Raw genomic sequence first — 144179 nt, 5'->3', positions numbered from 1 at the left:
ACTATGTACAGCCAATGGAATAAAAAAGGGGGGGAAAGATATGTACAAGAACAGGGGGGGGGGGGGTCGGCTGTCTAACGGGAAAATGGTACTACCTCCTCTTTTGGCCTCCTGAAAAGTGATTTTTTTAATGCTCTTTTAAATGAGCCCAGCGAACTGCATTTTTTGAGGGATGGGGTTAGCCCATTCCAATCCTGGGTGGCAGTGCTGTAGAAGGAGAATTTGCCCATGTTTGTTTTATGGGTGGGTGGTACCAAATTGTTGTTTGCACTCCCTCTGGTATTGTGACTGTGGGTGTCACTAACCTTTTGGAGGTATTTACTCAGATATGCGGGAATAGGGGGCATATCGGGCAAATTTTCATTTACAATTTTGAAGGCCAGTCCCATTTTTAGTTGTTTAACCCTGTCTTCCACCCTGAGCCAGCCTAGGCTGGCAAAATGGGTGGGAGAAAGGTGGGTCATGGGCCCCAATCCGAGGAGTAGCCGAATCAGTTTGTTTTGGGAGGTTTGAAGTTTAGTCTTCAGTGACACTGAGGTGTTGGAGTACCAGGAGGTGCTAGCATAGTCAAAATGTGGTTGAATCAGGGCCCCTGAGAGGGTCCTGAGGGCCTGAGGGTTGACAAAAGAGGAAACTCTGCCCATAAATTTGGTTCTCTGGTTTACTATTTTGACCACCTTTGTCCCCATGCTTTCACCTGACAGGTATTTGTCGAGAATACAACCCAAATAGGTAATCTCTTCTTTGCTAGAGATAATTGTGCCATCGACTTTGACCTTGAAATCATTTACATCCATCTGTCTGAGGGAATGTTTGGTCCCAAAGAGAATGGATTCAGTTTTCCCAAGGTGTAGTGACAGTTTGTTATCAGTAAGCCAAGTACGGATTTTTGAGAGTTCGGAGCTGAGCGCCTCCTCAACTTGCAGCTTGTCCTCTCCCGAGATCAGGAGTGCCGAGTCATCAGCGAACAGGAACAATTTGCAGTTACAGGCAGGCATTCATGTCGTTAATGTATAAAAGGAACAGTAACGGCCCTAGAATGCTGCCCTGAGGAACCCCACAGCTCACCGGGAGGGAAGAGGACATGGTTCCGTTGATGTCAACCACTTGTTCTCTTCCCTCCAGGTAGGATCTCATCCAGTTTAGTGATGTGCAGTGATGTGCAGTGATGTGCAGTCAAAACCAATCGCCCTCATTCTTCTTGTAGTTTAAATCGTGCATATTTAATGAGACAATTTACATATTTGAATAACCACACATCAATATGAACTTGTATTATTTATAGCTTTTGTTTCTCAAGGACCCCCAGGGGTCCTTGGGGAGGTCTCAGGGGGTCCCCAGCTAAATTATTTAATACAGCATCACAATCATTTTAACCACTTTATCCATATTAAATATCAGATATACAAGCTCACAGAGCGTCACTGATATTTTAGTTAATAATGTTTAATTTCTTAACATAACTCTTCTCTTCTGGGGGTCCCTGGGGGTCCCTGGCACAACATGATTTCATTTGGGGGTCCTTGACATGAAAACATGTGAGAACCACTGTTTTTTATAGCAGCCATAGTCAGACACATGTAGTGTCTGCTGATGGACACTAGATGGCGTCTGAACAGCAGTTTTGCCAAGTGCTGCTGGAAAAGGAAATCAGCATCTTATCTCCATTAAGATGATCAACGTTGGAAGAAAAACTACATTTAGATTCACATGTATGAAATATTACACAAACTATTCTCTGACAGTGGTGGGAGAAGTACTCAGATATTTTACTTAAAAGTAGTAATACCACAATATAAAAAGACTCTGTTACAAGTAAAATGCCTGTGTTCAAAATGTTACTTGAGTAAAAGTACAAAAGTGTTGGCATCAAAATGTACATAAAGTACCAAAAGTAAAAGTTCTAAAATGTTTGAAAATAGCCTAGGTATAAAATAGGGCTGATGCGGTTAATGTATGTTTTATAATGCAATATATTTATATCTGCAAAGTAACTAATGACTAAAGTTTTCAAATAATTGTGGTAGAGTAAAAGTACAATATTTGCCTCTGAGATGTAGTGGAGTAGAAGTAAAAGTACTGAAAATGGGAAAGTGTACGTAAGTACAGTACTTGACAGTACTTTCAGTACATCTGAAATGATTTGATTTAATGCCAGGGCCCCATACAAGGATGTGTGTTCTTAAAATGTTTTTATTTTATTTTATTTTTTATTGCAAACTTTTTCCAATTTCTTCCAAGATTATTTAGAAAATATCAGATCTACAAGCTCACAACATGTTGCATCATGTATATGTAGCAGAGTGGCTCACAGCCTGGTGAGATAAAAGTCTGATATCTATAAGAAATAATAAGTCCGTACACTAAAAAAAAGAAGAAGCTCACAGTCAAGGCTTTTTAAAGCCTTGACTGGGAGCTTATTTTAAAATGTTCAGTGTGAAGGACTTTATTATTTCTTATATATATCCACTGGTGGTCCTGCACCTGCCGTCCAGTGGATGTGGCAGTTTTATTGTTTCTATAAAACTCTGACATTCCCACCAGAGTATAGGAAGCTACCTTTAGTCTAGCACAGGGGTCTTCAACGTTTTCAGGCCAAGGACCCCCTAGCTGAGAGAGAGATGAAGCAGGGACCCCCTACTCTATATTGTATAAAATTGTGTTTCAGAAGTTTTTTTTTACTTAGTCTGCTCTTTTTCCCCTCTTTTTTGGCCTCTTTGCCAAAAATAGCCGATCTACAAGCTCTCAACGCCTCGCAGCGCCAGGCGTTGAGAGCTTGTAGATCTGCTGTTTTCAGCTAATGTTCCCTTCAGAAAAGGAATTCTAGGGTTCAAGTGGTTATATTAATGTAAAATAACTCAATCCTATCACACTAAGATTTGGCGGACCCCCTGTAGTAACTCTGAGGACTCCCTAGGGGTCCCGGACCCCCTGTTGAAGACCCCTGGTCTAGTGATGTTGGCTTCCCACTGTGGGAGACCCAGGTTCAAATCCCGGCCACAACATATAGGTTAAAGTAGTCAAGTTGGTCTTGATGCTGAAATAACTCATTTAGATGGGGACCCCCTGGAACCCCCTCAAGGACCCCTGGGGGTCCCCGGACCCCACTTTGAGAACCATGATTTAGACAATTCAGCATCAACATGCACACTTGCACACACTTACACACACACACACGCACACACGCACACGCACGCACGCACGCACGAACGCACGCACGCACACACGCGCGCACACGCGCACACGCGCACACACACGCACACACACACACACACACACACACACACACACACACACACACACACACACACACACACACACACACACACACACACACACACACACACACACACACACACGCACACATACATACACACACACAGAGAGAGGCAGTAAAAAGTCCAGCCTTTCAACCCTTGTAAGTGGTTGTAGCAAGATTTTTATTTTTCATATAACTTACAGTACAATCAAATACAATCAAATATTTAACGTACGTAAATATTTCACATTGAAATCATTCAGAATGCATTAAGCCGGGAGACAAGGCTTGTGATTGGTCAAGGCTGACTAACGGCGAGCAGAAGCAGATGACGGTTGGCCTCCGGAGGCTAACTAGCTTTAGCTCCTCTATATATCTAGACCAGATGAACATGCAGTCAAGTGTGCAGAGGCGGCCCTTAGCTAGGATTCACCCGTTTCAATTGAAACAGCCTCAGGGGCAGTGGCGGAGCGTCCGGGGAGGCAAGGGAGGCGGCCGCCTCCCGGCCCGCGACCCTGGAGGGCCCGGCCGCCGGGCCCTCCAGGGTCGCGGCCCCGACCCGGTCGCCGCGACCGGGCCGGGGCCGCGACCTCTCCGCGGCGCCTCTCCGCCTCTCATTTAATTAAAGCAACAACATAACCCTAACCTAACCCTATCCTAACCCTAAAACCGAAATAAAGTGACAAAAAGCCCCCCAAAAGGTGACCCGACCCGACCCAAACCCGCAAAATTTTCCGCGCGCTTCGCGCGCGGGATGTGCACCCGCGCGCGAAGCACGGGGGGGGGGCCTGATCACTGTGCTCTGCCTCCCGGCCCGGCTTTCAGTTGTTCCGCCACTGCTCAGGGGGCCCCCGACTGACCATCAGTCGGGTCCCCCCCCCGACCCCTCAGTCACGGGCGCCTCGAGCCCCCCAGATGCACGTTCGTCCGCACACAGGCGAGCGGAGATGAGTGCAGTGTTGTTCCCACCAGCAGCTTTTTCAGGGCACATTTTGTCGCGATTTCTCCAATAGACAGTGAAAAAAGCTTTAAATCAAGCATGTCCTCCATTTATTTGAAATTTTGGATGTGCTACCATTTTGGGATTTTTTGAATTCCTACTTTTGACATGTTTAAGTCATATCAGCATTATTCACATGACTGATTTACTGTTCTCTATTGTCTCAGATCCACAGATCAACAGAATAATATGTCACAGACAAGGGAAATCAAGGCTAGAAGTGCTTTAAACTCTTTGAACCTCGTAGCATCATTAGGTAAGTTCATCTTAAAGGAGCTACACCATGAATTTAAAAAATAATAATAATATTTGATATCATATTGTTTATGTCCCTCAAACGTTTTTCAAAAGGTTTGAGCCTAAATCAAGCCTCAGATATACTCATTCCAACTAACTTCTCTCTGGCTTATAAAGCACTTTCACCTGCAATACCACATTGTCCTGTTTGGCACGGGGCGCTATTGAGCCAGTTTGTATGCATGTTATGTCCTGGTTCTGTGTGGAAAAAGTAAAAAAAAAAAATAAGAAAAAAATTTAAAAAAATGAAAAATGAAAAAAAACATTTTTTTTTTTTTTTGGATTTTTTTTTTGGGGTTAGAACTGAAAAACGGGAGGAATTGTTCCCAGACGTGACGTAGGGTGGGGGAACAAATCTGACGGACTGTTTTCAGACCAATTTACATAAAAACCACAGATAGCCTATGAAAGCCTGCATGCTCGAAGTCGGGTATTTGTTGGAACAGAAGAGAGGTGGGGGAGACCAAAAACACACAAAAATGAAGAAAAAGTTAAAATTCATGGTGTAGACCCTTTAATACAACCAAACACAAAGTGCTGACTGACAAATCAAGCACATAACGTGCGAGCGGCATAATGTCAGCCTGAGCATCGCAAAAGCTGTGTGTGTGTGTGTGTGTGTGTGTGTGTGTGTGTGTGTGTGTGTGTTTGTGCGCGCGCGAGAGGGTACTCTCTCTCCTGATTGGATGAGAATGGCAACTCATCTGAAAATGTATGTTCTGTTTATTAAAGAGTTGTAGAGACATGGAAACTCCTGCTATAATAAACACTCTATAGCAATGATTACTATCACAATATAGTGCTTAAGGCTAACTTTAACAAGACATGTTTAGTTTTAGTTTAACCCCAAAACATCACTTAGACAACCTTTAATACAGTGTAGAAATATATACATTTTAATACTGTTTTAGTAAGTGTTATTGTATAATGTTAAGTTATAGTTTCATCTTAGTCTTGGAGTAAAACTGTCATTGATTCATTTTATTTAGTTAGTGTATCTACAGTTGAGGACACTTTCCCTAAATAATAATTACGTTTTATTTATATAAAATCACCTTTCAAAACAAAGTCACAAAGTACTTCACAGAAGAATCAAAGACACAACATGATATAAATTAAAACATTTGTGGAATAAAAGCAGCTTTAATGTTTAATGTCCCTTTCAGAACCCTGGATACCTTTTTTTTTTGCAGAAAATAGCAGATCGACAAGCCCACCGCACGTTGTGTCAGTCAGTGAGCCAGAGAGATGTTTCACTTTCACACATGTTTAGAGTCATTTTAACGTTTACTCAGACTTCTGTGTTTCACAACAGACACTTTAACATGTTTACAGTCATTTTAACGTTTACTCAGACTTCTGTGTATCACAACAGACACTTTAACATGTTTACAGTCATTTTAACGTTTACTCAGACTTCTGTGTTTCACAACAGACACTTTAACATGTTTAGAGTCATTTTAACGTTTACTCAGACTTCTGTGTTTCACATCAGACACTTTAACATGTCTAGAGTCATTTTAGCGTTTACTCAGACTTCTGTGTTTCACAACAGACACTTTAAAATGTTTAGAGTCATTTTAACGTTTACTCAGACTTCTGTGTTTCACAACAGACACTTTAACATGTTTACAGTCATTTTAACGTTTACTCAGTGTTAGGTTTTCCATGCCTTCAGCGCCTGTAATATTATTATGATTATAATTATGTGTGTATTTACTGCTTATTTAGGATTATACCAGTGTGGTAGGCCGACATATAAAGGCATAGGTAAAATACATACATATATGAAGGTTAATACTGCCTGTTTGGAGTCATTAACTGAGGCAGCTCTATAAGGTCTCATAAGTTGGGTCCTATCTCAGAGTGTGTGGGTCGTAAATTCCTTACCATTCCCTTATCTCGAAGAGGAGCGAGAGAGGCTCAAATGACATGCTTGATGCCTATGTTAGGGGGGAGGAGAAAGACACTTGCGAGGTGCTCATCGTATTTGCCCAGTGAGTAAAGGCACATATTGGGGGTCCTTGCTTAGATTTTCTGAGGGTCATAAAAATTCCTTAAAGTCTTATCAGGAAAGAGAGAGAGAACCAGGCCACCTTGGGGGGTGGGCATGATCTCTGGTGGGAGGCAACATCCTTTGTGTGGGTCTGTGTGGCAGAGTCACTGAGAACTCAGTTTCTTGGAGTCCCTCAACAGATCAGTAGTAAGTAGAAAAGCTCTTGATACACACATATTAATGGTCATATATGCTGATATGTTTATTGTTTGTGTGAAGATTCATGTCGGTAATATTGTATTATTGTTTCTGTGTTTCAATCTTTCTGTAGGTTTAAAACCTGACTGTTTGACCTGGCTGACTGTCTGTCTGACTGTCTGCCTGACCTGGTTAGATCTTGTTAGTAGAATGTGAGCCTATACTGGCAGGATCGTAGTTGACTAAGATAGTAGTTGACTGGCCGCTTAGCAGCACGATTGGCTGCTGGGTGTGTTAATGTATGTTTGTATTTGTGTTAGTAAATAAAAACCATCAAAGACACAGGTTGGTGTAGGTCTGAGTATTATCTACTTCACACCGATTCAGGGACTCCGGCCTTTTGCGAGGGCCGTTAGCCGACCAGTCGCACAAAGTAGTGTGCGTCGGGTTTGAAATTCGTACACTCAGACTTCTGTGTTTCACAACAGACACTTTAACATGTTTAGAGTCATTTTAGCGTTTACTCAGGCTTCTGTGTTTCACAACAGACACTTTATAACTTGATTCAGTATTTAGATATGTGATGTTCATTTTATCAGACATAGACATAGAACAGCTTTTTTTTCTTTTTACCATTTTAGCATTTTACCATTAAATACACTGCTTCTGGTATAAGGGTAATAATAATAATAATAATCAGAATCAGAATCAGAATCAGAATAATAATGATGATAATACTAATACTAATACCAATAATAACAATAACAATAACAATAACAATAACAATAACAATAACAATAACAAAACTAGCATTGGTGTCTCCAAGGGAAACTTTATTGTTTATTATTTCATACAAAGCAAGCAGCTCAAAGTGATTTACATAAAATGCATAAAACAGGAAACAGATTAAAAGATATTAAACAAGGAAAACACAATGATTAAAGGAGTAGTTCACCCCAAAATGACTTAAGCCTTGAATTTATAGAGTTTTTTTTAACATTATTCTTCCTGATCAAATATTGTGTTTATTTCCCTTTTAAATGGAGCCACATTTGAAAGGAACATGCATTTCTCTGGGTTGTGGGTTGGACCCATGAAGAATGGGTGCAACCCAATACAAGCCCAGGAAGCTGAAATCAGCATCAACAGCAGAATAATCAGGTTGACATTGTTCATGGGATCAACCCACATCCTCAGCTGTGATGCTCATCCCACAGATAATTGTTCTTTACAAATGAGGCTCCGTTTAAAAGAGAAATAAACAGACTTTACAACTATATAAAGGTTATTGTCAAAAAAACATTGTTACAATAGAGGAATCATCTACCAAACACTTTGTTGTGATATGTTGTTAAATATAATATAAATTGATATAGAAACAATTGAACTACCCCTAAAATAACACAAGAAACAATATTTAAAAATGACTATACAGCTAATATTCTTGCAATACATAACCAATTAATAAGAATGTTAAATGAAATTCAATGATATAAATGGTGAGATGTTTTCTTAAATCAGCGCAGAACAAGTTATTATGCATCTTTTTGTCATCATTTATAACAACACACTTTATGAATCTACAGCAGTGGCTCTCCAACTTAAAACAATATTTCAAGGATCCCCATAACTCTGAGAGTGTAAGGGTGCAATCGGTTCTATTTGTACACTCTCAGAGTTACAGACCTGTAAGGGTCCATTTGGAACCCCTCTCAGGGAGCCCTGAGGGTCCCTGGACCACACTTTGAGAACCACTGATGTACATAAAACGTCATGGCATTAATACATGTTTCAATATTGATTGATTGGCAGTTTAAAACAGTACAGCAGAAAAAGTATTAATCATCATGTCAGACGATACATTACATATTGTTGTTGTCAGGCAGAAACCTCCTTTCTCCAAAGTTCAACTTTTTATGTTTCGTTGTAAAAATAACTTCATACAAGAGTGTCAAACAAAAGTAGTGAACATAGCAGATCTACAAGCTCACAACGCCTCGCATCGCTAGCGTTGTGAGCTTGTAGATCTGCTATGTTCACTATTTCTGACAATCGTCGTTGCGTTTCCTGAGAAGTAACATTTTTGAAAATATGAGGTTTCTCCGCCCGACTTCGACGAAATGATCAACAACACTAAAAGCAACGATACGTGTATTTACAGAAGTGAGTCGTTTGACTGTCTGGGTTCAATGTATCTATAAGTCACATTACAATGTATCTATAAGTCACATTACAATGTATCTATAAGTCCCATTACAATGTATCTATAAGTCACATTATAATGTATCTATAAGTCACATTACAATGTATCTATAAGTCACATTACAATGTATCTATAAGTCCCATTACAATGTATCTATAAGTCACATTATAATGTATCTATAAGTCACATTACAATGTATCTATAAGTCACATTACAATGTATCTATAAGTCCCATTACAATGTATCTATAAGTCACATTATAATGTATCTATAAGTCACATTACAATGTATCTATAAGTCACATTACAATGTATCTATAAGTCACATTACAATGTATCTATAAGTCACATTACAATGTATCTATAAGTCACATTATAATGTATCTATAAGTCACATTACAATGTATCTATAAGTCACATTACAATGTATCTATAAGTCACATTACAATGTATCTATAAGTCACATTATAATGTATCTATAAGTCACATTACAATGTATCTATAAGTCACATTACAATGTATCTATAAGTCACATTACAATGTATCTATAAGTCACATTATAATGTATCTATAAGTCACATTATAATGTATCTATAAGTCACATTATAATGTATCTATAAGTCACATTATAATGTGAGAACAGTCATGTTTTTTGTTTCTTCTTAATCCGATTTTCTCCCCAATTTAGTCGTTATGTTAATTAATTCCTCTCCACACACATTAGTATGTGTTGTCACTGCTGTTGTATCCTACTGACTCTATCTGCCAGTGAGGAGCCCCCACCGGGTGACGTAGAGTCTCCCTCCTACTCCTCCCGCCCAACACTCCCCGCTGACAGGCTCCGCCCCCAGCCCGTAGGAGTACATCCAGTGACAATTATCACCCTCCTCCCCCCCGCCCGACTTCCCTCCCCCGAACACAAGCCCATTGTGTTCATATAGACGCTCGACAAAGCCTGATGCACCGCGCCGGTGGTGGGCAGGTACTTTACCACTGCTCCACCTAGTGGTGGTGGGCAGGTACTTTACCACTGCTCCACCTAGTGGTGGTGGGTGGTACTTTACCACTGCTCCACCTAGTGGAGGTGGGTGGTACTTTATCACTGCTCCACTGAGCGCCTCAGAACAACCATGTTTTTTTTGTCAGATTTAAATGTTTGAGGAATCCAGACGTTTCATGTCTGTTGGTAGAACGTTCCACATTGTGGTGGCAGTGCAGTAGAATGCATTATTTAACCACCAAAACACATCACTGATCTACAAGCTCACAACACGTCATGATGCGACACCTTGTGAGCTTGTAGATCGGCTATTTTCACCACCACTTAAGTTTTTTTTTCTCAATTTATAGATCCAGATAGTTTTTTCAAAAATGTATGAAATTCTTTAGATTTTTTTTTCATTTCAATTTCATTTGTGATAATTTGTATTATATATATTTTTTTAATCTTTTAATTTGAAATCATAACAATAATATTAAAGGATATTAACTCCTGACCAATGAAAATGGGTCTGTGACCTATAGCCGATCTACAAGCTCACAACATGTCGCAACACAATGCTTTGTGAGCTTGTAGATTGTCACAACTAAAGGGTTTATTTTAACGTATGAAAATGTTTTCACATTGTTTGACATTCATTTATTTTATGATTTATCTAAATTGTTTTTATCTTTGAAAAATATGATATATAAATTAAAGAGTAGTTCACCCAAAAAAGGACATATTTTCTATCAGTTACACACCCCATGAAGCCTTGAATTCATGGAGATATTTTAGTTTTTGTTGCCTTCCTGAGACAATCATTTGATAACCGGCTGCACTTCCGCTAGGAGACCAGAAGAGAAGATTTGTGTAATGTCGTAATACTTTCAAGATTTGAAACAAAAATAGCAGACGTACAAGCTCACAGCGCGGCACAAAGTGACAAAGTGACGCGCTGCGAGCTTGTAAATCTGCAATTTTTGAATAGCCAACGTATAAAATATGGATAAAGTGGTTAAAATGATTGTGATTCTGTATTAACTCATTTAGCTGGGGACCCCCTGGAATGTAACAATGAAACATGGTATTAATACATGTTTCAGTACACATAACCAGTGTAGATTTAACAATGAAACATGGTATTAATACATGTTTCAGTACATAACTGATACATTGTGACAATGATGATTTCACTACACAACTCTTTCACACATCCAAAAGTCAGGGGAAGAACATGTACCGTCACCCCATCCTCTATCAGACCCATCAGTACGATAGTAAACACAGTCTTGGTTTCCTCCATAGCTATCAGGCTCACCAGGTCTCCAGAACCTGTAGAAATAAAGAACATTTCATTCATTTCAATACATTTACAACAATGATTTATTTTCTCTCTAAATGTTTAGTTTTTTAACCTCTTAAACCCTGGAGTCTCTATGTGGAGCATGTTACTATAGATGAACATGTTGTGAAAAGTATTGAAAATATGTCTTAAGTGTTTAATCCTGACCTCACATGATAATGTCTGTCTGTCTGTCTGTCTGTCTGTCTGTCTGTCTGTCTGTCTGTCTGTCTGTCTGTCTGTCTGTCTGTCTGTCTGTCTGTCTGTGTGTCTATACTAATAAGTGTCTGTCTCTCTGTGTACACTAACTGTGTGTGTGTGTGTGTGTGTGTGTGTGTGTGTGTGTGTGTGTGTGTGTGTGTGTGTGTGTGTGTGTGTGTGTGTGTGTGTGTGTGTGTGTGTGTGTGTGTGTGTGTGTGTGTGTGTGTGTGTGTGCTCTAACCATCTGTCTGTCTGTCTGTCTGTCTGTCTGTCTGTCTGTCTGTCTGTCTGTCTGTCTGTCTGTCTGTCTGTCTGTCTGTCTGTCTGTCTGTATAAATGTGTACATAAACTGTCTGTCTGTCTGTCTGTCTGTCTGTCTGTCTGTCTGTCTGTCTGTCTGTCTGTCTGTCTGTCTGTCTGTCTGTCTCCACTATTAAGTGTCTGTCTGTCTGTCTGTCTGTCTGTCTGTCTGTCTGTCTGTCTGTCTGTCTGTCTGTCTGTCTGTCTGTCTGTCTGTATAAATGTGTACACTAACTGTCTGTCTGTCTCTCCGTGTAACTAAGAAAGCGCGGCACGAAGGGATGCGCTGCCAGCTTGTACATCTGCTTTCTGTCTGTCTGTCTGTCTGTCTGTCTGTCTGTCTGTCTGTCTGTCTGTCTGTCTGTCTGTCTGTCTGTCTGTCTATTTAATGAAGGTACAGTCTTACGTTGGTGAGGTCAGTGTTGTTCCATCCACCCACTTAAAGGATCCTTCCACTTCTCTGTCAGTCAAACCAATCCACACAAACTGGCCTCTGGGAGCAACTCTGTCAACAAGGTCCTGGACAGAAAAGCTGCTGGTTACTTAAAGCAACAATCAGTAAGTTGTATGTCTTTTCCAGACAGAGAGATGTTGCAACTATCATAGGATTTGAATGTTGTTCAACTCCATAAAACCCTCTTTGTTTTGGTGAGTAAAAAAAAAAAGTTTTTTATTTGTACTGCAGACGAGAGGCTGCGCTGCCGCGGCGCGAGGGGAAAGAATGTAAAGTACCACAGCGTTAAGGAGAACTTCTTCTAACGCTATGGACCAGAGCTAAAGTACCATAGCGTTAAGGAGAACTCCTTCTAATGCTATGGACCAGAGCTAAAGTACCATAGCGTTAAGGAGAACTAACGCTATGGACCAGAGCTAGACAGGGATAACTTTGTGAGTGTCTGGTAGGATACAGCTCTTGTGTCCTCTGCTAAGCGATTAACCCTTTCACACTCCATGGCTTTTCTCGAGTAGCCTAATGCTATGCAAAGCAGCCAGGTTGAGGCCATTGTTTAAGGTGTTAAAGATGGCTCGCCGCTGACGGTGCGTGCTCACGTGTGCATGTGGAGTTCCCAGCCCCCATAGTAGCTTCAGAGCTAAGGGGTCGCCGTCCCCCTGAGCTCCCCCTAAAGCTCATCCCTGCACATACACGCACGCACGCACACGCACACGCACACGCACACACACACACACACACACACACACACACACACACACACACACACACACACACACACACACACATACCTCTTTTTCTTTGCTCTTTATGATGATCAGGTTGGATTGTTTGTCTCTACAGTCTTGTCTGCTCTGCTCCCAGGTTTTCTCCTCAGTAGAATTAGAGATGTAATAACACACACCACCATCTAATGTAAATCCATGTGGGGCTAATAACAAAAAGAATACAATTAGCCACTGTTTATTTTTTTCATTTGCTCAGATTAATGATAAATGATGAACAACAGGATATAACAATGAATAAAAACAGTGATATTTCACTGACCACACATGGTCCTCTTGATGTCATCACGTTCAATTAGTCGGTTGTATCTGGACTGTATCTGGTCCTTCTGGTCGGTCAGGTTCTTGTAGCTGGACTGTAGCTGGTTCTTCTGGTCGGTCAGGTTCTTGTAGCTGGACTGTAGCTGGTTATTCTGGTCGGTCAGGTTCTTGTAGCTGGACTGTATCTGCTCCAGGTCTTTGACCAGGTCGTCTTTCTCTTTCATCCATTCAGAATCTGTAAGAAGAATCAACAAACTGAAGAGTTTTACATATAACTGTGTTCTGATGTGACCTCCTTAAGGAGGTTGTATGGAGTGTGTCTGTGTTCCTTCAACCTTAATGTTAAACTGAACTGTTTAATACATACATACATACATATTTAACTTTATGTTAAACTTAACTGTTTAGTATATACATACATATTTAACTTTATGTTAAATTGAACTGTTTAGTACATACATACATATTTACCTTTATGTTAAACTTAACTGTTTAGTACATACATACATATTTAACTTGATGTTTAACTTAAAGGGATATTTAACTTTCAAACATGTTTGGGGTCATTTTAACGTCTACTCTGGCCTCTGTGTTTAACCCAACACAGTTTATAAGTTACTTGATGCAGTATTTAGATGTTTTATATTAATGTTATCAGACACGCCCCCTTCCTATACAAACCCATTGTAACTTCAATGATAGATTCATTGAAATGTCCCGTCTCTGCTTCTGGTGCCTGATATCGGCCTCTTAATGCATGAGGGGGCTGTGTTTTTAATTACCGTTTTTTATTTTTTATTTTAATACAAAATAAAATACAAAATAAACGAAAGGAAATGAAAAAACAACTATGATAAACTACCAATGCTGCTACTGCATATGTTGCTGTTAATAAATCTATTACTACAACTATTATTGTTACGGGGTATGATATGTTTTTTATAGATATAGCATGCTAAATTACATTTTAACCCTTTAAAACCGGGAAAGTATCTGTGTCATTTTAGATTTTAGCATTAGCTATTCAAAAATAGCAGATGTACAAGCTCACAGACAGCTTGTACATCTGCTATTTTTGAATATTTAAAAGAAAATCTCAAGATTTTGAGAACTACTGATTTAGAAGGCATTTGCAGAATCGACCTCATGTCTTAATGGGTTAATAATACATCTATTAGTAAAACTATTCATAGATATTATGGATATCATATGTTTGTGGATCATCACAGACATATAAAACAGAACAATACAAAGCTGAAGGTTGACTTACAGAGAGAGAGTCTGAGACCAATGTTGAGAAGAGCCTGAACAACACACAGCAATCCAAGACCCATTCCAAGCAGTTTGAACTGTCTGTTGACTGTACACGCACGCACACACACACACACACACACACACACACACACACACACACACACACACACACACACACACACACACACACACACACACACACACACACACACACACACACACACACACACACACAGTGAGAGGAAACATTATGGAATGAGTATCAGTTTTCAACAATTGTCTTTTCAATGATTTATTTGTGATTTAGAGTTTTAATAACACCTCTTATCAGACTGCAGTTTAATATTATGGGTTGTTTCAATAACAATAGTCAGGTGCAGGTACATAGCTTATGACACGTAACGTGCGACGCCTACCCAAAAAGAACAGACAGCTTATAGATCTGTTCTTTTGGGCACATAGAGGCGCGACGGAGACAGCAGTGCAACATGAACACGACGTTTAAAAGTGTACAAAGATCGGATTATCCAATTAAGAAAGTTAACTAAAGGTAGATAGATGATGCTGAGCTTAACATGTTTGTTTAATTTCAAAGTTTTTATATTATCATTATATATCTAAACGTTATGATGAAAGTCCCCACACATCAGTGACAGCAGCTGTTGTGCTCGCCTTGTTGACAGATAGACAGACAGACAGACAGAGACAGACAGTCAGTTGTGTGTTCAACAGGTCCCTTATGTCTGTCTAGGGGCGGCAGTGGCTCAGGGGTAGAGTGACCGGGTAGAGTGAACTGGAAAACCGCAAGGTTCCCAGTTCGATCCCGGGCTGGGGCGCTCCCCTATGCGTCTTGCTCAAGGACACTTCGACACTAACGTCGAAGTGTCCTTGAGCAAGACGCTGAACCCCTAATTGCTACCAATGAGCAGGTTGGTGCCCTGCATGGTTTCCTCCGCCATCGATGTGTGATTGGGTTAATGGCACAATCAATGTAAAGCGCTTCGGATAGAAGTGCTATATATGCACCATTAATAGGGCATAGCAGTGGCGGCCATTTTCTGGTTCCACTTCAAAATAGTCAATGCATTTTTCCCATTGACATTTCCAAAAATATTGATATCAATTAATTTAAGCCTAGAATCAAGCCAGCCAGGGTCCTGGTGAATCATGAATATAAAACATTTGATTCTGTGAAAAAAACTTTTTTGAAAACGGCAAAACAAAGGGTATTTATTAAATATAGTATATCATATAATTCAATATATATTTAAACAATCACAGAAAGAAATGTTTTATGGTCATGATTCACCAGGACCCTGGATGGCTTGATTCTAGGCTTAAATGAATTGATATCAATATTTTTGGAAATGTCAATGGGAAAAATGCATTTAGTATTTTGAAGTGGAACCAGAAAATGGCCGCCACTGCTATGCCTATTAAAGGGACATAACATTATAGAACAGCAGCGGAGAATGAGAAGTTTGGATTCATATGGTCCTTTGTGTGACCTGCCAGTACTGTAGGTCAGGGGTCTTCAACGTTTTCAGACCAAGGACCCCCTCTCTGAGAGACATATGAAGCAGGGACCCCCCCACTATATATTGCATAACATTGTGTTGCAGATTAAAGCTTCTTTTTTATATAGATGTTGGATTCATGTTACTGTGTATTTCAGACATTTATAACCACTTAAACCGTCAATACTCAGTAAACTTTCACTCTGTACTTAGTCTGCTCTTTTCCCCCCTCTCTTTGCTGTAGGTGCATAGCCTAGAGTCAGATAAATGGTGCATTTATATAGCGCTTCTATCCGAAGCGCTTTACATTGATTGTGCCATTAACCCATTCACACACACATTCATACACCGATGGCGGAGGAAACCATGCAAGGCACCAACCTGCTCATCGGGAGCTCAGCGTCTTGCTCAAGGACACTTCGACACTAACTCTAGGGGAGCGCCCCAGCCCGGGATCGAACTGGGAACCTTGCGGTTTTCCAGTTCACTCTACCTGGCCACTCTACCCCTGAGCCACTGCCGCCCCATGTCCTGATGATGTCCTGAATCAGTCCAAATGCATTTGGATAATGGATTCATTTCATGAATTAAATTACAGCGGTGAGGTGACGTCTGCAAGGTAAATGAAAACACTAAAGTGTCCCCATTATGCAAGTAACTTAAATAGAATAACATTCAATGTGGGTCAATACATAGGCCTATATATTAAATACATTGTTTCAATCAGCGTTCGCTCACGTGCGCGTGTATGCACGAGCGTGTGCACATTCGCCTGACGTTGCGATCCATTAGTTTAAACATCCACAGTTCACCACTGTCTATCTTCATATTATAGCCAACATTGAAATAGAAAGAGGAAGTGATAGAGTTTAAAAATTAAAACAAGGGTATTGTGCAGTCACAGTTACCAACAGTGCTTAAAGCTTGTTAATTTTCAGCATTATTTTATTGATGGGCCGAGTAGTAGTACAGTCCCACTTGTTACAGCCAAACTTAATTTGCAAGCATGAACAATCGGTTAGTCTGGCATGGATTGATAGGACAGCTCCGACCGGTTAAGATACTGCGTAGCGATGTGTTGAGAGAGGCGCTTGCGTGCGCGTTCGGGAAACACCCGTAACTGCCAGAGCCTTCTTAAGGACCGCATGTAACTCCCTGTGCAGAATCATTATCAGTCATTCATTTCACTGATAGTCATACTACGTATTACATTCTAAATCACCTTTGAGTTAAAAAACAATTCGTTTTATTTGACGGCCTTCCTGCCCTGCATGGAATTTGGCCTTTGTGCCCTCGAAGAAATGACATCAAAGACCAAGGAGGCCACTTCCCTAAAATGACTGAATTCCAGGCCTGGTTTCATGAAGCACTGAGGAAGTTCCCCTTTCATGACTTTTATTTATCTGAAACGTTTAATAAATATGAAATTAGCTTTACATTTCGGACATTATATTTCCTCTATTTGGACCGCTCTCACCCTTTCCCCCCAGGCACAAACCCGCACTGGCCGCAGACCGTCTTTGTTCTATTTAATGGATGATTTGCATTTCACTTTCAGCCTGGCCAAGGACTTCTCTCCTCTAGGCCTACTAATGATGAAATAAAAAGAATACAATAACTGTGTTGTTCCCGTAAATCTAACCTCTAAATGCTGTATTTCATCTAAGCAATGTGCGAGGCTGTTTATAGTCTAGCAGAGTATAGCCTACGTTCTCTCTCTTGCTGTTGCCATGTCTGCTTATTATAAGCGACTCTGGGCTTGTTTTTCACATCTTTCTATGAAGACACATTGTGAGCTATGCAGAAACTCCAATTCAAAAAGATTCCATATGTATATATATAGTTAAATTAAGAGCCTATTGTTATTATTATTATTACCCTTATTATTATTATTATTACTATTATTATTATTATTATTATTACCCTTATAGGTTTTTGTGTTCACCATCCATAGCGGCTATGGCCGGTGAACAGTCCAAATTTCCAGGCCCCACTGTGCGGCCTGTGGGGCCGTGAAAATTCAGGGGGCGGACTCTACATGTCCTGTGGGCCCCCCTCTGCGCGTGAACACCACTTGTTCGACCATCGGTTTTACGGATTACCCACACGGATGTTTTTCCCTTTGTTTACATTTTAGGGTCCTATCTTGCAGTTCAAGCATAATTCCACAGGGTGCCAGGCTATGAGCCACAACTATTAGAAGTGAAAAGTGTACACCTCCCACACTATACTATGGGAAACAGCCTACTATTAGAACTATGGGCTGTGTACATTGTGTACACCTCCCATACTATGCTATGGTAAATGGCGTTTACCATCGTGTGACCTCCCGGGACGCTGTTTATCGCCAATTCCCGCCTAGTCCAGCCTGTTCCATGCTAGTATGACCTACACCACCCTCCCCATGTCTGTTCTCCCAACAGGCTGGACTATACTAGTCTTGGGTGCACTGTACTGTACTGTACTGTACTGTACTGTACTGTACTGTACTGTACTGTACTGTACTGTACTGTACTGTACTGTACTGTACTAGACTCTACTGGTCTCTAATAGGCTGTTTTAAGCTCTAGTAGGCTTTGCTAAGCTTTGCTGGGCTCTATGAGGCTATAAAGGACAGTACTTTACTGTGGCTCATGCAAAACTATGGCTCGTGAACACAAGCTATGGCTCGTGTACACAGTGGTTACTCCCTATGGTCTGAGTATCTACAGGGCTGACAAGGGACTAGTAAAGTCTAATAGAGAGTATTAGAGTCTGCTAAAGCCTAGTGCACTCTAGTCTAGCCTAGTCCAGCCTGTTCCATGCTAGTATGACCTATACCACCCTCCCCATGTCTGTTCTCCCAACAGGCTGGACTTTACTAGTCTCGGGTGCACTGTACTGTACTGTACTGTACTGTACTGTACTGTACTGTACTGTACTGTACTGTACTGTACTGTACTGTACTGTACTGTACTGTACTAGACTCTACTGGTCTCTAATAGGCTGTTTTAAGCTCTAGTAGGCTTTGCTAGGCTTTGCTGGGCTCTATGAGGCTATAAAAGATAGTACTTTACTGTGGCTCATGCAAAACTATGGCTCGTGAACACACAAGCTATGGCCTGTGTACACAGTGGTTACTCCCTATGGTCTGAGTATCTATAGGGCTGACAAGGGACTAGTAAAGTCTAATAGAGAGTATTAGAGTCTGCTAAAGCCTAGTGCACTCTAGTCTAGCCTAGTCCAGCCTGTTCCATGCTAGTATGACCTATACCACCCTCCCCATGTCTGTTCTCCCAACAGGCTGGACTATACTAGTCTTGGGTGCACTGTACTGTACTGTACTGTACTAGACTCTACTGGTCTCTAATAGGCTGTTTTAAGCTCTAGTAGGCTTTGCTAGGCTTTGCTGGGCTCTATGAGGGTATAAAAGACAGTACTTTACTGTGGCTCATGCAAAACTATGGCTCGTGAACACACAAGCTATGGCCCGTGTACACAGTGGTTACTCCCTATGGTCTGAGTATCTATAGGGCTGACAAGGGACTAGTAAAGTCTAATAGAGAGTATTAGAGTCTGCTAAAGCCTAGTGCACTCTAGTCTAGCCTAGTCCAGCCTGTTCCATGCTAGTATGACCTATACCACCCTCCCCATGTCTGTTCTCCCAACAGGCTGGACTTTACTAGTCTCGGGTGCACTGTACTGTACTGTACTGTACTGTACTGTACTGTACTGTACTGTACTAGACTCTACTGGTCTCTAATAGGCTGTTTTAAGCTCTAGTAGGCTTTGCTAGGCTTTGCTGGGCTCTATGAGGGTATAAAAGATAGTACTTTACTGTGGCTCATGCAAAACTATGGCTCGTGAACACACAAGCTATGGCCCGTGTACACAGTGGTTACTCCCTATGGTCTGAGTATCTACAGGGCTGACAAGGGACTTGTAAAGTCTAATAGAGAGTATTAGAGTCTGCTAAAGCCTAGTACACTCTAGTCTAGCCTAGTCCAGCCTGTTCCATGCTAGTATGACCTATACCACCCTCCCCATGTCTGTTCTCCCAACGGGCTAACTTTACTAGTCTCGGGTGCACTGTACTGTACTGTACTGTACTGTACTGTACTAGACTCTACTGTACTGTACTAGACTCTACTGGTCTCTAATAGGCTGTTTTAAGCTCTAGTAGGCTTTGCTGGGCTCTATGAGGCTATAAAAGACAGTACTTTACTGTGGCTCATGCAAAACTATGGCTCGTGAACACACAAGCTATGGCCCGTGTACACAGTGGTTACTCCCTATGGTCTGAGTATCTACAGGGCTGACAAGGGACTAGTAAAGTCTAATAGAGAGTATTAGAGTCTGCTAAAGCCTAGTGCACTCTAGTCTAGCCTAGTCCAGCCTGTTCCATGCTAGTATGACCTATACCACCCTCCCCATGTCTGTTCTCCCAACAGGCTGGACTTTACTAGTCTCGGGTGCACTGTACTGTACTGTACTCTACTGTACTGTACTGTACTGTACTGTACTGTACTGTACTGTACTGTACTGTACTGTACTAGACTCTACTGGTCTCTAATAGGCTGTTTTAAGCTCTAGTAGGCTCTGCTAGGCTTTGCTGGGCTCTATGAGGGTATAAAAGACAGTACTTTACTGTGGCTCATGCAAAACTATGGCTCGTGAACACACAAGCTATGGCCCGTGTACACAGTGGTTACTCCCTATGGTCTGAGTATCTATAGGGCTGACAAGGGACTAGTAAAGTCTAATAGAGAGTATTAGAGTCTGCTAAAGCCTAGTGCACTCTAGTCTAGCCTAGTCCAGCCTGTTCCATGCTAGTATGACCTATACCACCCTCCCCATGTCTGTTCTCCCAACAGGCTGGACTTTACTAGTCTCGGCTGCACTGTACTGTACTGTACTGTACTGTACTGTACTGTACTGTACTGTACTAGACTCTACTGGTCTCTAATAGGCTGTTTTAAGCTCTAGTAGGCTTTGCTAGGCTTTGCTGGGCTCTATGAGGGTATAAAAGATAGTACTTTACTGTGGCTCATGCAAAACTATGGCTCGTGAACACACAAGCTATGGCCCGTGTACACAGTGGTTACTCCCTATGGTCTGAGTATCTACAGGGCTGACAAGGGACTAGTAAAGTCTAATAGAGAGTATTAGAGTCTGCTGAAGCCTAGTGCACTCTAGTCTAGCCTAGTCCAGCCTGTTCCATGCTAGTATGACCTATACCACCCTCCCCATGTCTGTTCTCCCAACAGGCTGGACTTTACTAGTCTCGGGTGCACTGTACTGTACTGTACTGTACTGTACTGTACTGTACTGTACTGTACTGTACTAGACTGTACTAGACTCTACTGGTCTCTAATAGGCTGTTTTAAGCTCTAGTAGGCTTTGCTAGGCTTTGCTGGGCTCTATGAGGGTATAAAAGATAGTACTTTACTGTGGCTCATGCAAAACTATGGCTCGTGAACACACAAGCTATGGCCCGTGTACACAGTGGTTACTCCCTATGGTCTGAGTATCTATAGGGCTGACAAGGGACTAGTAAAGTCTAATAGAGAGTATTAGAGTCTGCTAAAGCCTAGTGCACTCTAGTCTAGCCTAGTCCAGCCTGGTCCATGATAGTATGACCTATACCACCCTCCCCATGTCTGTTCTCCCAACAGGCTGGACTATACTAGTCTTGGGTGCACTGTACTGTACTGTACTGTACTGTACTGTACTGTACTGTACTGTACTAGACTCTACTGGTCTCTAATAGGCTGTTTTAAGCTCTAGTAGGCTTTGCTAGGCTTTGCTGGGCTCTATGAGGGTATAAAAGATAGTACTTTACTGTGGCTCATGCAAAACTATGGCTCGTGAACACACAAGCTATGGCCCGTGTACACAGTGGTTACTCACTATGGTCTGAGTATCTATAGGGCTGACAAGGGACTAGTAAAGTCTAATAGAGAGTATTAGAGTCTGCTAAAGCCTAGTGCACTCTAGTCTAGCCTAGTCCAGCCTGTTCCATGCTAGTATGACCTATACCACCCTCCCCATGTCTGTTCTCCCAACAGGCTGGACTTTACTAGTCTCGGGTGCACTGTACTGTACTGTACTGTACTGTACTGTACTCTACTAGACTCTACTGGTCTCTAATAGGCTGTTTTAAGCTCTAGTAGGATTTGCTAGGCTTTGCTGGGCTCTATGAGGGTATAAAAGACAGTACTTTACTGTGGCTCATGCAAAACTATGGCTCGTGAACACACAAGCTATGGCCCGTGTACACAGTGGTTACTCCCTATGGTCTGAGTATCTACAGGGCTGACAAGGGACTAGTAAAGTCTAATAGAGAGTATTAGAGTCTGCTGAAGCCTAGTGCACTCTAGTCTAGCCTAGTCCAGCCTGTTCCATGCTAGTATGACCTATACCACCCTCCCCATGTCTGTTCTCCCAACAGGCTGGACTTTACTAGTCTCGGGTGCACTGTACTGTACTGTACTGTACTGTACTGTACTAGACTCTACTGGTCTCTAATAGGCTGTTTTAAGCTCTAGCAGGCTTTGCTAGGCTTTGCTGGGCTCTATGAGGGTATAAAAGACAGTACTTTACTGTGGCTCATGCAAAACTATGGCTCGTGAACACACAAGCTATGGCCCGTGTACACAGTGGTTACTCCCTATGGTCTGAGTATCTACAGGGCTGACAAGGGACTAGTAAAGTCTAATGGAGAGTATTAGAGTCTGCTAAAGCCTAGTGCACTCTAGTCTAGCCTAGTCCAGCCTGTTCCATGCTAGTATGACCTATACCACCCTCCCCATGTCTGTTCTCCCAACAGGCTGGACTTTACTAGTCTCGGGTGCACTGTACTGTACTGTACTGTACTGTACTGTACTGTACTGTACTGTACTGTACTGTACTGTACTGTACTGTACTGTACTGTACTGTACTGTACTGTACTGTACTGTACTAGACTCTACTGGTCTCTAATAGGCTGTTTTAAGCTCTAGTAGGCTTTGCTAGGCTTTGCTGGGCTCTATGAGGGTATAAAAGATAGTACTTTACTGTGGCTCATGCAAAACTATGGCTCGTGAACACACAAGCTATGGCCCGTGTACACAGTGGTTACTCACTATGGTCTGAGTATCTATAGGGCTGACAAGGGACTAGTAAAGTCTAATAGAGAGTATTACTGTCTGCTAAAGCCTAGTGCACTCTAGTCTAGCCTAGTCCAGCCTGTTCCATGCTAGTATGACCTATACCACCCTCCCCATGTCTGTTCTCCCAACAGACTGGACTTTACTAGTCTCGGGTGCACTGTACTGTACTGTACTGTACTGTACTCTACTAGACTCTACTGGTCTCTAATAGGCTGTTTTAAGCTCTAGTAGGCTTTGCTAGGCTTTGCTGGGCTCTATGAGGGTATAAAAGACAGTACTTTACTGTGGCTCATGCAAAACTATGGCTCGTGAACACACAAGCTACGGCCCGTGTACACAGTGGTTACTCCCTATGGTCTGAGTATCTACAGGGCTGACAAGGGACTAGTAAAGTCTAATAGAGAGTATTAGAGTCTGCTAAAGCCTAGTGCACTCTAGTCTAGCCTAGTCCAGCCTGTTCCATGCTAGTATGACCTATACCACCCTCCCCATGTCTGTTCTCCCAACAGGCTGGACTTTACTAGTCTCGGGTGCACTGTACTGTACTGTACTGTACTGTACTGTACTGTACTGTACTGTACTGTACTAGACTCTACTGGTCTCTAATAGGCTGTTTTAAGCTCTAGTAGGCTTTGCTAGGCTTTGCTGGGCTCTATGAGGGTATAAAAGACAGTACTTTACTGTGGCTCATGCAAAACTATGGCTCGTGAACACACAAGCTATGGCCCGTGTACACAGTGGTTACTCCCTATGGTCTGAGTATCTACAGGGCTGACAAGGGACTAGTAAAGTCTAATAGAGAGTATTAGAGTCTGCTAAAGCCTAGTGCACTCTAGTCTAGCCTAGTCCAGCCTGTGCCATGCTAGTATGACCTATACCACCCTCCCCATGTCTGTTCTCCCAACAGGCTGGACTTTACTAGTCTCGGGTGCACTGTACTGTACTGTACTCTACTAGACTCTACTGGTCTCTAATAGGCTGTTTTAAGCTCTAGTAGGCTTTGCTAGGCTTTGCTGGGCTCTATGAGGGTATAAAAGACAGTACTTTACTGTGGCTCATGCAAAACTATGGCTCGTGAACACACAAGCTATGGCCCGTGTACACAGTGGTTACTCCCTATGGTCTGAGTATCTACAGGGCTGACAAGGGACTAGTAAAGTCTAATAGAGAGTATTAGAGTCTGCTGAAGCCTAGTGCACTCTAGTCTAGCCTAGTCCAGCCTGTTCCATGCTAGTATGACCTATACCACCCTCCCCATGTCTGTTCTCCCAACAGGCTGGACTTTACTAGTCTCGGGTGCACTGTACTGTACTGTACTAGACTCTACTGGTCTCTAATAGGCTGTTTTAAGCTCTAGCAGGCTTTGCTAGGCTTTGCTGGGCTCTATGAGGGTATAAAAGACAGTACTTTACTGTGGCTCATGCAAAACTATGGCTCGTGAACACACAAGCTATGGCCCGTGTACACAGTGGTTACTCCCTATGGTCTGAGTATCTACAGGGCTGACAAGGGACTAGTAAAGTCTAATAGAGAGTATTAGAGTCTGCTAAAGCCTAGTGCACTCTAGTCTAGCCTAGTCCAGCCTGTTCCATGCTAGTATGACCTATACCACCCTCCCCATGTCTGTTCTCCCAACAGGCTGGACTTTACTAGTCTCGGGTGCACTGTACTGTACTGTACTGTACTGTACTGTACTGTACTGTACTGTACTGTACTGTACTGTACTGTACTGTACTGTACTGTACTGTACTGTACTAGACTCTACTGGTCTCTAATAGGCTGTTTTAAGCTCTAGTAGGCTTTGCTGGGCTCTATGAGGCTATAAAAGACAGTACTTTACTGTGGCTCATGCAAAACTATGGCTCGTGAACACACAAGCTATGGCCCGTGTACACAGTGGTTACTCCCTATGGTCTGAGTATCTACAGGGCTGACAAGGGACTAGTAAAGTCTAATAGAGAGTATTAGAGTCTGCTAAAGCCTAGTGCACTCTAGTCTAGCCTAGTCCAGCCTGTTCCATGCTAGTATGACCTATACCACCCTCCCCATGTCTGTTCTCCCAACAGGCTGGACTTTACTAGTCTCGGGTGCACTGTACTGTACTGTACTGTACTGTACTGTACTGTACTGTACTGTACTGTACTGTACTGTACTGTACTGTACTGTACTGTACTGTACTGTACTAGACTCTACTGGTCTCTAATAGGCTGTTTTAAGCTCTAGTAGGCTTTGCTGGGCTCTATGAGGCTATAAAAGACAGTACTTTACTGTGGCTCATGCAAAACTATGGCTCGTGAACACACAAGCTATGGCCCGTGTACACAGTGGTTACTCCCTATGGTCTGAGTATCTACAGGGCTGACAAGGGACTAGTAAAGTCTAATAGAGAGTATTAGAGTCTGCTAAAGCCTAGTGCACTCTAGTCTAGCCTAGTCCAGCCTGTTCCATGCTAGTATGACCTATACCACCCTCCCCATGTCTGTTCTCCCAACAGGCTAACTTTACTAGTCGCGGGTGCACTGTACTGTACTGTACTGTACTGTACTGTACTGTACTGTACTGTACTGTACTGTACTGTACTGTACTGTACTAGACTCTAAGTTGTGCTTCTCTTCAAGATCTTCACCCTTCAACAGCTCTGTCTGCACTGCTGGTCAAAGCCTTGATTGCATCATTTTAACACACCTGTGTCTTATAATTGCCACCCTCTGATCTGTTGCAGGCACTTGCACATGTGACACAGACATCAAAGGGGGCTTGATTGTTTTGTTTTTTTCCAACTTCTGATGAGAGACCAGCGTTAGAAAATGCTGTAGGGTTAGGGTTAGGGTTAGGGGTGTTTGAATCCCTGTTGGGGGATAATAGTTAGGTTTATTTCACTACCTGTTCCAGGGGTGGGCATATTTTTTTTTATTTTTTAAGTGACCTACTATATATTACACCCCCCCCCCCCCCCCGGCAATCTTGCCCCCCCCCCCCCCCCCCCCCCCCCCACTCCCATTTAGATGACGCCGGATCGAATGACGGCAATCTTGACCTTCTAAAACCTTGGGAAAGTGGTTAAACCACCCGGAAGTTACTGTTTTAGGTTTTTTTCTCTGTGTTCTGTACAGTGCACCCAAGACTAGTATAGTCCAGCCTGTTGGGAGAACAGACATGGGGAGGGTGGTATAGGTCATACTAGCATGGAACAGGCTGGACTAGGCTAGACTAGAGTGTACTAGGCTATAGCAGACTCTAATACTCTCTATTAGACTTTACTAGTCCCTTGTCAGCCCTGTAGATACTCAGACCATAGGGAGTAACCACTGTGTACACGGGCCATAGCTTGTGTGTTCACGAGCCATAGTTTTGCATGAGCCACAGTAAAGTACTGTCTTTTATAGCCTCATAGAGCCCAGCAAAGCCTACTAGAGCTTAAAACAGCCTATTAGAGACCAGTAGAGTCTAGTACAGTACAGTACAGTACAGTACAGTACAGTACAGTACAGTACAGTACAGTACAGTACAGTACAGTACAGTACAGTACAGTACAGTACAGTGCACCCGAGACTAGTAAAGTTAGCTTGTTGGGAGAACAGACATGGGGAGGGTGGTATAGGTCATACTAGCATGGAACAGGCTGGACTAGGCTAGACTAGAGTGTACTAGGCTTTAGCAGACTCTAATACTCTCTATTAGACTTTACAAGTCCCTTGTCAGCCCTGTAGATACTCAGACCATAGGGAGTAACCACTGTGTACACGGGCCATAGCTTGTGTGTTCACGAGCCATAGTTTTGCATGAGCCACAGTAAAGTACTGTCTTTTATAGCCTCATAGAGCCCAGCAAAGCCTACTAGAGCTTAAAACAGCCTATTAGAGACCAGTAGAGTCTAGTACAGTACAGTACAGTACAGTACAGTACAGTACAGTACAGTACAGTACAGTACAGTACAGTACAGTACAGTACAGTACAGTACAGTACAGTGCACCCGAGACTAGTAAAGTTAGCCTGTTGGGAGAACAGACATGGGGAGGGTGGTATAGGTCATACTAGCATGGAACAGGCTGGACTAGGCTAGACTAGAGTGTACTAGGCTTTAGCAGACTCTAATACTCTCTATTAGACTTTACAAGTCCCTTGTCAGCCCTGTAGATACTCAGACCATAGGGAGTAACCACTGTGTACACGGGCCATAGCTTGTGTGTTCACGAGCCATAGTTTTGCATGAGCCACAGTAAAGTACTATATTTTATACCCTCATAGAGCCCAGCAAAGCCTAGCAAAGCCTACTAGAGCTTAAAACAGCCTATTAGAGACCAGTAGAGTCTAGTACAGTACAGTACAGTACAGTACAGTACAGTACAGTACAGTACAGTACAGTACAGTGCACCCGAGACTAGTAAAGTTAGCCTGTTGGGAGAACAGACATGGGGAGGGTGGTATAGGTCATACTAGCATGGAACAGGCTGGACTAGGCTAGACTAGAGTGTACTAGGCTTTAGCAGACTCTAATACTCTCTATTAGACTTTACTAGTCCCTTGTCAGCCCTGTAGATACTCAGACCATAGGGAGTAACCACTGTGTACACCGGCCATAGCTTGTGTGTTCACGAGCCATAGTTTTGCATGAGCCACAGTAACGTACTGTCTTTTATAGCCTCATAGAGCCTAGGGGCCGAGATAATAGTGAAAAACTGTTTGAAAGGAGTAAAAACAAAATTGGACACCTGTTTCTGGGTCAGCGCGTCGCCCCGAACGCGCCCATATAACTCTCCTCGCACACGGCCTTACCATTCTCCTTAATTGGCTAGGGTCAAATGTCAAGTTATTACGCGCAATAAAACAATATATCTCGAAATTGATGCATTTTTAGAATCCACCTTTCGGATATGTTGTACAGCTCGCCAAGGCGCACGCGTGGATGTCTTGTTTGTCCCGGTACGACACTCCTAAGTTGACCTCCTACACTTTCAGAAGGCACATAGAGTCTTATATCTTAAGACCATATCAAAGGACAAAGTCAGAAATAGAAATGTGTCGTAACGGGACAAACAAGACATCCACATGTGCGTCTCAGCCAGCTCTACAACATATCCAAAAAGTGGACCCTAAGTCCTTATCGTATTTGAGATATTGAGCGAGATAGCAAAGCCGTAACCATAGCCAATTAAGGGATAATTAAATCATGATTTGATATTAGGGTTTGATTATTTCAAATTTTAGCATTACTTTACGTGTAGATTTGGAAAAAAAATATATCGGAGAAATCACAGGCTTGGAACACCCTAAAACCAACCAGGAAGTGGCCTTTTGAGGCACTTCCTGTTGTCCGAGAAAAAATAAACTTGCATATTTGGAATCAGCGCCATCACATTAGTCTAAAGCCAGAGTCTCGAAGAAAAATACAATTTCTAAAAATGTAACGAGGGTTGACCTTTGCAGTCTTTTCGCTGAACTTTGAGCTTTATCAGTGTCAGAAAAAATCAGGGCCGGTGCCAAAAAATCCGGCTTACTCTCAATATGGATTGAGAGAAGTTTCGGATTTAAAAAAAATATCTGGAGTGATTAGTTACAGATTTTGTGCTCAACAAAATCCGTTTTTTATACAAAAGTCAACGTCCAATCTTTTTGGTGACCGTTTGTATTTCCCAAGGTCCTAGAAAATCGAGACCTATCCCATTCAATTCAGCGTCTTTTTTTGAGTCTGAAAAGATGTTTTTTAATTTAAAAATAAAATATTTTTAAAAAATGTGAGAAAAGCTAACCTTTGAACTATTTCAAAAATCTATAACTTCTTATTAAACAATTCTAGACTATTGATGTAACCTACCATTCGACTCAATATCATATAAATAAGAGGGTGGAAGGGTCAAAATAAAATAATAATATGTTTGTGAAAAAAGCTTCAAGTTTACTAAACGTTATTGCTTGTTTAAACCACTTTCTAAGGGTCAGAAAAAAGAGACCTAGCCCATTCGATTCAGCGTCCTCTTCTGAGTCTGAAAACGTGTTTTTTAATTAAAAAAAAATATTTTTGAAAAATGTGAGAAAAGCTTAACTTTGAACTATTTCAAAAATCTATAACTTCTTATTGAAAAGTTGTAGACTATTGATGTAACCCACCATTCGACATAACCAGGGTTGACCTTTGCAGTCTTTTTGCTGACCTTTGAGCTTTATCAGTGTCACATGTACATATACATAATACATATACGTATATATTATAGCACATTTCTACTTGTTGGCATTGATTGATTGATTGATTGATAGATTGATTGAGGCTAGCCTAGACTCAAGAGGGTCTATCGGGGGGGGCGGGGGGGGGTACGTGGGACGAATTTGGCGAGACCCCGCCCAGAAACAGCGTCCCGGGAGGTCACATGATCAGAAACGGCGTTTCCCATAGCATAATGTGGGAGGTGTACACGCCGTGTACACAGAGCACATTTCTACTTGTTGGCATTGATTGATTGATTGATAGATTGATTGAGGCTAGCCTAGACTCAAGAGGGTCTATCGGGGGGGGCGGGTGGGGGTACGTGGGACGAATTTGGCGAGACCCCGCCCAGAAACAGCGTCCCGGGAGGTCACATGATCAGAAACAACGTTTCCCATAGCATAATGTGGGAGGTGTACACGCCGTGTACACAGAGCACATTTCTACTTGTTGGCATTGATTGATTGATTGATAGATTGATTGAGGCTAGCCTAGACTCAAGAGGGTCTATCGGGGGGGGCGGGGGGGGGTACGTGGGACGAATTTGGCGAGACCCCGACCAGAAACAGCGTCCCGGGAGGTCACATGATCAGAAACGGCGTTTCCCATAGCATAATGTGGGAGGTGTACACGCCGTGTACACAGAGCACATTTCTACTTGTTGGCATTGATTGATTGATTGATAGATTGATTGAGGCTAGCCTAGACTCAAGAGGGTCTGTCGGGGGGGTACGTGGGACGAATTTGGCGAGACCCCGCCCAGAAACAGCGTCCCGGGAGGTCACATGATCAGAAACGGCGTTTCCCATAGCATAATGTGGGAGGTGTACACGCCGTGTACACAGAGCACATTTCTACTTGTTGGCATTGATTGATTGATTGATTGATAGATTGATTGAGGCTAGCCTAGACTCAAGAGGGTCTATCGGGGGGGGCGGGGGGGGGTACGTAGGACGAATTTGGCGAGACCCCGCCCAGAAACAGCGTCCCGGGAGGTCACATGATCAGAAACGGCGTTTCCCATAGCATAATGTGGGAGGTGTACACGCCGTGTACACAGAGCACATGTCTACTTGTTGGCATTGATTGATTGATTGATAGATTGATTGAGGCTAGCCTAGACTCAAGAGGGTCTATCGGGGGGGGCGGGTGGGGGTACGTGGGACGAATTTGGCGAGACCCCGCCCAGAAACAGCGTCCCGGGAGGTCACATGATCAGAAACAACGTTTCCCATAGCATAATGTGGGAGGTGTACACGCCGTGTACACAGAGCACATTTCTACTTGTTGGCATTGATTGATTGATTGATAGATTGATTGAGGCTAGCCTAGACTCAAGAGGGTCTATCGGGGGGGGCGGGCGGGGGTACGTGGGACGAATTTGGCGAGACCCCGCCCACCCCGCCCAGAAACAGCGTCCCGGGAGGTCACATGATCAGAAACGGCGTTTCCCATAGCATAATGTGGGAGGTGTACACGCCGTGTACACAGAGCACATTTCTACTTGTTGGCATTGATTGATTGATTGATAGATTGATTGAGGCTAGCCTAGACTCAAGAGGGTCTATCGGGGGGGGGGCGGGCGGGGGTACGTGGGACGAATTTGGCGAGACCCCGCCCAGAAACAGCGTCCCGGGAGGTCACATGATCAGAAACGGCGTTTCCCATAGCATAATGTGGGAGGTGTACACGCCGTGTACACAGAGCACATTTCTACTTGTTGGCATTGATTGATTGATTGATAGATTGATTGAGGCTAGCCTAGACTCAAGAGGGTCTATCGGGGGGGGCGGGGGGGGTACGTGGGACGAATTTGGCGAGACCCCGACCAGAAACAGCGTCCCGGGAGGTCACATGATCAGAAACGGCGTTTCCCATAGCATAATGTGGGAGGTGTACACGCCGTGTACACAGAGCACATTTCTACTTGTTGGCATTGATTGATTGATTGATAGATTGATTGAGGCTACCCTAGACTCAAGAGGGTCTGTCGGGGGGGTACGTGGGACGAATTTGGCGAGACCCCGCCCAGAAACAGCGTCCCGGGAGGTCACATGATCAGAAACGGCGTTTCCCATAGCATAATGTGGGAGGTGTACACGCCGTGTACACAGAGCACATTTCTACTTGTTGGCATTGATTGATTGATTGATAGATTGATTGAGGCTAGCCTAGACTCAAGAGGGTCTATCGGGGGGGGCGGGGGGGGGTACGTAGGACGAATTTGGCGAGACCCCGCCCAGAAACAGCGTCCCGGGAGGTCACATGATCAGAAACGGCGTTTCCCATAGCATAATGTGGGAGGTGTACACGCCGTGTACACAGAGCACATTTCTACTTGTTGGCATTGATTGATTGATTGATAGATTGATTGAGGCTAGCCTAGACTCAAGAGGGTCTATCGGGGGGGGCGGGGGGGGGTACGTGGGACGAATTTGGCGAGACCCCGCCCAGAAACAGCGTCCCGGGAGGTCACATGATCAGAAACGGCGTTTCCCATAGCATAATGTGGGAGGTGTACACGCCGTGTACACAGAGCACATTTCTACTTGTTGGCATTGATTGATTGATTGATAGATTGATTGAGGCTAGCCTAGACTCAAGAGGGTCTATCGGGGGGGGCGGGTGGGGGTACGTGGGACGAATTTGGCGAGACCCCGCCCAGAAACAGCGTCCCGGGAGGTCACATGATCAGAAACAACGTTTCCCATAGCATAATGTGGGAGGTGTACACGCCGTGTACACAGAGCACATTTCTACTTGTTGGCATTGATTGATTGATTGATAGATTGATTGAGGCTAGCCTAGACTCAAGAGGGTCTATCGGGGGGGGCGGGCGGGGGTACGTGGGACGAATTTGGCGAGACCCCGCCCAGAAACAGCGTCCCGGGAGGTCACATGATCAAAAACGGCGTTTCCCATAGCATAATGTGGGAGGTGTACACGCCGTGTACACAGAGCACATTTCTACTTGTTGGCATTGATTGATTGATTGATAGATTGATTGAGGCTAGCCTAGACTCAAGAGGGTCTATCGGGGGGGGGCGGGCGGGGGTACGTGGGACGAATTTGGCGAGACCCCGCCCAGAAACAGCGTCCCGGGAGGTCACATGATCAGAAACGGCGTTTCCCATAGCATAATGTGGGAGGTGTACACGCCGTGTACACAGAGCACATTTCTACTTGTTGGCATTGATTGATTGATTGATAGATTGATTGAGGCTAGCCTAGACTCAAGAGGGTCTATCGGGGGGGGCGGGGGGGGTACGTGGGACGAATTTGGCGAGACCCCGACCAGAAACAGCGTCCCGGGAGGTCACATGATCAGAAACGGCGTTTCCCATAGCATAATGTGGGAGGTGTACACGCCGTGTACACAGAGCACATTTCTACTTGTTGGCATTGATTGATTGATTGATAGATTGATTGAGGCTACCCTAGACTCAAGAGGGTCTGTCGGGGGGGTACGTGGGACGAATTTGGCGAGACCCCGCCCAGAAACAGCGTCCCGGGAGGTCACATGATCAGAAACGGCGTTTCCCATAGCATAATTACATTACATTACATTACAGTCATTTAGCAGACGCTTTTATCCAAAGCGACTTACAATAAGTGTATTCAACATAGGTAGGGAACGAAACTACTAATCACCAGAGGTCTTAAGTGTATTTCCTGTAAAAACAAGCAACCAAGAGTATACCTAGCGCTAAGGTAAAAGTGCAATATATCAGCTATCTACTTTCAAGCACATGAGATAAAATAGCCAAATCAAATGAGCACGAGCTAATCAATCCAATACAACAATAGTTCCTAAACTAGTTAACAACAAGTAGGCCAGGCAAAGAGGAAGGGTAGTGTTTCCTGAAGAGGTGGGTTTTCAGCCTGCGGCGAAAGATGGGCAGTGACTCTGCTGTCCTGACATCAGTGGGAAGTTCATTCCACCACTGTGGGGCCAGAACAGAAAAAAGTCGTGACCGTGTCGATCGACCAGAAGGACCGTTGAGTGGCGGGGGAGTCAGTCGCCCCTTGGTGGCCGACCGGAGTGGTCGGGAAGGGTTGTGGGCATTGACCAATACCCGGAGGTAAGAGGGAGCTGTTCCTTTCACTGCCCTATAGGCTAGCACCAGGGTTTTAAACTGAATGCGAGCCGCTACGGGGAGCCAGTGCAGGGAACGGAGAAGGATAGTTGTGTGAGAGAACTTGGGGCGGTTGAACACCAGACGAGCCGCAGCTTTCTGAACAAGCTCCAGGGGTCTGATGGCAGATGCCGGAGCGCCAGCCAGGAGGGAGTTGCAGTAGTCCAGGCGGGAGATGACAAGAGCCTGGATGAGCACCTGGGCTGCCTTCTCCGTGAGGAAGGGCCGAATTCTCCTGATGTTGTAGAGGAGGAATCTGCAGGACCGTGTCACTGATGCGATGTTAGCCGAGAACGACAGTTGATCGTCCAGGGTCACACCCAGATTCTTCGCAGTCCGAGTTGACGTCACCACAGCGTTCTCAATGGTGATGGCCATGTCTCGGTGAGGACAGCCCTTCCCCGGGATGAACATCAGCTCGGTCTTGTCCAGGTTGAGCTTCAGGTGGTTCGTCGACATCCACTCCGAGATGTCAGCCAGACAAGCAGCAATGCGTGCCTCCACGTGTGTGTCAGAGGGGGGGAATGAGAGGATCAGCTGGGTGTCATCGGCATAGCAGTGGTAGGAAAAGCCATGGGAGCGGATGACAGCACCAAGAGATGTAGTGTAGAGAGAGAAGAGAAGAGGACCCAGAACCGAGCCTTGGGGAACCCCAGTAGTGAGCCTGTGTGGTTCAGACACAGACCCTCCCAGCATCACCTGGTAGGAGCGACCCGTCAGGTAGGATGCAAACAGGGAGAGTGCAGAGCCTGAGACACCCATCCCCTCGAGGGTGGAGAGGAGGATCTGATGGTTCACTGTGTCGAACGCTGCAGACAGGTCCAGGAGTATCAGGACAGAGGAGAGAGAGTTCGCTCTAGCGGCATGGAGTGACTCCGCCACTGCCAGGAGGGCAGTCTCTGTCGAGTGACCCACTTTGAACCCAGACTGGTTGGAGTCCAGGAGGTTGTTCTGGTGGAGATACGAGGACAGTTGTTTGAACACAGCACGTTCGAGAGTTTTAGATAGGAAGGATAGAAGGGAAACCGGCCTGTAGTTCTTGACTTCAGAGGGGTCAAGTGTCGGTTTCTTGAGGAGGGGGGTGACTCTGGCAGTCTTGAAAGTAGAGGGAAAGTAACCAGATGTCAGAGAGGTGTTAATAAGGTGGGTTAAGAAGGGAAGAAGTTCAGGTGCAGTGGACTGCAGCAGAGGGGATGGGACAGGGTCCAGAGAGCATGAGGTGGGGCGGCTAGAGGTAACAAGGAGAAGGACCTCGTTAGGAGAAAGGGGAGAAAAGTGGGATAGAGAGGTGGAGGGGGGGGGGAGAGGAGTAGATGAAACTAGAGAGGGGAGGGTGGAAGAGGGACGGGTGTGGGTAGTGCGCAGGGCACCAGCCGGGGGAGGAGGGAATGAGGATCGGATATCGTTCACCTTCTTGTCAAAGAAGTTGGCGAAATCGTCAGGGACGAGGGACGAGGAGGGAGGAGGGGGAGGTGGTTGCAAGAGAGAGGAGAAAGTTTCAAAGAGTTTTTTAGGGTTAGAAGCAGAAGCCTGAATTTTAGTGCAGAAGAAAGCAGCTTTAGCAGCTGATAGAGAGGAGGAAAAGGTAGAAAGGAGAGATTGGAAGGTAAGGAGGTCCTCCGGGAGGTTGCCATTTCTCCATTTACGCTCAGCTGCTCTTAGGCTCCGTCTCTCAGTACGCACTGAGTCCGACAACCAGGGTGCAGGTGGAGTTTGGCGTGCAGGCCTGGTGGTGAGGGGACAGAGATGGTCCAGGGAAGAGGATAGAGTAGAGAAAAGAAGATCAGTGGCAGTGTTGGGGGATAGTAGGGCAAAGGAGAGCAGGGGGCAGGGAGAGCAGAGAGGACAGAGGAGGAAAGATCAGAGGAGGATAGTGAGCGAAGGTTGCGACGTGAGGAAATCATGTGGGTAGGGAGGGGCTGTGGGGGGGGGGAGGAGAGAGAGAGAGAATAAGACATGAGGTAGTGATCAGAGAGTTTCTTACCCTTTTCACTGGGAGGAGGAGTGACGGACAGGTTAGCAGTAGAGCAGCCTCTGGTGAAGATCAGGTCCAGTTGGTTGCCCTTCTCGTGGGTAGGGGGAGATGGGGAAAGGACTATGTCGAAGGCGGCGAGAAACGACAGTAGTGGGTCTAGCTGCTTCTCGGTCGGGAGGTTGAAGTCACCCAGAAGGATGATTCCAGAGCCGTCGACCGGGAAGTGAGAGACTAGATGGTCGAGTTCCTCCAGGAAGCCACCAGCATGGCCCGGTGGGCGATAAACAACTGCAATGGTGAGCTTGACTGGATGAGAAACCGTGACCATGTGATATTCAAAAGAGTTAGGAGAGAATTGTGACAGTGAGACAGGAGAGTATTTCCATTTTCTGGAAATTAGGAGACCAGCACCACCACCTATCCGCACGCCTCTGGGAGTGTGAGAGAAAGAGAACACATCTGACAGAGCCGCGGGTGTAGCAGTGTTTTCTGGTGGGATCCAAGTCTCAGTCAGGGCAAGGAAGTTAAGGGAGAGCCCGGATGCGTAGCCTGTGATGAAAGCAGCTTTGCCTTCCACCACAGCCGAGCGGCAATTCCAGAGCCCCCCTGTTACCACTTGCTCGACGTGAGTTGAAATAGTAGGATATATTAGATTAGCGGTCTCGCGACATCTGGGTGTAACCCAGTGTTTTTGCGACCGCCAGGAAGAGGAGAGGACAGGAATAGGGAGAAAGCACATTATAGATCACTAAACATAAACACACTACTATATCTATCACACCCCTATATATAGAAGAAGCACTCAATTTACATTGACTAAGTCGCGCTTTGACAAAGTCGCCTGCAGCTGCCTTTGTTCGTCGATTGACTAAGTCGCGCTTTGACAAAGTCGCCTGCAGCTGCCTTTGTTCGTCTAGCCTTAGTTCGACTGGCCGCTTGAAAGCTGCCGCTTTCAAAGCTAGTATTTAAAGCCACTTCAACTGATTGCTAATCACCTGCCAGGAGTGAATGCCCCTCCCCTAATTATCGAAGTCTTCAGTGTGGGAGGTGTACACGCCGTGTACACAGAGCACATTTCTACTTGTTGGCATTGATTGATTGATTGATAGATTGATTGAGGCTAGCCTAGACTCAAGAGGGTCTATCGGGGGGGGCGGGGGGGGGTACGTAGGACGAATTTGGCGAGACCCCGCCCAGAAACAGCGTCCCGGGAGGTCACATGATCAGAAACGGCGTTTCCCATAGCATAATGTGGGAGGTGTACACGCCGTGTACACAGAGCACATTTCTACTTGTTGGCATTGATTGATTGATTGATAGATTGATTGAGGCTAGCCTAGACTCAAGAGGGTCTATCGGGGGGGGCGGGGGGGGGTACGTGGGACGAATTTGGCGAGACCCCGCCCAGAAACAGCGTCCCGGGTGGTCACATGATCAGAAACGGCGTTTCCCATAGCATAATGTGGGAGGTGTACACGCCGTGTACACAGAGCACATTTCTACTTGTTGGCATTGATTGATTGATTGATAGATTGATTGAGGCTAGCCTAGACTCAAGAGGGTCTATCGGGGGGGGCGGGTGGGGGTACGTGGGACGAATTTGGCGAGACCCCGCCCAGAAACAGCGTCCCGGGAGGTCACATGATCAGAAACAACGTTTCCCATAGCATAATGTGGGAGGTGTACACGCCGTGTACACAGAGCACATTTCTACTTGTTGGCATTGATTGATTGATTGATAGATTGATTGAGGCTAGCCTAGACTCAAGAGGGTCTATCGGGGGGGGCGGGCGGGGGTACGTGGGACGAATTTGGCGAGACCCCGCCCAGAAACAGCGTCCCGGGAGTTCACATGATCAGAAACGGCGTTTCCCATAGCATAATGTGGGAGGTGTACACGCCGTGTACACAGAGCACATTTCTACTTGTTGGCATTGATTGATTGATTGATTGATAGATTGATTGAGGCTAGCCTAGACTCAAGAGGGTCTATCGGGGGGGGGCGGGCGGGGGTACGTGGGACGAATTTGGCGAGACCCCGCCCAGAAACAGCGTCCCGGGAGGTCACATGATCAGAAACGGCGTTTCGCATAGCATAATGTGGGAGGTGTACACGCCGTGTACACAGAGCACATTTCTACTTGTTGGCATTGATTGATTGATTGATAGATTGATTGAGGCTAGCCTAGACTCAAGAGGGTCTATCGGGGGGGGCGGGGGGGGGGTATGTGGGACGAATTTGGCGAGACCCCGACCAGAAACAGCGTCCCGGGAGGTCACATGATCAGAAACGGCGTTTCCCATAGCATAATGTGGGAGGTGTACACGCCGTGTACACAGAGCACATTTCTACTTGTTGGCATTGATTGATTGATTGATAGATTGATTGAGGCTAGCCTAGACTCAAGAGGGTCTGTCGGGGGGGTACGTGGGACGAATTTGGCGAGACCCCGCCCAGAAACAGCGTCCCGGGAGGTCACATGATCAGAAACGGCGTTTCCCATAGCATAATGTGGGAGGTGTACACGCCGTGTACACAGAGCACATTTCTACTTGTTGGCATTGATTGATTGATTGATAGATTGATTGAGGCTAGCCTAGACTCAAGAGGGTCTATCGGGGGGGGGCGGGCGGGGGTACGTGGGACGAATTTGGCGAGACCCCGCCCAGAAACAGCGTCCCGGGAGGTCACATGATCAGAAACGGCGTTTCCCATAGCATAATGTGGGAGGTGTACACGCCGTGTACACAGAGCACATTTCTACTTGTTGGCATTGATTGATTGATTGATAGATTGATTGAGGCTAGCCTAGACTCAAGAGGGTCTATCGGGGGGGGCGGGGGGGGGGTACGTGGGACGAATTTGGCGAGACCCCGACCAGAAACAGCGTCCCGGGAGGTCACATGATCAGAAACGGCGTTTCCCATAGCATAATGTGGGAGGTGTACACGCCGTGTACACAGAGCACATTTCTACTTGTTGGCATTGATTGATTGATTGATAGATTGATTGAGGCTAGCCTAGACTCAAGAGGGTCTATCGGGGGGGGCGGGGGGGGGTACGTGGGACGAATTTGGCGAGACCCCGCCCAGAAACAGCGTCCCGGGAGGTCACATGATCAGAAACGGCGTTTCCCATAGCATAATGTGGGAGGTGTACACGCCGTGTACACAGAGCACATTTCTACTTGTTGGCATTGATTGATTGATTGATAGATTGATTGAGGCTAGCCTAGACTCAAGAGGGTCTGTCGGGGGGGTACGTGGGACGAATTTGGCGAGACCCCGCCCAGAAACAGCGTCCCGGGAGGTCACATGATCAGAAACGGCGTTTCCCATAGCATAATGTGGGAGGTGTACACGCCGTGTACACAGAGCACATTTCTACTTGTTGGCATTGATTGATTGATTGATTGATAGATTGATTGAGGCTAGCCTAGACTCAAGAGGGTCTATCGGGGGGGGCGGGGGGGGGGGTACGTGGGACGAATTTGGCGAGACCCCGCCCAGAAACAGCGTCCCGGGAGGTCACATGATCAGAAACGGCGTTTCCCATAGCATAATGTGGGAGGTGTACACGCCGTGTACACAGAGCACATTTCTACTTGTTGGCATTGATTGATTGATTGATAGATTGATTGAGGCTAGCCTAGACTCAAGAGGGTCTATCGGGGGGGGCGGGGGGGGGTACGTGGGACGAATTTGGCGAGACCCCGCCCAGAAACAGCGTCCCGGGAGGTCACATGATCAGAAACGGCGTTTCCCATAGCATAATGTGGGAGGTGTACACGCCGTGTACACAGAGCACATTTCTACTTGTTGGCATTGATTGATTGATAGATTGATTGATTGATTGATTGAATGACTGACTAAGGCTCTCTGCTGCCCCCCATTGAGAAAATGTAGTTGGCACAGACAGTGTACACGAATAGCAGTCGCGAGTGTTCACGCTCCATAGCAACTATGGGAGATGATCGCTGCCGTGTTCACCGGCACTAGTCCGTACACGGGTCATAGTTTTTTCCATTAGAACTGCCTGCCGTGTACACCACTTCTATTGTTATTATTATTATTATTATTACACTGAATCTGTACTTCAATGTACTGTTTTTGTCTTACTAAATACAGTACATTAATCAATCAATATTTGCAGGATTAAACATTTACTTGATCGGCTATTTTCAAATGGCCTAGGTATGAAATAGGGCTAACGTGATTAATGTATGTTTTATAAAGTAATCATTTATATCTGCAAAGTAACTAGTAGGCTAACTAAAGTTTTCAAATAATTGTAGTGGAGTAAAAGTACAAGATTTGCCTTTGAGATGTAGTGGAGTAGAAAAGGATTAACATTATAATGTAATTATATGGGTAATAATAATAATAAGGGTAATAATAATAATAATAATAATAATAATAGAAACACGTGACAAACAAGCCCAAAGTCGCTTATAATAAGCAGACATGGCAACATAGAGCCGCTAGTAGCAGCATGATTTGAATCGAATATTTAGGAAAAGTCATGAAAGGGGAACTTCCTCATAGCTTCATGGGAGAAGATAATTCACTTTAAATTCTCAAAATTGGCCAGACAGATTGATCGCGAGTGTTAATGACACAAAGTTATGTGGGTGGTTTAATAACACATAAAGTTATATGTGGATTTTTAAAAAACATTTCTTACCAGACTGCCGTTTCTTGGGGGGATGTTTCAGCCGAGTTGGAGCCTGGGCGTCGATATCATCATATTCTTCGTCTGCAGCCGGGTCGTCGATATCATCATATTCAGCATCACCTTCTTCATCCTCTTCTTCCTCTAGGACCTCGATGCCTCCAGAGTGTAAAGCCACGGCCATTTCTACCGCTAAGACGTTCAATGTTCTGCTAGACGTCTGATACGGAGCAACTCTTCACTGCACACTGAAGAAAAGAGAAGTGGCGTCTTCTTTCTTCACGATAAAGAGTCGTCTGTTGTTTCCTGGTGTATAGGTGGTGGTTTCAAAACTCCTCCCCTAGAGACCACTTCTTGTCACCAACGTATGTCTGAACACACAGTTATTGTGTTTTTAATTTACATTATTGTCTGTTCATTGTATCAGAAACGTTTAGAGGTGTGGTTTCTTCATCCATTGTGTTGTCTAGGTCAGTGGTTGCCAAAGTGGGGTCCTCTGAGGCAAGGGTTCCCTAACTTTTCAGGCCGCGACCCTCAACATAATCGTACTTGAACTGGGGGCCCCCCAAAATAATCACATTATGAACAAGGGACCCCCACCCTGACAAGCACTTGGAATTGTAGCCATTACATTTAGTTTGACTCGGTTCCACAGATAAATATTGTGAAATGATCTACAAGCTATTTTCACAATGTTTGCCACTTTCTTGGAGTTCGGGTCGAATCGGATCGCAGCAAAAATGACCGATCAAACGCTCTGATCAAAGCACTCCATTACTCCACTCCAGCACTTCTAACCAGCACGTTGTGAAACTTTGTTGACTATGATTCTGGAGAAGTTATATTCTCTGTTTGAGTGATATCACTTGATCAATCCTTTTTTAACATTTCGTTTTAACATAAAATCAGTAATAAAAATTAAAGATAAAAAAGCTCGACCGCGTGGACCGTGGCCTGCCCTATAGTTGCTTTTGTTGGGCTTGTCTTCATAGATCTGGTTGTTTATTTCTCGCGCAAAATTTGGCAACAACAAACAAAAAAGGCATGCGAGGTTAGACAGTGACACACACACACACACACACACACACACACACACACACACACACACACACACACACACACACACGGGCTGACACATTGTCCGTGCGAGCAACACAGAAGTGTTCCACTTGCAACACCACTTGCAACACAGTTACAAGTGGTGTTGTAAGGGTGAGGTTGCAAGTGTTCCACTTGCAACACTTCCAAATGCAACACAGAAGTGCGCAGCGCGTCCCTGATCAAATCTTCATTAAAATTCTACGTCACCGTCATCCAAACAAGTATGTTTATAAATACCTTGTTGCTCTTAGGTTACATCACCAGCCAATCAAACAATACCATTTGAAACACAAGTGACAGATTTTAGCTGAATATCAACACTCGCTTTTGCGACGCGATGCAAGCCTCTCTCTTGCAGTGGTGTAAAGTAACCAAGTACACTTACTCAAGTACTGCACTTTAGTCAACATGAGATAGACAGTATAGAGACTATTATGTGCCGTATTGGATCGGTATTGATCGGAATCGGATCTGTTTCGATGCTGCCTGATCGGAATCGGATCGCAAAAATCTTGATCGCAGCACCTCTAAAAATCTTGTGTAGAAAACACAGAAAATAATAATAATATGTTTAAAATAATGTATTGTATTTATATGTGGAGTTTGTGGTCTCAATACTCAACATTCTAACAGTGGCAAAGCAAAAGTGCCGTGCTGCGGGACTGCTGCGGGGGGTGGGGGGGTTCTGTACAAGCAAAAAGAGGGACGGGTCAGATTCATAAATGTAAGTTTGTGCTCATCCTGGTGCTTCATTCACTATTTCTGGAATAGATGGCTTTGCACAACATTGTTAACTATAAAAATAACAATGTGGCCATCCAACCACATTGATGAATTGTCTATTCTTCTATTCTGTACTATTCTATACCTGCAAATTAAACTATTTATGTATATTTTCATCCATGCCTCTGGTTCCAGTGGTACAGCTGTAGGACACGTCATAAGTGAACGTGGATTCTGATCCTGTGAGGTCAACAGGTCGACCACTACGTCCTCACATTTAATCCTCTCCTCCTCGCTGGGAGCGGGGTTTAGGCACGAGTGTAGGACGCGAGGAGGGTGAGCGAGTGTGAAAGTTTGGGGTATTGCAATTCAGCTCCTCCTAAATGTTCACGTCTCCTCCTTCTCCTCTCCCTCCATTGGCTCCCAGTTGCTGCCCGCATCGAGTACAAAAACACTGTTAAAATGTAAAAAGAATACGAAAATTATTTCAATTTCTTTTATCATTTATTCGAAAATAGCCAATCTACAAGATCTGCTATTGTCAAAGAGCTGAAGTATAAAGGGCTAACGTGCATCTTGCTAGGGACCACCTGGAACCCCCTCAATGACTCCTGGGGGTCCCCACACCCCACTTTGAGAACCAGTGACTTAGAGAAGTAGAATAAATGTCATTGTCAACAGGTTATTGTGTTTTTAATTCATATTATTGTCTGTTCATCTTAGTCATTGTATCAGAAACGTATAGAGGTGTGGTTTCTTCATCCATTGTGTTGTCTAGGTCAGTGGTTGTCAAAGTGGGGTCATCTGAGGCAAGGGTTCCCACACTTTTCAGGCCGCGACCCTCAACATAATCGTACTTGAACTGGGGGCCCCCCAAAATAATCACATTATGAACTGGGGACCCCCACCCTGACAAGCACTTGGAATTGTAGCCATAACATTTAGTTTGACTCGGTTCCACAGATAAATATTGTGAAATTATCTACAAGCTATTTTCACAATGTTTGCCACTTTCTTGGAGTTGGGGTCGAATCGGATCGCAGCAAAAATGACCGATCAAACGCTCCGATCAAATCGCTCCATTACTCCACTCCAGCACTTCTAACCAGCACGTTGTGAAACTTTGTTGACTATGATTCTGGAGAGGTTATGTTCTCTGTTTGAGTGATATCACTTGATCAATCCCTTGTTAACATTTCGTTTTAACATAAAATCAGTAATAAAAAGTAAAGATAAAAAAATGCAGAGCATGGACTGCGGTTGTGGCCGCGCGCCCAGGGCCGGCCGCTGCCATAAGCAACATAAGCGGTCGCTTAGGGCCACAACCAGTAGGGGGCCACAAAAAAAAAAAAAAAAAAAGTTTTTTTTTTTTTTTTTTAATTTTTACTTTTATATTGTAATTATGTCATGTATCTCCTATCCAACAACTAGTGTTATTATTTTAGTATGCAATAAAAAATGACAATGATTTTATAATGGGGGCGTTTGGGGAGGGGGGCCACCAAAAAAAATCTTGCTTAGGGCCACGAAAGTCCTAGGGCCGGCCCTGCGCGCGCCACATGTTGTATGGGCTGACACATTGTCCGTGCGAGCAACACAGAAGTGTTCCACTTGCAACACTTCCACATGTAACACAGAAGTGCGTAGCGCGTCCCTGATCAAATCTTAAAATTCTCCGTCACCGTCATCCACACAAGTATGTTTATAAATACCTTGTTGCTGTTAGGTTATATCACCAGCCGATCAAACAATACCATTTGAAACACAAGTGACAGATTTTGGCTGAATATCAACACTCGCTTTTGTGACGCGACGCAAGCCTCTCTCTTGCAGTGGTGTAAAGTAACCAAGTACATTTACTCAAGTACTGCACTTAAGTCAACATGAGATAGACAGTATAGAGACTATTATGTGCCGTATGGGATCGGTATTGATCGGAATCGGATCTGTTTCGATGCTGCCTGATCGGAATTGGATCGGATCGCAAAAATCTTGATCGCAGCACCTCCAAAAATCTTGTGTAGAAAACACAGAAAATAATATGTTTAAAATAATGTATTGTATTTATACTAGAGGGTCGGGGCGCTGCGCGCCCCTCCCCCCTAGCCGCTGCGCGGTGCTTTGTGTTTGTTGGTCTCTATAATATATAAAGCCGTAATAGGAGATGTTCCCAATGGAGCTATGCCCAAATATGGAGTGTGTTGTCTGACCTCACTTGGGTCTCGTTGGGCGGTTATATAAAGCCATAATAGGAGATGTTCCCAATGGAGCTATGCCCAAATATGGAGTGTGTTGTCTGACCTCACTTGGGTCTCGTTGGGCGGTGGTCGGCGATGACGCTAAGGAACAACATGGCCGACTGTAATGTTGTAAGTTTGTGTTGGCCGCAATTAATTATGCTGCGAGGGGGCAGATGTGTGCTGAGCAGTATGAAGTGGCCTACAGACTGCGCGTAGTAATTCTGCACGTTGTGGCGTGTCTTGTTAGTGACATTGATATGTTGTTTTTGTGTTTAGTCCCACACAGTGGCAGGGTTTTTTTGGGGGGTTTTGGGTTTAGAAATGTATATATGTGTATGTTGTGGCGTGTCTTGTTAGTGACATTGATATGTTGTTTTTGTGTTTAGTCCCACACAGTGGCAGGGTTTTTTTTGTGTTTAGTCCCACACAGTGGCAGGGTTTTTTTGGGGGGTTTTGGGTTTAGAAATGTATATATAGATAGATGTGGAGTTTGTGGTCTCAATACTCAACATTGTAACAGTGGCAAAGCAAAAGTGCCGTGGCGCGGGACTGCTGTGGGGGTTCTGGGGACTGTACAAGCAAAAAGAGGGACGGGTCAGATTCATAAATGTAAGTTTGTGCTCATCCTGGCGCTTCATTCATTATTTCAGGAATAAATGGCTTTGCACAACATTGTTAACTATAGAGATAACGATGTGGCCATCCACAATGATGAATTGTCTATTATTCTATTCTGTCCTATTCTATACCTGCATATTAATCTATTTATGTATATTTTCATCCATGCCTCTGGTTCCAGTGATACAGCTGTATGAAACGTCATAAGTGATCGTGGATTCTGATCCTGTGAGGCCAACAGGTCGACCACTACGTCCTCACATTTAATCCTCTCCTCCTCGCTGGGGGCGGGGTTTAGGCACGAGTGGAGGACGCGAGGAGAGTGAGCGAGTGTGAAAGTTTGGGGTATTGCAATTCAGCTCCTCCTAAATGTTCACGTCTCCTCCTTCTCCTCTCCCTCCATTGGCTCCCTTGCTGCCCGCATCGAGTACAAAACACTGTTAAAATGTAAAAAGAAAATTATTTCACTTTTTTTTATCATTTATTCGAAAATAGCCAATCTACAAGATCTGCTATTGTCAAAGAGCTGAAGTATAAAGGGCTAACGTGCATCTTGCTAGGGACCCCCTGGAACCCCCTCAATGACTCCTGGGGGTCCCCACACCCCACTTTGAGAACCAGTGACTTAGAGAAGTAGAATAAATGTCATTGTTAACAGGATGTGGTTTATCAACAATATGAACTTCCTCATTCTCATGTATTTCACATAAGAGGAAGCACTCACTCATATTTATACTTTTATAGCAATACAGTTATTATGAAAAGAAAAGGCAAGTATATTTGTGAAGCACACACACACACACACACACACACACACACACACACACACACACACACACACACACACACACACTCTCTGTTAATGAGGGTGTGTGGGTAAGGACTGCTCTCTCTCTCTCACACACACACACACACACACACACGCACACGCACACGCACACGCATACAAACTATATTCTCTCTGTTTATGATGCCAAGTGCAATGTTATATGATTCCCCTTGGTCCCCCTTAATTTAATATTTCAATATTAAGATATATTGTATATAATGGATGTTTTCATTGTGAACAGAGTATGATGACTTGACTATGACTGACTAATAGTTTATGACATGTTGCTCTATAAGTATTTCAGCAGCACTGCAGCAGCTCATGGAATCATATTATGAGGAAGTAAAATGTATAAAGCAAGAAAGGAAACACGGCCGCAATAAATAGATCCAGGGAGAAAGCGTGGCAAAGTATTGAATGCACAAGTCGTCCAAAAATATATACAATTTATATATATAGTCCATAAATATATAATTCTGTTAGGTTTAAACATGAGGAGTTTCAGCTAATATCGCCTATACTAATCTACAATGCTATTATATGCGCCATGCATGCAATGTTGAGATTACATGGACTCCATCTATGTATATACTGTATCTGCAGTGCCGTCCACGTGAGTAACGGGGGTCCCCGGGGCCGTCGCCGTTACCCGCGGCAGTAACGGGGGGTCCACGTTGCGGTGACGGGGGTGGCTGTTACCCGCGGGCCGCGGCAGTAACGGGGGTCGCCGTTACCCGTTGCAGTAACGGGGGACCGGCCGCCAAAAGGTTTAGCCTACGTTTTTTTCGGGCTTGTAGATCTTCGATTTTTAATTTTATTTCGTGAAATCTAGTCATGGATAAACTTTGTGTACTTAAAGTATAATATTGATTGAAATATGTATCAGTAGGCTATATAACTAAGTAAATAAAATGACACTTATATTTACATCAAATGTAATTTCACAGATGACTTAAGTCTCCAGACTTGTAGACATTGTGTTTCCATTATTTACAAAAGCACTAGTTAAGTGTGCCTGCCATGGCAAAACACTTTGAAATGCATTGAAATGCACCATACTTAGTATTTATTCCTGCAAAATTCGATTCCCTACTCCTCCCACACGGTTTACACTACCCCACCAATATATATAGGCCTACATCAAAACGTGCGGCCTGGCCAGGAATAGTGTGCGTTTATTTATTTATTTATTTTATTATTTTTTTCCCTGCTTTGTTTTTTTTACCCTGCCAAAAATTAGCACCCAAAAAAAAACAGTTAGGAGCACATTTCAGGCCATTTGGAGTCGATTGTTGGTACTTTGTAGTGACATTATTTTGGGTCCATGAAATTTCACTGAGCTAGGGAATTAGCTACTGTAGGTCTCGGCTTTGTACGATCTTGGCTAAGTGGTTAAAACAATACATTCATTTATTTCACAGACTTAGCGAGCTGCAGGCACACTTAACATTTTTAAGACAGTGAGACCTGGAACGTGTCACTTTTAGATGTCTTTAGGCTATTAAAAAAATAGCAGATGTACAAGCTCATAGCGCGGCACCGAGTGCCGCGCTATGAGCTTGTAGATCTGCTATTTTTGAAAAATCTTGAAAACATTTTTTGTTTTTTATATTTAAAAAAGGAGGGGTTAGGATTTAGATTTTTAAGAATCGCCTCAGGTCCTAATGGGTTAAGACATTGTATTTCTAGTTATCATGTGTTTTTTGAGTGGTGCCAACCACTCCTATATCTGGCTTTGTCCGTGTGTCCGTATGTATGTATGTATGTATGTATGTATGTATGTATGTATGTATGTATGTATGTATGTATGTCCACAAACATTGATGACAACATCAATACGGGGCTCAATACGGGGCTCATCAAAGGCACCACTCACTTCACACAGGGTTTTCCTGTTTCCTGTTTCCTGTTTGGTAGTTGGATTGTTTGGGCTCCTGCCACTCCAATTTGTTTTTAACTGTAAATCTATACTACAGATCTTAAAGTTTTTAATTCAAAGTGCTATTTAACAAGTCAGTGACAAGCTAAGAGCATAGGCAACCAACAGTTGTGGATTGTTTTTGCAACTCCTGATATTTTGTGGATACACTCTTCCTCATCTGCTGTGCTTGAAGCAGCCTAAGGAAGAGACAAAGACATTATGCCACAATTCTCCCCTACCTCCTCAGGCTGTGGCAATTGTTTGTGCCTGGAAGATGAGCAGCGTCAACTGGTTGTCAGACTAAATGCTCTTGAAGAAACAGTTTGTGAGCTTTATAGGGGATCTATCAATGCCTATAATAGGCCTAATAAGGATTTAGAAGATACACTTCCTGCCCAGATCGCCCCCCCACTCTCTAAACCTGGGCTAGATACACAAGCCTGGATGGGACAGAGGGCAAGACAAAAACACCTCAACACCCCATTGTTTGGAGCCCTGGAGACAAGTCCGGAGTCGCAGACATCATAGAGGAAATATCACCTCTTCATCCAACATTCATCATCAACCCCAGCAGAGTGATGTGAACCTGACCAACAGATTCGACATCCTGAGTAATGAGGATTTCCCTCAGCTGGCTGATCATCATCATCCCACATCCTTCTCCCCAGAGTCACCTGGAGGTATTCTTGCCCACCAAGGTTCTCCTCACCTCTCTTCGGAGGCTCCAGATTCCCCACAATTTCTGGAGCTGACACACCTGGAGGTATCAGTGACTGCTGCTACCACTGCTCCTGTTGCAGTGAGTATTGATCGAGTCCCTACTGTCACCCCTTCTATAGTGAACATTGTGGTGCAAAGTGGTGTCATCACTGTTCCCACTTGTGGGGGGGCAGTAGATGGTGCCAGTGCCGCTGCAAATGGAGCGGCGGCCATAAACACCTCTACAAGAATGGCTGTTGAGATGGCAGCCATCACAAACTGTGCCACCCTTATTACTGGCGACAGAGCTGTTCCTGTTCCTACTCTGTCTCCTATTGTTTCGGACAGTCTTATTATTGGTGACTCAATTGTCCGCTATGTCTCTGTGAAGGGCTGCGAGACAAGGTGCTACCCTGGTGCTAAAGTGGAGGACATGAACACTATGATACCTCGACTGCTGTCCGAGGTGTGTTATGACTCCCTGGTGGTTCATATCGGAGCCAATGACATAAAAAATGGTGCATCAGAACTGATAAAAGAGGATTTTAATAGATTACTGGACACTCTCTGGGAGACTGGAAAGACCTTAGCCATTTCGGGTCCCTTACCCTGTCTAAATCGTGGGGATGTGAAGTACAGTCGCCTTCGCCAATTACATCTTTGGCTTAAGGAATGCTGTTGGTTCTGGAACATTCCCTACATAGATAACTTCACTCTTTTTTTATGACAGATATGATCTCTTCAATGGAGATGGAGTACATTTAAATAGGTTTGGAGCCAAACTGCTCTCTATGAACATTTCTGATACATTGCAAGCCCTCTTTTCATATCTCCAAATGCCTGCAAATTGATGCTATGTATGTCCAAGCTCTACAGTAGCTCAATTAACCCCCTCCAACTCTCACCCCAGTCTATGCTTGGGCAGCTAAGTAATCATGAAAATTGTGCCCCGCTAATATCATCTTTTTTTTACCACCACGGCTACCTTTACCACCTACTATCTCTGATATTGATGTTAGGATCACTGACAATGCTCATAACATAACCACAATAGTGTCAATGTCCAGATTAAATAAACGGATCACAGTAGAAACTGCCAATGCTACTAACCTGATTCATATCCCTTGCATACCAAGCATCTCAGACATTGTCCCAACTATGTTAAAACTTGCCCTTTTTAATACTAGGTCCCTGCGTACGAAGTCTCAGTTAATTAATGATTTTATAACCTCTTACAAGCTTGATTTTATGTTTTTAACAGAGATTTGGCTGGAGTCAGATGATGGAAATGCTGTTCTTATTCAATCTGCCCAACCACATTTTATTTTTGAATTTGAAGCACGACAGGGCAAAATAGGTGGTGGTACATGTGCCCTTTTCAGGGATATGTTTATTTGTAAAAAGCTGTCATTTGGAGAGTTCCTATCTTTTGAATATTTAGCATGAAAAATGTAAATGAAATGTTCTCCATGTATTTTATATGTAGTTATATATAGGCCACCAAGATCCCTACATTTCCTTGAGCACTACTGGGATGCTTTCAATTATTTGCACTGAATTTGACTGTTTAGTAATTTCAGGTGATCTGAACATACATGTAGATAATGTCAATGATAAGAGTGCCATAGAATTATCTGCCATACTTCACATGTTTGGTTTGTCCCAACATGTGAATGGCCCGACCCATGACAGAGGACACACTCTAGATTTAATTATTACCAAGGGTGTTAACATCTCCAATGTCACTGTGCTAAATGTTGCTCTATCAGACCATTCTTGCATATTTTTTGACCTCTTCATTACACCAAAAACTAAGATTGGATCTGAAACTATTAAAAAGAGATACATTAATGAGAATACCACAACACGTTTTATGGAAGCCATCAAAGCTGAATTTAATCTAGCTCCAAATCCTATTGATGATCCGCTTGGTATCTTCAATACTAAAGTTCTGAATGTAATTAATGCCATTGCTCCTGCTAAGGATAAATTAATTACCAATAAGCAAACAGCATCATGGAAAAACACTCCCTCTGTAAGGGCCCAGAAAAGAGAATGTCGAAAAGCGGAGCGAAAATGGCGTAAATCTAACCTTCAGATTAATTTTGAAATGTATAAAGAAAACCTACATATTTTTAACATGAAATTGAAAAGTGCCAGGCAATCATATTTTTCTGAGCTAATCAAAAAGCACAGTAACAACTCACGCATGTTATTTGCTACATTTGACAGGTTAACTAATCCTCCATCTTTAATATCATCAGAACTAGTCACTATCAGCAAATGTAATGAGTTTGCATAATTTTTTAATGACAAGATTCAAGGTATCAGGAATGCTTGTAACTCCTCAGTCTCAGTGTCAAACACGGCCATCTTATCACTACCACAGGCCTCCAGAAGCAACATGGTATGTATGGTGCAATTTAATCTCATTGATGACAAAATACTTGAAGATATTGTTTCCAGTTTGAATTCATCTACCTGTTGCCTTGATATTTTACCCACTAGTTTTTTCAAAGCTGTTTTGGGCAGTCTGGTGAAAGAACTAATCAATATTGTGAATGGTTCTCTTCAATCTGGCATTTTTCCTGGGGACCTGAAAACTGCAGTTGTCAAGCCTCTCCTTAAAAAGAGCAGCCTTGATGCTGCTGTACTAAATAATTATCGGCCCATATCAAACTTACCCTTTTTAGGTAAAGTTATTGAAAAGGTTATACATCAGCAACTGAGTCACTTTTTACTTTTAAATAATTGTTTTGACAAGTTTCAGTCAGGATTTCGGCCCCATCATAGTACAGAGACTGCACTCATAAAGGTTCTAAATGACATTCGCCTTAATAATAACTCTGCCAATGTCTCTGTCCTAGTTCTACTGGATCTTAGTGCCGCGTTTGACACTGCGGATCATTCCATTTTAATACAAAGATTAGAGCACTGTGTGGGACTCTCTGGAACTGTCATAAAGTGGTTCAAATCATACCTTCAAAATAGGAAATACTTTGTCTCTATTGGAAACTGTGTGTCTGAACAGGTGTCTAAGACCTGTGGGGTTCCGCAGGGGTCCATTCTAGGACCCCTCCTATTTAATCTTTATATGCCTCCCCTAGGACACATAATAAATAAGAATGAAGTCAATTACCATAATTATGCAGATGACACGCACATCTACATATCAGTTACATCAACCGACTATGGTCCTGTTGATTCCCTCTGTCACTGCATTGAGGAAATCAATGACTGGATGCGGCAACATTTTCTTCAATTAAATCAAGATAAGACTGAGATAATTGTTTTTGGACCACAGAACCAGAGACAGAGAGTAATCTCTCAACTTAAATCCCGGTCTCTCATACCTAAGAGTCAGGTAAGAGATCTTGGTGTTGTCATAGACTCAGATTTAAATTTTAACAGTCATATAAAATCTGTAATTTCATCTGCCTACTATCACCTTAAAAATATTGCAAGAGTCAGGGGAATTATGTCCAAGCAAGACCTAGAAACACTTATACATGCCTTTGTTTCCAGTAGACTGGATTACTGTAATGGTGTGCTCACAGGACTCTCAAGCAAAGCGCTTAGACAACTCCAACTGATTCAGAATGCTGCTGCTAGAGTCCTGACCAAAACTAGAAAATATGACCATATTACACCAGTCTTAAAATCTTTACATTGGCTACCAATCACCCAGATAATTGATTTTAAAATGTTGTTACTTGTCTATAAATGTCTCTGTGGATCTGGGCCCAGCTACATCTTAGACATGCTGGAGCCATATGAACCTTCTAGAACCCTTAGGTCATCTGGGGCTGGCCTATTAATTGTTCCATTTGTTGAAACAAAACATGGTGAAGCAGCATTTCACTACTATGCACCACAAACCTGGAACAATATTCCAGCTTCCATTAAACAATCCCCAACCATAGCTGTTTTTAAGTCCAAGTTAAAAACATATTTATTTAACATTGCTTACCCTACCCAATGATGGTTAAGAATAGCTAGGTCTTGCCTGGTCTTTAAATGACAATGTCACTTTTTATTATTATCATGTTTTGTATAAAAGGTGGGAGTATTTATTTTGCTCCTTTATCTTATTTTAATTGTATCTATTATATTCTCTATTTCTTTTTAAAGTGCAATGTTGCACTTTGTATTATGATTTTGTTTTTATTCTGTAAAGCACTTTGAATTGCCCTGTGTATGAAAAGTGCTATATAAATAAAGTTGCCTTGCCTTGCCTTGGTGTGATTTTTTTTATAGTTTCCAGTGGAAGGTTTTCACACAGATGTACTGCTTCATAAAACATCATCATTCCATTAAATATTCAGACAGAAGAATCTTGTTTCATGCTTTTCAAGTGCATCAGCTTTATTGTTCATGCAAGACTCCAGTGATGATGAACCGCAGAGTTCCTTCATCTTCATCAGGGTGTTCTGATGGATGGACTTCTGATGGATGGAGTTCTGATGGATGAAGGTCAGAAGTTCGCTCCTGTTCCTGGAACACAATAGCCTGACACTCAGCCTGAATTTTCATTTAGTTTCACTCCATTATTCAGTCTGAAAGCCCTCTCAATGCAGCCGGTTGCTGAGATGGGGGCGTGGCCAAAGTTTTTTTTTTCAAAGACTCTTTGGCGATTGGTTCGTACTGGATTATCCCGATCCCGATTCGTCGATCAGATTTTCAACCGAGGCTGAGACCTCCTATGAGAGCGTCACCAGACCAGAATCGCCTGAACATATTTTTTTAATGGCCGTGGCTAGCGATTCACGGGCTGGAGCCAGGCTAGGAACACAAAGCATCAGTGGTGTAAAGTATCTAAGTCATTTATTCAAGTACTGTACAATTTTGAGGTATTTTTTACTTTAATGGAATATTTACAATTATCAACTCGTGGCAAATATATAAAACTAGTTACTTTGCAGATTTTGATTCTTATTACACAACATACATTAATCACTGCAGCCCTGTATACATTTCGGCCATTTGAAAATAGCCGATCCACAAGCTCACAATGCGTCGCGATGTGATGCATTGTGAGCTTGTAGATCTGCTATTTTCAAAGGATTTTTATACATGTTATACATTCTGCATAATGAGTACTTTCTACTTTTGGTACTTTAAGTACATTTTAATACCAATACTTTTGCACTTATTCTGAAGTAAATTTTGAAATCCATTATTTTACTTGTATAACAGAGTATTTATACATTGCAGTATTGATACTTTTACTTGAGTAAAAAACGTGGATACTTCTTCCACCACTGCAAAGCATGGATTCAAGTTTTCAGTCGCCATCGACTGATTTCACTCATTTTACATTCCATAGAAGTCAACATGTCTTCTAGAATGAATGAAATCTTTATTTTGAACATAAAAATAATAATAAAAAAAAAAAAATGCAACATGATAAAAAAAAAATGCAAAACAGCCTCTCAGGCAACAACAAAACTATAATTCTACATGTTCAAAAAGGAGTAGGATGAAGTGTGAAACCTTTTTATTCCTACCCCTTCGTTCCACTTACTTCAGTGTCATCTCATCATTTTTTCATATAACCACATGGTATACCCTTAAATAAACCAAATCTTTCAAATTAAACTATAATTAAATAAAGTCATTCATATAAACTTACAAGTATTTACATATTATATAAATATATTCTACATATATTATCATCAATCGTACTGTATATTTGTATACATACACCCATATATACATGCACATTATGGCAAATATATATACATACATATATACACACAAACACAATTATACAATGACAATAAACACCAAGCACAGTACCCTCCTTATCTTGTGTACCTGCCGTGGATTTAGGAGAGCACAAAACTCTCTCTCACGTTCGGGCCGCGTAGCTAGTTATATACAACATTCATGGGTAACTGGCAGCCTGGGGGCCACATGCGGCCCCCACCCTCACTTAAAGGGATATTTCACTTTCAAAAAAACCTTTGGTCATTTTATCGTCTTCTCAGGCTTTTGTGAGCCCCCCAGACCGTTTTTAAGTTGCTTGATTCAGTATTTATGTATTTGATATTCATTTTATCAGACACGCCCCCTTCCTATACAAATCCATTATAACTTCAAACTCCATTTTTAACATTTTAGATTCATCAAAAACACCCGTCCTTGGTTCTGGTGACTCACCCTGCCCTCCTAATACACAAGGTGGCCGTGTTTTTTCGATAACCTTTTCCATTTATTTTCAATATTCTTTTTTTCAAAAATGAAAAAAATTAAATACATTAAAAAAAAAAAAATTTAAAAAAGTGTAATCGAAAAAATACGGCCCCCTCACGTATTAGGAGGGCAGGGTGAGTCAGCAGAACCAAGGACGGGTGTTTTTGATGAATCTATGTTAAAAATGGAGTTTGAAGTTATAATGGGTTTGTATAGGAAGGGGGCGTGTCTGATAAAATGATTATCAAATATCTAAATACTAAATCAAGCAACTTAAAAACGTTCTGGGGGGCTCACAAAAGCCTGAGTAGACGATAAAATGACCAAAAGTTTTTTTTGAAAGTGAAATATCCCTTTAATGCGGCCCACAGGTTATATATTGGAATACTGATATGTTATTGATTTCAGCTGTTTACAATTCCAAACATGCAAACATGACCCGCTTTAATTACTTCAGTCTATATTAGTAGCTTAATGACTATGTTTTGTTTATGTAGAATGTATTTGTATTTAAGTTCATACAGTTAACATAATAAGTATAACTAAAAGCATTTGAAATTAAATAAAAATGTAACTTTTCAGGATTCAAATTCAAAAATAGCGAAAAAATATATAATGATCTCTACAATGCGTCACATCACAACACATTGTGAGCTTGTAGATCGGCTATTTTCAAATGGACGAAATGTACAGTATATAGGACTGAAGTGGTTAATGTATGTTTTGTTTTTTAATAATAATCAAAATCTACAAAGTATCTAGTAACTTAAGTTTTCAAATAATTGTAGTAAATACAGTAAAAGTACAATAATTGCCTCTGAGATGTAGTGGAGTAGAAGTCAAAGTATTGAAAAGTGGAAATACTCCAGTCAGAGAAAAATACCTCAACATTGTACTTTAAGTGCAGTACCTGAGTAAATGTACTTAGTTACTTTGCACCACTGCTACCCAGTGATACTCACAACACTCTGTATATAGATCTATCCAGCAGCGCTAATTTTGTCAACTAAACTAATATATGAAAAATATCTCTTGGTCGACTGTACCTTTTTTCACTGACGAAAACGAAATACAAACTAAGCTATGATGACTAAAAACTAAGACTAAATATATTGACAATTTCTTCAACAAATAAAAACTAAACTAAAATGTTACAGGGAAGGACTAGTTTTATTTTATTCAAAAGACCATGACTAAATCTACATCAAAATATGGTGTCGAAATTAACAGTGATACTCACAGCACTGGTACAGTCTGTTGATCCGGAGGATGTCATTCTGGCTCATCTGAGTGGCCCCTCCCAGGACAGCTAGTGGGTCGGGTATGGGCGACATGGTGTCCTGGCCGTTCGAAGAGAAGGCATCCCTGGAAAACAATGGCACAACACCGCCACACAGTGGACAATGAGTGTGATTCACATAATGTAGTTGTGATGGGGAAGCGTCATGGGGGCCTGGAGCGGCCAGCTCATTACATTACAAAGTACCAGTGGTGATAAAAGTACTCACATTCTTTACTTAAGTAAATATACCAATACTGCAATATAAAAATACTCTGTTAGAAGTAAAAGTCCTAGAATAAAAACAATACTTGAGTTAAAGTACAAACGTATTGGCATCAAAATGTACAAGTAAAAGTACTAAATATTTGAAAATAGCAGATCTACAAGCTCACAAGCGTCGCGATGCGACGCTTGTGAGCTTGTAGATCGGCTGTTTTCAAATAGCCTATGCATAAAATAGGTTTGAAGTGGTTAATGTATGTTTCATCATATCATAATTTATATCTGAAAGGTAACTCGTAATAAGGTTTTCAAATAAACGTAGTGGAGTAAAAGTACAAAATTTGCCTCTGAGATGTAGTGGAGTAGAAGTAAAAGTATTGGAAATTGGAAATACTCAAGTAAAGTACAAATACCTCAAAATGTTCCTTAAGTAAATGTACTTAGTTACTTTCCACCACTGGCCAGTTCATTACATTACAAAGTACATTGAGTATTTTGATCATAACTATACTTTAACAGTTTAAGCTGTTTTATTTTGTACTTCTTCATACTATGGTGCCGCATGGCGAGAACGCAGTATATAGAAATGGCCAATCTACACAGGAATCTATCGCTACGTGATGAACTTTTAGTAGGCTAATCTTTTTATATATATATATATATATATATATATATATATATATATATATATATATATATATATATATATATATATATATATAAATCAGGGGTCGCGCTAGGATTTTAATCTGCCGGTCCCAATGTCCGGAAGGGTTCAAATTTACCGGACAAAAATAACGGTCATAATTATTCTTATGCATTAATGACAAGCAGGTGCGTAAATACAGCCTAACACTTAGGCCTACAGCATTATATTTTGGATTGAGCTATTTGAACATGAACCATCATAATATACACATTTTATATAGCAGGGTCATCTTACACAAATACATTAATTACATTACCATTTGCGCATGCTGCGTGCGTAATGGTTTCTCAATAATCAATTGCGTTTGTACGCATTTTCTAATCAAAGGGCACTGCACAAAATTGAGCATTTCAGATTAATCCTTCATAATGTGGCTCAGCTGACCTGTTAGGGCAATACATTATAGACCACTACTCACTCACAGGAGGAGGTTATGCTGTATAGTTAGACAGTGGATGCCGTCCATGCGTCTAGTTGGGACAGCCGTGGGAAAGTTGAGATGACTTGTCGTCTCCTCATAGAGCTATTCAGTTCAAAGTGGTAACGTTTTAACGTGTCCACCTCATAGAGTTAAAAATAGGTCCACGATTATGATTAACGTCATGTTTCAGCTCGATGCCATAGTTGCAGTAGCCTATAGCTGTTGTGAAGAGTATTTACGCATCTGTGTTAGATTTCATCTTCAACCTGCACTGTTGTTTAAACTGTAGGGCAACTTGCCAACTTTACTCACAAGTGCCCTTGTATTAGCCTAGTATCTGTGATATTTTCTAACTCGTAATGATACAACTTGTGTGTAACTGGCTGTTAAATACACAACTTTATATAATGTAACTTGTAACCGAACCGAGGTGTCTCTGTCTGTCTGCCGAGACCGCAGTCTGTACGCTGCAGCAGCAACAACTAGCTCTCTTTTTCCTGTTGTAGGCTACCTTCACAATAAAGTGTCTCCCATTTACCGCCCAATGCAGCACATTTTACGCTGGTTATTAGTAACAGGAAATAGGTGTAACCTAACAGCGTGTGACAAACTATTTTCGTTCTACAGAAAACTCCCAGAAACACACGCACGCAGAAACACACGCACGCACGCAGAGAGAGAGAGAGAGAGAGAGAGAGAGAGAGAGAGAGAGAGAGAGAGAGAGAGAGAGAGAGAGAGAGAGTAGCTTCCGGCAGTCGAGATGGGCAGTCGCATGGATGATCGCTCTCGCGTCCTGCGTCCTCGCATACCTTTCCTTATCCTCATCCTGTGGATTATGGATTTACACCTCAACTCCGCATGGATCATACACCAGAAGGATATGGAATTATACGAGAAAGAAAAGGTAGAATCACACAATGACTTCTACCTAACAACTGGAACCGAGAAAAAGCACCCAGGTTACGGCACCGCGACGATCCACACGACTCTCACAGCCAACCCGAAGCGAAGAAACAAACCCCTGAATGGTAGATTTAATCGCAAGATGTACTTCTGTTTAATTCTACTACTTTCCGGAGACGTCGAAGTTAACCCTGGCCCTGTAACCACAAGGCAATCTGCTCGGCTTACAGCTGAATCCAACAGGCTAGCGGCCAACGTTGCCATTAGCAACGGGGTAAAACATAAACAAAGCCAGGCTGGAACAAAGAACTTCCGGAGCACCGGAGCTAGCCTAGCCAACGTTGCTACCGAAGCTAGCCTCGTCGACAACACCAATGGCTCCCCACCAACTCAACTAGGCGAATCAACTCGAATGATCAACCTTAACACCGACGTCGTTTCCACCGCAGCCGTCGACGAGGACGCTTGCACCGACGCACAACGGCGATCAACCGGGAGATGCAGCGTAGCCGAGAACGTGGAACCAAGGAGTCACCTAGCTGTTTTCACCGGAGCAGAGACCTTGATGCACCGCTACAAACCTACGGTTCGTTCCACGGCCAGGGCCCCAGCAGAGACCGTGATGGGACCATTAGCAGAGGCCGTGCTGGGACCTCCGCGCCCCATCCCCCCCCAACTCCCCAACCCCCCCCAACCCCCACTCCTGGCTGCCCACGACGGAACAATGGCTTTGATGGACACTACACCCCCCTCCCCCCCCGAGACTGCTCCTAAACACCTATCAGTGGAAAAACATCTATCCATTGAAAAAATGAACAAATCGTTTGGCGTTGGCTTGCACATGATACACCTTAATGTGAATTCCCTTGTAGGAGACAAGCTAACTCAAATCAAGCAGATGTTTTATGATGGTAAGGTTGACATTTTAACTTTCTCTGAAACAAAACTTGATCAAGCGATAACTGATTCTGTGATTGAGATTGAAAACTACAAACTCCTCAGAAAAGATAGGAACAGAAACGGGGGTGGTGTTTGCATGTATGTTCATACTGACAATGTCTGCATCCTTCGGGAAGACCTGATGGATGAAAACATTGAAGCTGTGTGGGTCGAGATCATTTTTAAACATACCAAACCTGTGCTAGTCGGTACCATATACAGACCTCCTAACCAGACTGATTTCTATGATAGACTTGATGAATGTTTAGCTAAAGTGGACCATGCGGAGACGATACTTCTTGGTGATTTTAACACTGACATGCTCCGCAAGGAAGCGTCAATGTATAAGTCATTCAAGGCGTTTTGTGATCGGCATTCACTCCACCAGCTGATCACTCAGCCCACAAGGCTGTGTGTTTCCTCTCAAACTACCATAGATCTCATTCTAACAACGGACAAGGAAAAAATCCTAAATAGTGGTGTTTCTACCTGTGGCATATCTGATCACAACATGATCTTCTGCACCAGAAAGACACGTAAACCTAAGACCGGTTACCACAAAACAGTCACAATCAGAGACCTCAAAAATTATAAGAGTGAGGACTTAGATCACAGACTGTAGGAACAGGATTGGTCCGACGTTCTAAACAGCACACAGGTAGACGAATCCTGGCTTAGTTTCAAAACCAAATTCATTCAAATTTTGGACAGTGTGGCTCCCATGAAAACCATCAGGGTCAAAACCCGCTCGGTACCATTGATAAATTCGGACATCCTTACTGCCATGAAAGTCAGAGACAAAAAGTGTTCTGAGCTTCATAAAAGTAGGATCAAACTAGCCAAATGTTTTAACAAAGGTCTCGAATCCCACGTAGCTAAACTTGAAAAGGAAAAAAACAAGCTAAGAAACAAGGTAAATGGCATGCTCCAGTTAGCTGAAAAAAGCTACCTCGATGACAAGATTGAGGAAAATCAAAGAAAACCACGAAAGCTTTGGAAGCTACTCAAGAACCTCCTAGGCTGCAGCAAGAAATTGAAAACCAGGCTTTCAAACTTAAGCCTCAAGGTGAATGACACTCTCATTTCATCCAAACACGAAGTGAGTAAAATCCTCAACATATTCTTCACGACCGTAGCCTCAGATTTGGTTGAAAAACTTCCTCCACACTCTGGGAGATATGGTGAGGAGTATGTTGTCTCATTTTACGAAAAACAGGGTGTTTGCAAAGATGATTTTAAACTCTCCCCTGTGAAAACAGAAGAGGTGTTTAAAAAATTGAGTGCTCTTCATCAACACAGAGCCACAGGCCTCGACAATATCCCCCCCAAATTTCTAAAAGACTCAGCCGCCTCCATTGCTCCAATCATTACCCACATAATAAACCTCTCCACCATACAGGGACAGGTCCCTAACGATTTCAAAAAAGCAAGGGTGACCCCTCTGTTCAAAAAAGGAAACCAATTAGACCCTGGCAACTACCGCCCTATTTCTATTCTAAGCTCCATCTCGAAAGTCATGGAAAAAATTGTCTATGAACAGGTCGACAAGTATCTTGCCGTGAAAAATCTAATCTACAAATTCCAATCTGGCTTCAGAACAAACCACTCCACTGACACATGCCTTCTCTATTTGAACGACTCTATCAAACAAGAGATCGAAAAGGGCAAATATTGCGGCATGGTCATGCTGGACCTCCAGAAGGCTTTTGACACCGTTAATCACCCAATTATGATCAAAAAGCTCAAAGCAATAGGTTTTGATGACACGTCAGTGAACTGGATGAGATCCTACCTGGAAGGGAGGGAGCAAGTGGTGGAAGTAAACGGCACCCAGTCCCCCCCCCTCCCAGTGACTTGTGGTGTTCCCCAAGGAAGTATACTAGGACCCTTACTGTTCCTGATATATGTGAATGACATGTCTTCAGACTGCAACCTGTTCCTGTTCGCAGATGACTCGGCCCTGCTAGTCTCGGACAGGGACAGGCTGCAGGTTGAGAAAACTCTCAGCTCTGAACTCAACAAGATCTGCATCTGGCTCTCCGACAACAAGCTCTCATTACACCTGGGCAAAACGGAATGCATCCTCTTTGGGTCCACTCCTAACCTCAGAAAGGCAGAGAGCTTCACGATCAAAGCGGGTGATGATATCATCAAAAGAAAAAACGAAATTACCTACCTGGGCTCTATCTTGGAGGCTGACCTCTCTGGTGACAAAAATGCTGAAAAAACGATCAAAACTGTCCACAAAAAAACACGCTATTTGCGGAGTTTGATCGTAAAGTCAGTAAGAATACCCTGAAGACTCTTGCAGTGGCCCTCATACAAGGTCATTACGATTATGCATGTACTTCGTGGTATCACAACACCTCCAAGGCCTTAAAAACAAGGCTTCAAACACCCCAAAACAAACTTGTAAGGCTACTTCTTGGCCTCAATTACAAAACCCATCTAACCCCTGATCATTTTGATAGGATTGGATGGCTTAGGGTTGAGGACAGAGTACAGCAACTTGCTATGGGCCTGGTCTTCAAGATATACCACAACATTGGGATCCCCCTGTATTTGTCAAAATACTTCCAAAATGTTAATGATGTCCATGCTCACAATACCAGAGGCAGCTCCACAAACCTTGTCCAACCCTTTTTTGGCTCAAGGGAAGTAACTCGTTCTCATGCTATTCATCAAAAATGTGGAACGCCCTACCAAAAGGAGTAAAGGAGTGTAAAACCCTACTCTCCTTCAAAACTTCCCTAAAGATACACCTTCAGGAGGCTGCAATTGGAAAATGGCCCCTGTCTAAGTCCTAACCTAACCTACCCCCCCCCCCCCTCTCCTTCTTCTTTTGTACATATTTCTCACTCTTTATACCAGTAACCTGTAAACTGATTGTATGACATTCTATAGTAGTTGTGTATAGCTGTCTGTCTCTTATATGTCACCATGATTTGTGTGCGTGGGGAACTCATTTGAAACAAGCTCAGTGCTTTTATGAGTCTTCCAGTTTAGTAGACCTCGTATTGTGAATGTGTACTTCCATGTACTGTTGTTCTCATGTCTTACTAAATAAAGTACATCAATCAATCAATCAATCAAGAGAGAGAGAGAGAGAGAGAGAAGCAGAGGATTTGAAATGTGCCTAATTTTGCGGTGATAATTAATGAACAGCCGTGTCATTATCAACCGGTCAGGATGTCCGGAGAGATTTATTTTTTCCGGTCTTTGTCATAAAAAAACGGTCAAAACCGGCAATTATCGGACTAACGCGACCTCTGATATATATATATATATCCTAGTTTAGAGTATATACAGTAAGGTTTAAGTAATTAAACACAGACCTCTTCTAGACTAGTATAGAGACGCATTAAATATAGAGACACACGGCGGACTACAAATTCCCGCCCACAATTGAGACAGCACAACCACTCCGAGGTCCGGTAGAACGATGTACTGCAGCTGTCAATGCAATCCCTATGAGAGGCATCGTAAAATACCGTAATTTCACTGGTTGACTACTGAGGCTGTAGCGATTTGATTTGTCCTTTTTAAAGGTGTAGTGAAATGAAAAATATGTTTTTCACACTTTTAGAGCATATCCGTGGTCATCATATGGGCACACCTAACAATAGATGCCCAAAAAAACAAAAAAAAACAAAAAAACCTTTTTGTGTATTTTTATATCTAAAGTCCCTAAAAAGCCAATCTTAATTACTTCCTGTAAACGAAAACGTGCTGCGTGATGACATAACGCAGCCTTCATGAATATAAATGAATCTTGATTACATGCACCTGTTTGATTCCCATAGCTGCACGTTCTTCAAACACAGCTGATTTTAATTACAGAGATACTCCGTTTTGAATCTCATTGAAGATGAGTGTATTACTAATTTTAAACTTAATCTGCACACTAAAATATGTATCTGAAAACATTATAGGTTAGAAATAAGCCAGGTAGTAGCAAACGTGCTTCACTGGCCGTCTCTCTCTCACTTGTAAACAAACACTAGCCGTGTTGCCCACGGCTGAAGTGATTGAGATCCAACGTCCCTTAGCCTGAAGGGATGGGACCTTCTGATTGGTTTAGAGTCGGTTGAGCCGACGTTTTAGACTGAACCTTCAAAATAAAATGACCGAAAATGTCACTGCAGTGTGCAGTGCGTCTTTAATGTGACATATCTGCCATCTCTATACAACCCATAATATACTATAATATCAAAAGTGCTAGTCACGGACGCATCCCTTGAGGTTTTCAATACCCAGAAACGTTTGTATCTGGGTACTCTCATGTATTTATTTTGGACAATTATCCAAACAGCATCTTGCAAGACTATTTGTATAATGCTAACCTGGAGAATTCACTAAGTAGTTGAAAATGTCGGGATATGTCACTCCTGGCCATTTAGTTGGGTTATTTGTATTTCCCCAACTACATTCAGGCAAGTTAATACAACAACGGTAAACCCACACGTTTAAATTGCTCATGTACCGCCAGAGCTCCGAGGTAAAACCGAGGTAGAACATTTATAAAAGCCTGTGACATGTTCAAAATATGAACAAAGTCAGTCAGAATTCCCCTCTTCAATGTCGGCGCTCGTAAAGACAGGGATGTCACTGAAATGTGACTACTTGTCTGTCTGCCGTCTACCCTCTGCTGTTAAAATGATGGGTAAAACCCATTCAAGTGGCAAATATTAAACACATTGAGAAAACAAGAAAATATATTGATAAAGACACTCATACATCGTCTCCAGTTCATGTAGGATTATTTTAAAAGCAGGCTAACTCTCATATGGGCCGTGTGTCTCTATAGAGTATATACAGTAAGGTTTAAGTGTTTAAACACAGACCTCTCCTAGACTAGTATAGAGTATATATACAGTAAGGTTTTAAGGGTTTAAATCACAGATGTTTACAGGTATAAACACAGACCTCTTGTACTGCATGACAGACTGATAGTCGTAGGGAGTGCGCTGGTTCAGAGTAGCGATCGGATAGAAATTATCTTCCATGCCTGAAAATGAAATAAAAACAATTTCACTGAGAATTACAGACAACCTAATAAGAAACAAGATATGTGTATTGTTGTCAGCAGTTACACCCTGCGTAAAGGTCCAGCTTTTCACACTCACGCGCCTGCCCGCACGCACGCACGCATGCACTCACTGTGTCTCATTGGAGGGCTGTGGACACTTCAGATACCTGCCTACCAGTGACATCATCAGCAGACAACTTTTGTTTCATGTTTTAAAAGAAAGCTTTCTATAAGCTTCTACAGTATTTCAACATGCTAACTTTGCAGGAAGAGAGAGGCTGTAGTTTCTATGAGTTTGGAATCTCCATCGATGATGTCACTGGTAGGCAGGTAGAGCGAGTAGACAGAAATGGGGCCAGTGAGGAGCAATTACATGAAGATATGGTTGAAAATAGAAGAAGTGCTCTTTTAGCTTTTCTTCTGTGATCTCATTGAGAGATCCTATTGATTTCTGGTCCTATACTATACCATTAATGATGTTCTAGTAGAATATGACGTGGTTGTCCCTGCATTGCTGGTCTGTTAGTGGTTTTATGTTGTGTTGTGTTGTGTCCTGTCGTGTTGAGTATAGGGTTACTTGGGATGGAAGGAACCGGCTCCAACATTGAAGAACTGGAATGGGTTCCATCACATTTAGAAGCGTTTCCAGAAGCAGGTTCCATCACACTGTCAGAGCTGCTATGTGGACTTCACGTCTGATATACAATTACAATACCAGTGGTTCTAAAACATTTTTTAATTTCATGGACCACCATAACTCTGAGTGTACAAATGGAACCAAGTGGACACACATGAGGGTCCATTTGTTTCATTTGTGTTCATCAAAAAATAATAATGTAGGCCACAATCTTTTTTTTTACGAGTTTTAGTTTTCAGTGGTTTTCCACTAGATGGCGCTGTTACCTATCCTATGGATGATACTTTCACTGCCTGATGACGACAGAACCGGTAATGACGTTATTAAAAAATAAAAGCTTGTTTACTTCCTGTTTATTTCCTGCAGTGAAATGGCCATATCTCTGCTAGATCTCCGTTCCTCCTGCTTTACGACAAAACAAGCCTCATCGAAAGGGCCACAGCTCTGCAATGGAGGACATTTTACGACAACCCTGTGCGTGTAATCAGCCGATGTCTGTGAGGACAGCGGTCACAGAGAATATTCCATGATTTGTCAAAGGTAGAGTAAAATCGCTGTTTTTTTTTGTTGCTGGCAGCAGTGGTTCACTATTACACTATTGATCTGGCAGTCAAAGAGTTAAGGAATCAGACTGTAAGAGGGAAACGTTAAGGAACTGTAAATTGTTTTTTATTGTGTTATAGTGTGGTGTTATAGGGTATCATATTGTGTTGTAGTGTGGTGTTATAGGGTATCATATTGTGTTGTAGTGTGGTGTTATAGGGTATCATATTGTGTTGTAATGTGGTGTTATAGGGTATCATATTGTGTTGTAGTGTGGTGTTATAGGGTATCATATTGTGTTGTAGTGTGGTGTTATAGGGTATCATATTGTGTTGTAATGTGGTGTTATAGGGTATCATGTTGTGTTGTAGTGTGGTGTTATAGGGTATCATATTGTGGTGTAGTGTGGTGTTATAGGGTATCATATTGTGTTGTAATGTGGTGTTATAGGGTATCATATTGTGTTGTAATGTGGTGTTATAGGGTATCATGTTGTGTTGTAATGTGGTGTTATAGGGTATCATGTTGTAGTGTGGTGTTATAGGGTATCATGTTGTGTTGTAGTGTGGTGTTATAGGGTATCATGTTGTAGTGTGGTGTTATAGGGTATCATGTTGTAGTGTGGTGTTATAGGGTATCATATTGTGTTGTAGTGTGGTGTTATAGGGTATCATGTTGTAGTGTGGTGTTATAGGGTATCATGTTGTAGTGTGGTGTTATAGGGTATCATGTTGTAGTGTGGTGTTATAGGGTATCATGTTGTAGTGTGGTGTTATAGGGTATCATGTTGTAGTGTGGTGTTATAGGGTATCATATTGTGTTGTAATGTGGTGTTATAGGGTATCATATTGTGTTGTAGTGTGGTGTTATAGGGTATCATGTTGTAGTGTGGTGTTATAGGGTATCATGTTGTAGTGTGGTGTTATAGGGTATCATATTGTGTTGTAGTGTGGTGTTATAGGGTATCATGTTGTAGTGTGGTGTTATAGGGTATCATGTTGTAGTGTGGTGTTATAGGGTATCATGTTGTAGTGTGGTGTTATAGGGTATCATATTGTGTTGTAGTGTGGTGTTATAGGGTATCATATTGTGTTGTAATGTGGTGTTATAGGGTATCATATTGTGTTGTAATGTGGTGTTATAGGGTATCATATTGTGTTGTAATGTGGTGTTATAGGGTATCATATTGTGTTGTAATGTGGTGTTATAGGGTATCATATTGTGTTGTAGTGTGGTGTTATAGGGTATCATATTGTGTTGTAATGTGGTGTTATAGGGTATCATATTGTGTTGTAATGTGGTGTTATAGGGTATCATATTGTGTTGTAATGTGGTGTTATAGGGTATCATATTGTGTTGTAATGTGGTGTTATAGGGTATCATATTGTGTTGTAATGTGGTGTTATAGGGTATCATATTGTGTTGTAATGTGGTGTTATAGGGTATCATATTGTGTTGTAATGTGGTGTTATAGGGTATCATATTGTGTCGTAATGTGGTGTTATAGGGTATCATATTGTGTTGTAATGTGGTGTTATAGGGTATCATATTGTGTTGTAATGTGGTGTTATAGGGTATCATATTGTGTTGTAATGTGGTGTTATAGGGTATCATATTGTGTTGTAATGTGGTGTTATAGGGTATCATGTTGTAGTGTGGTGTTATAGGGTATCATGTTGTAGTGTGGTGTTATAGGGTATCATGTTGTAGTGTGGTGTTATAGGGTATCATGTTGTAGTGTGGTGTTATAGGGTATCATGTTGTAGTGTGGTGTTATAGGGTATCATGTTGTAGTGTGGTGTTATAGGGTATCATGTTGTAGTGTGGTGTTATAGGGTATAATGTATTGTAGTGTTATATGATATCATGTTGTAATGTAGTGTTATAAGGTATCATAGGGTTGTGTTCCTACCAGCGATGACGTTCTGCATGTACACTATGATGTGGTTGTCTCTGTCGCTACGTGACTGCTCGTGGTTGAAGCCCAGAACGTGGAGCAGCTCGTGCTGCACGGTGCCATGGTACAAACAGCCCTGACGTGCCAGAGACACCGTCTGAATTCCGCCCCGACGACCCACGAGGGACCAGCAACTGTAAACAAACAAACATGTTACCATGACGACCCGCGTAGGAGTAGCAACTGTAAACAAACAAACAAACATGTTACCATGACGACCCGCGTAGGAGTAGCATTATTGGAGAATGAATGAAAACCCCAGATCTTGTGTTAAGAGGTCTCATGTCTCTCTATTCTTAAACAGTGTCAAAGTTTGTGTGAAGAGCAACAGCTGGTGTCCAAGCCCAAACCAAAGGGGTACAGGGCCGAGCCCAGAAGCAACAGGTGTCGCCCTACCCGTTGCGGGACTTGATGCTGATCCAGTCAGCGTCTCCGTTTTGGTAGGGTCTGAACCGGATGCAGGACACAGAGGAGAAGGACCTCAGACCGTTCCTGATGATGACCTGCTCTCTGGCGGCTAGACAACCACAACAACATGATGCATGATTTACAGTGATCACCACAAGTTCACTTCAACATCAATAGAGCACCGAAATGTGATAAAATTATCGCAGATACTGTACAAGCAGACAAAAAGCTCTCCCTTAGAGATAAGGTAAGAAGTTCAGACATCCGACTCGGAGTAGAGCCGGTGCTCCTTCACTTGGAAAGGAGCCAGTTACGGTGGTTCGGGCATCTGGTACGGATGCCTCCTAAGCGTCTCTCTAGGGAGGTCCTTGCTGCACTGGCAGGAGACCCCGTGCCAGACCAAGGACCAGATGGGGGGATTACATCTCCACACTGGCCTGGGAACACCTCGGGACCCCCCAGGAGCAAGTGGCTAATGTTGCTCGGGAAAGGGGAGGCTGGAGCTCTCTGCTGGAACTGTTAACACAGTTAACTTACCCGACTCCGGATGAGCAGTTGAAGATGGATGGATGGACATTTAATTATGTAATAAATTAATGCAACATACAGTAGTGGTTCTGGATGTAGTAATAGATGTAGTAATGGGTTTAGTATACATACAGTAGTGGTTCTGGATCTTGTAAGGGACGTGGACCATTCCGTCACGCATTTTATTCCACATACATCCAGTAAGTACGCAAGGATCGGCGTTCCCCAAGCCCTCAGTTGAGTTGACGGCGATGTGTCCTCCAATCAAGTCGGGGGCTGTCACATGACCAGGAGAACGCAGTTTATTGGACGGTGCAAACATGAGATAATAATAATTATGGTAATAATAGTGAATCAAGTGCTTCACTGACATTGAAAACATAAAGTGAATTTTTCACTGACATTTGAAATAATTACTATGAGCTGGTAAGAAGTAAACCATAACAATGAATCAGCATACTGTTGATGAAAAATAATTATAATACATAATTGGTTGTGTTGTGTTGAGTTTGTAATTCAGCAAGAAGAATTGTTTTGTTCTGTATCGTGTTGTGTATATCGTGTGAGCCTAAACTAATAATATATGTGTATTAGTGCTCAGGTGGCACAGTGGTAAAATCCCTGCCCACCACCACGGAGGTTGTGGGTTCAAATCCACTGTGCTGCAACCGGCTTTGTCGGGCGAACACACTGGTGAGTCAGTAGGATAGGACAGCAGGGACAACACAGAAATGTGTGTGGGAAACCCTAAACTAATAATATGTTTGTATTGTTTTGTATATGTTTATGTGTGTGTGTGTGTGTGTGTGTGTGTGTGTGTGTGTGTGTGTGTGTGTGTGTGTGTGTGTGTGTGTGTATATATATATATATATATATATATATATATATATATATATATATAGACATATACATATACATATACATATATATATATATATATATATATATATATGCAGTTCACCTGGGCCGAGATTATTCCTCTTCTCTTTTGGTAGAACATAATAGAACGACATCACCTGTCAGAGAGAGAAATACAGTGTTTTACAATGTAATGTAGGACAGACTGTGACATACCATACCTCCCTCTTAGTTATTGTCTTAACCCATTATATATATATCAGGGTTTATCAGGGTTTCCGCTAGGCATTTTTGGGCCCGGACACCATGGCCGGCAGGATTATATTTTACCGGCCAAAGAATACATTTACCGGCCATATTATAATTAACGTCACATGCGTGTTTGCACTGCATACATGCACCCAACAACTGATTGGGCTCATTACACCTCGTTACGTTAGAGCTGCGCTGCTGAACACGCAGCAGACGAATACCAAAACGCTCGCCCCAAAACACAGTCGCCCCGGGGAAAATCCGGCGGTATTCGCCTGGTATTCCTAAACATATCAGTAAACTATGCCTAACCCTAACCTTATTCCTGATCTTAACCTCAGTAAAACCATACCTAATCCTAAACCTATTTCTACCCATATCCTCAGTAAAACAAATACAAGAATACAAGAATCGCTGGTCCGCCTGAAAAATGGGGGCAAGGGTGTTTTGGTGCGAGTCCTAATAACCCTGCGGGCTGTGGTAACACCGTCGCACAGTATAAACAAATTAATATATATTTTGGGCTTTACATCGATTCTCATTCAACCTTGATATGCAAAAGTATGTTTTGTTTTGTTAACGTTAATTATATGTCATGATATATGTGGCCTTGCGCCAGGTTGATTACTTGCCTTTATAGTTGCTTTCACCAACTTTCACCACTTTATCCATTGCAGTGACTGTGCTTGCATAATATCCACGACCCACACGTGTTCGGGACGGGTCCCTTTATCGACAATTGGGTTCGGCTTGGTTCAGATTCTATCACCTCGGAAAATCCCGGTTCTGTTTATCAACACCCGAGCGAACCACCCTACTCAGCACTGATCAGGAGGAGACACAGCTGTGTCTCTTAGCGGTGTTGTGTCGTATCAAAAATAGCAGACATACAAGCTCACAAAGCGGCGCGTTGCGACGTGCTGTGAGCTTGTAGCTCTGATATTTTCAACGCGCGACACCATCGTACAACGAATAGGCTATTCTATAACTGCAGCGCACAGCAGCAGCCGAGCAGGCTGTCGGAATTAAACCACACAGTCAGATCATGATAAAAACTTGAAATGATTATGATTGTAATGGTTGTAACTTGTAGCCAACTACTTTATGCAAATAATAATATTAATAATAGGCTTAAATGATAAAATAGCCTAATAACAGCATTTTCCCAACCGGCCACGATGGCCGGTGGTGTTTATATTTACCGGCCAATTAAACATTTTACCGGTCAATGGCCGGTATATACCGGCTAACGGAAACCCTGATATATATATATATATATATATATATATATATATATATATATATATATATATATATACACACACACACACACACACACACACACACACACACACACACACACACACACACACACACACACACACACACAAGGACCTAGAGCAGTGGTTCTCAAAAATAGCAGATATACAAGCTCACAGCGAGCTTGTGCTTCTACTATTTTTGAACATTTTTTAAAAATCTTGAAAATGTTTGATCCTTTTTTGAGTCATTTAGATTTTTTTTACACAAATATTCTTCCTCGTTTAATTGTACAAAAATAAAATGAAAAATAAACCCTAAACATAATATTTAAATAAATAATAAAATGGTGTGATTATGCTCACTGTGAGAGTTGCTTCTCCCGATCCTGTGGCGGTCACATTCAGCTCCTGGTTTATGCCTCTGAGCTGTGCACACACACACACACACACACACACACACACACACACACACACACACACACACACACACACACACACACACACACACACACACACACACACACACACACACACACACACACACACACACACACACACACACACACACACACACACACACACACACATATAAGTCTTGCCTGTTTGATTTTCATTAGGTGTTACTGTTTTTTATCTGTTAGCTTGTTGATTTTGTTGTTGTTGTTGTTGTTGTTGTGAGCCAATGAGTTACTGTAGAGGGAGCAATTAAACTTCTTTTCTGGCATATGATACTGTACTATTCTTTCTGAATTAGTGTACTTGTGAAAAGGTGAAGTTAATCTTCCCCAATAATCTATTGAGTGTGTGTATGTGTGTGTGTGCGTGCGTGCGTGTGTACGTGTGTGTCAGACCTTCAATGTCCTACTGGTATAGAAGTTATCATGGTTGAAGTGGAAGCGATCAGGGCGCGATCTACCAGACCAGATGTTCACATTCAGATCATATTCTAACTCATTGGTCCAGTACTCAGATAATGCCTGGTACACCAGCATGGTTTCCTGGAAGGAGATGAGACCCACAGATAGATTAACTCTAGCCTGGTAAACCCCCCTCCCTCCGAAAATCTCATTTCCATTTGATTTCAGGAAGGAGTCTGGCTGAAGGCTTGTCTGGGCGTTTCTAGCCCGTTCACCGAATGGACAAGCCTATCAGCGTCGTCGCTCATCGTTCTGTGATTGACAGCGAAAGTTGGCCAATCAGGTGGCGAGTTCGAGTGAGCCCGAATGGAACCGAGTGCAGCCTGAGTGCAGCCGACCAAAAACGAACGGCAGCCATCATTTTTGACCACTGTTTTCTACTCTTTTTTAAACTTCAAAACACTCTCAAACTTCTATTTTGAGGCACGGAATTTACTTTTAAGTTATCGTTTGGATAGAATTTAGTTGTTTAACTTATATATGTGGTCAATTAATCATGACAGAGCGTATTTAAAAATAAAAAATCAGAGAACCGGCAGGGGCGGACAGTGACACGCATCCGAATAAGGCAACCTATTTTGGGCATGGCCATCTCAAAACGGTATTACTCCCGCCCAACTCCAGCCCACAGCCAAATTGCCGAATGGGCGATCATGCCAGACTCACTCCTGAAATAAATTACAAATGAGATTTCCGGAGGGAGGGTTTACCAGGCTAGATTAACACAGGGGTCTTCAACGTTTTCAGCTTTAGGACCCCCTAGTTGAGAGAGAGATGAAGCAGGGACCCCCTCTATATTGTATAAAATTGAGTTTCAGATTAAACCTTTTTTGTTTACTTGGTCTGCTCTTTTTTCCCCTCTACACCTATACCACTTTGCCAAAAATAGCAGATCTACAAGCTCACAACGCCTCGCAGCGCTAGGCGGTGTGAGCTTGTAGATCTGCTATTTTTGGTCTAAAGTTCTCTTCAGAAAAGGGATGCTAGGGTTCAAGTGGTTAAGGTAAATACAAATAATCACACAAAGATTTTGGTGTACCCCCTGTGGTAACTCTGAGGACCCCCTAGGGGTCCCGGACACCCTGTCGAAGACCCCTTAACCCGTTAAGACCGGGAACGCATCTGTGTCATTTTATGATTTATTTGGGCTATTCAAAAATAATATACAAGCTCATAGCGAGTGCCTCGCTATGAGCTTGTAGATCTGCTATTTTTTGGAAAAAAATTGGAAAATTTGTGCAAATCTTTGAATATATTTATATGTATTTTTTTAAAGATAACATTTGTAACTCAAATCTTTGCTTCTGGGGGATTCTACAAATGTCATCTAAATCCTAAAGGTCATTACACACCGGCGATTATGCGAATATACGCAAAATTCGGACTCGGTCCGAATAAATAAAAGACGCTTTTCATCCAGATGTTGAAAACACTGCCCTCTGGCGGTCAGGAGGAATGAAATAGAAATGAGGTTGTCTGTGTGTTACCTGAGTGGATCCGTAGCCTCCACGAACATTCCTCCTCTGTTTGTTCAACCATCTGACAACAGGCTTTGCATCGTCAAAGGCCTTTGTTCATGAAAAGGGTGACACTTTATGTTAAGGTACATTGTACATATATTCATCATTAACGGTATGGGGAAGTGATTTTCTTTGGTTAAAATAAGTGTAACATAGCTCTATATTCTGATAGTACTCATTGCTATAGTGTTGTTGTGTTTTTCATTAACAGGACCATGTCTCTCCAGCTCTTTTTTAAACCGAAAATGCATTTTCAGGTCGGGATACCACTGCTCTCCAATCAGGATAGAGAACTCCCACAGGATACAGATTAAACAAGTGGAATTGGAAGTGATGACACAAAGACATGAGCAGAACTAAATTGGAACTGGAACGCTATAAAAATGAAGCTGATAAATGAGTATTCTCTCCTGATTGGCTGAAACGTTGCCACCCACCTGAATTTTTTCTTCTTCTGTTTATTAAAGAGCTGGAGAGACACGTAGACTCCTGTTACTGAACAAACACTCTATAGCAATGATTACTATCAGAAATTAGTGCTTTAACCTTTTAACAAAAAAAAGTTTAGTTTAAACCAAAACATATACCTTACCCTACCTTTAAGGGATACTAGTTAACTTTTCAGATCTGTGTTTGCACACGCACGCACGCGCGCGCACGCACGCACGCACGCACGCACGCACGCACGCACGCACGCACGCACGCACGCACGCACACACACACACACACACACACACACACACACACACACACACACACACACACACACACACACACACGCCACTCCCCCCTCCCCTCTCTGACAGGTATCAAAGTGATTACTGTCTTTGATGCATTCATTGAGTAGAGAGAGCACTAACAAGGTTGACACTTTTATGGCCCTATCAATCAACTCAATGCACAACCCCTTTGAAGTTCAAAGAGATCAATTAAGAGCTCCGGCCTCTACCCCCCCCCCCCTCACCCCCCACAGACTTTTCAGTCCCTGCAAAGGGATGAGTGTAAATGTAAACAGTATATAACAGTATATATATATATATATATATATATATATATATATATATATATATATATATATATATATATATATATATATTCATATTCATTTAGGCTCAAAGTTACCCAGTCTGCCTTTAACTAGTGACTTATTAGCACAATATGAATTAGTAACAGATTGGCTATTTATTAGTCATTATAAAACTTCTTTTTTTTTTTATCCTCACAAAAACATGCAGTAATCCTGGTCACTATACTGCCTCCCCCTGGCCAGCCGGGGCGCCTGATGGAGGGGAAAGGAACTGGTTGGAATAACGTGTTCCTTCCACACACTACGTCCAACCAGGGAAACTCTCCCCTGTCAGGTGACAAGGTCAGTTGGCTCTCATGCATTGAAGGAGGCATGAGCTCGGCCCTGGCCTCCCTAGGTTGGCAGAGGGAAGGTAGTGCCCAGGATTACATAGACAAATAGGGGTTACACAAATCGTGGGATAAAAATTATAAAGCATTTACTAATGCCTTATTCTGCAGACCATATTCGATTGCTGCTTTTGTCTGTACACTGACATACTGTATCTGACCCCAAATTACAAGGATTTTAGGATTTTGGTGACTTTTTATCTGCCATGATCAAATATGACCAGATCCTGATGTGTGGAGATTTGAATGTTCATATTTGCCGCAGGTCTCGTCCCCTTGTCAATACCTTTTGAAACATCCTGGAGTCCTTCAACCTCACCTCACCCTAACCCATGAAAAGGGACACACACTGGACCTTCTGTTGACATCTGGCTAAACCGTCCCTGTCCTTGATGTGTTTCCCAGGCCATGTACTACTGTATATCTGACCACTTTCCCATTGTCTTCACTATTTCAACACCCTGCTCTGTAGACAGGGTCAATTTTCAGAGAAGCATAACCCCGAAGGCATTTCGTGTTTATTTTTGGTATACAAGATTTCTAGGGGTATTAAGGGGTGCTGAATCCAAATCTGCTGTATACCCAGCGCAAAAATGTCAATTAAGGCCTCAAAATTGAGAAATTCAACATGGCCGCCAGCGCCAGGACCTCTTTCCAAAAAAACAGGTGCTAAACCCACATTCTTTATTCTACTGACATGAAACTTTGCACAGAACATCTGCACTTATGGGGGAAGAAAGTAGGAATATAGCTGGGGTGCAACCATGAGAGTAACAGGGTGTTTTTGACTGTCTAACTGTAATCTTTGTATAGGCGAGGATACAAAAATGACATTTCTTCAGTGTTTGCAGGAATACTACAGCAATTTGGTAATAACTGTACAGTGTTGGACACCAACATTGGAATCCCCCAAGTCTTAGCTTTCTTCAGGTACCAAGTTTATGCCAGTAGCCCTTATAAGTCTGGATATATAAGCATTTTAGTGTAAGCATGCTGTTTTATAGTAGGGTCCGAAAGTGAGGTTCTGTGACCATCCTTTGGCAAGTATGTTTTTACGATTGATTTGACCTCTATGGACCCTTTAGAAAAGATTTAGCCCCCAGGTCCCTCCCAAAATCCCGGCATTTTTTGCTAGACAGCCAAATTCAAAATGGCGCCCGGCGCCATCTCTAAAAATTAACTTTTGATCTGGATGACCTAGAATCATGTATGAAGGCACTTTTCCATACAAGTCAACCATGAGGATTCCAAATCTGACACAATTTTAATTGTCAGACCTCGTTTTGACTCCGAAATTCAAGATGGCCGACATCCAGTACAGTAAAAACTTATACCCAGGGGGCAAAGAACCAGATGGGCTAGAAATAAAAACTTGGTGTCTATTTCATGGTTTCAGAGCATGAGAAACTCAATGGAATACTTATCTTTATGATTGGGTGTGTCTGGACCTTTAATTTGCATATTTCCAAGATGGACGCCACGCGAAAATGAGTTTTACTATGACTTTTACAGTTACAGCTTACTGTTATGGCAAAAAGTCTGCTTTTTAAGCAATATGAACACATTTGGTCAGTTTGCGCTTTAATTTATATGTTGTCAATATGGCTGCAGTCATAAATAATGTATGGTATTACATTTTCCATTTATTGATTTATAGATCTATAGTTGTGGGGATGATTGCAGAGAAAAATCGGAGAAAAAGCCCACAATGTACCTTATGTATCATTTTAATAAACTAAATACAATATAAACAGACACATGCACACTCCAAGACTTGCCAAAAACTTCAACTTTAGGGCTATACAAATTAACATAGTGGTATGCATTCAAGTAACATAACAAAAGATAGACTACTTAGTGACAAATAGAGTAAAAGCGGAGTTGAGGTTGCCTACAAAAGGTTCATTTTGACCTCTATGGTTCAGTCTTGCCTGCTTCTAAAGCCAATGATACTATGGTACAATGCTATTCACTGTCACTGTTGTCATGTTGCACTGATCCTGCTGCATCGTGTCTCCAGTCCCTGGCAACGGCATCCTAAGTAGAATGGAATTGCCTTCTTTGCACGGGAACAGTTTTTCTGGCAGCCTTTGATACAGCTGCATGATATTGCCTTGTTCATTCACACAGGCCAGGCTGGCTCGGTAGATGCAAGGGGGACTGCATTGCTAGCACTGAGAGAACATCCATACTCTGTGAAAGAAGGAATATCCGGCTTGGCGATATGTGCACATTTATCTATTATGGTTGCTAGAACAGCTCTTCTCAGGTGCAGGTCAAAGGAATTATCTGTTGGGGGCAGCAGCTTTAAGAGGGTTGATCTATTATTGAGGAACTTGTACACTCTAAGCTTACTCAGGTCAAAATCCTCCTGGTGGTCCGCTTTGGATGTATATACAGCAATTGTGAGGTCTCGTGCCTGATTGATGGACGTCATCTGAGAGGGAATCATAAGAGTTTTCACCAAACTCCTCAAGTGCAGAGATCCAGACGCATGATGGCCTTGAACCATGCCTTCTTCCCAGTGAAGAAGGGATAGCTGGTGGTACAGTATCTCTGCCACTTAAACTATGGATAAAGGGCAGGGCACGACACTGTGCGAGACCCAGTGCTGATACCATTTGATGGATAGGAAGGTATGAATTTTGCTCTGTTCTCACCCACAGCTCTGGAAGGCATTGGAGATGGGTTGCTGCATAGTAAAGGCACATGATGATGATATCTGTGTCATTGGCATGGATGACAGCGCCGCCCATGGCTGCTGTGGTGTTGGGGAGTGTTGTTTCTGTCTGTTGTAAACTGTGCTCCGCTGTACCAAATGAAATTCCTAACATGTTCACATGTCATGGCAATAAAGTCTTCTGATTCTGATTCTGACAACTCTGTCAACTTTGTCATTCTGGACACTGTACAGGGTGTGGAGTATTATTCTTGTATCAGCCTCCTGTTGTGTGGATTCTAGTGCAGGGACATCTTCAATAGACCCCTCCTTGATCACCACACTCCTTGTCTCTTCTTTAAACCCCCCACCCAGGTAAAGATGTGTTGGACCAAGGGCCGACTTAAGTTTCTCATTTTCACACCATTCGTCACAGAGGAAACTCAATAGGTTTGCCTTGTTAGCTGACACAGCAAAAAACTCCTGAGGATCTGGAGCTGTGTAATGCATACTGACTTCATATTCTTTGGTAGGTTTTGGTCAAGCATATCTGTGTTCTTGCTCAGCTGTCTTAAGACTAGGTCCACAGTACCGATCAAAACAGAAGTGAATGATCTCTGTGCCAGCAGGCACATCATTCAACAGCAGACGTTGGTATCGTTCAGCGATTGTTCCAAATGCTTCACCTTTCAGGAACGACCAATGGCGCATGGCATACATGGCATCAATAACTACTGCTGTTTTTCTGTCTTCTGTAGGCAGGTCAGGGATACATGCAACTTTGGTCTCCTCTTTCAGGACCTTCACAAGGCTTGCCTTGGTACCTGTTCTCATCCTGCCATCTTCCTGGAAGAGGGAAGGGGGGAAGTCACTGCACTCGTGGTTGCCTATAAAGTCAACAAGGTTGAGTTCTCCACCACTGGCTATGATTAGGGTCATCCGCAGGAGGGCAGTAATTTCATTGCTCTTGCCAGGTGCTGAGGTTTTCCCCTTAGATTGTTTAGATTTTGTGTTTTGAGTGTAGAAAGTGTTAAGCTTCATTATTCTTGTCTTCTTCTGTTCACTGGACAGTGACTCACACAGTGCCTTCAGACCAAGTTCTTTCACACTCATCAAGTCGTCCTTGACTGTGGATGTGGAATCAGCACACTGTCCTGTAGATATGTTGATCATGGATGATGTGCTCACTGTAAATGGGTTAGTCTCCACTGCTGCCTTGACTACCATCTCTGCATCCCGGATTACACGACTCTGACCAGACTCATGGTGTGGGTCTGCCATATTGACAACATATAAATTAAAGCTCAAACTGACCAAATGTGTTCATATTACTTAAAAAGCAGACTTTTTTGCCATAACAGTCAGCTGTCACTGTAAAAGTCAAAGTAAAACTCATTTTTGCGTGGCGTCCATCTTGGAAATATGCAAATTAAAGGTCCAGACACACCCAATCATAAAGATAAGTATTCCATTGAGTTTCTCATGCTCTGAAACCATGAAATAGACACCAAGTTTTTATTTCTAGCCCATCTGGTTCTTTGCCCCCTGGGTATAAGTTTTTACTGTACTGGATGTCGGCCATCTTGAATTTCGGAGTCAAAACGAGGTCTGACAATTAAAATTGTGTCAGATTTGGAATCCTCATGGTTGACTTGTATGGAAAAGTGCCTTCATACATGATTCTAGGTCATCCAGATCAAAAGTTAATTTTTAGAGATGGCCCGGGCGCCACTATAAAACAGCATGCTTACACTAAAATGCTTATATATCCAGACTTATAAGGGCTACTGGCATAAACTTGGTACCTGAAGAAAGCTAAGACTTGGGGGATTCCAATGTTGGTGTCCAACACTGTACAGTTATTACCAAATTGCTGTAGTATTCCTGCAAACACTGAAGAAATGTCATTTTTGTATCCTCGCCTATACAAAGATTACAGTTAGACAGTCAAAAACACCCTGTTACTCTCATGGTTGCACCCCAGCTATATTCCTACTTTCTTCCCCCATAAGTGCAGATGTTCTGTGCAAAGTTTCATGTCAGTAGAATAAAGAATGTGGGTTTAGCACCTGTTTTTTTGGAAAGAGGTCCTGGCGCTGGCGGCCATGTTGAATTTCTCAATTTTTAGGCCTTAATTGACATTTTTGCGCTGGGTATACAGCAGATTTGGATTCAGCACCCCTTAATACCCCTAGAAATGTTGTATACCAAAAATAAACACGAAATGCCTTCAGCATTTTATACAAGCACATTTTCTGAAATTCTGCCTAGTCTACTGTGCTAAATGCTGGTCCCCCTGCACAGAAGTCATTGCACAACAGTTTTCACTGTTATGCAATGACTTCTACAAAATGTACCAACATTCTGGACTCTGTTGCCCCTGTTGAAGACCCCTGCTGGAGACAGAAGGATGTTGCACTGCATGATGTTCCAGTGACATAAAAGAAGAGAGGGAAGCTCACCTTGACCTTGACCAGTGCCAGCAGAGCGTAGGCTGTAGCCTCCAGTGTGTACACATCACTGGGTACAGGCCAGTGGCTGCCATCTGAGGAGCACGCACACACGCGCACGCACGCACGCACGCACGCACGCACGCACGCACGCACGCACGCACACACACACACACACACACACACACACACACACACACACACACACACACACACACACACACACACACACACACACACACACACACACATATATATATACATATACACATCCAATGGAGTTAGCTGTTTTTGTCAGAAGCACTTTTTATTACTTTTCATCGATTCAATATTTTTTACATAAAGGGTGTTCAATAGCACTGATTTATGAAAAAAATGCAAAAGCGGAAAAATGTAGTTAGCTGGTTCCTGCCGGACAGCAACGTTATGTTACAGTGCAAGAAACAAAGAAACAAGTAAGATCGAGTGAAAAACGCACCCCACCGGGGATCCGGGACGGGCCTTTTTTTTCCCGACCGCGTCCACGGGAAGGAGGGAGCATTTGTTCGTCTCACACACACACACGGACACGGACACAGACACAGACACGGACACGGACACAGGCACGGACACGGGCACGGACACGGGCACGGGCACGGGCACGGGCACGGGCACGGGCACAGGCACAGGCACAGGCACGCACACGCGCACACGCACACACACACACACGCGCGCTCTGCTTATTCAAAGTTACCTGCTGTGAATGCAAACTTGTAGAGAATCTCCTTGTTCAATTTGTCTTGGTTGGCTAAGGCGTATGATGTGATGGCAACAGCATATGTGTTAGTGAGGCTGGGCAGCCTGCTCTCCAGGTAAGACACCGCTCTGTCTATACTGCCTGGCATCGACTAGACACAGTAGAAAGGACAGAACATGATGATGGAGCAGTGGTTCTCTAACATTTCAGATTACATTTTTCTTTTTTTATGGAAAATGTGTAATTCTTTAGATTTTTTTAATACCGACCCAGAAAAATTGTCATCTGGGAACCCCCCCAAAATCATGTGGGCCTGACCCACAGGTTGACCCACAGGTTGAGAACCACTGGCTATTAGAACATGTCACAGGACGGTAAGGATTGTGCAAGTGCATGTGTGTGAGTCTCTTACAGTTATGTCAGCACAAATACGGCGTGCCTCCTGCATTGCAATGAGTGTGAAGGCAGTCATAGAGGCATCAGAATCCACTCCAAAGACATCCCCCTAAACACACACACACGCACACGCAAACACACACACACACACACACACACACACACACACACACACACGCGCGCACGCACGCACACGCTCACGCACACGCACACTTTACATTATTAATGTGTACATATTGCCACTGTCAAGGGTAAACCTTGTATGTCCAGATGAGTTACTTTTCAGAAAAGCAAAAAAAAAAACAGGGGGAAAAAAAGTCTAAATGGATCCAATGTTAACACTACTATACTACTACTAAAAACTAATAATAGTTATTACATCTTCAGACAGACATATTTCTGTCTCTCTTTTTTCTTTTGCAAATTGAACAATGTGTGTCTGTCTCAGTGTACATACAGCCATCTCTCTATTGTTCACCCGTCCAGTTTGTCTGAAAGCTCCGTCAGGGTCTTGTCTGTTGAGAATGAGCCACCTGACAGAGTCACAAATCACTATTTGCTCGTCCAGCAGCTCACTGGCCATGGCAAACACCTTGACCACGAAGGCTGTCAGCCTGTAGGAGCACATTTACAGGTATAAGGTTATTGTAGTTGTCAGCAGCAGTGGTGGAAAAAGTACTACATCAATACTCAATCAATGCTGTTTAAAAGTATAAATACTGCAATATAGAAATACTCTGTTACAAGTAAAAGTCCAGACTTCTAAATTTACTTGAGTAAAAAGTACAAAAAGTATTGGCATCAAAATGACTTAAAGTACCAAAAGTAAAAGTATTCATTATGCAGAATGTCCCATTTCAGAAGTTTTCAAATCTTTTGAAAAAAGCAGATCTACAAGCTCACAATGAGTTGTGAGCTTGTAGATCTGCTATTTTCAAATGGCCAAAATGTATATAGGGCTGAAGTGGGTAATGTATGTTTTGTAATATAATGATGTATATCTGCAAAGTAACTAGTAACTCAAGTTTTCAAATAATTGTAATGGAGTAAAAGTTCAATATTTGCCTCTGAGATGTAGTGGAGAAGAAGTAAAAGTAAGTTAAAAAAAATACCTCAAAATTGTACTTAAGTACAATACTTGAGTGAATGTACTGAGTTACTTTTTTTTTTACACCACTGGTTATTATAGCTGTCAGCTGTGACAGTGTGACAGTGTGTGTGTGTGTGTGTGTGTGTGTGTGTGTGTGTGTGTGTGTGTGTGTGTGTGTGTGTGTGTGTGTGTGTGTGTGTGTGTGTGTGCGTGTGCGCGCGCGTGTGCGTGTGCGTGTGTGTTCTGCTTTTTACTCCACAACACTTTAGTTGCTTAGTTACTTTGCAGATCATTAGATTGTTATTACAAGACATACATTAGCCATTTAGGCCCTATTTTATACTGGGTCTAATAAAAAACAGTCACACTTGCAGAACTGTAGATCTGCTATCTAATAAATGTGGACGTGAGACTCACCACGTGCTGCACGCATGTTGTTGATACATAGCAAAACAGCCAGTAGTCTTACGGAAGGTAAGCTGGTCTGTGTAGCCTACAATACACAACACATAAGATGATGTTAACATACATAAAGAAGCTGGAGCAAACAACAAATACATGTTTCTATTGTAGGAAGTGCATAGACAGGCATAGTTATTTTAGATTTTAACCACTTTATAACCATTATTTTATACTATTCAAAAATAGCAGATATAAAAGCTCATAGCACGGCACAAGCTTGTAGATCTGCTATTTTTGAAATATGTACTGAATATAATGTAGGCAGTGCAGACTTAACAGAAGGATATAGGCAGTGCAGACTTAACAGAAGGGCTTTAGGTGCTGAAGCAGGGGGGGGGGGGGGGGGGTCGGGGAGAAAGTGAAAGAAGACTGAGCTATCGCCGAAAAAGGCCGACATTTAGAAGCAGCGGCTGCTGAAGGAGCGCTAAAAATGTGAAACTCTCCGGTGAAGCGTACATTTTTCACGCTACCCTAAACAAACCAAAGCTATCCTGTGGAAACTCCCCAGTCCCCTGGCCTCCTGTCTTTATCAAACATTGCATCCATCCACATATCCAGCGCGAGTAGCCTTTACTTAACCTATTAACACATTGCCCTCCAAGAATGCAGATCTGCGTTCTATTTAAATTGTTTGTTTTTTTCCGCAAATTCCACAAGGGGTGCTCTAACACGGCTTAGGAATGGTCCTTTGTCACTCAGAGAAGCAGTAGACGGATGTGACGTCATTCCAAAAAAACGGCCCAACTATAGGATTTTTTGAAAAACACTTCTTACTCAGATTTCTTTTTGTGATGAAAACCACACGTTTTCAACGGGCCATAGCCCCAAAATGGCCTTTCGTGGGTGGAATGTTATTGTTCCAGTGGATACACAGATCCCTCCGCCAACCCACGGGAATTGAAAAAAACATTATGTGTACACAACGTGGCTTCCACAGCGTTTCAAAGATCGTCTATTTAAGGTAATTACGCAGGCAACTGGATACAAAACAATGTTTAATATCTTGGCGGGTAATGTGTTAAGACCGGGAAAGCATCTGTTATTTTAGATTTTAACCACTTTATAACCATTATTTTATACTATTCAAAAATAGCAGATATAAAAGCTCATAGCACGGCACAAGCTTGTAGATCTGCTATTTTTGAAATATGTACTGAATATAATGTATGTATTTTTCGCTTCTGGGGGTCCCTGGAACTAAATAGTTTGAGATGGGGGTCTGTGGCCAAATACATATAATTTTGGGGGTCCTTGACATGAACAAGATTGAGAACCACTGATATTATGAACATAAAGTGTTTCAGAAAACTGGATTCAGAAGATCATTTGTAGACCTCGGGTCTTTTAAAAATTCAAAAATGTGCACACCATTTAATGTTAAAGATTTTTTTTTAAATAGCAGATCTACAAGCTCACGCTATGAGCATACTCCATACATCTACGAGGATTTGTCACCCTCCATACAGCAGACCAGGAGGTGGCTGAATACATTGAGGCTGATTCTACAAAATGTCTTCTAAATCCTAACAGTTTTTTGAAAAATGTTGCTATAATATCGGTTCTCAGACATTTTCATGTCAAGGACCCCCAAGGTGAGTGAAAACACAAACAAATCGCTGGCACTGGCGGCTATAGACAATGTTTCTTTGTGGCACTGGCTTAAGGACTTTGCATTCTCTGAATAAAAATACATTTTTTGTATTCATTCCTACCGGTTCTGATGTGTCGAAGTGCCTCGTCGCGCTTCTCAAAGCCTACGTCTTCCCACTGGTTGGTTTTGTCCAGGTACGTGACAGCGCTGACGGTCAAGGCCATGCTCATCATGTTGTTCTCTCCATCAGTGATGGAGGCCTGGCTGATGAGACCGCCCATAGAGCTTCCACTGACCACATGCTCCTTAAAGGGACCCTGTCCAGCTGGACACACACACACACACACACACACACACACACACACACACACACACACACACACACACACACACACACACACACACTGTTGCTTTCGGGCAGACACGGAGAGACACCTTGTACCTCCATATTTCAGCATACTCTTCCTATGTATCGGTATCACAATGAAAAGTCAGTATTCATGATTTCAAAGATTATTTTTTAGGTTAGGATCCGTGATAAGACAGACAGACAGACAGACAGACAGACAGACAGACAGACAGACAGACAGACAGATACCTAATAAGATCTGGGTGGTGGCAGGTGCGTTCCGGACTAGATCTTTATCAGGAATGTCGCTGCTGACCAAAACTAACACCTGTTCACCATCTGAAGGAGACGCAGTATGTAAAGGGTTGTCCGATATTGGCTTTTTTACCGATAACCGATATACCGATATTGTCCAACTCTTAATTACCGATACCGATATCAACCGATACCGATATATGCGGGGATTATTGTGATTAGGGTAAGCTCAAATGTCATATCACACACACCATATACAGTAAGAACTCCTGTAACTTATTTATAAAGCAAAAAAAAAAAAAAAAAAAAAAATTTTTTTTCAAAAACCGATACCGATATTTTCCCGATATCAATTTTTATGCTAATATCGGCCGATAATATCGGGAGGCCGATAAAATCGGACATCCCTAAAAAGTTATAGTGTTATATGCCAAACAAATACACAGTATTTGATATTCATGAGTTCATTCTTGTTTCTTCCAAACCAACTAAACCAGTGACTCACCGTGTTTAGCAGGTTCCAGCTTTACATTCTTTGATTGCTTCATCAAGTCTCCTTCATGCTGGCACACATCATTAAAGTCAGGGTGAGTGATATTGTTTTGGTTCAAACTAAAGGTTTTTTGTTAAAAAAGTTGAAGCTCTGTATTGTGATAGTAATCATTACTATAGAGTGTTTGTTCAGTAACAGTGTTATATAGCTCTATATTGTGATAGTAATCATTACTACAGAGTGTGTGTTCAGTAACAGTGTTAAATAGCTCTATATTGTGATAGTAATCATTGCTATAGAGTGTTTGTTCAGAAACAGGGGTCTCTGCGTCTCTCCAGCTCTTTAATAAACTGACTGACTAATAAATCCCGCCCACTCTCCTCCTCGCCCCTCCCCTCCCCTATCCTTTCCTTTGGGGGGGCGGAGCAGAGGCGATGATTGACAGGCAAAATTCCTCAACAGCGACACCCGCAGGCAAAGATTAATTTTTTCATTGCAGTTCAAAAGGCTTTAGAAATGTGAGAGAAAAACACCTGCAATGGCTCACTGGAGTAGATTTTTTGTTTTTTATACATGTTTTATACATGTTGGACCATGACAGAGACTTTTAATGTGTGGTAAAACTGAACGTCATGAAACCTTTAAACAAACTGCTTTAACAGTCATTCGGTTAAGCTTGCAGATCTGGCTGCATTGGCTATTTGAAAATAGCAGATCGACAAGCTCAAAACAGGTCGCATCGCGATGCGTTGTGAGCTTGTAGATCTGCTATTTTCAAAATATAAAAGAAAATCGGGGAGTCCCGACCATCTTTTCATGCACAGTGAGGTCTACAAACTTACATCCTATGGTATGGAGTTATGTCATAGAGAGTTATGTAGGCTACATGCACAACCTGGCTGGGTTAAGGATATAAACCCGACGCTTAGGGTGACCACCCGTCCCGAAATTCGCAGGACAGTCCCGAAATTGGACCCTCTGTCCCGCGTCCCGCACAAGCAGAGCCGATAAAAAAAAATATATATATATATATATATATATTTTATAATAAATCGGTAAAATCAGGCAAAAATAAGAATTAAAAAACATAACCCTAACCTAACCGTAATCCTAACCCTAAAACCGAAATAAAGAAACCAAAAACTGAAAAAAAAGGTGGTCACCCTACCGAGGCTCCAATATTAACGTGGCGGCACGGGATCACTGCATTCCGCCCCAGTCTCATGACTGCTTTATTTAGTGTAACTCGAACACGCACTGCTCGTATGGGTTAAATAAATGGGTATACAAACATATTCGATGTGATTGGTATCATAATATGTCATTCATGTAGGCTACAAGCCTACCTATGTGAAAACAAAGATTGTACCGCTACGCTACGGAGAGAGAGGCGTGTGTGTGTGGCGAGGTGAGGCGAGCAGGGGAAACTCTTTCTTATTGGCTTTTCATGCTTTTTTGGGGTCTTATTCTGGTTCTTCATGTCGTGAAGTTGGGGCGTTTTGTGAATATTTAAATGACGGTCGTTTTCAGACGTGAGATTTATCAAAGCTCCGACCTGATGTACGCTAGGATTGGCTGTATAGGATCCTTTGATAAATGTGACTTCGGCATTGGTGTACGGCGGAATATATGGAAAAATATAAGCCAGTCTTTACGCTCCGTTGATAAATGAGGGCCAGTGTTGTCAGATTTCTTTATACGAAAACAAGCCCAATAGAAGCAACTATATCACACATGAGCACGCACACAAACAATCTGGAATAAAATGTGAAAAATATGTTTTTTTATATACCAATGGCGGTCCCTGGCACAAAACCTTTTCAGATGGGGGTCCGCCAAGCCCCCAGAACCACGGTAGAACAGTGAAGTGGCCATCGCCTGGTGGTCAAATCTGGGATAGCAACACTTCCGCATTTAAAATCCTTACTGTGTGTGCATCTACCGTTTGAAACTTCCGGGTGCTTCAAACTCCACTGAATGACTTTCATGAAATGAATACCTGGGGGTGGGGCAGTCCGCTCTCTTGACTGCAGACCCCCATCTGAAAATATGTTGACAGACAGTTGTTGCCCGGGAACCCTCCCCCCCCCCACACAAGATTTGTCTTAAAATGTTTCAGTGTAAATTATTTATTATTATTATTTCTTTTCTTTTTTATTATTTATTTATTATTATTTAACCACTTAAACCCTCTAGACTTAGTAAACTGGATGCAGCTCTACAAGCTCACAATGTGTCAAAATAGAAAATGGATGCTGGGGTTCAAGTGATTAAATGATGTCTATTATTGCAGTAATGTTTTTGAATGGAAGTCTACGGTGTCGCATCACAGTGCAGTCTGTGTAACTTACCACTACTTGCAGGTACTTCGTGATTCCATCACTGAAAAACAAGTCTTTAACGGAGGCACGGACCTCAATTTCGTGGTTGCCTGCATTCAGGGGTCTAATGACAAAGGGCAGCGATCGTGTGCTGTGGGCCCCGATCTCCACCTCCTGATGATACTTCCCTTTCTTAGAGGCCAAACTGGACACCTCTGAAGACTCAAGCAGCTCCACACGCACCTAGGAGTTCAAGTTCATTGCTTTATAGTCTCAAAAAGGGGGAAATGTGTCTCGCTAAATTGACATTAAACATGCTCCCAATAAACACGACACACAGGAATATTCAAGGCTCAAGCCTTGAATATGTGTGTCTTTGTATGAGGTATTGAAAGCAGGCGGCAAGCATCCAGTTCTGGAATGTTTTTGTGAGGGTACCTACCCTGGGGGACACAGGGAGAACATGCAAACGCCACACTTGATTTTATTACCTTTAACTTTATTTATATACGCGTCATTCTACGAAAACGTGCCATTTTCCATTTTCAGTGTTTGATTTTTAACACATTCCATACCAGAGGTTAATCTCATAATGTACTCACCAGTGCCAACGTTTTATTGTTGTTTTAGTTTTTTTTCACGTCGCCATAGACCTTGTTAAAATCCTTAAGATCGATCATTAAAGTGTTTGTAAACACATCCACGATGTGTCTGCGTCGAGCAGTGAAATCCATTTGATAAACACGGTCGCCATCTTGTAGTTAGAACGGTTTATGTTAAACAGTGATCAGCGAGGAGAAAAACTACAAAGAGAAAATGGCGTTTCAGTTTCGTCATTAGAACGGAGGCCGACGGGATCGGCAAAACCGGATCCCGGATAATTCCGTTTCCGGTGGTGCTACGAAAATTGAAAAAAAGTGCAATTTGAACTTTTTTTTGAAAAAAATTAACAAAACAACACTTCGTGTAGGTCTACGCGACTGGCACGTGGCGGCTTTAAATAGGTTCGCGTAGCTCTACGCGATTGGCAGTCAATGTGTTAAATTGAAAATGTTTTAAAAACATTTAGAACAAATATCATACAATATGAAAGATTAATTCCCCCTGTTACATTCAGTATGTTTGTCAAGTGAAAATATTGACAAGTTTTGCTTTTTTCTCTCACCAAGATCAACCTGCATTTTTGCAATTGATACCCCTACAGCACCTTATTTGTATGTATTCATTTCATTTATTAAGTTATATTAGAATACAAGTTATAAAAGTAACAGGGATGGCTCCTCAGTAACAGGGCTGACAACAGGATAGTAACAGGGTTGATAGTAACAGGGTTGACTTAACATAGGATGGTAACAGGAGTGACACAGTAACAGGGTTGACATAACGTTCGGTTACGTTGTAACCTTTGTTCTCTGAGTGAAGAGACTATCTCTCCACCCAACATATGTCATATGTATGGGGAATGACCCCACCTCACATAAAACGTGGATATTTCTTTAAGACACACCAGTCCTACTGGCACGCCCAGCCCAGCCTGTTGATATACGCTGCTGCGACCACGCTGTCTGCCCTTAGCTCCAGCGTATTGATGTGCTGGAGAGCCCACTGACTGCTCCAACGGCCCCCGACCCCTGCTGTAGCTTGGACTGGGACAGCAGCAGGTGGCGCCTCACCAACCAGAGAGCCGCCGTCGCCTTGCCTGCCGCTGCCGCCTGCTCTTTAAACAGCTTGAGGAGTATGCACGCCAGTTGCTGTATCTCCTCGATCAGGTCAGGGCTATTCTGGTCACGTAAGCGCCACGTAAGTAGGCGCTGGTACAGCGAGAAAATAGCCCCTGTGTTAGTTAGCCGCGTCTGGATAGCCATGGCTGCATGCATTTTGGCCAGTAAGTTATCCATCATCCTACAGTTCCTACTGAGGGTACCCGCAACGCCCAGAATAGACTTGGAGGGCAATATCAGGGCGGCCACAGCCCTGTCCACAGGGGGCAGCCGATCGCAACCGATGTTCCCCCCATCCTTGGTGGCGGAAAGTAGCTTGCTGTCTTTGGATTGGCGGAACGACCGGGAGGGTTCCTCCCACTGTCGCCGCATTTGATTCTCGAAGTCTCCGAGAATAGGAATTGAGAAGGGGGGTGTTGGAGCCTCCCCGACATCATCAAAGAGCGAGGGGGCAGAGACCTCTGCTGGGGCAACGATCCCCAGAGCCCTCGATGCCCTTTCTACTGGGGCCTGAATGATGGGGGCCGCAAGAGTGCGCTCAGCGCCCTCTTCCTCCTCTGGATCAGCCTGCGGCTGAGCGGAGGGAACTCGACATCGACATCCTCCTCCTCGTCGTCTTCATCATCCTCGTCGGCCCAGTCTACACCAGGCCGGGCGAGCAAGGGGGTGGAGCCATAGCCCGAACTTGGCTGGCCAACCTCTGCCAACCTTGGACGTTTAGTCTGTAGGGCTGGAGTGGGCCCGGCTGACCTTTGTCCTAACAGCCAGCACCTAGCCTCCCTAGCCCTAGCTGGTAAAATGAAGCAATTCATGCAGGAGGCGGGGTCGTCCCGAGCTGCTATGCCGTGCCCAAGGCCCAGGCAGGATGCAAGGATGCACACTGCTCATGGCCGTCCTCTGAGGGCATACACACCCCACATGCAGCACAAGAGAAACCCCCCGCTGTTGCCATCTCCAGCCTCTTTATTTGTTTATTTATTAACTAATGTGTATATATATATATATATATATATATTCTCTATTTTCACTGTTTGGCATTACCTAATCAAGGCAATAGCCGGTACTCTAAGACCCTGACACGCTCCAAACACTTCCTGCTTCTCTTGTTGTGGAACGTGCGCCACAACGCAGAGTCGCACCTAGGTGTACACACCATATATGGTGCGCCCCGCTCCCCTTGCAGTACGGATGCTTTTCGCTGGTATCACCGGACCGGTTCACCAGCGAACTACGCCACAGCCGCGTAAACCGACCCCGTCGGTGATACGCTGTATAGCGTGCAATGACTGTCCAGGGGACACCTGGCCGACCAGCGCGTTCTGTCTAGCGTCACTGCGAACAGATCCACAGACAGAACTCCGCCACGAGCGTGTGAACAGACACGATCGGTGATACGCCGTATAGCGGGCTATAATGGCCACCCAGGGTATATTTCGACAGACCACCAGCGCGTCAAGTGTTTCCACCGACGGGGCTCCGCCACGAACGCGTGAACCGGCCTGGCCGGTAATACGCCGTATAGCGGGTATAGTGGCTGCCCCGCTTGTTTGTTTTAACACACCACCAGCGTGCCCCGCCAAGTGTTTCCACCGATGGGGCTCCGCCACAAACGCGTGAACCGACCTAGCCGGTAATACGCCTTATAGCGGGCTCTAATGGTTGCTTTATGTGTGTGTTTAGTCAGACCACCAGCGCGCCGCGCCTGGTGTTTCCACCGACGGGACTCCGCTACAAGCGCGTGAACCGACCTAGCCGGTGATACGCCGTATAGCGGCCTATAGTGACTGCACACTTACTTGTTTTGTTTGTTTGGACTAAACACGAGCCGTCACAGCAACCCCAAGAGGAGCGCCTCGACACCAGCTCTCTGACTGCCTGCAGTGGATTTCAGCGGCTGCCAGCCCGTGAGTAGTTTGTAAATAAAATAATATATTTTCCTAAAACTAAATTGTTCTATATAACTCTATATTTTGCTCAACACTTCTGCCTAGAAGCTACCACGTTCTTGAACTGCCTTGGTGGAGATCACTGGGCGTGCCAGTAGGACTGGTGTCTCTTAAAGAAATATACACGTTTTATGCGAGGTGGGGTCATTCCCCATACATATGAAATATGTTGGGTGGAGAGATAGTCTCGATACGATAGAGAACATAAGATAGTAACAGGGGTGACAGTAACAGGGTTGAGGAAACGTTTAGCCATTGCTAGCTATATGGTGCTTATGACACCACATGGTCATGCATTCACCGGATACCAATACCATGTTTGTGTAAATTAAAAATATTAAACAAATAACTTTTAACTACTTTTAAACAGGGTAACAGGGTTGATGCTGTGAGCTTGTCCCCCTTTGTCAAACATTAAAAAACTCAAACATAAAAAGAAGAGCACAATTAGCTGACTTTTTGCCAGCAACTTCATGAAAGAGTGATGATGTCACTTCCTGGAAAGGATGCACTTTTGGAACATTTCATTACCTCTGAAGGTGTGTTTTCTTTTAACAGTAACAGGGTTGACTAAAACATGGGGTCACAACTAAACCTTTTTTTCCCCCCACAATTTTAAACAAATAAAAGTGTTTAAAAAGCCCTCTAAAACAATAAAACTAAAACTTTATTGTTCTTATGTTATGAAAACACATCATGGAAACTAAATTATGATTTTTTAAATATTTTTTTATTCAAATGTACAAATCGGCTTTGTGCTGAGGGACACAAATTGGCACGTTTTCGTAGAATAACCCATTTTTAATCTTGCTAACATTATATAGTAGGGTTGTAGTCGAGACCACCTAAAGCGAGTCAAAGTCAAGACCAAGTCCGAGGGGGCCGAGTCCGAGTCAAGACCGAGTCCGGAAGGCCAGAGAGGGGGTCGAGTCCGAGTCGAGACAGAGACCAGATTTTTGTTTAATTATTATTATTTGATAGCTGTCCATAAGCACCAGACAGCTCTCTTATAATGTTAATGTGAATGGGCTCCTCATAATATGGGTTTAATACAATTATTTCATTGCATTGTAGTGACTTGGACTCGAGTGGACTCGGTGGGGGTAGAGTCCTGAGTCCTTTAGTCCGAGATCGAGTCAAGACCGAGTCAAATCACGGGCGAGACCGAGACGAGACCGAGTAAATCAAAATGCGGACTCGAGACCGGTTTCGAGCACTACAACCCTATTATATAGTTACATTATATTATATGGGTTATTGAAATGGCGATGACTTCAGTTCTACATTCCGATAGTATTCATTGAGTAAATGTGTACAGTAACAGGGGTCTCCCTGTCTCTCCAACTATTTAGTAAACAGAAAATACATTTTATCAATAGTTCCAATTTTATTGGAATTAATTCATTTAATTCATTAATTTTATTTTTAATTATATATACCACATTTCATCCAGCAGGTGCAACCCAATGTGCTTCTTCCAAGCACATTGGGTTGCAAGCACAGTAGAGGCATGAAGTATGCCTCTACTGGTTCTTTAAAGTGAGGACCCGTCCTTTCTGCCCCTTCCAGCAAATAGCTGCTTTTCGGGACCGGAAATTCCAAGATGGTGGATTTGAATTAGTAGAAAAATTTGCTTCAAAAAGGGTCTGTAGAAGCCAATGGGTGACATCACGGCTCCCTTTGTCCATATTATTTTACAGGCTTTTAAAGTAGTGATTCTCAACCTGTGGGCTGGGGCCCACTTGTTGGCCGTGGGGATATTGCAAGTGGACCCCCAATAATTGGCAAAACACTAAGAATTTATCGTTAATATAACATTAATATAAAACATTTAAAAAAATGCCCCCGATGAGCAGGTTGGTGCCTTACATGGTTTCCTCTGCCATCGGTGTATGAATGTGTGTGTAAATGGATGAATGTAATGCACATTGTAAAACGGTATATAAATGCACCATTTACTTACTTTAATTACTTCAGGGCTTAAGTTGTGCAGCACTGCCTTGACCTGCAGCTGCTCTCCTTGGACGGCCATGTAGGGCAGCCTGAGGTCCATGAAGAATGGCTTCCGAACCGTTATTTCTAGTGGATCAGCCACGCAGATTCCTTTAGAATATGAAGAAAGCAAGGAAACGGTTACAGTGCTTATTGTCATGATTATTACTGCTGCCGTGCAGCTCTCGTCCGTCCGTCCGTCCGTCCGTCCGTCCGTCTGTCCATAACACCTGAAGGAGATCAACTGACCTCGTTCCCCCCAAAATGTGGTTGAAAAATGCATTCTAAACTATGCCGCCACCATAATGTGGAAGAAAACCCATTAATGATGCCAATTGTTTTACTTCAGTAAAAGTATAAATACTGCAATATAGAAATACTGTTACGAGTATGTAAGTCCGGAATTCAGAATTGACTGAGTAAAAGTACAAAAGTATTGGTATAAAAATGTACACAAGTATTGGTATAAAAATGTACTAAAATGTACCAAAAGCAGAAAGTACTCATTATGTAGAATGTCCAGTTTCACAAGTTTTCAAATGTATAAAAATCCTTTGAAAATAGCAGATCTAGCAGATGCTGAGTCAGTTGGCGATTTTTAGAGCTTGTTAAAAACAAGTATTGTTCTCTTATGAAGCTTTTACCTGACTCACTCGTGCTGGACAATGTTTCACTTTATGAGTGATTTGGTACTATCCAAAAATAATAATATACTGTATAATATATGATATACCATGCGTCTTGGACAGGCTGATGCCGGTGAGCTGCCAGGTGGTTATTGACTCTGGTAGAACGTGGTTTCTCACTGTAGATGTGGTTTCACTGGAAGAGCAGAGAATTAGGTTTACAATTAAGAAAATATTCAGGTTGGAGTTAGGATTATTTAGGAACTTAGAGGTTAGGGTTAGAGGTTGGGTTTAGAGTTATGACTGATGTATACTTAGTTGGAGATGGGAGATAGCTGATCTACAAGGTACATCTTGTGAGCTTGTAGATCGGCTATTTTCAGTTTCTGAGTTATGGTCAGTGGTGGAAAAAAGTGCTAACATTTTTAGAAATACTCAGTTACAAGTAAAAGTCTGGAATTCAGAATGTTACTTGAGTAAAAGTAGCCTACAAAAGTATGGCATCAAAATATACTGTCAAAAGTAAAAGTACTAAAATGTTTGAAAATAGCAGATCTACAAGCTCAAAACACGACGCGAGCGTCGAGAGATGACGCGTGTGCTTGCGTGTGCTTGCGTGTGTGTGTGCGTGTGTGTGTGTGAAGGCTTAATTTATATTACCAGATTGGATCATTGCGGTCGCAGTTGGGCAGCTGGTAAAGGTTCCATAGCCAGCTCTCATGTTGATGTTGATGTGAACGTGTAGAAATCTCAGCGCTGTCGATATAACCTCCATCCTCCTCCTCAGCTTCCTCACCTATGTTGTTATAGGGAAGAACGACAGACAGGCTCAACTTAGTATTATCCATATTTCCAGGTCTGTATACGTTTTAAGAAGCTCTATATTGTGATCATTTCGGTATAGAGTGTTTTTTCAGTAACAGGGGTCTTCCCATCTCTACAGCTTTTCATTAAACAGAAAATGCAGGTCAGGATACCAATGTTATCCAATCAGGAGAGAGGCGGTGATGACACAACAAAATTAGCAGAAACAATTGGAACAGGAACACTGTAAAATGTATGCTGATAAATGGGTACTCTCTCCCTATTGGCTGAAATGAGCAACCCACCACAATGTCTGCATCCTTCGGGAAGACCTGATGGATGAAAACATTGAAGCTGTGTGGGTCGAGATCATTTTTAAACATGCCAAACCTGTGCTAGTCGGTACCATATACAGACCTCCTAACCAGACTGATTTCTATGATAGACTTGATGAATGCTTAGCTAAAGTGGACCATGCGGAGACGATTCTTCTTGGTGATTTTAACACTGACATACTCCGCAAGGAAGCGTCAGTGTATAAGTCATTCATGGCGTGTTGTGATCGGCATTCACTCCACCAGCTGATCACTCAGCCCACAAGGCTGTGTGTTTCCTCTCAAACTACCATAGATCTCATTCTAACAACGGACAAGGAAAAAATCCTAAATAGTGGTGTTTCCACCTGTGGCATATCTGATCACAACATGATCTTCTGCACCAGAAAGAAACGTAAACCTAAGACCGGTTACCACAAAACAGTCACAATCAGAGACCTCAAAAATTATAAGAGTGAGGACTTAGATCACAGACTGGAGGAACAGGATTGGTCCGACGTTCTAAACAGCACACAGGTAGACGAATCCTGGCTTAGTTTCAAAACCAAATTCATTCAAATTTTGGACAGTGTGGCTCCCATGAAAACCATCAGGGTCAAAACCCGCTCGGTACCATGGATGAATTCGGACATCCTTACTGCCATGAAAGTCAGAGACAAAAAGTGTTCTGAGCTTCATAAAAGTAGGATCAAACTAGCCAAATGTTTTAACAAAGGTCTCGAATCCCACGTAGCTAAACTTGAAAAGGAAAAAAACAAGCTAAGAAACAAGGTAAATAGCATGCTCCTGTTAGCAGAAAAAAGCTACCTCGATGACAAGATTGAGGAAAAAAAAAAAAAAACACGAGAGCTTTGGAGGCTACTCAAGAACCTCCTAGGCTGCAGCAAAAAATTGAAAACCAGGCTTTCAAACTTAAGCCTCAAGGTGAATGACACTCTCATTTCATCCAAACACGAAGTGAGTAAAATCCTCAACATATTCTTCACGACCGTAGCCTCAGATTTGGTTGAAAAACTTCATCCACACTCTGGGAGATATGGTGAGGAGTATGTTGTCTCATTTTACGAAAAACAGGGTGTTTGCAAAGATGACTTTAAACTCTCCCCTGTGAAAACAGAAGAGGTGTTTAAAAAATGGAGTGCTCTTCATCAACACAGAGCCACAGGCCTCGACAATATCCCCCCCAAATTTCTAAAAGACTCAGCCGCCTCCATTGCTCCAATCATTACCCACATATTCAACCTCTCCACCACACAGGGACAGGTCCCCAACGACTTCAAAAAAGCAAGGGTGACCCCTCTGTTCAAAAAAGGAAACCAATTAGACCCTGGCAACTACCGCCCTATTTCTATTCTAAGCTCCATCTCGAAAGTCATGGAAAAAATAGTCTATGAACAGGTCGACAAGTATCTTGCCGAGAAAAATCTAATCTACAAATTCCAATCTGGCTTCAGAACAAACCACTCCACTGACACATGCCTTCTCTATTTGAACGACTCTATCAAACAAGAGATTGAAAAGGGCAAATATTGCGGCATGGTCATGCTGGACCTCCAGAAGGCTTTTGACACCGTTAATCACCCGATTATGATCAATAAGCTCAAAGCAATAGGTTTTGATGACACGTCAGTGAACTGGATGAGATCCTACCTGGAAGGGAGGGAGCAAGTGGTGGAAGTAAACGGCACCCAGTCCCCCCCCCTCCCAGTGACTTGTGGTGTTCCCCAAGGAAGTATACTAGGACCCTTACTGTTCCTGATATATGTGAATGACATGTCGTCAGCCTGCGACTGCAACCTGTTCCTGTTCGCAGATGACTCGGCCCTGCTAGTCTCGGACAGGGACAGGCTGCAGGTTGAGAAAACTCTCAGCTCTGAACTCAACAAGATCTGCATCTGGCTCTCCGACAACAAGCTCTCATTACACCTGGGCAAAACGGAATGCATCCTCTTTGGGTCCACTCCTAACCTCAGAAAGGCAGAGAGCTTCACGATCAAAGCGGGTGATGATATCATCAAAAGAAAAAACGAAATTACCTACCTGGGCTCTATCTTGGAGGCTGACCTCTCTGGTGACAAAAATGCTGAAAAAACGATCAAAACTGTCCACAAAAAAACACGCTATTTGCGGAGTATTGATCGTAAAGTCAGTAAGAAGACTCTGAAGACTCTTGCAGTGGCCCTCATACAAGGTCATTACGATTATGCATGTACTTCGTGGTATCACAACACCTCCAAGGCCTTAAAAACAAGGCTCCAAACATCCCAAAACAAACTTGTAAGGCTACTTCTTGGCCTCAACTACAAAACCCATCTAACCCCTGATCATTTTGATAGGATTGGATGGCTTAGGGTTGCGGACAGAGTACAGCAACTTGCTATGGGCCTAGTCTTCAAGATATATCACAACATTGGGATCCCCCTGTATTTGTCAAAATACTTCCAAAATGTTAATGATGTCCACGATCACAATACCAGAGGCAGCTCCACAAACCTTGTCCAACCCTTTTTTGGCTCAACAAAGGGAAGTAACTCGTTCTCATGCTATTCATCAAAAATGTGGAACGCCCTACCAAAAGGAGTAAAGGAGTGTAAAACCCTACTCTCTTTCAAAACAGCCCTAAAGATACACCTTCAGGAGGCTGCAATTGGAAAATGGCCCCTGTCTAAGTCCTAACCTAACCTACCCCCCTACCCCCCCCCCTCTCTCCTTCTCCTTTTGTACATATTTCTCACTCTTCATACCAGTAACCTGTAAACTGATTGTATGACATTCTATAGTAGTTGTGTATATCTGTCTGTCTCTTATATGTCATCATGATTTGTGTGCGTGGGGAACTCATTTGAAACAAGCTCAGTGCTTTTATGAGTCTTCCAGTTTAGTAGACCTTGTATTGTGAATTTGTACTTCCATGTACTGTTGTTCTCATGTCTTACTAAATAAATTACATCAATCAATCAATCAAACCTGAACAAAAAGAAAATCTGTTTATTAACGAGACGGGGAGACCCCTTTGATTGAACAAGCACTCTATATGATTACTATCACAATAATGGGCTTTAAAAAAACAACAACAAAAAAAACGTATTTAACCTACACCACCTCTAAACAATTAGATTGTGCTGGTTTGTGCCTTACTTCTCTTCCTGTGGGTCAGGTAGAGGTGGTCTTTACTTACTTCTCTTCCTGTGGGTCAGGTAGAGGTGGTCTTTACTTACTTCTCTTCCTGCGGGTCAGGTATAGGTGGTCTTTCTTCATGTCAGACTGCTGGCTGACCAGCTCTGTGCAGCACTGCATGAAGGCTTCAACACAGGCCTGGTCTTCTCCCATGTACTGGCTGCCACGCTGGCAGTCATGTGACACTGAGGTGTCTTTCATCCCATCCACACAACACTGACGCTGCATTTCATCACTGTACCGCCTCCCTGGAGGGACAGGGAGACGAGAACAGATGGTGTTGGAGTAAAATGATTATGAAGATGAATGATCTGTATTATCTAGTATAAATAAGCACAAACCAAACTGCCTCTCAAGAATAATGTTGGTGTAACTAAGATATTTCAGTCAGAAACTCATGAAGTGGTTGAAAACATTGTATTTATAAAATGTAAATACAAATGTTGAATTTATGTTAGATCTTGGCATTCAGGCTTTGCTATATATTACTCCCTGCTCAGCACATTAGAAGACAAACATCTAAGAGAGCTATATATACTATTAGTAATAACAAGAAAAGAAGGCTCCTCTGAGCAAAGGTCTCCACCAGGTCGGGTTGCCCAGGCAGGGCCTGCAAATTTTGGAAGGCGATTATAGACAATTGGAATGGTATGTGAGAAGTATGACTGATATATCTTGATCCCATCACTTCAGAGATAATTAATGACTACCGATTTCTAGTATGTTATGATGAAGGATACACAAAATGGTAACTTTGGGGTTGAGGTTCTTCCATGGTCTACTGGGAGTGTGTGTGTGTGTGTGTGTGTGTGCAAGGTTTCACAGCATTCGAACACTGTGTTAATGATTTGTGGCATTTTGTGCAAAACGGGCCCCTCCCACAAACAAATTAATGAGGTGATTGGTCAGCTACTTGACATGTCACATGCATCGCCCACATATTGGTGCACATGCGTGTAAACCTCCCGAAGTACACAGAATGTGTGGTTAATTAATAGTGGGACCTTTCTCTCTTACCTAGCGTTGTCTTGACATCTACCATGGTCAAGGATCGTTTCCTCCTCGTGCTGACTGCACACTTTAATTCTGGAAATACATCAGAGGCTGAAAATTAGGAAGAATGTAATGGAATGAAAGCCTCAGCTTTGTTTTTGCTGTTAAACCATGTAATGGGCAAACCTCCCTCTGTTTTTTATTTATTTCTTAAATGAATAAATACTAAATACTAGGGGTGTAACGATATGTTTTAACAACAATTCGATATGACTTGGTTGTTGATCCGATACATGAACAATACAGGTTAATATAGAACGATAAGATACGTTTCGATTCAGTGATTTAGTCTTAGTATTTAGTAAATACTAAGACTAAATTTTTGTCTTGACAAAATGTTATATTCTTTTCATTCAACAGCACAGTCATAGTAAGTAGACGATTACTTTTGTCAACGTTGCTCAGAGTTCTCTTGCTAATACAATTAGACATTTTTTTTTTTTAAATAATTTTTATCCCACGATTTTGTAACCCTTTTTTTCACCCGGTGCCAATTTGCTAAGTGATCCTGGGCACTACACTCCCCCCACCAGCCTAGGGAGGCCATGCATGAGAGCCAACTGACCTTCTTTTCACCTGACAGGGGGAGTTTCCCTGGTTGGACGTAGCGCGTGGAAGGAACACGTTATTCCAACCAGTTCCCTTCCCCTCCATCAGGCGCCCCGGCTGACCAGGGGGAGGCATTATAGTGACCAGGATTACTACATGTTTTTGTGAGGGTATTAACTACCCTAGGAGACACGGGGAGAACATGCAAACTCCACACAGAGTGGGCCCTTTCGCCAACCCCACCTAGGGTATGGGCGCTGGTGACGCGGAGGAGAAGACACGCCCCCAGCGCCCACAGCGTCCCCGGCGGGAATCGAACCCAGGACCTTCTAGCTGTGAAGCGACAGCACTAGCGACTGCGCCACCGTGCCCCTACAATTAGACATTTTAAATTGTATTATTTATTTAGTTTGGATTCAGAAGGACTTACGGAGTTGACATGTTATGGTTGAGACACAACTGATATCATGTAAAGCAGCTTTCCTGCCTTTTTAAGTCCCAGGAATTGAGACAGGGGACCCGTTTGTTTATTTATTTGTTTCAGTCATGATTCAATTTTTAAAAAACTCTTGAACATACAGAATATTGTCAACAAGATGACTTTTGGCCGAAAAGGTTTGGGTTGAAGCTAAAGCTCATTATGCCCAGCTTATTAATATTTAAATTAATTAGTCACAAAAGTAAAAGGAAACCAAATAGCAAAAAGAGAAAAGAGAACCAAGTGTCAACGATGCTACAAGTTTTACATATCAGAACAAACAAAACTGTATGGAGTCCCTGAGGCAGTACTGGTCTCAAACAACATTACCGTGTCTGTATGGAGTCCCTGGGGCAGTACTGGTCTCAAACAACATTACCGTGTCTGTATGGAGTCCCTGAGGCAGTACTGGTCTCAAACAACAGCCCAGCATCATGGAATACACCCATACTGTCCTTCCCCCCACCTGGTGTACAGCCTGTATCATGCTTATCCACCATGTCCCACACCTGAGAGAGAGAGAGAGAGAGAGAGAGAGAGAGAGAGAGAGAGACACACATGATTATTCTTTGAGACACACATACGGGTATTTCGAGGGTGGCCGAATCCGCCATTACTTTTTCGGGTGAAACAACACAGCTTTCACCATAGGTATTGCACTACGGAACGTGCACGTACAGCTAACGTACACCTCACTGGATTCGGTTGACACTCCTTGTCCTTCATTGTAGTTACTGTAGCTCTTTTCTGATTTGTCTGTACTCTTTTCTGATTGCTCTGCATTCTTTTTTTTCCATTTTTTTTTTTTATCCGACGATTGTGTAACCCTTCCGCCCCATCTAGGTTATGGGCACTGATGACGCGGAGGAGAAAACACGCCCCCAGTGCCCACAGCGTCCCCTGCGGGAATCGAACCGAGGACCTTCTAGCTGTGAGGCGACAGCGCTACCAACTGCGCCAACCGTGCCCCCTGCTCTGCATTCTTTACGTAGTTTTTCAAAAGAAAACCCCGGCAGGGTTTTTCAAAAATAAATGCCATAGACAGTTAAAAAATGTATATATTTCCACTGATTTGCCTGCTACAACAATATCTGAATCTAATACTGTGATAACCTCCCGACGTGGACAGATGTGCGAGGGCCTGGTCATCGCTGCTTGCAGCATTAATATTGTAATTAATATTGTAGCAAAAAATGTATGTCAAACAATATTTTCCCTATAGTAACTAATTACTTGTATAATGCTTTACTTTTTTGAGAGCAGTAACTAGTAACTGATTACACATTTTCAGTAACTTGCCCAACACACAAAATACCTTTTTCTGTGTGTGTCGATGTTTGTTGTTGAGGACGTAGACACCTTTATCCACAGCTACCAGGCCCACCATGGCACCTGGGTCTCCTGTGACCTTCAGACGAAACGCCTTACCAGGCTGGTCGATTGATTCTAGTCTTAACTACAATGAGAGGGAAAGACAGTGGGAGAGGGAGAATACATTATTTTATCATACTTTTCATCCTGATTGGCTGAGATTGACTTCCAAAGTTCGCAGGAGTGGTCTGTTTTGAACAAAATGCCTCAAATCATAAACGCAAACTTTGCACGCACGTTCCGAATTGGCAAAGGAAAAAATGCCACCATACATTTTTCAAATCAGCCGATTCGTGTTTTTACCTACAGTATAACTGGACCTGTATAACTGGACCAATCGCATGAAACTTTGCACGCACACTCCCTAGAAGCCAAGGAAAAACCTCTGCCCTGCATTTTTCACATCTGCCTTTTATAGCGTCACCAGGAGGCAGACTTTTGTAAAACATTTGTTTTAATATTACTCCTACAGATTTTTTTCTAGTTTGACCTGTTCCTATTCTGTGTTGTTGTTTTCCTCACCTCTCCTGCTCTATCCTCTCTCTTCTCACAACTACTACAAAATGATGGAATGTGCATGAAAAAAAAATCACCCACTTTACACCTGTAAACCTGTGATGTGACAAATTAAGCCGTAATTCTGATTCCGCACATGAATGCGTGCATGCATTCATACACGTGTGTGTGTGTGTGTGTGTGTGTGTGTGTGTGTGTGTGTGTGTGTGTGTGTGTGTGTGTGTGTGTGCGTGCGTGGTGTTACTTTACACCAGTGGTGTAAAGTAACCAAGTACATTTACTCAAGTACTGTACTTAAGTACAATTTTGAGGTATTTGTACTTTACTTGAGTATTTCCAATTTCCAATACTTTTACTTCTACTTCACTACATCTTAGAGGCAAATATTGAACTTTTACTCCACAACAGCTATTTGAAAACTTTAGTTAGTTACTTTTCAGATATAAATTATTATATTATAAAACATACAATAACCACTTTAGCCCTATTTCATACATTTTTAAAATAGCCGATCTACAAGCTCACAACACATCACATCGTGACGCGTTGTGAGCTTGTAGATCTGCTATTAGATCTGCTCCTAGATCTGCTATTTTCAAACATTTCAATAATTTTATTTTTGGTACTTTAAGTACATTTTGATACCAATACTTTTTTCCTCAAGTACATTTTGAATTCCGGACTTTTACTTGTAACAGAGTACTTCTACATTGCAGTATTGATACTTTTACTTAAGTAAAAAATGCAAGTACTTTTTCCACCACTGTGTGCGTGCGTGCGTGTCTCACCGAACCCATGCAGGTATCCTTCACATCCACCCAGGTGGAATCAGACACCACTTCACTGGTTCCAGTGTGGTAGTAGGCTACGATGCGGAACGAGGGCAGCATCTCTTTGGTGATGACCAGTGACAGACTGATCATAACTTGTCCTTGTCTTCTGTAACGTCCAGCCTTCACTATCTGGCCTCTGCTCAGGATCTGAAGCAATACATTAATATCTGTGTTAAACATTGACATGAGTAACAGGTGAAGTGGTTCTCAAACATTTTCATGTCAAGAACCCCCAAATGTATTTGCCTGTGGACCCCCATTTGAAAATATTTTGTGCCAGGGACCCCATAGAGAAGGTTTGTGTTTTTTTCTATTTTATTTTCCATGTTTTTTAATCTAGCTCTTGTGCCTCACATCGCGTTGTAAGTTTGTACAATAGATAGGCTACTTTTCAAAACGTTTTAGTATAAAATAAGGTGAAAGTATTTAAATGATTCCTAATGTTTCTGGGATCCCCTCAAGGACCCTGGGGGTCCCTGTACCACAGCAGTAAATAGATCTATACAGGCAGACACTCACATGGTCTCAAACAGCTTCACTCACCAGGTATGTGATGTCCAGGTCTTGAGCCGCATTCGGGCCAAGATTAATGTGGATGCGGTTGTGGATGAGATCTCCTAATCTCGGTTCAAATGAGTCCACACCTGTAATGGCAGCAACAATATGAAAAACGTACAACTATTTTAGATAGAAACGGGATTAAATGCATTTATTCACATTTGAGGTTTTTGGAAACATTCAATTTAATAATGGAATTCCTTTTTTGTGTGTACCTATGTGGAGATAACTGTTGGTTCTGGAAGTATACGGGGTGGCTCTCATACTGGCTGATGCCTGCATGTCAACTGGAATGCTTTCATCCGCGGTGTTTACCTGGAATCAAACACAGAGACAGTATAGACACAGACACTCACATGCAAACATGCATAAAAGAACACGCATACATGCACGCACAGTGAGTTCTAGTAACATACTACAGTACAAATAAATAAAGAAAAAATAAAGAACAAAATAAAGAAATCAGAGACTTACAGTGATATCCAGATGTGAGGCTTCAGCCATTGTGTTGATGGTGACCTTTGCGACGCCGTTATTTGACGTTATCCCTCGCACGCTTCCTGGTTCCACCACAACCGGTACGCCAGCGGCCGGAGTGCCATCAGAGTTCATTACAGTAATCTAATGTGAATGTGACAAACAGCCAGCTATTCAACCTATGCATTACGTTGTGTCAAATTGTCTTTGTAGCCTTAGACAGTTTTTAAGGTTGAGGGAGATGATGTTCCTGACAGAGGACCAAATGAAGGCAGGGTGGTTGAATTTCATAAAGATTATGCCCTTTGGAGATATTGCTCTAACAGCAGTGTACAAAAGCATCAGATGATCCCCGCCTACTCCTGTCTTTCGTTGGACACCATACTGGAAAGTGTTACATCATCCACAACTTTATACTGTATATACAGTAGAGCCCTAGTAACCTTGACACAGAGTAGAATAAAGCACGATACCTTCTGATGTCCAAACCTTTCTTTGTATTTCTTTTTTCCGTAAAGGGAGGTGATAACTGTATTTTGACATCATTCAGAACTGTATTGAATGAAATGGGTAGCAACAGAGGGATCTTTTATCAATACATTTCAAGTCACCAACTATTGACCCCTGGTTGGCTGTATCTCATCTGATTCCGTCCAAGGTTTCTGCTAACCCAGATCGTTGAGGGAAGCCAATGTAACCAGATCTTCCATGAACATCAAAACCACAGTTCTGACCGGACAACATTACAGGTGTTTGATGCCGCACTATAATTGATTGATCATGAACCCACATCTGTCCTAAAAGCAGTGTAGTGTGTTCACAGGTGTCATTGGAGAGACTTTACCACAACATCAAAGGGCGTTCCCGGCTTGAAGTACGTTGGTGTCTTCTTGAGATGGATGGTGTAAGGAGACGTGACAATCTGGATATCTGTCACCTTTGCCTCGACCGTTTCACTGCCTGAGAGAGACGGGAGACACACTCAGAACACGTCACACATTCACAGACAGACAGACAGACAGACAGACAGACAGACAGACCGACAGACCGACAGACCGACAGACAGACAGACCGACAGACAGACAGACAGACAGACAGACAGACAGACAGACAGGCATGCACAAACACGCACAAGGTCACACTTACCACTCCCTGTCAGCACACTGGCAGACACATATATGTGGCTCTTCGCCAGATCATTGATGTCAGGGAAGATGTGTGTGATGTTCCTCCTCTCCAAGGTGGCCTTTCCTTTACCTTGTATGACCTAAAAAAAAACATGCAATTGAGTACAAAATACATGATATTTACAGATCATATGTGAAGCATTAAACATTATGTTTAGACGGCTAGGATGCACCAGTTTGAAGTGTACATTTCCAATGGTTGTGGTGCCCAGTTCCAAACTTATTTTTTTCTGACCATCTCTTTACATATACAGTATATATGTAATGGATATATGATGTATGATGGATGGCCTATATCCATCCTGCTGTGTTCGCAGATCTACATGAGCTTGTAGATCTGCAAAGAAATCTAGCACTGTCCCTACCTTCTTGCAAATGGCTGAATTCAGGAAGGGGCCCGCCCCTTTCTACTCAATCATGCTGGTCACACCAAGGCAGAACTGCCAATCAAAGCGTCGACTGGCCAATCACAGCGCTTCCTCGCTGTGTCTTTGTAACATGGTTGTTTCAGATGTAAACAAAGTGGATCGGACGTCGAGTGAAGCTAAATTTGTCTTTGGGAACTTTTACAAACTATGAAAAACAAAGAGTCAACAGTGGAGTCCATATCATGAAGATGCAGTAGCCTACAGTACATTGACAATCTTCAATGATAAGATGACTGACACGTTATTATAATGTGTGTTTGTGTATAATGGGTAAGAATCTACCATATAAAACGATGCCTTTCATGGTCAATTTCAAGCCCACACAAGTGTAATGAGGCAGGGTAAACAGCCATGCTGAAACATTGTAAGACGTTTGCGTGTCAGTGTAACACGTGTCTTGTGTCGGGCGCAATTAAGACACAGGTCCACTTGGTTACATTTGTACACTCTCAGAGTTACATTAAATGGGGTGTAACAAGTGATGTTTTGTGTCGGTAAAAGCCAAGAAGGCAGACTCTCGGGTGGTCTGAGTTTTTCGAAACTACATAGTTCAACTTTAAGCTTCTGAATTAGTCCTTGGTGTGTTTTGGGCATAACATTAATTAGACCAATGAGAGTGTATTATTCTCCTCTTCCCTTTAAGAGCAAGGTGTAGGCTGCTTGAACTAGTCCTAGTGCTAATTAAATGACAGATTGGACGTGAGCAGCTTTCTGCTGAGGAAATGTGAAATGTGCCGGATAAATAATGTAATATAGCCTAATGATTTCAGGAGATGGGGGAACTGACATTTTGGTTATGCAAAGCATCAAAATTCCACCAGAAATGTCTCCTCGTTGCTGCATTAACAGCTGATGGCTGCTCAGATGGTTCATATGAGCACACGTTGGGTTCAACTAGGCTTTCATAATAACGATGTGCAGAAAACAATTGAGAGAACAGAGAGAAGGAGAAAAAGGAATTACAGACAGCCCAGAGGATTTGGAAATTTGCTAACAGAGAGGATTTGACAATATGCTGACCTGTACTCTCTGAAGAGAGGAGGGAAAACTCTTCTTTTGATCCTGGTGAATGACTCCAAATTCCACGTCGGCAGTCCCCTCCACGGCTTCACCAAACAGATACCTAAAAGCACAGGCGAAGAAAATAAAATAATATTGGCCAAAATAATGAACACATAAACACTGATACATTAAACCGAACCCCATACCGGGAGCCTTCATCTCTGTAAACCTCATCCTGTTCAACCATAACCCAGTCTCTCTGTAAACCTCAACCTTGCTGTTCAACCCATAACCCAGTCTCTCTGTAAACCTCATCCTTTGCTGTTCAACCATTACCCAGTCTCTCTGATTTGCACAACATATAGCAAGGCTTCCCAAACCTTTCAGCACATGACCCAAAATATAAATATGGTGTCGCCCCGGGACCAAAACTGATGAATTAACCACTTAAGCCCTGTTTAAAAAAAAAAAAAAAGTGAAAACATCCGATCTACTACTGTAGCTGTTGCTAGACTACTTTCTTATCGTGACCCATTTTAATTGGATTTCTGAAATTAGCAACACATTTCTGGCATTCTTTTTAAACATGTTTTAACATACTCTTAATAACGTAAGAAAATAATGGTAGATGTTTTCTTATTATTTACTAAATGTACTGAATCTTATTATTTCAAAGATAATATATATATATATATATATATATATATCTAACTATATAAATGCCGAGCAACTTCCGCACCCTCGGTGGTGACACCCCACAGCTCTGTTATCGAATAAACAACGCACCGCCAGACCACATGTCGCCTACTGACTCGCCACGCCGGCCGCGCTGAATTTACGCCTCGCGTAGGGGACATCTCACTGCTCACTACACCGTTTCCACCGCGCAACATAATTACTTCTACTCACCAAATGTCGGACAAAACGGAAGGGGAGCCAGCTTCCTACCGTTTACCGTGCGCACCACCTCATCACCACAACAGCAGCCAGCCGCTGCGGGTTTTTTTCCCTTTTTTTCCAAACTTTTTTTTTGGTCACCATTTTCTCCAGGCACCATTTCTGGTGTAACGTCGGGTGTTTCTTTTCACCAGCCAATCACCTTTCACGTTTCCACGTCCGTTGCCACGTCGCGCTGACGTACGCTAAACAAGCGCTGCCGTGCGCACAATGCAAACGAGCCCAAAGGCGCGCAAAAACAAGCCGACCATTGCTTAGACACAAAGTCAGACCTGGCAACGCAGCCTACGCCAATCATGTGTGAGAGATCTACAAGCTATGGGGCAGAGACGCCACCGTATCTTAGCAACAACTACAGCGCTCACTCTCATTGGTCGTGTCACGCTAACAGCAGTCTCCAGACAATGGCATCGCAGACAGCTTGCTGTTACTGCTGTAGCCATCACAGGCAGTTGCAGCACGACGGACAGGGCGCTGTGATAGCTGTCATGTCGCTAACGCTAACCTGGTTGTCATGCCTGCAGCGGCTGTGCAATCACTTTGTCAACAATGCACGTTCGTGTGGTGAATGTCTATATTGCTGCTCAGTTCGTCCATTGTACATGGTGTATGTTTGTGTGTGTCTTCTGGAGAACTATGTAGCTCCACAGCAACTACAGTAACTAACGTAATGGCAGGACCGCCCCGTGCAACGCATGTTAGCCTGCATTATGGTCATGTAGTAATTTCACATAATTTCGCTCCGATTAGAGCAGTGTTTATCAACCCTTTCACGCCCCCCCCCCCCCCCCCCCCCCCCCCCAAATACACGTACTTGATCTGGGACCCCCCCATTCTGTTTGACTCCGTTCCACAAGTAAATATTGTGAAAATAGCCGATCTACAAGCTCGAAACGCCTCACGTTGACAGGCTTTGTAAGCTTGGAGATCGGCTATTTTCTACATGATTGCCTCTTTCTTACATTCTTTGCCAATGTGGCCCATGTTTTCATAGCATAGTTTATTGACTACTTCTGTTGCAGAAATGGCCATTTCCTTTACTTTCGGTTTTTTATTGTCTCCGCCAGGCCGAAAGGCATGGCGCAAGACTATGTTTCACCCCCTGTCCGTCCGTCTGTGATAGCTAATCTCTCACATCGTTGACTTGATCGCAGCAAAAGAACAGCCCGATGTGGAGAGTCAGTGAGAGCTGGATAAACGACGTAAAATGTGTCAAAAGGAGTCTGTACGGCTGTCGATAAATGAACACATGACGTCGGTGGGAGAGGACATATTGTGTCTTCTGGACAAACAGCAGCGTGGTGCTGATGTTTGTTGTGTCAAGCAGCTTAATGTCAGAGTGTTTGTGTTGGAGCGCCTCAGTGCGGCTGCAGAGTTCATGTGCAACCTGTTCCAGAGAGACACAGAGACACTAGAAACTCTGCTGGGGAAAAAAAAAACTGCTGGGCATTGACTTTCCTATGGACATTGATCTACACACTGCAGGTATATCTGCTACACACACAACATCAAACTACACACTGCAGGTATGATGCAGCGTTTGCATTACAGCCAGCATGCCAGCGTAGTTCCCATATGGTTTCAAGGTGGGCTAAACCATATGGACCCCATGTCAGCAATGTCAGCGGCATCCACTTCAGTCCCAACTGCGATGCCCATGCAGGCTATAAGTAGCTTCTACCTGGCCCTTAGGTGGGCCCCAACTAGCCATGTTTATGTGGGACCAAGGCGGCTCCTAACTGGCTTTGCCCATGCAGGCTTTAACTGGGTTCTACCTGGGCCCTAGGTGTACCCTAACCAACCACAGTGCAGTGCCCATCGCTCCAATTGTTGTGACGTCAGGGCTCTCAATACTGCACATTGGTGGAGGAGGAGGGGCCGCAGGGCGACCGCACACATCGCTGAACCAATGGTAGCCCACGGATGTTTCCTCTGTGGATTTACAATCTGCCCCTCTATGCCACATATCATCCGCACTACAGGGTCTTCACTGACCGAGCCACGGCCCCACTGACCCTCATGACGCTACGCCACTTAAACGTGCGGCAGCATGCGCTGGGTTGCCAGGTTTGCACAGCCTGCGCCAGAAACAAGCAACCACCTTCATGAAAGAAAAAAAAAACACCGAAATGGTCCGCAATGTTCCAGGGGTGTCCCCGCGCGTCCCAACACTCCACAGGGGGTCAGTGGACCATCAGGGGGTCCGCGGACCCCCTGTGGACCCCCTGAAACATAACAAATATTATTTCTTCAAATTTTTTCCTTTTTCAAAATTTTTTTTCCACAGTTTCACTCCGGCGATTTGGGTCCCCCAATATACACAAGGCCACGCTGGGCCCCGTGCGCGGCTGGGGTTGAGGGGGGCGTAGCCCCCCGAAACTCTAGTATATATATATATATATATATATATATGCCACACTACTACTACTCAGCGCCCATAAAATAGGCCTTCATAGGACCTTCACGTACGTAGCGCTGATGTTGACGTGTAGCTGATCGTCGTTCACGTAGAAGAAGTTTCTCTCAGGGGTCAGTTTAACTTCAAAACTAGGCAGCACTAGAGACAGGGATGGGAAAAGCACTTTGTGTGTAGTTCAAGGTTACTTATTGCCAGTGATGTAAAGTAACTAAGTACACCAGAGACAAATACTGCACTTTTTTTTTACTCCACTACAATTATTTGAAAACCTTAGTTGCTATAGTCACTTCAAAGATTTGAACTATTATTACAACACATACATTTACCACTTCACCCATCTATAGGCTACTTTAGCTATTTGAAAATAGCCGATGTACAAGCTCCACAACGCGTCGCTTTGCAACGTGTTGTGAGCTTGTAGATCTGCTATTTTCAAAAGATTTGTATATACGTAACAAACTTGTGACATACATAATGAATACTTTTACTTTTGATACTTCAGGTATATTTTGATGCAAATACCTTTGATTATTTCTACATTGTGGGTATTGATACTTCTACGTAAGTAAAACGTGTCAGTACTTCTTCCATGTTACTTTCTGCTGTATGAACTCCCTTGTTTGAATACATTTAGAATACATTGCTTACCGTATTCGTTGACCTCAAACTCAGCTGAGTAGCTCTGCTGTGGGATATTGCTGAACCTGGCGACCACCTTCCACACTCCAACAGTACTAATACTACAACACACACACACACACACACACACACACACACACACACACACACACACACACACACACACACACACACACACACACACACACACACACACACACACAGGAAAATCAAACTTCTGGAAAGGCATCGTTTTCCCTCCCAGTTTATAGGCATTTTAAGCTTCTGGCATCTTAAGCTCCCACCATCTTGAAAATGATGTCTTTACAGGAGTTTGATTTTCCAAATGTTTTAGTATGTTATTTAGCATATCCAATAGTAACAGAATCCATTGAAAACATACCTTCTATAAATGATTACTATTGGATTCATTGCAAACAAACCACTAGGGGGCGATCCCAACTTGCTTGCGATGGTTTTTGAAAACCATATGCCCATACCTAACAGCATGCCAAAAAACAAAAATGTGTCACCAAGTGCACAAGTGTTATGTTTTTTTTTTACATATTCCCTCCCCGCTTATAAGCATGCTAAGTTCCCGCCAGCCATCGTGGACGCCAACTTGAAAATGATGAGTTTCTAGAAGTTCGATTTTCCTAAAAAAAAAGTGTTGTATGTTATTTAGCATACCCAATAGTAACAGAATCCATTGAATCCATCTTCCATCAATTATTTGGGGTTTCAACCATACCCATCTAATATTGGATTCATTGCAAACAGACCACTAGGGGGCGATCCCAACTTGCTAGCGATGGTTTTTGAAAACCTTATGCACATACCTAACAGCACGCCAAAAATCTAAAAATAGTCAACAAGTGCACAATCTTAATGATTTCAGCCGAATTCCCTCCCAGCTTATGATGGATTCAAAATACTACTAAGAACCTACAAGGCACTGAACAATCTGTCCCCCCCTTCCTACCTCTTTGATCTCTTCAAACCTCATGTCCCCTCCTGCTCCTTCAGGTCTGGTGACACAAACCTCCTGGAGGTCCCCAAGACCAAGTACCATACCTGGGGCGATACCGTACCTGACTGCCCCCAACCCTGTGGAATGCACTCACCAAAACTCCCAGCTACCCCCCCCCCCCCCCCCTTTTTCTTCATTCCACTGTTTGTATTGATTTTATTCCTTAGTCTTAGTGTTTTTTTTTACCCCTAATAAAGTAGTTTTCTCTTGCCCGCATTCAAAGCGTCTTTGGGTACTCAGAAAAGCGCTATACGAGTTTGAGATATTATTATTATTATTAAATTATTATTATTATTATTATTATTATTATGACACAGTACAGTACCTGTTAGTACTGACAGTCTTTAGAGTGTCTTTAGAGTCGTCTAACCGTCTGTTTAGATCTCATAGACTGTCAGGATCCAAGATGGCGGCACGAATGTTACATGCTCTGCTAGGTTTTTTGTTTCTATGTTTTTAAGTCATCTATGCCTCGCGAATTTTATTGTTGCTTCTTTTTAGTGACATTTTAAACATAGTTCGGTGTTATCGTGATATCCTGGGATTTATTTTAGCTGAAGTTTAGGAAAGAGTGGATTGTCTACCTCTGAGAAGCCTGTTCCACAATCCGCCTGGTGTCTGCCGGCTTTGACCCGGTGTACGACGCTACCTCAACCGAGGGGCTGTGTCTGTGAGGCCAGGGTGTCCCCTGGACTGTCTGCTCCGTTCCTGTCTGGTTGGCCTTGAGTGCTGGGATCACCCTGGGTGGCAACTCTAGCTCATCGTAGCTTGTGCTGCTCACTAGACATAGTGTTTATACCACCGCTGGCTGTGGCAAAAACGCTAGTACAATTATAGCGTTTCTCCTCGCGGCTACTCGGCGGCCGTGATCTCGCTATCTACGGTGATTCTGCGCCGGATCTGCTCTGCTGCTGCTGCTCGGAGGGCTCGCCTGCCCTGCTGATCCGTGGCTCTGCGTCCTGCCTCTTCTCGGGCTTTGTGAGGAGGGATTGCGGTGGATGTGTGGATATAAACGGCGCCTCCAGGTTGGCTTGTGCGGCGGTCTCGTCTCTCATCTATCTCTGGCTTCTGCGACGGCGAGCACTGTTGTTGTTGCTGGCGTCCTCGTGTTGGCATGCTAGTTCAGATGGCACGCTAATCTCGTTGCTCTACTGTGCTACATAGCCTGTCGAATTGCGAGGCCTCCAGCCTCTGCTCTGCTTCTCTTCCACGGATTGAACAGTTTCTGTACCTCGGATTCGGCCCGTTCTCCGTTTCCCCTCGTCGCCTCCTCGGCTGTTGCTGTTGGATTACAGTTCTCCTCCTCCTGCTCCAGTACGGCGCATGGTTGGTCGCACAAAACACAACTCAAAACATTCTGTGGTTGTTTTGTTTTCATTTCATTGTTTATGCTACATGCTTCATTGAACGTTGTGCATAATATTCTGTGGCTGTTGTTTTTGTTTTCATTGTATTGTGAATGCCCTGTGGTGAAATGTTTAACATGTTGCCTTGCAATATGTTGGCTGTGTTGATTGTCTCGTTGGGCATGGGTCTCATGTCACTGGATACTCTCCATCTGGGTAACACCACTTCTTTGCCACACTCGAACCTAAACACTGCTGGTAAAACACGCGTTACATCCGGATTTCTGGAAAATGTACTTTGGCCACAAAGACCATGTAAACGTGTTTCTCTGAATTGCTTTTCTCAGCCTGCTTTGGATATGGTGATTCTCGGATTATGGCGCGATCCCTGTTGTACTGCTCACTCTTGCATGTCTTCCTCCAGAGCCCCTGGTGTTGTTTCAGTGTTTAGGAGAACATCAACAAGGTTGTTGATTTTACTAATGCTGTTTATCTCAGGTAATGTACACATTAATCCTGGACCGGACCCCCTCTTTGAGGCCCTACCAATGTTGTCTACCCCCCATGATTTTAGCTGTAGACATGGCCTAGGCTTCCTCCATTTTAATGCTAGAAGCCTGGTGCCTAAATTGCCCATTTTTCGTTGTTGGTTTGAAATAGCCAAGCCTGATGTGGTCGCGGTTTCAGAAACCTGGTTAAAACCTGGCACTACTGATAATGTGGTTCGTGTGCCTGGCTATAATATCTATAGAACCGATCGTAAAGGCAGATGTGGGGGAGTTGCTCTGTACATCTCTGATAGATTTCAAGGGTCTGTTCTTCATTCTGTAACTATACCTAGGCAGTTTGAATTTTTAGCCGTCCAGATAGTTGTGGCTAACTCTCCTTTGACTATTATCTGCTGTTATAGGCCTCCTTCTGCATCTAGTGAAGCTATGGGAAACCTAGTAGACTTAATTTCTAAGTGTACTAGTTCCGAGATTGCCCTTCTCGCTGATCTGAATTGGGATTGGTTGACTGATAAATCTGCTAGTTTTAAACAGCAATGTGATTCCCTAAATTTAACACAGATCATCCATAGCCCCACTAGATTTAACCCTGCCAGACCGGATGGTGACACTTTGATTGATATTATTCTAACAAATGCACCGCACAAATATGCCTCAATTGGTGTGTTTGCAAATGACTTGAGTGACCACTGTGCTATTGCATGTGTCAGAAACACTAAGCTGCCCAAAACCAAAGTCCTGACTGTCATCAGGCGCTGCTTTAAACACTTCTCTGAACAAGCCTTTCTTCATGATTTGGCTGCAGTTGATTGGTTTCGCATGTCCTTAATTCCATCAATGGATGAGGCCTTTCGGTTCTTTCACGAACAGTTTCTCTACCTGATGAATAAACATGCACCTCTCAAAAAAATCAGAATTAAGAACCGTGCAAATCCCTGGTTCTCTAGGGACCTGGCTGATCTGATTCATGAAAGAAATAGACAATGGTCACTTGCAAGAAAGTCTAATTCAAGTCATGATTGGCTTCTGTTTCGTGTCTTGAGAAATAAATGTACGGTCCTCACCAGGAAGTTAAGATCGGAACATTATTTATCTCTCACTACTGATACCTCTAGCAATCATTGTACCTTCTGGAGAGTAGTCAAATCCCTGCAACAGAAAGGAGCAGCAGGCCCCCCGCCTAAGATTCGGGTGGGCGAGTCCTTTATTTCTGATAAAAAAATCATGTCAAATGCTTTCAATTCGCATTTTAAAAGGGCGGGACACATTTTTGATGAGCAAATTGCCAATGCTCCTCATCAAGACGCCCATGATGATAACGTTGACTCTTCTGTTGTTTCTGTTTCTGTTTTTGACTTTTCTCCCATCCTGGTATCGGATGTTCTACACGCCCTGTCTACCTTAGACCCTAAAAAATCTGCAGGCCCAGACGGCCTTGACCCTTTTTTCCTAAAATTATCATCGGCTATCATTGCTCAACCTGTCACTGATATGTTCAATATCTCCTTAGCCACTCAAAGTCTACCTGAAGAGTGGAAACAAGCAAATGTTTCCCCTCTTCTCAAGGCTGGCGATCCTTGTGATGTAAACAATTACAGGCCCATTTCTAACCTTTCCACCTTGGCAAAGATCTTAGAGGGCCAAGTATCAAATCAGGTAAAGGTTTTTCTTGATTCATACTCTATTTTGAACCCCATGCAGTCAGGTTTTAGAGCAAAACATAGCACTGTAACGGCATGCCTTAATGTTATCGACGACATCAGGGCAGCCCTGGGTAAGAAATCTTTTTGTGCGGCCTTATTCATTGATTTGAGTAAGGCCTTCGATACCGTGGATCCTCACGTACTGCTCAAGGTCCTTTCTAAAGCTGGTTTTTGCCAAAATGTGCTTGGTTGGTTCAAAAACTATTTAGTTGGCCGCACACAGTGTGTCAAATTTGGTGATACCATTTCTGATTCCATCACCCTTGAGAAAGGAGTCCCCCAAGGTTCCATTCTTGGTCCATTGCTTTTTCTTTTGTATGTCAATCATATTTGTAGTCAATCTAAGCATTGTAAGTATCATATGTATGCCGATGACACAATTCTGTACTCTTGTGCTCCTTCTTTTGATGTAGCAGTGTCAAACTTGGCCTCAGATTTTGTCTCATTGCAGCATGAATTGGTAAATAGCAAATTGCTATTAAATGGCCAAAAAAACAAGGCCATGCTATTTACTCCAAATAGAGCTGACATTATCCCCCCAAATATCACCACCTTGGAAGGAGTAACCATCGAATGGGTGGTGCTTTACAAATATCTGGGAATTTGGTTGGATAACAAGTTAAACTTCAATCATCACATTGAAGCGTTGATTAAGAAGTTAAAATTCACAGTAAGCTTCTTTTATAGAATGAAGTCCTGCTTTTCTTTTGCTTCAAGGAAAAGGCTGGTCACTGGCCTGTTTATGTCGCAACTCGACTATGGCGACATTGTGTATCGATTCGCCTGTCCCTCAATATTGGGTAGACTTGATCCCCTTTATCATGCTGCGTTGAGGTTCATTACCAGCTCCACCTATAGGACACATCATTGTATTCTGTATTCCCTAGTAGGGTGGTCCTCCTTAGCATCTCGCAGGTTGCTACATTGGTACACTTTTATATATAAAGCCATTCTTGGAAATTCCCCCTCGTACATTTGTTCAAAATTTAATCTTGTCCAAAATTCGCTCAACCTCAGATCGAACGCCTGGATGCGCTATGTCGTACCCACCACTAAATCTGAGGCAGGGAAAAAAAAACTTGCGTTTTTTGGGCCTTGGTCGTGGAACGATCTACAGACCAGATTAAAATTAGCTTCATTGATCCCTCTAGTGTCTTTTAAGAGGATTGCCATGGGCACATTCTCCAACCATTGCTCCTGCTTTGACAAGTAGCAATTGCTGTGATCTTAGTCTTATATTAGTTTATTAGTTTTATGATGTATTGTTGTTATTAGTATTTTAAATAGTCTGTATTGGTGCTATTGGTAGTAGGTCTTTGGTATTACGGATGTCATGTTTGTCTTTGTTTTGTTATGTCCTGTATTGTCGTTACTGGCAGAGCTGTGTAACATTTTATTTGCCTCTTCTCTTGGCCAGGGCACACTTGTAAAAGAGACACTAGTCTCAATGTGATTTCTCTGGTGAAATAAAGGTTAAATAAAAAAAAAAAAAAAAAAAAAAAAAATATTATTATTATTATTATTATTACAATTATAGGTTTTTGTGTTCACCATCCATAGCGGCTATGGCCGGTGAACAGTCCAAATTTCCAGGCCCCACTGTGCGGCCTGTGGGGCCGTGAAAATTCAGGGGGCGGACTCTAAATGTCCTGTGGGCCCCCCTCTGCGCGTGAACACCACTTGTTCGACCATCGGTTTTACGGATTACCCACACGGATGTTTTTCCCTTTGTTTACATTTTAGGGTCCTATCTTGCAGTTCAATCATAATTCCACAGGGTGCCAGGCTATGAGCCACAACTATTAGAAGTGAACAGTGTACACCTCCCACACTATACTATGGGAAACAGCCTACTATTAGAACTATGGGCTCTGTACATTGTGTACACCTCCCATACTATGCTATGGTAAATGGCGTTTACCATCGTGTGACCTCCCGGGACGCTGTTTATCGCCAATTCCCGCCTAGTCCAGCCTGTTCCATGCTAGTATGACCTACACCACCCTCCCCATGTCTGTTCTCCCAACAGGCTGGACTATACTAGTCTTGGGTGCACTGTACTGTACTGTACTGTACTGTACTGTACTGTACTGTACTGTACTGTACTGTACTGTACTAGACTCTACTGGTCTCTAATAGGCTGTTTTAAGCTCTAGTAGGCTTTGCTAAGCTTTGCTGGGCTCTATGAGGCTATAAAAGACAGTACTTTACTGTGGCTCATGCAAAACTATGGCTCGTGAACACAAGCTATGGCTCGTGTACACAGTGGTTACTCCCTATGGTCTGAGTATCTACAGGGCTGACAAGGGACTAGTAAAGTCTAATAGAGAGTATTAGAGTCTGCTAAAGCCTAGTGCACTCTAGTCTAGCCTAGTCCAGCCTGTTCCATGCTAGTATGACCTATACCACCCTCCCCATGTCTGTTCTCCCAACAGGCTGGACTTTACTAGTCTCGGGTGCACTGTACTGTACTGTACTGTACTGTACTGTACTGTACTGTACTAGACTCTACTGGTCTCTAATAGGCTGTTTTAAGCTCTAGTAGGCTTTGCTAGGCTTTGCTGGGCTCTATGAGGGTATAAAAGATAGTACTTTACTGTGGCTCATGCAAAACTATGGCTCGTGAACACACAAGCTATGGCCCGTGTACACAGTGGTTACTCCCTATGGTCTGAGTATCTATAGGGCTGACAAGGGACTAGTAAAGTCTAATAGAGAGTATTAGAGTCTGCTAAAGCCTAGTGCACTCTAGTCTAGCCTAGTCCAGCCTGTTCCATGCTAGTATGACCTATACCACCCTCCCCATGTCTGTTCTCCCAACAGGCTGGACTATACTAGTCTTGGGTGCACTGTACTGTACTGTACTGTACTGTACTAGACTCTACTGGTCTCTAATAGGCTGTTTTAAGCTCTAGTAGGCTTTGCTAGGCTTTGCTGGGCTCTATGAGGGTATAAAAGACAGTACTTTACTGTGGCTCATGCAAAACTATGGCTCGTGAACACACAAGCTATGGCCCGTGTACACAGTGGTTACTCCCTATGGTCTGAGTATCTATAGGGCTGACAAGGGACTAGTAAAGTCTAATAGAGAGTATTAGAGTCTGCTAAAGCCTAGTGCACTCTAGTCTAGCCTAGTCCAGCCTGTTCCATGCTAGTATGACCTATACCACCCTCCCCATGTCTGTTCTCCCAACAGGCTGGACTTTACTAGTCTCGGGTGCACTGTACTGTACTGTACTGTACTGTACTGTACTGTACTGTACTAGACTCTACTGGTCTCTAATAGGCTGTTTTAAGCTCTAGTAGGCTTTGCTAGGCTTTGCTGGGCTCTATGAGGGTATAAAAGATAGTACTTTACTGTGGCTCATGCAAAACTATGGCTCGTGAACACACAAGCTATGGCCCGTGTACACAGTGGTTACTCCCTATGGTCTGAGTATCTACAGGGCTGACAAGGGACTTGTAAAGTCTAATAGAGAGTATTAGAGTCTGCTAAAGCCTAGTACAGTCTAGTCTAGCCTAGTCCAGCCTGTTCCATGCTAGTATGACCTATACCACCCTCCCCATGTCTGTTCTCCCAACAGGCTGGACTTTACTAGTCTCGGGTGCTTACTGTACTGTACTGTACTGTACTGTACTGTACTGTACTGTACTGTACTGTACTAGACTCTACTGGTCTCTAATAGGCTGTTTTAAGCTCTAGTAGGCTTTGCTAGGCTTTGCTGGGCTCTATGAGGGTATAAAAGATAGTACTTTACTGTGGCTCATGCAAAACTATGGCTCGTGAACACACAAGCTATGGCCCGTGTACACAGTGGTTACTCCCTATGGTCTGAGTATCTATAGGGCTGACAAGGGACTAGTAAAGTCTAATAGAGAGTATTAGAGTCTGCTAAAGCCTAGTGCACTCTAGTCTAGCCTAGTCCAGCCTGTTCCATGCTAGTATGACCTATACCACCCTCCCCATGTCTGTTCTCCCAACAGGCTGGACTATACTAGTCTTGGGTGCACTGTACTGTACTGTACTGTACTAGACTCTACTGGTCTCTAATAGGCTGTTTTAAGCTCTAGTAGGCTTTGCTAGGCTTTGCTGGGCTCTATGAGGGTATAAAAGACAGTACTTTACTGTGGCTCATGCAAAACTATGGCTCGTGAACACACAAGCTATGGCCCGTGTACACAGTGGTTACTCCCTATGGTCTGAGTATCTATAGGGCTGACAAGGGACTAGTAAAGTCTAATAGAGAGTATTAGAGTCTGCTAAAGCCTAGTGCACTCTAGTCTAGCCTAGTCCAGCCTGTTCCATGCTAGTATGACCTATTGCACCCTCCCCATGTCTGTTCTCCCAACAGGCTGGACTTTACTAGTCTCGGGTGCACTGTACTGTACTGTACTGTACTGTACTGTATTAGACTCTACTGGTCTCTAATAGGCTGTTTTAAGCTCTAGTAGGCTTTGCTAGGCTTTGCTGGGCTCTATGAGGGTATAAAAGATAGTACTTTACTGTGGCTCATGCAAAACTATGGCTCGTGAACACACAAGCTATGGCCCGTGTACACAGTGGTTACTCCCTATGGTCTGAGTATCTACAGGGCTGACAAGGGACTTGTAAAGTGTAATAGAGAGTATTAGAGTCTGCTAAAGCCTAGTACAGTCTAGTCTAGCCTAGTCCAGCCTGTTCCATGCTAGTATGACCTATACCACCCTCCCCATGTCTGTTCTCCCAACAGGCTAACTTTACTAGTCTCGGGTGCACTGTACTGTACTGTACTGTACTGTACTGTACTGTACTCTACTGTACTGTACTAGACTCTACTGGTCTCTAATAGGCTGTTTTAAGCTCTAGTAGGCTTTGCTAGGCTTTGCTGGGCTCTATGAGGGTATAAAAGATAGTACTTTACTGTGGCTCATGCAAAACTATGGCTCGTGAACACACAAGCTATGGCCCGTGTACACAGTGGTTACTCCCTATGGTCTGAGTATCTATAGGGCTGACAAGGGACTAGTAAAGTCTAATAGAGAGTATTAGAGTCTGCTAAAGCCTAGTGCACTCTAGTCTAGCCTAGTCCAGCCTGTTCCATGCTAGTATGACCTATACCACCCTCCCCATGTCTGTTCTCCCAACAGGCTGGACTATACTAGTCTTGGGTGCACTGTACTGTACTGTACTGTACTGTACTAGACTCTACTGGTCTCTAATAGGCTGTTTTAAGCTCTAGTAGGCTTTGCTAGGCTTTGCTGGGCTCTATGAGGGTATAAAAGACAGTACTTTACTGTGGCTCATGCAAAACTATGGCTCGTGAACACACAAGCTATGGCCCGTGTACACAGTGGTTACTCCCTATGGTCTGAGTATCTATAGGGCTGACAAGGGACTAGTAAAGTCTAATAGAGAGTATTAGAGTCTGCTAAAGCCTAGTGCACTCTAGTCTAGCCTAGTCCAGCCCTAGTCCAGCCTGTTCCATGCTAGTATGACCTATACCACCCTCCCCATGTCTGTTCTCCCAACAGGCTGGACTTTACTAGTCTCGGGTGCACTGTACTGTACTGTACTGTACTGTACTGTACTGTACTGTACTGTACTAGACTCTACTGGTCTCTAATAGGCTGTTTTAAGCTCTAGTAGGCTTTGCTAGGCTTTGCTGGGCTCTATGAGGGTATAAAAGATAGTACTTTACTGTGGCTCATGCAAAACTATGGCTCGTGAACACACAAGCTATGGCCCGTGTACACAGTGGTTACTCCCTATGGTCTGAGTATCTACAGGGCTGACAAGGGACTTGTAAAGTCTAATAGAGAGTATTAGAGTCTGCTAAAGCCTAGTACAGTCTAGTCTAGCCTAGTCCAGCCTGTTCCATGCTAGTATGACCTATACCACCCTCCCCATGTCTGTTCTCCCAACAGGCTGGACTTTACTAGTCTCGGGTGCTTACTGTACTGTACTGTACTGTACTGTACTGTACTGTACTAGACTCTACTGGTCTCTAATAGGCTGTTTTAAGCTCTAGTAGGCTTTGCTAGGCTTTGCTGGGCTCTATGAGGGTATAAAAGATAGTACTTTACTGTGGCTCATGCAAAACTATGGCTCGTGAACACACAAGCTATGGCCCGTGTACACAGTGGTTACTCCCTATGGTCTGAGTATCTATAGGGCTGACAAGGGACTAGTAAAGTCTAATAGAGAGTATTAGAGTCTGCTAAAGCCTAGTGCACTCTAGTCTAGCCTAGTCCAGCCTGTTCCATGCTAGTATGACCTATACCACCCTCCCCATGTCTGTTCTCCCAACAGGCTGGACTATACTAGTCTTGGGTGCACTGTACTGTACTGTACTGTACTAGACTCTACTGGTCTCTAATAGGCTGTTTTAAGCTCTAGTAGGCTTTGCTAGGCTTTGCTGGGCTCTATGAGGGTATAAAAGACAGTACTTTACTGTGGCTCATGCAAAACTATGGCTCGTGAACACACAAGCTATGGCCCGTGTACACAGTGGTTACTCCCTATGGTCTGAGTATCTATAGGGCTGACAAGGGACTAGTAAAGTCTAATAGAGAGTATTAGAGTCTGCTAAAGCCTAGTGCACTCTAGTCTAGCCTAGTCCAGCCTGTTCCATGCTAGTATGACCTATTGCACCCTCCCCATGTCTGTTCTCCCAACAGGCTGGACTTTACTAGTCTCGGGTGCACTGTACTGTACTGTACTGTACTGTACTGTACTGTACTGTACTGTACTGTACTGTACTGTACTGTACTGTACTAGACTCTACTGGTCTCTAATAGGCTGTTTTAAGCTCTAGTAGGCTTTGCTAGGCTTTGCTGGGCTCTATGAGGGTATAAAAGATAGTACTTTACTGTGGCTCATGCAAAACTATGGCTCGTGAACACACAAGCTATGGCCCGTGTACACAGTGGTTACTCCCTATGGTCTGAGTATCTATAGGGCTGACAAGGGACTAGTAAAGTCTAATAGAGAGTATTAGAGTCTGCTAAAGCCTAGTGCACTCTAGTCTAGCCTAGTCCAGCCTGTTCCATGCTAGTATGACCTATACCACCCTCCCCATGTCTGTTCTCCCAACAGGCTGGACTTTACTAGTCTCGGGTGCACTGTACTGTACTGTACTGTACTGTACTGTACTAGACTCTACTGGTCTCTAAAAGGCTGTTTTAAGCTCTAGTAGGCTTTGCTAGGCTTTGCTGGGCTCTATGAGGGTATAAAAGATAGTACTTTACTGTGGCTCATGCAAAACTATGGCTCGTGAACACACAAGCTATGGCCCGTGTACACAGTGGTTACTCCCTATGGTCTGAGTATCTACAGGGCTGACAAGGGACTAGTAAAGTCTAATAGAGAGTATTAGAGTCTGCTGAAGCCTAGTGCACTCTAGTCTAGCCTAGTCCAGCCTGTTCCATGCTAGTATGACCTATACCACCCTCCCCATGTCTGTTCTCCCAACAGGCTGGACTTTACTAGTCTCGGGTGCACTGTACTGTACTGTACTGTACTGTACTGTACTGTACTGTACTGTACTAGACTCTACTGGTCTCTAAAAGGCTGTTTTAAGCTCTAGTAGGCTTTGCTAGGCTTTGCTGGGCTCTATGAGGGTATAAAAGATAGTACTTTACTGTGGCTCATGCAAAACTATGGCTCGTGAACACACAAGCTATGGCCCGTGTACACAGTGGTTACTCCCTATGGTCTGAGTATCTACAGGGCTGACAAGGGACTAGTAAAGTCTAATAGAGAGTATTAGAGTCTGCTGAAGCCTAGTGCACTCTAGTCTAGCCTAGTCCAGCCTGTTCCATGCTAGTATGACCTATACCACCCTCCCCATGTCTGTTCTCCCAACAGGCTGGACTTTACTAGTCTCGGGTGCACTGTACTGTACTGTACTGTACTGTACTGTACTGTACTGTACTCTACTAGACTCTACTGGTCTCTAATAGGCTGTTTTAAGCTCTAGTAGGCTTTGCTAGGCTTTGCTGGGCTCTATGAGGGTATAAAAGACAGTACTTTACTGTGGCTCATGCAAAACTATGGCTCGTGAACACACAAGCTATGGCCCGTGTACACAGTGGTTACTCCCTATGGTCTGAGTATCTACAGGGATGACAAGGGACTAGTAAAGTCTAATAGAGAGTATTAGAGTCTGCTAAAGCCTAGTGCACTCTAGTCTAGCCTAGTCCAGCCTGTTCCATGCTAGTATGACCTATACCACCCTCCCCATGTCTGTTCTCCCAACAGGCTAACTTTACTAGTCGCGGGTGCACTGTACTGTACTGTACTGTACTGTACTGTATTGTACTGTACTGTACTGTACTGTACTAGACTCTAAGTTGTGCTTCTCTTCAAGATCTTCACCCTTCAACAGCTCTGTCTGCACTGCTGGTCAAAGCCTTGATTGCATCATTTTAACACACCTGTGTCTTATAATTTCCACCCTCTGATCTGTTGCAGGCACGTGCACATGTGACACAGACATCAAAGGGGGCTTGATTGTTTTGTTTTTTTCCAACTTCTGATGAGAGACCAGCGTTAGAAAATGCTGTAGGGTTAGGGTTAGGGTTAGGGGTGTTTGAATCCCTGTTGGGGGATAATAGTTAGGTTTATTTCACTACCTGTTCCAGGGGTGGGCATATTTTTTTTTATTTTTTAAGTGACCTAATATATATTACCCCCCCCCCCCCCGTTTTGAAGACGCTGGATCGAATGATGGCAATCTTGACCTTCTAAAACCTTGGGAAAGTGGTTAAACCACCCGGAAGTTACAGGGGTGGGCATATTTTTTTTTATTTTTTAAGTGACCTAATATATATTACCCCCCCCCCCCCCGTTTTGAAGACGCTGGATCGAATGATGGCAATCTTGCCCCCCCCCCCCCCCCCCCCCCCCCCATTTAGATGACGCCGGATCGAATGACGGCAATCTTGACCTTCTAAAACCTTGGGAAAGTGGTTAAACCACCCGGAAGTTACTGTTTTAGTTTTTTTTTTCTCTGTGTTCTGTACAGTGCACCCAAGACTAGTATAGTCCAGCCTGTTGGGAGAACAGACATGGGGAGGGTGGTATAGGTCATACTAGCATGGAACAGGCTGGACTAGGCTAGACTAGAGACTCTAATACTCTCTATTAGACTTTACTAGTCCCTTGTCAGCCCTGTAGATACTCAGACCATAGGGAGTAACCACTGTGTACACGGGCCATAGCTTGTGTGTTCACGAGCCATAGTTTTGCATGAGCCACAGTAAAGTACTGTCTTTTATAGCCTCATAGAGCCCAGCAAAGCCTACTAGAGCTTAAAACAGCCTATTAGAGACCAGTAGAGTCTAGTACAGTACAGTACAGTACAGTACAGTACAGTACAGTACAGTACAGTACAGTACAGTACAGTGCACCCAAGACTAGTAAAGTTAGCCTGTTGGGAGAACAGACATGGGGAGGGTGGTATAGGTCATACTAGCATGGAACAGGCTGGACTAGGCTAGACTAGAGTGTACTAGGCTTTAGCAGACTCTAATACTCTCTATTAGACTTTACAAGTCCCTTGTCAGCCCTGTAGATACTCAGACCATAGGGAGTAACCACTGTGTACACGGGCCATAGCTTGTGTGTTCACGAGCCATAGTTTTGCATGAGCCACAGTAAAGTACTGTCTTTTATAGCCTCATAGAGCCCAGCAAAGCCTAGCAAAGCCTACTAGAGCTTAAAACAGCCTATTAGAGACCAGTAGAGTCTAGTAGAGTACAGTACAGTACAGTACAGTACAGTACAGTACAGTACAGTGCACCCGAGACTAGTAAAGTTAGCCTGTTGGGAGAACAGACATGGGGAGGGTGGTATAGGTCATACTAGCATGGAACAGGCTGGACTAGGCTAGACTAGAGTGTACTAGGCTTTAGCAGACTCTAATACTCTCTATTAGACTTTACAAGTCCCTTGTCAGCCCTGTAGATACTCAGACCATAGGGAGTAACCACTGTGTACACGGGCCATAGCTTGTGTGTTCACGAGCCATAGTTTTGCATGAGCCACAGTAAAGTACTATCTTTTATACCCTCATAGAGCCCAGCAAAGCCTAGCAAAGCCTACTAGAGCTTAAAACAGCCTATTAGAGACCAGTAGAGTCTAGTACAGTACAGTACAGTACAGTACAGTACAGTACAGTACAGTACAGTACAGTACAGTACAGTACAGTACAGTACAGTGCACCCGAGACTAGTAAAGTTAGCCTGTTGGGAGAACAGACATGGGGAGGGTGGTATAGGTCATACTAGCATGGAACAGGCTGGACTAGGCTAGACTAGAGTGTACTAGGCTTTAGCAGACTCTAATACTCTCTATTAGACTTTACTAGTCCCTTGTTAGCCCTGTAGATACTCAGACCATAGGGAGTAACCACTGTGTACACCGGCCATAGCTTGTGTGTTCACGAGCCATAGTTTTGCATGAGCCACAGTAACGTACTGTCTTTTATAGCCTCATAGAGCCTAGGGGCCGAGATAATAGTGAAAAACTGTTTGAAAGGAGTAAAAACAAAATTGGACACCTGTTTCTGGGTCAGCGCGTCGCCCCGAACGCGCCCATATAACTCTCCTCGCACACGGCCTTACCATTCTCCTTAATTGGCTAGGGTCAAATGTCAAGTTATTACGCGCAATAAAACGATATATCTCGAAATTGATGCATTTTTAGAATCCACCTTTCGGATATGTTGTACAGCTCGCCAAGGCGCACGCGTGGATGTCTTGTTTGTCCCGGTACGACACTCCTAAGTTGACCTCCTACACTTTCAGAAGGCACATAGAGTCTTATATCTTAAGACCATATCAAAGGACAAAGTCAGAAATAGAGATGTGTCGTAACGGGACAAACAAGACATCCAAATGTGCGTCTCAGCCAGCTCTACAACATATCCAAAAAGTGGACCCTAAGTCCTTATCGTATTTGAGATATTGAGCGAGATAGCAAAGCCGTAACCATAGCCAATTAAGGGATAATTAAATCATGATTTGATATTAGGGTTTGATTATTTCAAATTTTAGCATTACTTTACGTGTAGATTTGGAAAAAAAATATATCGGAGAAATCACAGGCTTGGAACACCCTAAAACCAACCAGGAAGTGGCCTTTTGAGGCACTTCCTGTTGTCCGAGAAAAAAGAAACTTGCATATTTGGAATCAGCGCCATCACATTAGTCTAAAGCCAGAGTCTCGAAGAAAAATACAATTTCTAAAAATGTAACGAGGGTTGACCTTTGCAGTCTTTTCGCTGAACTTTGAGCTTTATCAGTGTCAGAAAAAATCAGGGCCGGTGCCAAAAAATCCGGCTTACTCTCAATATGGATTGAGAGAAGTTTCGGATTTAAAAAAAATATCTGGAGTGATTAGTTACAGATTTTGTGCTCAACAAAATCCGTTTTTTATACAAAAGTCAACGTCCAATCTTTTTGGTGACCGTTTGTATTTCCCAAGGTCCTAGAAAATCGAGACCTATCCCATTCAATTCAGCGTCTTTTTTTAAGGCTGAAAAGATGTTTTTTAATTTAAAAATAAAATATTTTTAAAAAATGTGAGAAAAGCTAAACTTTGAACTATTTCAAAAATCTATAACTTCTTATTAAACAATTCTAGACTATTGATGTAACCTACCATTCGACTCAATATCATATAAATAAGAGGGTGGAAGGGTCAAAATAAAATAATAATATGTTTGTGAAAAAAGCTTCAAGTTTACTAAACGTTATTGCTTGTTTAAACCACTTTCTAAGGGTCAGAAAAAATCGAGACCTAGCCCATTCGATTCAGCGTCCTCTTCTGAGTCTGAAAACGTGTTTTTTAATTAAAAAAAAATATTTTTGAAAAATGTGAGAAAAGCTTAACTTTGAACTATTTCAAAAATCTATAACTTCTTATTGAAAAGTTGTAGATTATTGATGTAACCCACCATTCGACATAACCAGGGTTGACCTTTGCAGTCTTTTTGCTGACCTTTGAGCTTTAGCAGTGTCACATGTACATATACATATACATATACGTATATGTTATAGCACATTTCTACTTGTTGGCATTGATTGATTGATTGATAGATTGATTGAGGCTAGCCTAGACTCAAGAGGGTCTGTCGGGGGGGTACGTGGGACGAATTTGGCGAGACCCCGCCGTGAAACAGCGTCCCGGGAGGTCACATGATCAGAAACGGCGTTTCCCATAGCATAATGTGGGAGGTGTACACGCCGTGTACACAGAGCACATTTCTACTTGTTGGCATTGATTGATTGATTGATAGATTGATTGAGGCTAGCCTAGACTCAAGAGGGTCTATCGGGGGGGGCGGGGGGGGGTACGTAGGACGAATTTGGCGAGACCCCGCCCAGAAACAGCGTCCCGGGAGGTCACATGATCAGAAACGGCGTTTCCCATAGCATAATGTGGGAGGTGTACACGCCGTGTACACAGAGCACATTTCTACTTGTTGGCATTGATTGATTGATTGATAGATTGATTGAGGCTAGCCTAGACTCAAGAGGGTCTATCGGGGGGGGCGGGGGGGGGTACGTGGGACGAATTTGGCGAGACCCCGCCCAGAAACAGCGTCCCGGGAGGTCACATGATCAGAAACGGCATTTCCCATAGCATAATGTGGGAGGTGTACACGCCGTGTACACAGAGCACATTTCTACTTGTTGGCATTGATTGATTGATTGATAGATTGATTGAGGCTAGCCTAGACTCAAGAGGGTCTGTTGGGGGGGTACCTGGGACGAATTTGGCGAGACCCCGCCCAGAAACAGCGTCCCGGGAGGTCACATGATCAGAAACGGCGTTTCCCATAGCATAATGTGGGAGGTGTACACGCCGTGTACACAGAGCACATTTCTACTTGTTGGCATTGATTGATTGATTGATAGATTGATTGAGGCTAGCCTAGACTCAAGAGGGTCTATCGGGGGGGGCGGGGGGGGGTACGTAGGACGAATTTGGCGAGACCCCGCCCAGAAACAGCGTCCCGGGAGGTCACATGATCAGAAACGGCGTTTCCCATAGCATAATGTGGGAGGTGTACACGCCGTGTACACAGAGCACATTTCTACTTGTTGGCATTGATTGATTGATTGATAGATTGATTGAGGCTAGCCTAGACTCAAGAGGGTCTATCGGGGGGGGCGGGGGGGGGTACGTGGGACGAATTTGGCGAGACCCCGCCCAGAAACAGCGTCCCGGGAGGTCACATGATCAGAAACGGCATTTCCCATAGCATAATGTGGGAGGTGTACACGCCGTGTACACAGAGCACATTTCTACTTGTTGGCATTGATTGATTGATTGATAGATTGATTGAGGCTAGCCTAGACTCAAGAGGGTCTGTCGGGGGGGTACCTGGGACGAATTTGGCGAGACCCCGCCCAGAAACAGCGTCCCGGGAGGTCACATGATCAGAAACGGCGTTTCCCATAGCATACTGTGGGAGGTGTACACGCCGTGTACACAGAGCACATTTCTACTTGTTGGCATTGATTGATTGATTGATAGATTGATTGAGGCTAGCCTAGACTCAAGAGGGTCTATCGGGGGGGGCGGGGGGGGGGTACGTGGGACGAATTTGGCGAGACCCCGCCCAGAAACAGCGTCCCGGGAGGTCACATGATCAGAAACGGCGTTTCCCATAGCATACTGTGGGAGGTGTACACGCCGTGTACACAGAGCACATTTCTACTTGTTGGCATTGATTGATTGATTGATAGATTGATTGAGGCTAGCCTAGACTCAAGAGGGTCTATCGGGGGGGGCGGGGGGGGGGTACGTGGGACGAATTTGGCGAGACCCCGCCCAGAAACAGCGTCCCGGGAGGTCACATGATCAGAAACGGCGTTTCCCATAGCATAATGTGGGAGGTGTACACGCCGTGTACACAGAGCACATTTCTACTTGTTGGCATTGATTGATTGATTGATAGATTGATTGAGGCTAGCCTAGACTCAAGAGGGTCTATCGGGGGGGGCGGGGGGGGGGTACGTGGGACGAATTTGGCGAGACCCCGCCCAGAAACAGCGTCCCGGGAGGTCACATGATCAGAAACGGCATTTCCCATAGCATAATGTGGGAGGTGTACACGCCGTGTACACAGAGCACATTTCTACTTGTTGGCATTGATTGATTGATTGATAGATTGATTGAGGCTAGCCTAGACTCAAGAGGGTCTATCGGGGGGGGCGGGGGGGGGTACGTGGGACGAATTTGGCGAGACCCCGCCCAGAAACAGCGTCCCGGGAGGTCACATGATCAGAAACGGCGTTTCCCATAGCATAATGTGGGAGGTGTACACGCCGTGTACACAGAGCACATTTCTACTTGTTGGCATTGATTGATTGATTGATAGATTGATTGAGGCTAGCCTAGACTCAAGAGGGTCTGTCGGGGGGGTACGTGGGACGAATTTGGCGAGACCCCGCCGTGAAACAGCGTCCCGGGAGGTCACATGATCAGAAACGGCGTTTCCCATAGCATAATGTGGGAGGTGTACACGCCGTGTACACAGAGCACATTTCTACTTGTTGGCATTGATTGATTGATTGATAGATTGATTGAGGCTAGCCTAGACTCAAGAGGGTCTATCGGGGGGGGCGGGGGGGGGTACGTAGGACGAATTTGGCGAGACCCCGCCCAGAAACAGCGTCCCGGGAGGTCACATGATCAGAAACGGCGTTTCCCATAGCATAATGTGGGAGGTGTACACGCCGTGTACACAGAGCACATTTCTACTTGTTGGCATTGATTGATTGATTGATAGATTGATTGAGGCTAGCCTAGACTCAAGAGGGTCTATCGGGGGGGGCGGGGGGGGGGTACGTGGGACGAATTTGGCGAGACCCCGCCCAGAAACAGCGTCCCGGGAGGTCACATGATCAGAAACGGCATTTCCCATAGCATAATGTGGGAGGTGTACACGCCGTGTACACAGAGCACATTTCTACTTGTTGGCATTGATTGATTGATTGATAGATTGATTGAGGCTAGCCTAGACTCAAGAGGGTCTGTCGGGGGGGTACCTGGGACGAATTTGGCGAGACCCCGCCCAGAAACAGCGTCCCGGGAGGTCACATGATCAGAAACGGCGTTTCCCATAGCATACTGTGGGAGGTGTACACGCCGTGTACACAGAGCACATTTCTACTTGTTGGCATTGATTGATTGATTGATAGATTGATTGAGGCTAGCCTAGACTCAAGAGGGTCTATCGGGGGGGGCGGGGGGGGGGTACGTGGGACGAATTTGGCGAGACCCCGCCCAGAAACAGCGTCCCGGGAGGTCACATGATCAGAAACGGCGTTTTCCATAGCATAATGTGGGAGGTGTACACGCCGTGTACACAGAGCACATTTCTACTTGTTGGCATTGATTGATTGATTGATAGATTGATTGAGGCTAGCCTAGACTCAAGAGGGTCTATCGGGGGGGGCGGGGGGGGGTACGTGGGACGAATTTGGCGAGACCCCGCCCAGAAACAGCGTCCCGGGAGGTCACATGATCAGAAACGGCATTTCCCATAGCATAATGTGGGAGGTGTACACGCCGTGTACACAGAGCACATTTCTACTTGTTGGCATTGATTGATTGATTGATAGATTGATTGAGGCTAGCCTAGACTCAAGAGGGTCTATCGGGGGGGGCGGGGGGGGGTACGTGGGACGAATTTGACGAGACCCCGCCCAGAAACAGCGCCCCGGGGAGGTCACATGATCAGAAACGGCGTTTCCCATAGCATAATGTGGGAGGTGTACACGCCGTGTACACAGAGAACATTTCTACTTGTTGGCATTGATTGATTGATTGATAGATTGATTGAGGCTAGCCTAGACTCAAGAGGGTCTGTCGGGGGGGTACGTGGGACGAATTTGGCGAGACCCCGCCGTGAAACAGCGTCCCGGGAGGTCACATGATCAGAAACGGCGTTTCCCATAGCATAATGTGGGAGGGTGTACACGCCGTGTACACAGAGCACATTTCTACTTGTTGGCATTGATTGATTGATTGATAGATTGATTGAGGCTAGCCTAGACTCAAGAGGGTCTATCGGGGGGGGCGGGGGGGGTACGTAGGACGAATTTGGCGAGACCCCGCCCAGAAACAGCGTCCCGGGAGGTCACATGATCAGAAACGGCGTTTCCCATAGCATAATGTGGGAGGTGTACACGCCGTGTACACTGAGCACATTTCTACTTGTTGGCATTGATTGATTGATTGATAGATTGATTGAGGCTAGCCTAGACTCAAGAGGGTCTATCGGGGGGGGCGGGGGGGGGGTACGTGGGACGAATTTGGCGAGACCCCGCCCAGAAACAGCGTCCCGGGAGGTCACATGATCAGAAACGGCATTTCCCATAGCATAATGTGGGAGGTGTACACGCCGTGTACACAGAGCACATTTCTACTTGTTGGCATTGATTGATTGATTGATAGATTGATTGAGGCTAGCCTAGACTCAAGAGGGTCTGTCGGGGGGTACCTGGGACGAATTTGGCGAGACCCCGCCCAGAAACAGCGTCCCGGGAGGTCACATGATCAGAAACGGCGTTTCCCATAGCATACTGTGGGAGGTGTACACGCCGTGTACACAGAGCACATTTCTACTTGTTGGCATTGATTGATTGATTGATAGATTGATTGAGGCTAGCCTAGACTCAAGAGGGTCTATCGGGGGGGGCGGGGGGGGGGTACGTGGGACGAATTTGGCGAGACCCCGCCCAGAAACAGCGTCCCGGGAGGTCACATGATCAGAAACGGCGTTTCCCATAGCATAATGTGGGAGGTGTACACGCCGTGTACACAGAGCACATTTCTACTTGTTGGCATTGATTGATTGATTGATAGATTGATTGAGGCTAGCCTAGACTCAAGAGGGTCTATCGGGGGGGGGGCGGGGGGGGGGGTACGTGGGACGAATTTGGCGAGACCCCGCCCAGAAACAGCGTCCCGGGAGGTCACATGATCAGAAACGGCGTTTCCCATAGCATAATGTGGGAGGTGTACACGCCGTGTACACAGAGCACATTTCTACTTGTTGGCATTGATTGATTGATTGATAGATTGATTGAGGCTAGCCTAGACTCAAGAGGGTCTGTCGGGGGGGTACGTGGGACGAATTTGGCGAGACCCCGCCCAGAAACAGCGTCCCGGGAGGTCACATGATCAGAAACGGCGTTTCCCATAGCATAATGTGGGAGGTGTACACGCCGTGTACACAGAGCACATTTCTACTTGTTGGCATTGATTGATTGATTGATAGATTGATTGAGGCTAGCCTAGACTCAAGAGGGTCTATCGGGGGGGGGCGGGGGGGGGTACGTGGGACGAATTTGGCGAGACCCCGCCCAGAAACAGCGTCCCGGGAGGTCACATGATCAGAAACGGCGTTTCCCATAGCATAATGTGGGAGGTGTACACGCAGTGTACACAGAGCACATTTCTACTTGTTGGCATTGATTGATTGATTGATAGATTGATTGAGGCTAGCCTAGACTCAAGAGGGTCTATCGGGGGGGCGGGGGGGGGGGTACGTGGGACGAATTTGGCGAGACCCCGCCCAGAAACAGCGTCCCGGGAGGTCACATGATCAGAAACGGCGTTTCCCATAGCATAATGTGGGAGGTGTACACGCCGTGTACACAGAGCACATTTCTACTTGTTGGCATTGATTGATTGATTGATAGATTGATTGAGGCTAGCCTAGACTCAAGAGGGTCTATCGGGGGGGGGCGGGGGGGGTACGTGGGACGAATTTGGCGAGACCCCCGCCAGAAACAGCGTCCCGGGAGGTCACATGATCAGAAACGGCGTTTCCCATAGCATAATGTGGGAGGTGTACACGCAGTGTACACAGAGCACATTTCTACTTGTTGGCATTGATTGATTGATTGATAGATTGATTGAGGCTAGCCTAGACTCAAGAGGGTCTATCGGGGGGGGCGGGGGGGGGGGGGTACGTGGGACGAATTTGGTGAGACCCCGCCCAGAAACAGCGTCCCGGGAGGTCACATGATCAGAAACGGCGTTTCCCATAGCATAATGTGGGAGGTGTACACGCCGTGTACACAGAGCACATTTCTACTTGTTGGCATTGATTGATTGATTGATAGATTGATTGAGGCTAGCCTAGACTCAAGAGGGTCTATCGGGGGGGGCGGGGGGGGGGGTACGTGGGACGAATTTGGCGAGACCCCGCCCAGAAACAGCGTCCCGGGAGGTCACATGATCAGAAACGGCGTTTCCCATAGCATAATGTGGGAGGTGTACACGCCGTGTACACAAGCACATTTCTACTTGTTGGCATTGATTGATTGATTGATAGATTGATTGAGGCTAGCCTAGACTCAAGAGGGTCTATCGGGGGGGGGCGGGGGGGGGGTACGTGGGACGAATTTGGCGAGACCCCGCCCAGAAACAGCGTCCCGGGAGGTCACATGATCAGAAACGGCGTTTCCCATAGCATAATGTGGGAGGTGTACACGCCGTGTACACAGAGCACATTTCTACTTGTTGGCATTGATTGATTGATTGATAGATTGATTGATTGATTGATTGAATGACTGACTAAGGCTCTCTGCTGCCCCCCATTGAGAAAATGTAGTTGGCACAGACAGTGTACACGAATAGCAGTCGCGAGTGTTCACGCTCCATAGCAACTATGGGAGATGATCGCTGCCGTGTTCACCGGCACTAGTCCGTACACGGGTCATAGTTTTTTCCATTAGAACTGCCTGCCGTGTACACCACTTCTATTGTTACAATTATTATTATTATTATTATTATTATTATTATTATTATTATGGAAACAATGGGGTGAAATAATTCTTTCCAATGTCTAAAAAAAAGTTGAAATGAGGAGATGGTTTCTTCCCAACAGCAACGATTATGGGAATTTTCAACAGGACAGGTAGAAGAAAATAAAAGCACCTGTCAATTCCTGGGAGGCGGTAAAACCCGGAGTAGATCCCTGATGTAGGACTGCCAATGTGCAATGACAGAACAATGCCATCTGGATTCTGATCAATAAAAACAACAGTATTAGTGAACGACCATTAACGACCATTACAGGGTAATTCACTGCTGACAAAGCATGTTGCTGGGCTGACAGCAGCTTTATAGTTTTTCAGTTTGGTGTTTGATTGCCGTTTAGATTTGCCCCTGACAAAACAAATGTAAATACTTTACCACAAGCTGAATAGTAATGTGTATATGTAAATACTGTACCACAAGATGAATAGTAATGTGTTTATGTAAATACTTTACCACAAGATGAATAGTAATGTGTTTATGTAAATACTTTGCCACAAGCTCAACAGTAATGAAGGCGTAATCATCACCCGTCCTGGGCTCCATGCTGGGGTTCACAGCAAACACCCTGTACTTAACTAAATTAAGAGAGAGAGAGAGAGAGAGAGAGAGAGAGAGAGAGAGAGAGAGAGAGAGAGAGAGAGAGAGAGAGAGAGAGAGAGAGAGAGAGAGAGAGAGACATAGAGAGACTGCCATTAATATTATTAGGTGCGCATCAGGCCTTTAGTCAAATATCACCAACTTCAACTTCAACTTCAGCTTCTGATATTGAAGCTGAAGTTCAACTAATGCCTACATGTATATAAAACAATACAAATGTTGACAATTCTGTTCACAATTAGGCCTAAAATGCAACGTAAGCGTTACATTAACAGCAACAGATCAGGAGAATTCATATTCCTGATTATACAGTTACTTTTCCATTACGCTAAGGTTCTAGATTCACCTGTGGTCCCAGGGTTGTAGATGGGTTTATCCGTTTGGATGAAGATGTGTCCAGACTGGAAGGAGACCATGACCACCTTCTCCAGCAGTCGACCAGGGAACTGAGCTTGCAGGTACACATACTGCTTCAAGTTGGGATCCTTTTTAAATTCCAAAGCTGGGATCTACAACAGTGAGAATACATAATTGCTCACCCCAAAGAGAGAGAGTGTGTGTGTGTGCGTGTGCGTGTGCGTGTGCGTGTGCGTGCGTGTGTGTGTGTGTGTGTGTGTGTGTGTGTGTGTGTGTGTGTGTGTGTGTGTGTGTGCGTGTGCGTGTGCGTGTGTGTGTGTGCGTGTGTGTGTGTGTGTGCGCGCGTGCGCGCGTTGTTTTCTGCTTGCCCCAGGCAATCCGGCAACTGTTAATGTCAACTACTGTACATGAACCCACCAATATTTATTTTTGTGCAAAAAAAAATAGCTGTCTGCCAGAATTGTTACAAATGTCACTGTTAGTTGCCACAAAGTGTTCATTACGCACTTTCCATTTCCCTGAAATTGCCTTAAAATGTGTGGGTGGGGCCTATTTCTTAGCAAAACGACATAATGTCATGAATGCAACGTTCACTCATACCCAAATTGGAATCGCATGTTGAGGGGTCTCTGCAGAATGCACCCCCAAAACTATAGTCACTTCTGGCCCATAGGGGGCGCTAAGAAACGCAAACACGTTTGTCTTACAAACGTATTTTCCCCCGCAGCTTCCTGGTGTCCTGGCGGCTGCACCCCACCCCCAACTGACACAGCCCGGCCTGAAGGAGATCTGCACTCTGAAGAGCGCTCTGTTCTAGTTGATAAAATGTAAACGTTCTACCAGAAGTGAGACGGCAATTAAAATGTCAGGTGAAACTGCAAAATACATTGTCAGCAATTTACAATATATTGACCACGTACGTAGCTGTGCACACTAAATAATAAAGCATTTATATTGTACCATAATGTGTCCGACTGCTTGGAAGTTGTTGCCACTGTCAATGGTTACAGTTGTGGAGGCCAGCCTTGTGGTTCTGGTTGGATGGTTCCTCACGATGATTTCGATGTTCTGGGCTCCACCTGAGCAATCTTGACACTCCACGAAAATGTTTTCTGGTGTTCCCACACGCAGCAGGTTAGGAGCAGCCATCACCTGACTGGAAGGTGGGAGGGGGGGGGGGGGGGGGGCGAATAAAAAAAGGGAAGGGGTTGAGGGGGCGTGGAGAGAGAGAGAGAGAGAGGTTTAGAGACATGGATGAACAAAATTTAGACTAGTTAAACATAGACCCAGAGAGAAATCAATGAGAGTGCATGTAAGCATGTGTGTGTGTGTGTGTGTGTGTGTGTGTGTGTGTGTGTGTGTGTGTGTGTGTGTGTGTGTGTGTGTGTGTGTGTGTGTGTGTGTGTGTGTGTGTGTGTGTGTGTGTGTGTAAGTAAGTACATTTTACTTATAAAGCACCTTTCGAAACAGTGTTACAAAGTGCTGTACAATGGAACACAAAATACAATTAAAAGATACAAACAGGGTATTATAATACCCTGTTTGTATCTTCTAACTGTGTGTTAATTGTACAAAACAGTGAAAAGGTACAAAACAGCAAGGATACAAACAAAGCATTGACCTATGTGAGTCAGGTGACTTCAAAGGCCAAAGTGCTTACGAAACAAATGTGTTTTAAGCATGCTCTTAAAACAGACTCAGCATGTTTTAAAGCCAGGGGAAGGGCGTTCCACAGTGTGGGAGCAACTACTGCAAAGGCCCTGTCACCCTTTGTTTTTAGATTGGACGCGGGTATCTTCAAAAGGCCTTTGTCGGAGGACCTGAGGGACCTCACATTGTCCTTAGGGGGCAGAAGATCAGTAATATAAAGTGGGGCTAGCCCATGTAGAGCTTTATAGGTGGTTAACAAAATTTTAAAATCTATCCTTGACTTAATTGGTAGCCATTGAAGTGCGGCTAACACTGGTGTGTGTGTGTGTGTGTGTGTGTGTGTGTGTGTGTGTGTGTGTGTGTGTGTGTGTGTGTGTGTGTGTGTGTGTGTGTGTGTGTGTGTGTGTGTGTGTGTGTGTGTGTGTGTGTGTGTGTGTGTGTGTGTGAGACAAGATAATGGGCCAACCCATCAGGGTGTATTCCCGTAATGAGACCTACCCATACTTGGGCCATAAGTTCAACATCGCTGGCGAGTGGGCGGAGCAAGTTGAGGAGCTCACTAAAGCAGGGGTCTTCAACAGGGGGTCCGGGACCCATAGGGGGTCCTCAGAGTTACTACAGGGGGTCCGCCAAATCTTTGTGTTTTGATTAGATTTTTTGTAAAAATGTTTTTACATCAACCACTTAGCATTAACCACTTAGAACCCTAGCATCCCTTTTCTGAGGAGAACTTAAGCCAAAAATAGCAGATCTACAACCTCACAACGCCTCGTGCTGCGAGGCATTGTGAGCTTGTAGATCTGCTATTTTTGGCAAAGAGTTATAGGTGTAGAGGGATAAAAGAGCAGCAAAAGTTTATCTGAAACACAATTTTATACTATACAGCGTGGAGAGAGAGAGAGAGATTTAGAGACATGGATGAAGAAAATGTAGACAAGTTAAACAAAGACCCAGAGAGAAATCAATGAGAATGTGTGTGTGTGTGTGTGTGTGTGTGTGTGTGTGTGTGTGTGTGTGTGTGTGTGTGTGTGTGTGTGTGTGTGTGTGTGTGTGTGTGTGTGTGTGTGTGTGTGAGTGTGTGTGTGTGTGTGTGTGTGTGTGTGGGGGGGGGGGGGGGGGGGGGGGGGGGGGGGGCTTTACTTAAAATTAACAAGAAGCATAAGTACACCTTCACAGAGGAAGTAACTGTAACTAAAATACCACACTAACAAGAACAAACTCCCGGGAAACATCCACAATGAACAGGCAAACAAACAAACAAACAAACACTCAGACCCATTAAATACCCACGGTCTCAATTAACACTAACAGTCACCAACAAGGAACCCCAGGTGGAACCAGTCACTAAATCAGGGCCACAGAGAGGGAGGGGGGGGGGGGGCAGGACGAATTTTGTACTCAGGTAAAAGTATCAATATTGCATGTAGAAATACTCCATTACAAGTAAAAGTCCGGAATGCTAGATTTACTCAAAATACCACAAGTTGAAGTACTCATTATGCAGAATGCCCCAATTCAAAATTAAAATAGGCAAAATATATATCGGGCTGAAGTAAAACATTCGAGTACTTTTTCCACCACTGCATGCGTTTATCTTTGAACTCAATGACTAATCCAGGATGAGGACACAATCAATAATGTCCTCTGATGACTCTCTGCAGTGCTTCTGACAGAATGCCTTTACAGCAAGGCGTCCCCGACCGTTGGTCCACGACCACGGACCACTGGAAGAACGACCACACTAGTGAAATGATTTCCCGCACAACAATGATTGTATTACTTTAGTAAGAATCTCTATAGGGAGCAAATTCACACACGTAATTAACACTTCATTAACGCTTAATTCATTGTTTGACTAATACATTATTTAAGCATTAATTACCGGTACTTAATACATGAATGTATACGCGACCATGTCATGGGTCACACGTGGTGTGTTTGTAGATCAGCTTTTTCCGGTGGCTTCTATGCCCAGGATGAGTGCTCATAGGCGGGCTGGATTAGTGAGGCAAGGTCTCTGGAAGGGCGTGAAACTGTGCACGCACACACACATCACAATCACTCACATTCATGATGCATTTTATGATTAATTAATGCTTCAATAATGTATTGGTTAATAATAAATTAGCGTTAAAGGAGGAGTTCACCCAAAAAATTACTTATTTTCTATCAATTACACACCCCATGAAGCCTTGATTTCATGGATTTATTTTTGTTTTTGTGGCATTCCTAAGACAATAATTTGATGACCGTGTGTATTTCCGGTAGGAGACACAAATAATCTACTTTGTGTCTCCTACCGGATACGTTAGCCGGTAGGAGACGGGAATCAAATTATTAGCTTAGGAATGCCACAAAAACAAAAAAGAATCTATGGATTCAAGGCTTCATAGGGTGTGCAATTTATAGAAAATAAGTCATTTTTTGGGTGAACTCCTCTTTTTTAAGAGTTTTTACGTGCATGAATTAGCTCCCTATAGTAAATTGTGACCCAAAATATAATAGAGAAGAAACACACGAGAAATTCAGACTACAGGACAACAATATAACAATATAAAATGCCTAGCAAGCAACTATAGGTGATCATCAGGCTTTCACAGTACAATCTCCTAGACTCTAGAATGCCCCGACCTGATGCAATCAGACAAGCTGATTATTGATCGTCTTTTAAATTAATTAAAAATAAAATTCAGCTTTTCAGAAAAGCCTTCCCATAGATCACCTTATCTATGCCGCATTATCTCTTGAATCGCTCTCGTTTACATAAGACTTTGGTTCTCAAGTTTTTCAGGCCGTGACCCCCCCAAAATGATCATATTTGAACTGGGGACCCCCCCCCCCCCAAAAAAAAGAATCATATTTGAACTGGGGACCCCCCCACCCTGACACGCACTTGGAATTGAAGGAGTTGAGGCGTTACATTTTGTTTGACTCTGTTCCGCAGATAGATAGTTGTGAAAATAGCTCTTTTGTTTGTATAGTTCAGGGGTCTTCAACCTTTTCAGGCCAAGGACCCCCTAGCTGAGAGAGAGATGAAGCAGGGGCCCCCTACTCTATATTGTATAAAATTGTGTTTCAGATTAAAGTTTTTTTTTTTACTGCTATTTTTTCCCTCTACACCTATAGCCTCTTTGCCAGAAATAGCCGATCTACAAGCTCTCAACGCCTCGAGGCGTTGAGAGCTTGTAGATCTGCTATTTTCGGCTAATGTTCCCCTCAGAAAAAGGAATTCTAGGGTTCAAGTGGTTAAGTGGTAAAGAAAATAAATCATATCACACAAAGATTTGGCGGACCCCCTAGCTCTGAGGACCCCCTAGGGGTCCCGGACCCCCTGTCGAAGACCCCTGGTATAGTTTGTTCATTACTTTTGAATTATTGGTTTACAGGTGGATCTACTCACAGTGCTGCTCCATCAGCCAGATACGTCTGTGAGAAAAGGGCCAGAGAGACCCCGCTGACCAGCCACAGTACCACCCTCTGCATCCTGCTGTCTGACCCTGTGTCTGCTGAAGCTCCACAGATACAGTACGTCTGCCTTCACTGTTCCTTTATGACACTGACACTGTCCCAACACCAACAACACTACCCCCTTCCCGCCAGGCACACTGTCCCAACAACAACACTACCCCCTTCCCGCCAGGCACACTGTCCAAACAACAACACTACCCCCTTCCCGCCAGGCACACTGTCCCTAATGCCAACAGTCAGCCAAGGCTGAATGTGACAAATATCCAGACCAATAGGCTATGACTTTGTACAAATATTGGTCATTTGCCAATACATTATGTTGTGAAATAAATGGGTTGTATTTCACAGATAGTTAGATAGACTATTCTTGTACTATACTAAAATTAAATCATCCTTAACCTTCAAGTTAAATTCATTATTTCCATGGACTTCCAGGCCTGATCTCTACCGAGGAGAAATAAAAGCAAGATTTTTTAAATAATTGTAGTAGATAAAAATATATACATTTGCCTCTGACATGTGTAGTGGAGTAAATTATAGGGCTTAAATGGATACAGTAGTTCACCCTAAAAATGACTTATTTTCTATCGATTACACACCCCATGGAGACTAGAATTCATGGATTTTTCTTATTCCTGAGCCAATAATTTGATGTCCGGTGGTGGCTAGGAGACACAAAATGTCAACTTTGAGTCTCCTACCAGATTATTAAAAAATGAAATGAAATGAAAAAAGACCATTACTGCATCAACAAGCAACATCAATCATTGTAAAACTGGTCAAACATTGGCCAAATTGTCAAATAATATATATAAGAGGCAAACGTTTGGAAAATAGCCGATCTACAGGCTCACAACACTGCGCGTCGCAAGCCGTTGTGATCGGCTATTTTGAATATGTATCTGTGGAACCGAGTCAAAACTAGAAAAAGTGCTCCTCGGAGCACAGGTCTCCGCCAGGTCAGGTAGGTTATTGTGGCCTCCTGGTGGCGCTATAATAGGCCAATGTGAAAAGGGTGGCATTTCTTCTTAGGCCTTTCAATGGGACACTGCATTCATGATTTGAGGCATTTTGTTCCAAAAATGTGTTTTGCTAAATTAGACCTGCTGGTGGCGCTATGAAGGCCAATGTGAATGTGAAAAGGGGGGCATTTCTTCCTCGGCCTAGTGGGAATCTGCATGCAAACTCACGGAAATTGCACACTGCATTCATGTTTTGAGGCAGTTTGTTTAAAACTGACCAATCCTGCAAACTTTGGAAGCCACTGTAAGCCAAATAGGATGGAATATGAAATATCGGACAGATCCATCAGAATCACATGACTATGGAGATGCAATGTACCAATTTGCGTGTTTTTTGGACAGAATCTGAAGGAATAATCTCCCAAAAAATATTTTACATAAGTCGGCCTCCTGGTGGCGCTGTAAAAAGCAGATGTGAAAAATGCAGTCCAATGTTTTTCCTTGGCCTCTAGGGAGTGTGCGTGCAAAGTTTCACGCAGATCGGTGCAGTTATAGTTAAAAATGCAAATCGGCCAGTTATAGTGCCACCATGAGGCTGATTTGAAAATGTTCAAGTGGCATTTCTTCCTCGGCCTAGTGGGAATGTGCGTGTGCAATTTTATGGAAATGGCAAGCTGCGTTCATGATTGGAGGCAGTTTGTTCAAAACGGACCAATCCTGCAAACTTTGGAAGCCAACCTTAGCCAATGAGGATGCAATATGGGAAATCGGACAGATCCGGGTTGATCACGTGACTATAGAGATACTGTGTACCGATTTGCATGACGTTTGGTTAAAAGCTGTAGGTGTAATGGGAAAAAATGGGTTTTGCCCAAATCGGCGCTATAACAGGCCCATGTGAAAAATGTGGGGCAGAGGTTCTGAATTGGCATCCAGGGAGTGGGTGTGCACAGTTTCGCAGCGACCAGGCCAACGGTGCCGGAGATTAGCTGGTAACACACAGACAGGACACACACACACACACACACACACACACACACACACACACACACACACACACACACACACACACACACACACACACACACACACACACACACACACACACACACACACACACACACACACACACACACACACACACACACACACGGACGGAAGGACGGATGGAGAGTAAAACATACTCTCTCGCCATGCCTTTCGGCCTGGCGGAGACAATAAATGTAATGCTTCAACTCCTACAATTCCAAGGGGTGGGGGGTCCCCCCATTTCAAATATGGTTATTTTGGGGGGTCATGGCCTGAAAAGGTTGAGAACCATTGTCCTAGGACATAGGTCATATCTTTTGATGACAGTGTCTCGTACGTAGTGTGGCGAGGTTACTTTTCTATGACGTGGACACTTGATGGATATTTCTTATGGTGGAGGCGAGTGGGTAATTAATGCCACAACAAAGATATCCAGTACTTTCTTTACTTGGCGGAACAGCGGGTTTACAGGACATCAGCACATTAACAGCTTACAGGTGTTAGAACTCACACAATAACTGTAATACAGTCTTTGGTTGTCAGTCCGTGGCTCCCGAGTAGAGGCGGAGGATAATTCACTCAAACGTCTACACACTTTGGAAACCGGAATACAACTGATAGTCCATGAGCCAGACAAGATTTCATTATCGAAAGAGTGGGCAAAACCAAACCTATATTAAATTGTTCATAGGGTCAATACGAGTAAATAAATATATGATAACCTCTCCACAGGAGTAGCTTTTTCATGGTTATCACACATTTTGTTATTTTCCCTATACAAATTAGGCATTTAGTCCATGAGCCAGAGCCCCAAAATTGAGCCAGATATTGAATATTCCCTCGTTAAAAACCTTTGACTCCAACATCTTAACAAAATGAAATAAGAATGTTGACTCTGGCTTTGTCCAATGTTCCAATGTTGATTCTGGAAAGTTATGCAAATTTGGGCATATTTTCCTAATGCATAATTTGCATATTGAAATGTACAATTTCAGAAAACTTGTAATACGATAAATCATTGTCTTCATGTAAGTAATCAACTCAGGAAGTTTCATTATGATAACTCTTTTTTTCAATTTTGTCATTTTTTCGCCTGTCATGTACGTATAGGGAAAATAACAAAATGTGTGATAACCATGAAAAAGCTACTCCTGTGGAGAGGTTATCTTATATTTATTTACTCGTATTGACCCTATGAACAATTTAATATAGTTTTTTTTGCCCACTCTTTCGATAATCATTGCTCAATTTTGGGGCTCTGGCTCATGGACTATGACTCAAACAGGCGGGCTGCACAGATACACAACAGAACCTCTGGTGCCCGAGAGCCAATACAAACACATTATACTCAGCAGCACACACACAATAGGCTGGCAGCAACACAGATGCTGGGGATAGGTTGGCATTTGTTCCCGCGTTACAGTAGATTAGCAAACTGGGCCAAGGTGACTTTTGCTTACACGGTAACAAGCCAAAGATTTTATTTTAAAGATATACGTTAACCTGCCCAATAATTTGTCTGTTCAAAAATAGCGGATTTGCAAGCGCAAAACGCTGTGTGATGTGGCGTGTTGTGAGCTTGTAGATCAGCTATTTCCGAAAGATTTAGACACCTTTTGAAAACCTTTCACAACATTTAAAAAAAAAGAAAAGGGTGCATCTTCTTCATAATGAGTACTTTTACTTTTTGTACTTAAAGTGTAATATTGATTTATTGATTGATTGAATACTTTGTTAGACATAAATGTAAACAGCACGAGGAGCACAACAATGTCCTGGGGACTTTTCCACTGTAACCTTCTCACAGAATCTTGCTGGAGTAAACCATCCTTAACCTGAATCTCGGTCAGCGTCTTCTCCATGTTTGGCTGTGGTGTTCTTATTAGTATTATTTAAAATGTGATCTTTGCTTGCATTACATTTCTAAGATTTCAGGAGGGGTTCCTGGTTGCCACCGGTAGGGTGGTGGTTCTCAAAAGAGGTCCTTAAGGGGGTTCCAGGGGTTCCAGATGAATGATTGATACAGGTCTTACAGCCTTATTTTTACCCCCTTGTTCTCCCCAATTTAGTCGTCATCCGATTATTTCCTCCACACACACATTTCTGTGTTGTCACTGCTGTTGTATCCTACTGACTCACCTGCCAGTGAGGAGCCCCCACTAGGAGGACTACTCCTCCCGCCCAACATTCCCTGCTGACAGGCTCCGCCCACAGCCCGTAGGAGTACATCCATGTAATGACCAATATCACCGTTCGGTATAAAAATATATACATTCAAAGGTTTGCACACATTTTCACGATTTTTCAAAAATAGCAGATCTACAAGCTCACAGTGCGGCACTTGGTGCCGCGCTATGAGCTTGTATATCTGCTATTTTTGAATAGCCAAAGTATAAAATGTTAAGATTATTGTGATGCTACATTAACACATTTTGCTGGGAACCCCCTGGAGCCCCCCAAGGACCTCAGGGGGTCCCCGGACCCCACTTTGAAAACCAATGGCATAGACGCCTGACAAAGCCACGGTGTGTTCGAGCCCACAACCTCCGAGGTGCAGGCGG

General features: G+C 43.5%; 3 protein-coding genes across 3 annotated transcripts; all 3 read right to left on the bottom strand.

Annotated features, from left to right (window-relative positions):
- Positions 1–10752: 10752 nt before the first annotated feature.
- LOC311033660 (uncharacterized protein) lies at positions 10753–40382 on the bottom strand (the record flags this gene model as incomplete). Its single annotated transcript, XM_084041263.1, has 7 exons — positions 40173–40382; positions 14545–14634; positions 13276–13509; positions 13020–13159; positions 12184–12296; positions 11175–11266; positions 10753–10778 (listed from the first exon to the last, which is right to left on the bottom strand). The coding sequence occupies exons 1-7, from the start codon at positions 40342–40344 to the stop codon at positions 10753–10755; spliced, it is 867 nt and encodes a 288-aa protein (XP_083897389.1). The 5' UTR covers positions 40345–40382.
- A 7636-nt stretch (positions 40383–48018) lies between these two features.
- On the bottom strand, positions 48019–68386 carry LOC311033653 (hatching enzyme 1.2-like; the record flags this gene model as incomplete). Its single annotated transcript, XM_084041253.1, has 6 exons — positions 48019–48032; positions 55727–55851; positions 63889–63970; positions 67084–67262; positions 67525–67645; positions 68260–68386. 6 exons carry the CDS (start codon positions 68384–68386, stop codon positions 48019–48021), a joined length of 648 nt encoding a protein of 215 aa, XP_083897379.1.
- A 2895-nt stretch (positions 68387–71281) lies between these two features.
- Positions 71282–135658, bottom strand: LOC311033566 (complement C3-like; the record flags this gene model as incomplete). Its single annotated transcript, XM_084041137.1, has 31 exons — positions 71282–71434; positions 72841–72921; positions 79411–79493; positions 80132–80285; positions 80547–80639; positions 81009–81144; positions 82038–82113; positions 83795–83937; positions 87138–87334; positions 88702–89385; positions 92722–92861; positions 93484–93572; positions 94037–94172; positions 97734–97940; positions 98710–98778; positions 100152–100281; positions 101088–101228; positions 102448–102639; positions 103036–103136; positions 103266–103365; positions 104372–104487; positions 104674–104794; positions 106163–106265; positions 109571–109658; positions 110169–110224; positions 111753–111941; positions 112025–112263; positions 112400–112474; positions 114151–114233; positions 134499–134661; positions 135470–135658. The coding sequence occupies 31 exons, from the start codon at positions 135656–135658 to the stop codon at positions 71282–71284; spliced, it is 4527 nt and encodes a 1508-aa protein (XP_083897263.1).
- Positions 135659–144179: the final 8521 nt, after the last annotated feature.

This window comes from Gymnoscopelus microlampas, assembly GCF_963454915.1.
Source record: "Gymnoscopelus microlampas genome assembly, chromosome: 2".
NCBI lineage: Eukaryota > Metazoa > Chordata > Actinopteri > Myctophiformes > Myctophidae > Gymnoscopelus > Gymnoscopelus microlampas.
The sequence above is the reverse complement of the archived record's forward strand: the minus strand, read 5'-3'. Positions and strand labels throughout refer to the sequence as shown.